Genomic DNA, 144,179 nt, shown 5'->3' on the forward strand with positions numbered 1-144,179 from the left:
CAATGTGTATAGCTCAAAGATCGGATGTGCCATCATGCTCCCATCCCCAGACTTTTCAGTATCTGAGTATCACCAGCAGCACTGATGAAGAATAATCACAGAGGCACAGATGGCCATGGATGACATCTGTTCATAAGAACTACCCATGGGTCACCAAATCCTGAGTATTCAAATATAAGTTACATAAAAGCCAGAGATTCAACAGTATCACATGATAGTCACAAAACTTAATACAACCTTAGGGTGCACTAATAGAAGCAAAATATCCAGAACAAAGAAGGTGAAAATGCCAACATACCCTACCCTTGTCAGTTCCTGGCACCACATTTTAGGAGGAATGTTAACAAAATGGAACCCATCCAAAGGAAGGCAACAAGGATATGATAATACTGGAGACTATACCATTAGATCGGTTAAAGGAATTAGAGATGTTTAGCCTAGAAAACAAGACTTGAAAATTTGTGACAGCTTTCTCCAAATACTTGAAGGCTGTCATATGGAAGTGAGGCTAAACTTGTTTTTCTTATGCACAACACTAAGATATAGGACTAATGAAAGAAAGCTATAGAGAAGCAAACTTCAGGTCAATATAGAGTCCTAAAACTAAGAGCTGTCCAACAATAAAATAGGCTGAGTAACAGCCATTCTAATGGATGTCTTTAGGTAGAGGCTTAGATGAGCACTTGCCAAGGATATTGTAAAGGGATTATTTTCTTTAGGGCAGTACAAGTACAGATTGGACTGCATGCCCTTTGAGATCCTATTAATTCCCAGGATGCAAATTCAGTATACCAATTGTGGTAGCTCCTGCATCCTGTTCGAATTTCTGTGTTTCTGCTGTGTCTTAACCCCATTTCCAGCTTTCCCGGTGTCATTTCCTGGACTTCCTTGTCATTATCAGCATCAACAAGTCCAGGCACTGTACTAGGAATACAAAGAAATGCAAAAATACAGTCCCTGCCCTCATGGAGCTCACATTCTAATTCAATTCAATAAAATAAACATTTAATAAATACCTACTATATGTCAGACACTGCAGCTCACATTTTAATGAGAGGGACAACCTGAAAACAACTGTATACATACAAGATATGTACAAGGTAAATAGCAAGTAATCTTACGAGAAAGGCATTAGCAGTTGATGGGGAGAGGAGACCAGGAAAGGCTTCTGGCTGAAGGTGGTAACACCTTAAGGAAACCAGGGAAGTCAGGAGGCAGAGATGAAGAGGGAGAACATGTCCTGAATGAGGCCTCTGCTTTGGCTGGATGAACTTTCTTGATATCATGTAAGACTTCATTTGAGAATGAATTATCAGTGCTTTCTAAGCCATCCTGTAGCAAATGAGCTGAAGCTCTATGGTGTACAGGGCTCCCCCTTCTCTGGCACTTAACCCCACGCCTAGAACATCATTCCTCCCCCACTCCAACTACTGAATTCCCAACTCAAATCCCATCTTTTACTGGAAGCTTTCCTCAACTCCCTCTTAATTCCAGTGCCTTCCCTCTGTTAATTATTTCCTATTTATCCTGTATATAGCTTGCTTCATTTGTGTGTTGTCTCCCTAATTAGATTGTAAACTCCTTGAGGACAGAGACCTTTTGCCTCTTTTTTTATTCCCCAGTGCTTAGCACAGTGCCCAGCACACAGCAGGTACTTAATAAATGTATGTTGATTGATTAATACCAAAAATAAAGAAATGAGTAGTGATGATTTAATAAACTCTTTCACCCAAACTGTGCCCCTTCCCAAACATGCCCAGTTGCTTCAGAGCTGCCAGAGTGAGCACCACAAAAGAATCAACAAATTCCATTAATTTATTTTAATTTACTCCAGTCTCCCTCTCAAATTATAATTAATTGGGAGTAGGAGTAGATAATGAAGGTAAACAGAGAGCTATGTCCTTGCTAAAAGGCATAGCTGATTTAAAGAACATCCTATTTAAATATAAGCCCCCCACAGGCGCTTTCCCACTTCGCTCCCACTTTCTTTGTATCCCATTAGTCCTGTAAATATTTGGCCTGGGCTAGGATGTTTCTGTGAAATCATGAATCAGATATAGGCCCAGTCAGAACAGCCAGGGGGTGTGGAAGAGTGTTGTGTAGTGGAGAGAACATTAGATTACAAGTCAGAAGATGGGTTCAATCCCCACCTCTGATGCTTGTTAGCTATGTAACTTTGGACAAGTCACTTAGCCTATCCAGGCCTTGGTTGCCTCGTCTGTAAAATGGGGACAATTATCCTTACCCTGCCTGCCTCCAAGGTCTATTGTGAGGATAAAATGAGAGAACAGAGAACACTTTGTAATTATTAAATCCTCTATAAATCTGAATTATTACCATGGAAACCAACTACTGGCTGAAATTCTGCTCACTATTGGAAAAAGCCACTCCTATTCCTCCAGCATTGTTTTTGCCACTTTCTTTCCCATCTCAAGTATCTATGGCAATTCTTCAGTCTCCATGGCATCCACCAAAGCAGTGCAGTGTAATGGAAAGGCCAATGGGCAAAGAGTCAGAACAAGTTAGTTCTAGTCCTGGCTGTGACATTAATTCAGTGAGTGGGCTCTGAAAAGTTAGCTCACCTCTGTGAGCTTCAAGTTCTTCTTCTATAAAAAACCAAGGGAGGGGGCAGCTAGATGGCACAGTGGTTAAGCACCAGCCCTGGATTCAGAGTACCTGAGTTCAAATCCGGCCTCAGACACTTGACACTTGCTAGCTGTGTGACCCTTGGCAAGTCACTTAACCCCCGTTGCCTGCAAAAAAAAAACAAAAACAAACAAACAAAAAAAAAAAAACAAGGGAAAGGCTGAACTCCTGCAATAGCCTCTTCTTATTTATTCTCTCTTCCTCCACCCTAATCTATCCTCCATACAACTTCTAAAAATGATTTTCCTAAATTGTAGGTCAGACAATGTTATCCTACTCAACAAAGCCCAATGGCCCCCTATTACTTGTAGGATCAAATCATACATTATAAAGTAGGAAGGATATTGTTGAAGGAATTCGTTTTTTAGATATGAACTAGACTAGATGACCTCTGAGATTCCGTCCAGCTCTGAGATGCTGCGTTGCTATTTGTCATTTAAAACCCTTCACAACCAGGCTGCAGGCTCTTTTTAGGCTGGTGATACCTTTCTTCTCCACATGTGCTTTACATCCTAGGCAAACAAGTGTACTTGTTGTTCCATAAACATACCATTCTGTCTCCCCACCTCTGCCTTTGCACCATCTGTGCCCTAGACCTGGAATGCTTCAAGCACTTAATATGTGCCAACATCTATACTTCAAGGCTTAGCTCAAGGGCTACTTGTGAAAATAAGGCTTTTCCATATTAGCTGTTGGGGTTCATTACTTTCTCGACCAGAAACAATTTTGTATTTCTTCTGTGCTCCAATAAGCATTTGTTAAGCAGATGCTCTTGCCAGACATTAGGGATACAATGACAAAAATCCCCTTAAGAAGCTCCCTCTTGGGGCAGCTAGGTGGCGCAGTGGATAGAGCACTGGCCCTGGAGTCAGGAGGACCTGAGTTCAAATTTGACCTCAGACACTTAACACTTACTAGCTGTGTGACCCTGGGCAAGTCACTTAACCCCAATTGCCTCACTTAAAAAAAAAAAAAAGAAGCTCCCTCTTCTCCTCTGCCTCACAGTAGAAAGTAAGCTCCCTGAAAGCAAAAACTATTTCATTTTGACTCTGTATCCCCAGCTGCTGGCCTACAGTAGATGTTTAACAAATGCTTGCTGAATTCAATTGATTTGAATGCCCTGATTTCCCTAGTCAAAAGAGCTTTCTAGAGTGAGGAATTTTGTCTTCATCTCTTAATTATTTTATCAAATTTTGTTTTGAATCATAGTTTCAGGACTAGACAAAGGGCCTAGAATTGAAAAGGAGAGGGAAAGTAGCCTGGGTGGCCTTGGGGAAATTGCATAGTATCTCTGATTATTGCACATTTCTCCCTGAAACAAAGACATATCCTTTTTTTAAAAAAAAAAAAAGTATGCTTCAAACTGCACTCAGAGTTCATCAGTTCCCACTCTGGAGATGGATAATATTTTTTCATCATAAGCCCTTTAGAATTGTCTTGGATCATTATCTTGATCAGAGTAGCTAAGAAAGAGCTATCCTTTTAACAACAGTATTCTTCCGGAAATGTGGTATGACTGTGAGCTATGAAATACCACCATCTATAAGGAATGATAAGCCGTAGGTCACACAGAGGACAATGGAGAGGCACGTGGTGGGAGGTAAGCAGACAGCAACATATCATCGATAAAGAATTGTGTAGGAGAAGCCGTGTAAATGATGCCATGAGAGAGATACATAGCTAGAAAAAGAGGTGGGCTGGTCAGGAAGCAAGAGAAAGGGATAACTTATGGGTATCTAGAGTGCTCAGATGGAGGCCAAAGTCAAATAATCTAAAGGAAGGCCCCAGGCATGTTAGAAAGAGCCTCTGGGAAAGGTTTGCAGGAGGAAACAGCATAGCTGGGATCAGATCTGCTGAAACAGACAGAAACAGAGACAGAGACAGAGAGACAGAGCATTCACATTGATCTATCAATCAACAAGCATTTATTAAGTGGCTACTACGTGCCAAGCACTGGGCTTAGACCTAGCATTGCAAAAACAATGAATACTGACTTACAAGGGGCTTATATTCTAGTAGGAGAGACAACCCCCCAAAATACATAGTTAAGTAAATATCGATTTAATATAAAGAAAATAAGCACAACATAGTTGGATACAGGGTAGTTGGAGAAGAGGGAAATTTGAATTTGGGGAGATCAAAAAAGATGTTATATAGAAGCTGGTCCTCAAGCTGTATCTTGAGAGAAGAATGGTATTTTATGAAGTAGAGAGGAAGAAGGAATGAATTTCAGATCTAGGGAATGGATGCCCAGTACAAAGGCACAGAAATAGAAGAGGAGTGTCATGTGTGAAGAACAGAAAGGACAGCTTGACTAGATTGCTAAGTAAGAGAAGAGTAATGTCCAGTGGTGCTGGAAAGATAAACTGGGGCCAGGCTGTGAAGGGCTTCTAAAGCTAAACAGAGTTTGAAGTCTATTCTGAAGGCAATAGGGAGCCACTGGAGTTGATTGAGTAGGAGAGTAACATGATCAGTTCTTCATTTAAGGAAACTCATTTTGGTGGCAGTGTATAGGACAGACTGGAGTACTAAGAAATTTGAGGCAGAGAAATCAATCAAAGTATCATAATTACATGTCCCTATCTTATTTCTCTCTCCTTACCAGACTGTGAGCTTCATGACGGTAGGAAGCTTGTCTAAGTCATCTTTTTATCTCCTCTCACATTGAGCACAGGATTTTGAACATAATAAGTACTTAATGGATATTTGATGAATGAATGGTAGCCCAGTCCTGAACTACCATTGAGAATAGGAAACACTTCCACGGGGAAGAAAGAAGACTCCACTCACCTCCCGATCTAGCTCTCCCTTGCTTCCAAATCCAGCCTCCTCATGATCATGAGTAGAGTCCAGTGGAAAGGGTGCTGGGTTTGTGCTCAAAAGATCCAGGTTCAAATTCTAAATCTGTCATGTGTTTCCCCTGTCACCTCGGGCAAGTCCCTTCACCTCTCTTGGCCTTAGTGAGCCCATCTCAGAAAGATAGGGGTTGTAATAGTTGACTTCTGAGGTCACTTCCTATAAACTTAAAATCCCTTGAACTGGGTAAAATGCAAAGCATATGCTACCAGCATCGCAAACATGGCTGATTATCTCTCCTTCGAGAAACAGCACTCACCTGTCCTTTTTCCTATATCTTTCAAACCTACAAATTGGAGAACTCAAGGCACCGGTTCCAATCCAGATCAGAGTTCTGCCTCATAGGAGGCCTCTTCTCAGGCACCAGTTTCATCAGTGCCCAGTGTCCTGCAGCCGTGTGACTCTAGGCAAGCCATTTCCTCTCGCTGAGTCTCAGTTTCTTTGCTGATCAAGTGACTGTAATAGTATTTGCCTTTCCTACCTCAGACTAAGTGAAAATGAGTATGAAAAGCACTTTGTAACCCTTAATGATTGTATTAGTGTGAAGAGTTATTGTAATTCTTGTTATTATTACTAATATAGGCCTCCATTCCCCCTTAGGACAGTCCTGGAAGGGTTCTAAGATTGGCTAATATCCAACTTCAGGAATCATTTTGCCAGTTTCCATTCTTCTGGCTCACTACAATAGCCAAAAATAAATGTTTAATCCTGAGATATTAAAGGCCTGAAAACTCCCAAAATATTTAAAGGGAGGGAAGAGGATCGCAAGGCCCCAAAGAGAGATCAGAATAGTGGTCTATAGTTTGCTGAATAGAATGAAAGTTAGATTTTGGCCATATTGGTGATCACAGACTAGCCACCATTCCTGAACAAGACATCATGGGGCTCACAGGAAGGTTTAGACCTATTCCAAGGTAACAGAATATCGAAAGGTAGTAAGAATATTATAACAAAGAATATAGGATCACAGGGGTGGAAGGATCATAGTTTTATAGATTAGAAGTGAAAGAGACCTTAGGAGTTATCTAGTCCAAATCCCTCACTTTACAGATGGGGAAATGGAGGCCCAGAGGAATTGTCTCTTCTCCAGGATCACACAGAAAATGTAAGCTCCAACGTATTATCCCAATTCAATTCAGCATTTATCAAGCCTGATACCTGAGTCCTCAGACCCCCAGATCCTGCACCCTTGTCGCCAGAACAGGAGCTTAGAACTCACCTAGTCCCTAAATTGGAGAAATAATTTGCCTAGAGTGCTGTAGATCTATCAGTCAGTGGCATAGCAGGGAACTTGAACCCTAGATTACCAGGCCACTCATCCTAAAGCTTATAGAAATACAATTAGTTACTATCATTATTATTTAATAATAATGTGCTCTTTTAATCATGTCTCTAGACCTAAATCAATAATAAATCATCCTGGGAGTTTACCTTATATAACAACAGGGATTAATCCCTTGTTATATTCAGAAACAGAGGCCTGCCTTCAAGGAACTTTAAATTCTAGAGGAGTAAAGTGAAGAGAGAAAGAGAGAGAGAGATATGTGTATATGTTTGTATATAGTATATAAGTTTGTATATTATATATTCATATGTGTTTATATGTATATAAGATGTATAGATGTATGTGTGTTATATGTATATGTATATATGTATCACTGGCCTATCCTGGTCCCACTGCCTGAAGACCAAGCAGATTACATTTCACTCCCTCCCCAGTATTCTTTACTACCTTTAAAGGGGTTTGGGGGAATCTAGGCTCTCTGAAAATTGCATATCACTCACCCTCGAGGTCTAGAGGAAAGCATAAAGAAAGGAGGAAGAGAAAGGAAGGCAAAATAAGAAGAGAAAGGAGAAAAATGGGCAAGGGGGGAACAAAGGGATCATAGAGTTGGTAGAGATAAAAAGATCATCTACATTTGGGCAGCTAGGTGGTACAGTGGATAAAGCACTGGCCCTGGATTCAGGAGGACCTGAGTTCAAATCCAGGCTCAGACACTTGATACTTACTAGCTGTGTGACCCTGGGCAAGTCACTTAACCCAACTGCCTCACACACACACACACACACACAAAGATCATCTACAACCCCCTCGTTTTACACACAAGAAAACAGACCCAATGAGGTGACTCTCTTGGCCAAGGATACTCTGCTAGCAGGGAGTATAGACAGGATAGCAAGAGAAAGCCAATCATCCACATTGCCCTTTACTCCTTCTGTGGAACCCAGGGACATAGCTTTTCTCCCTCTCACAGGAAGCTTCACGTAGCCTAATTATAGTATGGGTCCCAGCCAGGGAGGGAACTTCTGTCCCCAACTCTAAGCTAATGACCAGGGCATTGAGCCAGATGCCTGCAGACCCTGGCACCACCCACAAAGCACTTGCTGTATTAATTACCGGTCCATTTGACTAATTCTAGCCTGTACTCCCCCTCTCCCTTTCCAGGTGCTGGAAATATGCCTCATCTGTATAACTACTAAAAGGAGGAAGGAAACGATTGTGACAGGAGCACTTTCCCCATTTCCCACCACCTTTTCTCTACCTTTTTAAAATCGTTTTTCTGTCCTGTCTGATTAGTGAACAATGGAAATTCTGGGACTTGTAGGCTGTTATTACTAAAGAGAACCACATGATGGCAGCATTCCCAAGCATTCTGGCCTTGAACAGTGTAAATGGACCTTAAAATATGTCGATTTGTCTATGGAAACTCAGTCACATTTTAACCATGGGAGCTTGGACAAGTCATTTAACTTCTCTCAGACTCAATTTCCTCATCTGTAAAATGATAATAATAATAATAATAATAGCATATACCTCAAAGGATTGTTTTGGGGATCAAGTGAGGTAATACATGTAAAAGCATTTTGTAAACCTTAAAGCTATGTAAATAACCTATATAGACTATAATAAAATGTCTATAAAATCCATAAATGCTAATGATTTTTATTAGATGACCCTTAAGCTCCCTCAAGATTTGAACTCAGTCTTCTTGACTCCAAATCCATCCACTGTGCCACCAACTCCCTCCCCCTCATTTTCAGAGTTAAAAATTAAGCCCCAGAGAGGAAAGGTGACTTAGTGATTCAAGGCCAGAGCTGGAACTAAAATTCACATCCTCACTGCCGGTCCAATGCTTTTTTCCGTTGCACCAGTCTTTACCAATCCAGACTCTGCCCCAGATAGTTCAAATATCTAACTTCTGTAATAAGGCTCTTGGCAGACTGTGTGAGCTCAGTTATAAACAGAAGAGGTCTCAAAGACTGAGTTCTTTTTTTTTTAATTCTCCCCTCCCCAGTGCCTAGCACAATATTTTCTTTTTAGTAAATACTTGCAGAAACAATAATGAAAATAAAAGTTCATGTTTATATACCTGAGATAAATAGGCCAAAGTTGACCAGGTCAGGCTGATACCCCAAGTTCAAGATTCAAAGAAATGAGATACTTTTATTCTATATGACAGTTAACAAAAAGAGGTTTATTTAGCCATATCAGGAGAAGGACATTCAGAGAAGGAAAATAATATGCAGCTGAGGATACAGTGTTGATTCAATTGAGTGTGGCGTCACTGACTTGGTGCTGTCCATGGTGGTCCACAGTCAATCTTAAGGGTTCCTCTGGGGTGTGCTTCTGACTTTGGAGACTTCAACCCCATGCCTCAGCTGCAGTCACCTCCTAGAATCTCCCTAGTGCCTGGGGCCTCTTCATTCTGGAATGTCTATCTGCCACGCCAGCCCGCCTTGAGTTTCTCTCAGAGGAATCCGAATTTTGGAGAGGGGCCCATCCTAGACAACCATTTAGTCTCCCAGCTTACCCCCCAATCAGGTACTTTCAATTTCCCTTTGCTTTTCAGCTTCCTTTTGGTTTGTGTGTGTGTGTGTGTTTGTGTTGTTGTTTTGTTTTTTTTAGTGGGGCAATGAGGGTTAAGTAACTTGCCCAGGGTCACACAGCTAGTTAGTGTCAAGTGTCTGAGGCCGGATTTGAACTCAGGTCCTCCTGAATCCAGGGCCGGTGCTTTATTCACTGCACCACCTAGCTGCCCCCTTCAGCTCCCTTTTGTGTGCTGTCTTCCCCCATTAGAATGTAAGCCCTTCGAGGACAAGGTCTGACTTTCTTTTTATTTGTATTTGTATCCCCAGAACTTAGCGCAATGCCTGATACATGGTAAGTGATTAATAAATGCTTGTTGCCTTGCCTGACATTGATGGAACTCTTCATAGCTTTTTGTACTCAGGATATCATTCCAAAAGCCAGAGCCTGAGTTCTCTGAGCCTATCAAATCTCAAGGAGAGTTTCAATGTCCTTTAATGGTCAAAACTAGTGCAGGCCACTTTGTGGGGGAGGGGTAATGCTGGTAGCTATTTTTCCTATCACAGGGTTTTCTACCATTTGTTATAGTTCTATAATGTAGATAGCACAAATATTATTGTGCCAGTTTCACATATGAAGGAAATAAAGGTCAGAGCATGGCAGTGATTTTCCCAAAGAAAAATTTCCTGATCTAGTCATGGAGCTGTAGTGGATAATTAACTGGACCTGGCGTCTGCAAGACCTGAGTTCAGACCTAGCTGTGAAACCCTGAGCAAGTCAATCTCTCTGCCTCTGTTTCCATATCTGTAAAATGGGGATAATAAAAGCACCTACCTCCCAGGAGTAGTGAGAGGATAAAATGCAATAACATTTATAAAGTGCTTTACAAACTTTAAAATGTTATATAAATGCTAGCTGTCATTATAATTAACTATCATTGAAGTCATATAACTAGTAAATGTTTAAACCAGGACTTGAAGCTGGGTCATCTACACCAGAGGTGTCATACAGTTCTCCTACGTGGCACACTGTGGCTGCAACATTTGACAAAATAAATATTTAACAAAATAAATAACAATACAGTAGAACATAGATAATGTTAACATGTGGTTTTCTTTTTTCCACTTTCTTAACATTTTTATTTAAGGTTCTCAGTTCCAAATTCTATCCCTTTCTCCCTCTCCTCCCCTCTCCCTGAGGCAGTAAGCAATCATAGATAGGTTATACAAGTGAAATTATGTAAAACATTTCTATATTAGTAATTTTGTACAAGAAGACTTGAATATCAATTCTTTCTTTGGAGGTGGATAGTATGCTTCATCATTAGTCCTTTAGGGTTGTCTTAGATCACTGTGTTGCTGAGAATAGCTAAGTCATTCACAGTTGTTGAACAATATTGCTGTTACTTTGTGCAATGTCCTCCTGACTGTTCACTTCACTATGCATCAATTCAGGTAAGTCTTTCCAGACCTTTCTGAAATCATCCTGCTTGTTATTTCCTATAGCACAATAATATTCCATCACCATCATATACCAGTTTGTTTAGCCATTCCCCAATTGATGGGCATCCCTTTAATTTCCAATTCTTAGCCACCACAAAAAGAGCTGCTAGAAATGTTTTTGAACAAATATGTCCTTTTCCCTTTTTTCAGAACATGTGATTTTCTAAGTCAATGTGCTGCCCACAGGGATCCTTGTGTATGGGTTTAGTGGCCCATTTCTCTATGAGTTTAACTTTACTCTATACTATGCTGCCTAAATTTCATCTGTGAAAAAGATTAAAGCTAAATTCATAAGCCTGACATTCAAGGACCACAAGAGCCTGGCCCAACTTTGTCTTTCCAAGCTGGGCACTGTCTTCCAAAGACATCAGCCTAATCCCTACCTCCATGCTTCCAGGTACATAATTCCTGCTGTCTGCAATGCCTCCCGCCCCCCCCCACCTCATTTTAATCTGTTCCAACTCTACACACCCTTCAAGATCCAGATCCAATTTCCCTCTTCTGTTAAACTTCTCCCATTAACCTTTATGTTCCCCCTCCACAAAACCCAGACTCCTTTACTTCACCCACTCTGCAGCATGGCTGTCTTGGGCAGCATATGGCAGAATAGAGCTATGGAGCTAACTCTCCAATTTTTTAGCTATTAAAGCCCACCTGCATCTTGTTCTGTGCCCATTCTCCAGCAGCACTCATCTGAGAAACTAAGAAGGGAACATCTAACATACAAAATGTTCTGTCTGCCAGAGAACCTTTACATTTTTTTTGTTTTTTATAACCTTTACATTTTAATAGAAACTTTTAATGCCTCACTCCAAAGTGACAATGGTGAACATCAGGACATAGGGTAGGCTGGTAGGGGAGATATTTTAAGTCAGAAAGCATAGAATGGAAAAGACCCCAGAGAACACCTAGTCCAAGCTCATACTAGATAGAGCAGTATGGTGAAGTGGAAAGAGTGTTAAATATGGAATCAAAGGATAAAGGTTTAAATCTTAGCTCCACACTTATTACTTAGGCAAGTAAATCCCCCTATCTACTCTTCAATTTTCCCCTTTATAAAATTAGAAGTTTGATTAAGTGATCTCTAAGATCCCTCCGAGCTCCAAATCCTATGCTCCTTTTTATATCATCAACAGTCATATAGCCTCCACTTACACATCTCCACTTGTGGGGAACTCACTACCTCTCGAGCAGTTTATTCAACCCTTGGAGAATTCTAATTCCTTATATTAAACCAAAGGTGGGTGTTGTTGTTGTTTTTTCCTAGCACCACTGAGTTGCCCTCCATCCCACCTATGTATAAAACTGGCACTACCTGTAGATTCCAGTCCAGTCATTGGCCTGGTAGTTTGGCAATTGTTGGAAAACTACATCAATTGTGATGGTCAACGTTGGTCCCAGAGGAGAAGTGAAAAAACACACCTCTTTCCCTTCTTTACAGAAATGAGAGATTAGGGTTTGGAATGTTGCTTATTCCCATAAAGGCAATAATGGATTGACTGGTTTTCCTCAACTACTTTTTTTTCTTTTTCTTTTTTATTCTTTGTTACAAGGAATTGGACCTGGGTAAGGAATGGGGAAACAATATAATCAGAAAATATTTGGTGACATAAAAACAAATTGTATCAATATATTTTGGAATTACATAACGTGTTTGAGTGTACCAGGAAGTCTCTGTACCCAGCTATCCATTTACTGCTATAGAATCCAGGGAAATAAAGGGAACAAGTTCTCCTAACTGGTCAGATAAGAAGAGCTAAGAATTAGGGAGAAAGGAGTCAGCCAGGTACAGACATGGAATTGCACATCATTTAAAGCATCATCAACCAACAAGCAGTCATATAGCCTCCATTTGAACACCTCCAGTTGTGAGGAATTCATTATCTCCTTGCACAGCTCATCCAATCCTCAGAGAACTCTAATTCCCCATAGGAAGTATACTGGCTTGGAGTAAGAAGATCTAGATTTGAATCCCTGATTCCATACTTACCAGTGTTATGTGATGTTAGGCAAATCACCTTATTTCTCAAGGTCTCAGTTTCCTCCTCTACAAAATGGGGTTATTTCAATAGCTTCCTTGAAGGTCATTTAAAAGTTTTGTAAAACTTAAAGAAGCATATACACATTAGCTGTAGTAATTATTATGACTGGTAGCTATACTCTTTTCCAGGATTGTAGAAAATGTTTTCAATCCCATGGTGCCACCTGGAGGATTTTAGGAGTCACTACATGAAAAGGAATCTTGACACATCATGGCATCTGGTATAACCAGTCCAACTCAATTACTGAGCAGGAATCCTTCTACAACATTCCCACCAAGCAACCATCAAGTCTCTTCTTGAAGACTTCCAAAGATGGGGAACACGCTACTTATCTACTGAGTCAACTTGTTCCACTTTTGAACAGCTCTCATTTCTAAGGATTTTTTTTTTCTTTATATGAAGTCAAAATCTCCCTCTGCGACTTCCCTAGATTGGTCTTAGTTCTGCTCTTTGGGGCCATACTGACCAAGTCTAATCCCTATTCCATATGACTACCCCTCAGATATTTATAGATAACTATTATGCCCCCCCCCCAATGCCTGAAACTCCTTAAGTTTTCTATTTTCCAACTGAAGCAATCCAAGGCCCTTCAACATATCCTTATGAGAAGAGGTATGCTGGTAAATGTTTAACAACTGGTTTCTGGATGGGGCAATTTAATTTGCAATTTAATTTGCATTACTAAAGTTTTCTATCTAACATTACTATCAATTTCTTAAATCTAGACTGTCAGGAAAGCAATAAGTCAAACCCTGCTATGTAGCCTTTGCCAATTTCCAATTTCACACTGAAAACTGAACAATCAGATCTTAAGAACTAGTAGCACACTACTGCATATATGACATGGTTTCAATTCCCTCACTATCCCACTCTTTCTCTTCTAGACATGATCAGATCGTCAAGGAAAGAGACAGCTGGACAATTCCTTCTTTCCTTCATTCATTTTTTTCTTTTCTTCTTTCTTTCCTTCCTTCCTTCCTTCCTTCATTTTTGTTGGGGTGGGGGGAGGCAATTGGGGTTAAGTGACTTGCCCGGGGTCACACAGCTAGTGTCAAGTGTCTGAAGCCAGATTTGAACTCAGGTCTTCCTGAATACAGAGCTGGTGCTTTATCCACTGTGCCACCTAGCTGCCCCCCTTCCTTAATTTTTAACACTGTGCTTCTCTGCCCTTATGTACACATCTCCCTAGTCTTCCATCTTATACTGTTAAATAATAGCTTTGATTGAAGCTTGCAAGTCACTAAAAAAACCCAGATCATTTTCACAGTACTGCTTTCAAGCTATGTTTCCCCTATCCCAAATTCATTTCAGTTCCCTGAAAGAAGTATTTATTAAGCACCTGCTGTATAATATGCAAGACAAACAAAGGAGTACAAAGTAATGAGGGAATGGAGCAGACAAGGAAGATTAGGAAAGTCTTCTTGGAGATGAGCCTTGAAGGGAGGGATTGTAAGAGACAAAGGGAAGGAGAGAATGCATTTTAAATTTGGAAGAGATAAAAAGTCATGTATGAAGAACACTAAGTAAGCCAATTTGGCTGAGGGAGATTAATGTAAACTGAGTATGGAAAGATAGTCTAGAGACAAACTGTAGAAAATCATGAAAGCCACTGAAGCTTCTTGAGCAAGGAAGGAAGGAAGGAAGGAAGGAAGGAAGGAAGGAAGGAAGGAAGGAAGGAAGGAAGGAAGGAAGGAAGGAAGGAAGGAAGGAAGGAAGGAAAGGAAGGAAAGGAAGAAAGGAAGGAAGGAAGGAAGGAAGGAAGGAAGGAAGGAAGGAAGGAAGGAAGGAAGGAAGGAAGGAAGGAAGGAAGGAAGGAAGGAAGGAAGGAAGGAAGGGAGGGAGGGAGGACATAAGCATTTTAAGCACCTACTATGTGTCAGACACCATGCTAAGGGGTTTACAAATATTATCTTATTTGCTCTTCATAACTACTCTGGAACATAGATTCTATTATGATCCCCAATTACAGTTGAGAAAAGAGACAGACAAAAATCAAGTGACTTGATCAGAGTAACAAAGCTCGTAATTATCTGAGTCCAGATTTGAACTCAGGTCTTCCTGACACCAGGCCCACAATTCTATCCATTGCACCACCTAGCAGAGGAGCAACATAGTCACATATGGACTTTAAGAATATTAATTTATCAATTATGTGGAGGGTGGATTATAGAAGGGAAAGATGGGGGCAGGGGGATAGACTAATGTAAAAATTAAGTCAGGAATAATGAGGGCCCAAACTAAAGTAGTGGCCATATTTAGAAAAAGAGAAGGGAGCAAAAACAATAGATGCTGTGGAGGTAGAATCTACAAGACTTGGCTATTGATTAGCTATGGAGAGAGAGGGAAAGGGAAGGGTTGTGGATAACTCTGAGGTTACAGAAGCTGAAAGAATGGTAGTGTCCTCTGCAAAAATATCGAGAAGATGAGTGGAGGCTCAGGTTTCATGATAAATATAATGAATTCTGATTTGGATATATTGAATTGGGGAAATGTATGGGGCATCCACATGATGATGCCCAGCAGGTGATGTGGGAATGAGCTTCAGAGAAATGACGGCTGGATATATAGGTCAGGGAGTCATCAGCATACAGATGACAACTGAACTAATTGGAACTGATGAAATCCCCAAGAAAGAATGTACCTGGAAAGAGAAGAGGATCCAGGACAGAGCCCTGATGTACAGTCAAAATTAGAGGATAGGACAGTGAGAAGTATTCAGCAAGGCAGATTAAAAGTAAGTGACCCGGGGGGGGGGGGACAGCTAGGTGGCACAGTAGACAAAGCACTGACCCTGGATTCAGGAGGACCCGAGTTCAAATCTAACCTCAGATACTTGACACTGATTATCTATGTGACCCTGGGCAAGTCACTTAATCCTCATTGCCTTGCAAAAAAAGTAAGTGACCCAACAGTTAGAGGGGGTGCTCACTGAAATGATCTTTAGAAGCAATCCTCCCACTTTCTCTAGCTTAAGGTTGTAATAGGACCAGCGCTCAGCAAAGGTGTGAATGGGGGGGCATTCACCTCAAAATAAAGTTTTTCTCACAAAAAATGGCAAGTTGGAACTGTAAAAGACTTTAGAACACAAAATGTCAAGACCCGAAGGGACTTTATGATACTAAAAATACAGTTTCCCCTTTTACATCCTGAAGGTTAGGGGGAGCAACACCCCTGTAACCTGGAAAATCTGTGTAAAAATTTTTTAGCCCTCCCTTCATAACAGAGAAGATGTCTGAATTTTTTCTTTTTCTTTTATGGAGTGTTTACAATACCTCATGGTAAAATTTGGGTTAATTATTTGGTCATGGGCTCTGTGTTGTCTCCCAGATTTTGCATGTCATCTACAACTTCTGCAAAACTCCCCCCAAATTCCCATTTAATTTCTTATGCCAACCTGTGATATGCAAAACCACAATGGGGAAAATCGGGATGTGGAAGGGATGACTATAGAATGTTAAAGCTTGAAGGGAATATTGAACAGTGTTCTTCCCAATATACAATCCTATGATCAGCTATAAGACACCAACTGACCACTAGATGGCACTATTTGCTTTTGAAGATCATAATGTCAGTCAACAAGCATTTATTAAGTGCTTACTATGTATCTATGTGGTAAGTTCTAAGCATAGAAAGAAAGGCAAAAACACAACTCCTGCTCTCAAGAAGTTCATATTCTAATAGGGGAGACAATATGGAAACAACTAGGCACATTCAAGATATATACTGAGTAGATGAAAGTTAATCTCAGAGGGAAGAGACTAGTAAGAGGACAGGGAGGTTAAGTGACTTCCTCAGGGTCACACAGCTGAGTCAGTGTCTGAGGCAGCATCTGAACTCAGATCTTCCTGACTCTTAAGATCAGCTACGCTTTTTAGGTGCCCTGAAGGTAAAAGGGTAAAAGAAATTTCATAGATCCTTTAGGGTAATTCAGAGCTAGCAACACCATGAGGCAAAGTGTTAAGGATTTATTTGGGTTGTAGAAAAAATAAGACATAAGGAGTCTGTGTGAAGCATATTTGAGTGTTATTCATGGAAGGGAGCAGGAGACCTGGAGTCTATATAGTGAAGTTTATCTCTCCAGACTCTCTTCCAAAGCTCATGTTCAGATAGAGCTGCAACACAGAATGACAGATCTGGAAGGAACCTTAGAGATTATCTAGTTCTTATTGTTGTTCAGTTGTTTCAGTTCTGACTCTCTGGGTTTTCTTGGCAGAGACAAGGGAGTGGTTTGGATTTCCTTCTCCAGTTCATTTGACAGATGAGGAAACTGAGGTAAACAGAGTTAAGTGACTTTCCCAGGGTCGTGCAGTGAGCAAGTGTCTGAGGCCACATTTGAACTCAGGTTTTCCTGACTTGAAACCCACTGTTCCATTCGTTGCACCACCTAGAAGCTCCAGAAATTATCTGTAACTGTCCCTTTACTTTACAGATCAGACCTGGGAAATGACTTGCCCAAAGTCACTCAGAGCAAGTCAGTGGGCAAAACTAGAACTCAGACTCAGGCATCCTAATTCCTAGGCCTAAGTTTCTTTCCACTGCACCATGCTGCCTCAACCTTGATATCATGATTATCGGAGTATGGAGAAACTTTCTTGTGAGGAAGTCCTACATTAAGACCTTTGAAACTGTAGCACAATGATTAAATATGATATTAGCAGCCAGTTACTCATTAAGGTCCTAAAAGAGGGGTTCAAAACTGATGGTTTTATTTAATAAATCAATATTTTTAAGTGCCTCTGACATACTAGTCACTGGGTTATGTTCTTGGTATACAAATATAAAATTGACAGTCCCTCAAGAAACATACATTCTACTAGGGGGATACAACAAATAATTGGGAATGGTGGATGGGGAAGGGAGTTTGAATTAGATGGTTCCTGAGAGAGTGAGTAGAACAATGGGGCAATTGACTGGCATGAGTAAATGAACAAATGAATGAATGAGGGGGTGAAAAACATCTATCAAGCATTGACTATCAGCTAAGCACTGCACTGGGATAAAAATACAAAGCAAGAGCTTATATTTTGAGAGGAGATACAACACATATATGGGAGCGGTCTCCAGGGAAGGGTAGAAAAGTATTTTGGCCTGGGAAGTGTCAGGGATGGTAAGCAGAGCCAGTGGGGAGCCCATTGAAATGGCCTTTCCAGAAGCAATAATGATTGTTTATTTGATTCAAGTTCCAAGAGCAAAAAGTAGAAAGGGATGGGGTTTTGGGGGTGGGGGTGGAGTTAGTGAGTAGTAAGACAGGTGTCAAAAAGATAGTTGGGGAAGGTTGTGGAATGGGGATGGGAAATATGATCCGATAGTATAGTAATATTTATTTGATTATTGTCTCCTGTGTAAGATGTGGTAAGTGAAGAATAGCAGGGAATATGTTAGCATAGAGTGTGGTTGTATGAGATTGTTATATAGGTTGAAGAAGTTTTGCTTCAAGTTGAAGGGGGTTGAAGGGGAAGCATGTGATTTGGAATAGGGAGAGCTTCTAAGAAGATAAGTTCCAGCAGACATGCCACTGCATGGTCAGGAGGCAGGACAAGGTCCCTGGGAGACAGGACAAGAATGGCATAAGGGCACAGGAAGAGAGCAGCAGAGAAAGACTAGCCCAGAAAACCAAGGCCCTGGTATCACACATGAGGAAGAAACTGGAGCAAACACCAACCTGGGTTCCCTGGGCCCCCAGAAAAGCACATTTTTGTAAAGGGAGAGACCCTGAATAAGAATCACAGACTCCAATAAGGACTTGGATACCTCCTATTCTAATTCACTCACTTTACAGATGCAGAAATGAAGACCCAGAGACAAAGACAGTGACTTGCCTAATATCGCAAAACTAGTTAGTGGCAGAGACAGGACTAGAAACCAGGTATTTGGATTCTTAAGACTGTTTACCACATCATTTTGCCTCCACTACACCTGATGAAAACAGGAAGGTAGACAGGGTAGAAATGCTCATAATAATGAACACCAATGGTCATTTGGATGGGGAACATAGACAACTTTATTGGAGAACTATTTCATCTCAATCCTTTAGGTTGTAACTTTTATTTTTTCCTCCATGACAGTCAACCAGGTCCCCTAGCTAACCGGAGCTCTTCTTCTTTTTCTTTGTAATTGCCCTTTTACTCTCTTCAACCTGTAAAGTAAGAACAAGAGTTTATATGGGATCATGGTGATGACAGGGTCTAGGGAAGAAGAGTCAAGGATCAAGACTCTAGAGGAGTCTTTGTATCTCCTTCACTAGTAGGCACTTAATAAATTTTTGTTTGGATGGATGAGTGGGTGGGTGCATGGATGGATTGATGGAGTGAATTAATGGCTTACAAAGTATAGAACCTTTTATTCCAAAGGATCTAGTTACCAAATAGACTCCCCAACCTCTCAAGAGTGTTGATCCTATAGAAGATATTAGGCATATTGGTTTTCCAAACCCCCTCATTCACTAAATTAAAAATTGGAGTTTTGTCTATGCTCTTCCTTGGGAATGCCATCCTCTATGTCTTTCCACTCAGCCAAACCCAGCTTTTAGGACCCAGCTCAAATCCCATTTCCTCCAGGAAGCCTTCCTTCCCTAATCTACCCCCAGTGACCTCCCCTCTCAGAAGTCTTATATCATAGACTGACTCACACAATCTAACACTTGATATTATACTAACCAATTCACGTGACTGTATCCTGTCTGTTCAATTAAACCATGCAAGGTCAGAGGGCCTGGTTTCTCTCTCTCTTTTATATTTCCCGTATTGCCTAGCACAGGTGTACACATGAAGGTGATAGCATCGTGATGCAGTCAGAAATGCCCTGGACAAGGAGTCAAGAAGCCAATGTTCCAGTCCCAATTCCACCACTAACTCACTCTATGACACTAAGCTAGTCAGTTCCTCATCTGTATAATGACCCAGTTGACCTGGATGATCTCAAGGTTGCTTTAAGCTTTAGACTTCCATCTTCTATGACCCCAGTCATAAAGCTCCTTACCTGCTCTGTCTCCCCATCGCTGTTCCTGCTGCTGCGGCTGCTGTCACTCTCACTCCCAGGGTCCTCCTGTAAGAGAGATGAAGCTGCTGAAGTTCTTTGGGATAACCTATGGAGCCCCTCGCTACTCCTCATGGGTCTTTCCTCTCTCCCACCTCCCTGCCCCACCCCATCTTGTGGAAGAGTCCCAGAGAAGAAGTCTGTTGTAGTAGATAGTATTGCATTTGAACTCAAGAAGATGCAGGTTTAAATTCCCAAATGTGAAACCAAGGTGAAGTCATTTAACCTTTCTGAGCCTCAGTTTACTTATTTGTAAACAAAAAAACAAAAGAGTGGGGGATAGTGATATTATATGCAGTGCTAACGGAGCTGTTCTGACATTTAAATCAGAAATACATGTAAAGCACTATGGAAATACCAGTTTTTATTTCAAGAGAACTAGATTCTACTCTTGGCTCTATCACCAGCTCACTGTATGATCTTGGGTTGATCACTTCCCCTGTGAGTCTCAGTTTCCTCTGTAAAATGAGAGGCTTGAAACAAATAATCTACAAAGTCCCTTCCAGCTCTGACATTATGTCCTATCTTCCTGTCACATTCTAAAGATTTCTAAGAGCTTGTTGATGGTTGCTGAAAGTCAATGGTGTGTCGCCCTATCCTGGATAGGTGACACAGAAACCACTTCCCTATTTAAGGGAGAAGCAAGGATCCCAAAACTTTAACAACCCATTGAATGGGCAGGGGAAAGAATCGTCATTGTCAAGCTGGGTGGGGAAAGTTAGAGAAAGACCTCAGATTCATGCAGGCTGGGAAGCCCATATTCAGTTAAAGACCAGTCCAGTTAAGTGAACAAGTCTAGGAGCCCAATGACATATACAGGTTCCTAACTGCAGTATAGGCCATGGTCTTTTACACTTATACATTGAAGTCACCTCAGAGAATGGCATTCCCTCCCACCAAGGGAGGGCAGTCCTGGCTCAACAAAAGACATCAATAAGGCAAATGATGGGGACAATCCCAGCCTTTGCTATCCCCCATACTGACCGTCAATGCTCACCATTATTTTAAGGTGTTGCTTCTGCTCCTCTAGATCATCCTTCTTACTTTTTGCCTTCATCTTCTCTTTCTCCTGCTCTTTTTCCTTGTGCTTGTCATCGTCTTTGCCAAACCCTGCAAGTGGAGGCAGGGGTATGGCAGGGAAAGCAGAAAGAAAACCACAGCAAGGTTTCGATTTAAAATGAGGACTTAGGTTCAAATCTTGGTTCTGCCTCTTACTTCCTTGTGACCTTGGATAAGTCAACTAATGTCTCTGGGCCTCAGTTTCTTCTAATATAAAATGAAGGACTCAGACTAGATGACTTTGAAGGTTCCTTCCAACTCTCAATACACAATCTAATGCTATACATGAAGCATTGCCGCTGCTTGCCCCATGTACAAAAAGGACATCAGGGGGCGGCTAGGTGGCACAGTGGATAAAGCATCAGCCCTGGATTCAGGAGTACATGAGTTCAAATCCAGCCTCAGACACTTGACACTTGCTAGCTGTGTGACCATGGGCAAGTCACTTAACCCCCATTGCCCCACCAAAAAAAAAAAAAAGGACGTCAATGTCTGCTTAAGCTCATAGGATTTAAGAACTGTGAGGAAGCTCAAAAATCATCTGGGTGTTCCAACCCACCCATATTACAGATGAGAAAACTGAAGTCCTGAGAAGGGAAGTGGCTTGTTCAAGATCACACAGATAGTCAGTACCAAGTCCTCTGACTCCAGATTCTGTGTTCCCTCTACTACCTCCACATTGCTTACTCTCAGCCCTTTTCCTGAATTAGGAGGCATCTTGGCAGAGTAGGAAGAATATTTATTAGATTTGAATTCAGAAAACCTGGGTTCAGCTAGATATATCACCTCCTTTTTCTGGGCCTCAGTTTCCTTCTCTGAAAAAAAAATGAATGAATCAGATGCTGTGATCTAGAAGTAGCTTCTAGTCGAAGGTAAGGTCCTAGAGGACCAGGCTAGTCTCATTTTTGTATCAGTATCCCTAGTGTCCAGCACAGTCCCATGCATGTAATAGGTACTTAATAAATGTTTCTCAAAGTGAATTAGGCCCCAGTCAGTTCTGACATTTCTTTTTGTATGATTCCTTATAATCCCAATCCTTCAGGAATGTTCCAGGTATTAATTAGCATAACTCCCTGCTGATCCTTACCTCCTCCCACCCACCCTCCCCCCAAAAAAAACTAAGATCATTCTGAGAAAAGTTGTAAAACTTTGCTTTAAGAATCCCACAAAAATGGGTGCCCCCAAAACTCACATTTCAAAACAGATGCCATCTTGCTTGAGATTCCTGTTGTCTACTAACAGGGACCTGCGTGAAGGAGACCCCGTTACAGGGTGTTAGGAACAAGGACTTTTGGCTACACACCATTGTGGTCACCCTCTCCTCAAGCTGTATGCAATACAGGTCATCCCTCCTTGGATCCACCTAAAACTAGATTCCTACAGCAGCTGGTATGGTCCAATACAGTGGTTCTCCAAGCTTTTTTCTCCCGCTCAACCTACCTATAAGCTTCAAGACAGTTCAAGCAGATGGTTGATTCTGGAGCTAAGAGAAAGACAGGGAGGCAGATCTAGCATTAGAATGCTTTAAAATGAACGGTGCAGCTGAAATTTGAAAAGGAGGGCATCATGGTATTCTCCAGCCGGTCCTCTTGGAGTAGTGAAATCAGTCTTTGTAATCTCCTTGCAATATCCTTATAACTGTGGGAAAGTCATTTGCCAACTCTTGGCAAATAATAATAAAGGGGAAAGGTTTGGCTAGTTTCCAAAATACCTTCCAATTCTAATGTTTTTTATTTTTAATTTTTTTTTTTTTTAGTGAGGCAATGGGGGTTAAGTGACTTGCCCAGGGTCACACAGCTAGTAAGTGTTAAGTGTCTGAGGCCGGATTTGAACTCAGGTCCTCCTGACTCCAGGGCCGGTGCTCTATCCACTGCACCATCTAGCTGCCCCCCCTTCCAATTCTAATGTATAATGTTCTAAGATTTATTCTAGTTTTGAAAAGCTATGGATCTGCATATTTCTACTTAGGCAAAATGCAGATTAAAGGGGCAGGGGGGGGTGGCAGGTGGCAAAGTGGATAAAGCACCAGCCCTGGATTCAGGAGGACCTGAGTCCAAATCCAGCCTCAGACCCTTGATGCTTACTAGCTGTGTGACCCTGGGCAAGTCACATAACCATCATTGCCCTGCAAAAAAGGTGGGGGGGGGGGCAACTAAAATTCATCAGTGTTCATTAAATAGTCTGACTATATTCCTTGAATGGAAAGAAGGAGGCTGTATTTTGGGGTAATGTGTGGTAGAAGATGCTATAAGCTGATGTGAAGTCTCAGCTGAGGCCCAGACCCCACCCCTTTTTTTTTCCAGGGCAATGACGGTTAAAGTTGCCTCTTGGTTGGTAGAGAAGGCTGGGAGTGATAGGACAGGAGGAGAGAAAGAACGGATAGGGGACACCACTCCCATTGTAGCTAGCTGCCTTTTTGGAAGAGGCACCTCTATCTACTAGAGTGGGGGATGTTCCCATCCTATCAAAAAGAGAAAGCATTGGCAATTTCAGAAGGTGTCTGATAATTGTCTACAGCAAAATAAACGATGAGAGGCTGGAAACAGGAAGGAAGAGGAACCTCCTGGATATCAAAGTAGTAGAAGTAAGTTTAATTATACTCCAGTTTCTGCTCTTAGATGGGGTGGGGGAGAAGAAAGATTTAGTCTGGACCCAGTTTAAAACCCACCTTTTAGAATTTCCTTACATTCTGGCTGGATTCTTAACTCAAGGTGAAATTCTCCATCTAATTAAATGGAACCATTTTTAATCCAGAAATGTGTTTAATGTGATTGTACCTATATCAGATTGCTTTCTGTCTTGGGGAGGAGGGAGGAAAGGGAGGGAAGGAGAAAAGTTTGGAACTAAAAATCTTATGAAAACAAATGTTGAAAACTTTCTTTACATGTAACTGGAAAATAATAAAATACTTTTATGATTTAGATAGAACCTTTTTTTTTTTAGATGACAGAACCTTCTTCTGGGTCTCGGTCACTGGGGACATGCTCTCTCCCCTTCCCCACTTCTATTTTCATACCTACTTCCCTACATAGGGCCAAGAGCTTCAAGCCCAGTGACAGCAAAAATCAAAAGAAAATAAGAAACATTCACTTACTTTGCTGAGAAGTAGAGGGATGAGTTGCTGCCTTCACAGCCAGATGGCAAATGTTTCCTCAATGCTTGTTTTGTCCCTTTATACTGTCCCCTCCAGACCTCCTCCTTCAAGAGCAGAAAAACTGGTTATCTCAGCATTCTGAGGAATCTTAGTCAGGTGGGAACTGACATTCCTATGAAAGCCTTGAGTATAAGTCCTCCCGTCCTTTTTCATCCCCTTCCCCAACCTCAGATCACCAACTATATTCCAACTAAGACACATCTCGAAATGAACTGGTTAAGAATTCTGGCCAAAAGCAGCTAAGGGGCTAGCTGCCTATCCCACACTGAGCATCTCATTCACACATTTCAGTTAGTGATAGAATTTATTAGAGTGAACTCTTCTCACTCAATCTCTTTGCTGGGACAAGTGCCCAGTGGGAAACAGTCAATTAAAACATATAAAACAGCTGTAGCAATTATAACAGTATCCAGACAAAGGCAGCTGTGTGTAATAGAAAGAGCAATGAAATTAGAATCAAGATCTGGGTTTTAATCCTACGTCAGGTGCTTCCAAGATGTGTGACTTTAGGAAAGTCATTTCTTCTTATTGAACGTCAGTTTCCTCATCTGTAAAGTGGTAGTAATAATAATACTAATGATTGAACTGCCTACCTCACAAGGTTGATGGAAGAAAGTTGACTTAGGGAACTGCAAAGTGCCAATAGAAATATCAGCTAGTTTTTATCTCCACCAACCCAGAAGAACAGAAGCTCCTTGAGGCAGAATACTATACCATTTCTTTGTACCCAGCACAGTGCCTGGCAATAGTAGTATTTCATAAATGCTTGTTGACTGGACATAAAATTGTTGTTTAAGCTTTAGGATGTCCCAGAGGCCCATCCCTGACTACTTGCTCTCCAAAAACCTGGAAGTAGAGAGGGTGGTGGCCCCAGCTTTCTCTGCAGCCATGGTGACAAGCAGTTTTATCCTTGAAGAGAGAGGTTTAATGGCAGAAAATGCTCCAGTACCTTATCTTCTTTTCCCTCCTCCCAAGAAGACGGAGGAGAAACTGACTCTGGTCATGGCTCCCTCTCCCATTCAGCCCCTGACCACCAAAGAAAAAGCCCTAATGAACACACAATAAGCAAAAGAAGAATTAAAGAGGAGAGAGATGTGAGGGTCCACTGGAGCCAGCTTGAATCAGCTCATAAGAACTGGTTGTTAAATTTTCAGTGTGAACAATTACCTCTCAGAAATTGGCAAATGCTACAAATCAGAGTTTAATTTATTGTGATTGTCTAGACTTAAGGGAGCAAGGGAGAAAATGTTAATAATTCAAGTTAAAATAAAATGTAAAATGAGTACTTTTTTCCGGGGAGCTGGTTGTTAAACATTTGCCAGCACACCCCTGGAGAGATCAATTGTGTTAAAAGGGGATAAGTTTTACAGGGATTTTCCTGGGCTTTATGTTCCCTTTTATGTTTTGTCTTCACCTATGAAAACGTAAATTTCTTCAGAGAAGGGACCATCTTATTTTCATGATTTTGTATTACCAACACTTAACCCAATGCCTGGCACATAATAAACACTTCATAGATTGCCTCTCTGTAGCTGACACAGCACCTAGAATAAGGCCAAATACAGCATAAATACTAAAAGGTCAGAGCCAGAAGAGCCCTCAGAAATGACCTAGACCAGTCCATATGTATGAGGCAACTAGGGTCCTTAAAGGAAAATAGTCTGTCCAAGACAATAGCAGTAAGTTAGTGATAGAACATGCAGAAGGTGTTCAATAAATATTTGTAGATAGATTGTAGATTGTCACCCACTGTAGACTGGGGGCTTCGAACAGGATTTCAACCCAGTGTTTAAGATTCAAAAGAAGGGGCAGCTAGGTGGCGCAGTGGATAGAACACCAACCCTGGAGTCAGGAGAACCTGAGTTCAAATCCGACACCAGACACTTGACATTTACTAGCTGTGTGACCCTAGGCAAGTCATTTAACCCCAATTGCCTCACCCCCCCCCCCAAAAAAAAAGAATGTAAGCTCTTTGAAGATTCAAAAGATAGGAATATAGGATAGTGTCAGAAAGAATCAGCATTTTGCCCTCATCATTTGGGACTACCATAAAAATTTGAATACTTTAATTTTGTTATATAATTTAAGTTGGATCTGAAAGTGGACTTAAATAATAAAAACTAAACATTCGGGGCAGCTAGATGGCACAGTGGTTAAAGCACCGGCCCTGAATTCAGGAGTACCTGAGTTCAAATCCGGCCTCAGACACTTGACACTTACTAGCTGTGGGACCCTGGGCAAGTCACTTAACCCCCATTGCCTACAAAAACAAAAACAAAAACAAACAAACAAAAAAACCCTAAAACTAAACATTCTAGAATTCTTTCCTCTCCCTATGAAAAATGTTCCCTTTACATAACTGAAGAGCAACTAAATAAAGGCTTTGAAATCACAGAGTAGCCACAGAATGAGATGGGTTGTCTCCAAAGGTGATAAGTTCTTCCTTACTTTAAGTCTTCAAGCAAAAGTGGCATGACCACTAGTCCTCCATAGTGTGGAGGAAATTCTTGATCAGGTCTGGTTGGACACGGGGGTCTCAGAAGTTCCTTCAAACTCTGAAATTCAGCGTTTCTGTGAAGTATTGAGTACCAGCAAACATCTTTTTGTGGAATACAATAAGAATCAATTCCATTTGGAGAGGAAGGAAGATAAGGCAATAGAGTGTTTTCTACCATTAGTCTCTCCCTTCAAGGACAAAACTGCCTATCACCATGTCTTCAGAGAAAGCTGGGGCTGCCACCATCTTTACTCCCTGACTAGGCTTTTGGAGAGTGAGTTGCCAAGAATGGAGAATTATTCCAAGTTGTTGTCAGTTCAACTCAGCAAGCATTTATTAAATACTACTATGGGCTAGGCATTATGCTAGGTACAAAGAAATGGGATAGTGCTCCCTCAAGGAGCTAGGTTGGTGATCATTAAATGAAATAAATACTTCTTTCATCCTAAACCTTAGACTATTTCTTGTCATGTTCCAAATCAAGATTTCTCCTCAAAAAACATGTTAGATTGGAAAGGAAGTCTCTGGGGAAAATTAATTTCCATATACTTCAAAGGACTTGGTAGGGAAAAATGAAATCCAACAAGACACTTTGACTCAAGGGACCAAGACAGAGCAAGCAGGTCCAACGAGGTCAGGGTAACCAAAGGGAGAATTCATCACGATCCTCCTGAAATCAACCAATCTTCTCTTTCATAATCCCAAACAAGAAATTTAGGATTCCTGAGACCAGGGGGACATGCCCAGTATGGTAAATGTAAATCCCTATCCTCTCATATCTTCTGCCCTCAGAAGTAAGGAGTTTAAAACAAGTTGCAGCAGCTTCTGTGGTCGGCATGCCAGCACTCTACCCTCATGGGAGAGTTCAGCCACCTGGCTAGCCACTGTTTTTTGTCAAAGTATAGCAAGGCTTGTCATGTCCATTTGCTTTGAGCCTCAGGGTTTCAAGAGAGATAGGTCCTACCTAGACCTGTAATGAGAAGGTAATAGAATTTCACAGTTGGAAGGAATCCTAGAGACCACCTAGTTAAACCTTTATGTAAAGCTGCAATCCTCCCCAAAATTTCCCCAATAAACTGTCATCAAGTCACGACTTGAACACCTAAAGTGACAGGAAGCTCACTACCTAACAAAGCAATAAATTGCATTATTGGGCAACTCCAGGTGTTAGAAAGTTCTACCTTATGTTAAAAAAAAAACTGCCTTCCTTTAACTTCTAGTTACTTAGTTCTGCTCTCTGGGGTCAAAGAATGTCTGCTTGGCAGCTAGGTGGTGCAGTGGATAAAGCACCAGCCATGGATTCAGAAGGACCTGAGTTCAAATCCAACCTCAGAAGCTTAACACTTACTAGCTGTGTGACCCTGGACAAGTCACTTAATCCTCGTTGCACTGCAAAAAACAAAACAAAATATAATGTCTGTTCCCTCATCCATGTGACAATCTTTCAGATATTTGAAGACTAACCCCCAAGTCTCCTCTTTTAAACTGAATATTCCCAGTCCTTTCAACTGATCATCATATGACATGGTTTTGAGTCACTTCACCATCCTGGTCACTCTCCTTTAGATGTAATTTAGCTTGCCAATGTCCTAAATTGTGGTCCTCAGAATTGGTCACAAAACTTCAAATGAGATTTGATTAGAACTGAGGACAGCTGGGAACATTCCCTCCTTTTTGACACTGGACCAGTATTAATGGAACTTAATTGGTTATTAAAGCATTTTGCTTTAGGGTGGACATGTGGTAGAGCTTTGACATCCCATTTAATCTCACCACTGCCCTATTAGATAAATTGGGCAGCTATCATTGTTTCTTCAGTACTTCAAAGATCTGAAATTTCACCAATGTGGTAACTCCCATCACTGATACAGATGTAGTCTGCACCACGTAGTGGTCATTTGAGAGTTATTGTGGCTTAAAATTTTATCCCCTTTTGGTTGCTGAGCTTTTCTTCATATTTAACTAGTCTAATCCATGGACAACAGAAAAAATCCATTGCTGTGCCTATATACAGCATCATAGGATAGATTATAGATGAAAAAAAAGGCTGCTAGAATTAATGGAAAACTAGAGTTTGGGCTGCTAGGTGTTTCAGGGGATAAAGTATTGGACCTAGGGTCAGGAAAACTCATCTTCCTGAGTTTAAATATGGCCTCAGACCCTTACTAGCTGTGACCCTGGGTAAGTCACTTAACTCTATTAGCCTCAGTTTCCTCATCTATAAAATGAGTTGGAGAAGGAAATTGCAAACCACTCCAGTATCTTTGCTAAGAAAACCCCAAATGGGGTCATGAAGAGTCAGACACAACTGAAACAACTGAACAACAGAGCTTGTCTAGTCTAATCCCCTCTTTTCGTGGCTGAGGACAATAAGATCTAGAGAAAATAAGTAATTTGTTCTAGTATACATAAGCAGTAAATGGTAGATACAGGATTTTAATTCAGTTCCCATGATTCCAAGTTTGGCACTCTTTGGACAGCACCACAAAAAACCTCCAAGAGCTTACGGTCCACTGTCCTGGCCTTCAGGAAGTCAGGGTCATTGCCACTCCACAGTGAGGCACCAAAGTGGGAATTTCATGGAGGATCATTGTTCCTATTTTCCAAATAAGGAAACAGGGTCAAAGGCAGGTAATGACTTGCCTGAGGTCATATGACCCTGGAAATGGGAATGGAACATAACTAGGCCTTCAAGTTCCAAAGCTACCAAACAGGAGCTATGGGCAAGGCAAAATTGAGCTGTATCCTCCCACAGAGCTTTCTTATAGCCTGAGAAATTATTTTTAGATGAGCAGAGTTCATGCCTCTCACTCCTCCAGTCTTCTTCTCACCTGCACTCCCATTATCCCCACAGTTATCTTAAATGACCCATTTCCAGGCCTTGGCCTTCTTACATTCTTAGTAGACCCAGTAGTGTTGTGTAGTAGTCTAAATAAATTAGGAAAGAAGGCCATTTAACCATACATAAGGAACTCTGTGGACTATATATTGACAGTATTAAGATGTAATATTATTTATGTTCATTTTTTAAAAATTTATTTTGTTGGGGGCAGCTAGGTAGCACAGCACTGGCCCTAGAGTCAGGAGGACCTGAGTTCAAATCCAGCCTTAAACACTTGACACTAGCTGTGTGACCCTGGGCAAGTCACTTAACCCTCATTGCCCCATAAAAACAAACAAATAAACAAAAAACAATTCTATTTTAATCTGGTTTGGGCTATACCTGGTAGTGTTTCAGGATAGTGCAAGCTATATGTTTGACATCTCTGATGTAGTGAAAAAGTCACTGAATTGAGAATTAGAAGACCTATTTTTATGGTCCAGATCCAACACTTACCAGTTCTGTTTAAGTAAGCTGGGTCCTCATCCTTTCAGTTTCCTATTTGGAAAACAGGAACTATAATTCTTGCCATATCTAATTATGAAGAGTGGGGAGGAAAAATGGTTAGCAAACTCTCCTGTTTTGTTCTATGCCTGTGATTCTCAATTTTTTTGGTCTTAGGACCCCATTACACTCCTAAAAATTATTGAAGTCTCCCCAAAGAGCTCTTATTTATGGAGGTTTTTTAAAATATATATATACATATATGTATGTATGTATGTATGTATGTATGTACCATGTTCAAAATTAAAACTTCTTAGTACTATTATGAAAATAGTTTTGACCTCACAGACTCTCTGAAAGGACCTTGAGGACTCCAGGGATCCCCAGACCACACTTTGAAAACTATTGTTCTCTCCCAAGCACTGATGCTTTGGGGAGAAAATTTCAAGATGGCAAGGGATATCTCTCTTGGAATTTATCTCTTGTTTGGATAAGGTACTCTGTTTTTCTCCATGCTGGTGTCATTTTCTTTTTCAAATTATTGCACACTTACAGTTAGGATAATGATATGAAAGAGATCCATATTTGCGGTAGTATATGTGAATGAGTGGGTCTCTATCTTGTAGATCCAGAAGCCTGTGGGCCCACTGAGCAAAGATGCACTAAGGCAAGCTGAAACCAGCATGAATTTTGGAAATCAGGGCCTAAAGCCAATGGGATCTCAGCCCTCACCTATTAAAGAAACATGGAGAATAGAACTGTAATGATTGGAATGACGCCACCTGCTGGAGACTTACTGTAGAAGAGTTCCGCCCATGAAGCAAAGGTCTTTGAGGGCAAGACCAGGAGTCTTTTCTTTGGCGTCAGGAAGTGACGCGGGCTAGTGGGAGGAAGAAGGAAGAGACTGGCGCACGCTCTTGCTCTCTTTCCTTTGGACTCTGGTGGAGAGCAGAGCTAGAAATGTGCTCTCCCTTTAATAGATATGAATTTAGGCCTTTTTCTCTCTTTACCAAATTCTTATTCTCCTTAATAAATGCTTAAAAGTCTAACTCTTGCTAAAGCTTATAATTTATTGGCGACCACTTATTAAATATTTTAGACAGTTCAGCTAGAATTTTACCCCATAACAGAACCAATTCCCATAAGTTACAGCTCAGAGAGATTGTGCAACGTGTTTCTCTGAACACTCAGAGCCATAGCAGGAGAAGTGACTGCTTCAACCACAGAGCACATGTCTTGATGGGTTTTTCAAAAGACATGAAACCATTGTGAGCTCTAATATCCAACTGGGACCTGTACGGGACATAGCTGGGAACAGAATGAACTCCCAGTGGAGATCTCAGTGCAAGGATAAGGAGACAGAAAAAGGAAGAGGTCAATACTTGCACTGGGCTACCAAGAAAGGAAACAGAAATCAGGGATGTTGAGGGCATTGGGCCTGGTCCCAGCCACCCCATCCCTAACTGTAATACCAATAACATTCAAACTACAGAAGAGAAAGGATTAATGAAGGCCTGACTATTTGTTTAAGAAAGAGAACAGAGCCTGAGGACCTTATCACAAAGTCCCAATCCAGAAATATGAGGAAACAAAAGAAAACACGAACACAATGAAGAAATACTATGGGTTAAGAAAAGCACAAGAGTTAAACTTAGGAGAGAGTAATTCCACAACAAGAACTTGGTTTCAAGGACCAAAAATGACTAAAAGAAATGAAACATGAAATAAAAAGTGAAATCAGAGCTTTTTTTGGGGGGGGGGGAGGACTGAAAAGAGAATAAATGGTTTGGATTAGAAGATTGTAAACCTCACCATGTAACATATGCCCTTGAAGACCAGAATGGAATAAATACAACTCAATGATTCCTAAAACAACAAGAAATATTAGAAAAAAGTCAAAATGGGAATAGTATGGGTTGTAATATTGATGCCACAAACAAAAAGAAAAAAAAAGAGGATCAATAAACATTTTTAAAATATACAAAAGAGAACAGGAAGAAGTTGAGAAGAAGATGTGGAGAACCTAGACAAGTAGGGCAGGGTTGGTAATACCATGATAAATTTAGGATATGCTTTTTTTGTGTGAGGAAATTGGGGTTAAATGACTTGCCCAGGGTCACACAGCTAGTAAGTGTCAAGGGTCTGAGGCCGGATTTGAACTCAGGTCCTCCTGAATCCAGGGCCAATGCCTTATCCACTGTGCCACCTAGCTGCCCCTAGGATATGCTTTTTAAAAATAAGCTATATGTATCAGAGATTCATGCTTTCATATACAATCTTCTTTTTCTGTTCTTTGTATATAGAAATGTTCATGTTTGCTATTTGCCAAATTCATAATTAAAAGGAAAATTTTTAAATAATTACATTTCCTAATTAAATATTTAATGATACTAAAAATACCTGCATTAGATAAGCCAATTATAGAGGAGTTATGGTAAACAGGCACACTAATTCATTGTTGGTGGAGCTATGAATTAATACAACCATTCTGGAAAGCAATTTGAAATTATAGAAATAAAGTGGCTAACATGTCCATACCCTTTGACCCAGAGATTCCACTATTAGGTAAATTCCCCAAGGAGTTCAGAGATAAAAAGAAAGGCTCCATGTGTACACCAAAATATTTATAGTAGTACTTTTTTATGGTAGCAAAGAACTGGAAACAAAGTGGATAAAGATTAGCTGGGGATTGAGTAAGCAAATTGTAGTACCTGAATGTAATGGAATATTGTTATGCTATAAGAAATAACAACCATGATGAATACAGACAAACATGAAAAGACTTATATGAACTGATGCAAAGTGAAGTAAGGAGAACCAAGAAAGCGATATATACTAATGACTACAACAATGTATGATAGAAGAACAATAACGAAGCAGTTGAAATTGAATGTTGTAAAATTATAAAGGCCAAGCTTGGTTCCAAAGAATGATTATGAGAATACACCCCTTTGTAGAAGTGGGGAGGATCCACATCATTGCATATAACATCAGACTTTATTCAATGTGTTGGTTGGTTATGTTTAATTTATTTCTCTTCTTGCAACAGGTGGGGGTGGGAAGGGGATGATGGGAAGGGATACAGGAAAAATGTAGGTGATATAAAAACAAAAATATCAATAAAAATCTATTTTAATAAATACTGTGAATAATGCAAATCAAAAATATGCACTATATGTACTATAACATCAAGCTCAGTGTACATTATTACTTTGGATTGAATGTGATGGAGTTGGAGAATCTATAAGGACAGTCTAGCCCCAGCTAACTCATTTCAATATCAACAGATATTTCTTAAGTATCATAAAATGCCATTTATTATGTGAGACATTGTATTAAAGTATATCATCATCTACTTTTTGAGACAACTGGGGTTAAGTGACTTGTCCAGGGTCACACAGCTATTAAGTGTCAAGTGTCTGAGGCTGGATTTGAACTCAGGTCCTCCTGACTCCAGGGCCGGCGCTCTATCCACTGAACCACCTAGCTACCCCTGTATTAGAGTATAAAAAAGAAATACAATGCATATACTATTCTCAAGGAACTTATAATCTAATAAGAAAAAATATACACATACACAAATAATTATGATACAAAGCAGAAAATAATAATTCAAAGAATAGGTCATTGCAATTCATTACAAGTAAATGAAAGAAGCAATTACTTTCACTTGTGTCAGAGAGGATAGGAAAAGTTTCATGAAAAAGTCTGAACCTGAATTTGGCTAGAAAGAGAGTCCAAGCAAAATTCATTCAAAGGATGGAGATATGGGATGAGAAAAACCATAAAGTAGTCAAGAATGAAAGATGGAAAGTATTTTAGTTTGGCTAGAGTAAGGGAAAAGGAGTAGGATTTTGGAAAAGTTCATATTTTATTCAATAGATAATGAAGAACCACTGAAAGTTTCTGAAACCAATGAGTTTTGGGAGACCTGAGCATATTTCTAGGCAAAAGATAAGGACCTAATGTGAGGAAAAGACTGAAAATTATGAGAGAAGAAATTATTGATGGAGAAAGATTATGGAGCATATAACAGGGGGATGGGTTGGGAAGATTAGGAGGAGGTGCTTTATCAAGGAGAATCACCTCATCTTCTGAGACAGCATATTTAGGCCACTGATGAGAAAACCCAGAAGGAACATGATAGTTGTCTTCAAATCTTTTTTTTTTTTTTTTTAGTGAGGCAATTGGGGTTAAGTGACTTGCCCAGGGTCACACAGCTAGTAAGTGTTAAGTGTCTGAGGCCAGATTTGAACTCAAGTACTCCTGACTCCAGGGCCGGTGCTCTATCCACTGCGCTGCCTAGCTGCCCCTGTCTTCGAGTCTTTGAAGGATTGTCATGTGAAAGAAGAATTGAGCTTGTTCTGCGTAGCCCCAGAGGGGGAAGAAACAAAGAACAGTGGGTGGAAATTACAAAAAAGTAAATTTGGGATTGATGTCAAGAAATGTGCGTGTGTGTGTGTGTATGTGTGTGTGTGTGTGTGTGCGCGCGCGCGCGTGTGCGCGCACGCACTTTCTTAACAATTTGAGCTGGCCACAAGTGCAATGGGCTGTTCTGAGAGATGGTGGCCTCCCCCCCCCTTTTTGGAGTCTTTAAATTTGATGACCACTTGCAGGTATGTTATAGTAAAGATTCCTTTTGTGCGTGAGGTGGTCTAGATGACTACTGAGGTCCCATATAACTCAAATTCTGTAATTCTGTGATCATGGGAAAAGAATGCAAAAGGACATTTAAGATTTTAGAAGAGTTGGGGAAGTTGAGGTCATGTCGGATTGCCTTCAGCTTCTGATGGGGAAAAAAGAAGCAAAGTTATTTACTAAAATTAAGGGGTTAAAGTAGAAGAGGTAGAGACTGAAGTAGAGATGATAGCCATTGTGTGAATCACAAAAATCTGCAAGAAATGAATAAGGATTATTATGCAGTAGGCAGGCCCCAGTTGAGTTTCTATAGCATATCTTTGTAATAAATTTAATCACCCTCTAATTAGGTCCTTTCTCCTACAGAGTGTACTTCTTGGGATTAAGAACAGAAGAAGAAGATGGTAGAAATTCAGAAGAAAGAAGTAAAGGAAATTTTTTAAAAAACAATTGATTTAAGAGTGAGGAGGGCGTTCATAAAATGGCTGGCTATACAAACTTTATAGGCTTTCTAGTTTTGAAAGAAAGTGCCACCAGAATAGAGTTAGCAGAGTGAGAAGATATGAAGGAATTGGAAGGATTGAAGTCATGATGAAGGTGAAGAATGGGTATGAAAAGAAGAAGAAAGGGGGCAGCTAGGTGGCGCAATGGATAGAGCACCGGCCCTGGAGTCAGGAGTACCTGAGTTCAAATCCGGCCTCAGACACTTAACACTTACTAGCTGTGTGACCTTGGGCAAGTCACTTAACCCCAATTGCCTCACTAAAAAAAAAGAAAAAAAAAAGAAGAAAGAGGAAAAGATGGAAATATATGATATTATAGCAGGAGAAAGAAATTTCAGAATTCAAGATCTTTAACATGAAGCAGCTTCAAGGGACTGTAAACTCTAACGTCTGGACACCATGGTGAGTAGTTGAAGTAGAGTGACAAGGAAGTCAAAGAAACCAAGAAGTTTGAGGAAATGGAAAGAAATTATTTTAGAAGAGCCATTGGCAAAATCACTGATGTCTCAAAGGATTGTGACACATGAGGAGTTGGAGCATAAGACTATGAATCATTCCACAAAGTTGTGAGAGGTGAGATGGGTGTCTAGAAGGATAACAGATGATAGCTACAAGGATCAAGAAAAGGATGATAAAAGGTGATGGAATGGGGGCAGCTAGATGGCACAGTGGATAGAGCACCGGCCCTGGAGTCAGGGGACCTGAGTTCAAAGCTGGCCTCAGACACTTAACACTTACTAGCTGTGTGACCCTGGGCAAGTCACTTAACCCCAATTGCCTCACTAAAAAAAAAAAAAAGTAATGGAATGAAAATCAAAGAATATTACAGTGATGGTGTCAGAACAAAGGTCCCAAGGAAGATCCTAACAGATTAGACAGAGGACTGATCAGCATTGAAGTAGAAGGTAACAAAGATGTGGGACACCCAAGGAAAAGTCAAAGTTTGCTTAACACAAAGATGCAGAAAATGAGGAGGTTTCTTAGCAGCAGAATGGAGATCCCATTGGTACAGTGGAGAGGCAGAGAAGGACCAAATTACTAATCATAAAGAGAAATGTAAATTTAAACCACTCTGAGGTTCTACAGTAAATATTCATCAGACTGAAAGTTGAAAAAATGGCAACTGTTGGAGGGGCAGAAGTAAGCAGGCACACTAACATATTGTTAGGGGGAGCTGTGAATTGACCCAACACATTCCATAAAGCAATTTGGAACTATATAACAACTAGTATCTTTATAGTACCTACTATGTGCCAGGCAGCACTTTATAAATGTTGTCTTATTTGATCCTCATAACACCTCTTCAAAGGGTTTTCATTTTACCCTTGAAGAAACTGAGGCAAACAGAAGTTGCATGATTTGTCCAGTGTCACGCAGCTTGTAAGTTTCTGAGGTCAAATTTGAACTCAGGTCTTTCTGACTCCAGGCCAAGTGCTCTATCCATTGGACCATCTAGAGCTAGCTAATTATATCCAAAATGTCACTAAACTGTGCACACTTTTCGACCCAATGTACCAATTTTCCACAGCACACACACACACAAAGCCAAGGTTCAGCCATGGATAACTAGAAAAAGCCTTTTCCCTCTCTTAGCTTCAGTTTCCTCATCTGTAAAATGGAAATTATAGCACTTGTACTAACTATTCTCATTAGATTGTTGTGAAGGACAAAAGTAAAGATCTTTGAAAATCATAAGGCATTATATAAATGTCAGCCATTATTGCTCTCATTCAAGTCTAAGAGAATGCTTAAAATTTTCCAGATAAGTACTTTGGTTATAAGTTTTGTTTGATTGATGCAGATATACCTAAGACACTATTCCTATTTAGATGTTGTGGTTAAAAAAATACACAACTAGGGGCAGCTAGATGACGCAGTGGTTAAAGCACCAGCCCAGGATTCAGGAGTACCTGAGTTCAAATCTGGCCTCAGACACTTGACACTTACTAGCTGTGGGACCATGGGCAAGAAACTTAACCCCCATTGCCTAAAAAAAAAAAAAAAAAAAAAAAAAAAAAAAAAAAAACCCACAACTACATATTGGATAAATCACAGAAATGCTAGAAAGATGATTGCTTCTTTAGAACCAGTTTGACCGCATTTCCAAAAAGCTGGAAAAGACTAACAATGTCTGTCAGACAAACAGTCACAGATGGATGTTGATTTCACTAATGTAATTAACTTCTCTTCCTACCTTCAGGAGCCAAAAGAAGTTAGTCAAAAACTTCCTTCTGTGCACTGATATTTTGAACATTGACTTGCAAAGATGACATGCCAAGAGCAGTTTCCTCTTCTTTTACGATCTTTGGAAAGAAGAGGTAAGAGAAAATTGAGGGTTTTTTCCCCTTGGAAAACTCAAAAAGTACTTAAAAGACATAGAATCATAGAGCTTGGAAGGACTTTAAAATATGAAGATAGCATATTAAACCTAGAAGAAAATTAGAAATAAGAACATTGGAGCAAATGATGTGAGACCTGGCTGGGTTTTGGTGGTTGTTGTTTGTCCTTCATTCTTGAAGAGGACCATGATATTTGGGTCATGTCATGACTTGCACTTAATTGGACTTAAGTGAAGCAAGGTCACCAACCTCACTCTCTCCCCCAGAGCCATCTGGGTCCAGTGGCAAGATATATAGATATCGATATAGATATCAATATAGATATAGATATAAACATATATTAACATATATATATATATATGTTTAAGGCAATTGGAGTTAAGTGACTTGCTCAGGGTCACACAGATAGTAAATATCTGAAGTGAGTTTTGAACTTAGTTCCTCGACTCCGGGGCCAGCATTTTATCCACTGCACCACCTAGCTGCCCCCTGGGTCTCAGTACATAGAATATTAAATCTGTAAAGAAACTTTTTTCAAGGGGCAGGGGCAGAGGGGAATGAAAGGGAGAGAAAGCAAATGTTTGTTCATTGAAAAAAATTAAATTAAAAAATATCAAATCTAGGAAGGGACTGTAATTATATTGAATCACTAAGGCAAATGCTTTAGTGATAATCTAGCCAAGCCCTCCCCCAACCCCTTTACACAGATGAGGAAATCAAGACCCAGAAAGGTGAAATATCTTGCCTTAGATCAAATGTAGCATGTCAGTTAATGCCACAGCCAAGATTAGAACTCTTGTCTTTCTTTATTCCTTATTCTATGATCTTTCCATTGAACCTATGTGATTTTTACAATGGTAATTTTACAGTAAAATGATGAATAAAGATGAGTACAGCTGGAATAAGAAAAAAATTAGAAATCTGAACTTTAGAAAAACAGTTTTCAAAGTTCCTGTCACTCAAGTCTCAAGTTGATGTCATTGCACAGATACTTAAGCTTCACCACTTTCTTAGACACAATTTCAAAACCCCTCATGAAACCATATAATCTTGACACCACTAATAGCAACAGGGATTTTAAAGCATTCATTCAATAAATATTTACTGAGTACCTATCGTGTATAAAAAAATTTAGAATGAAACTCTTCTATAATGAAGACTGTACTCTCTTTTAAGATGTTTCTTTCTTTTCTTTTGAGATTCATAGATATCACAAAAATCGATCTGGAAGCAATAGGGAAAATTTTATTATTGAAAAAAGTACCTCCAATAGTAATAACTTGTAAAATTTCCCTCTTCCCAAATAAGACTTTGAATGATGACAAATATAAAACACAGATTGTCCTTAATCTATGCAGGAAAAAAATTAGGTTTACATGTTTTTGCAGTGAATCTGGTTTAAAATCTTCATTTATATGGATATTCTGATCAATATAAATATAATTCCAGTATAGCATGTATGTATGTATGTATGTATGTATGTATGTATGTATGTATGTACATACTTTTTTTGAGACTGCATCTCCCTAACTTGCTCAGGCTGGAAGTGCAATAGTCACTCACAGACTGGATCCCACTATTAAGTAGGTAAGACCTGGACCAGTTCTCTTCTGAGGCAGCCTGGTTTCCCTCTCCCCCTCTACTCATAGGGGCTCACTGTATTAGCACCAGACTAAGGACTTAGTGTAGACACCCAACTGACTTCTGCCCACTCTAACACAGCCTCCTAGGTAGTGGGGATTATCATAACTTGTCACCATACCTAGCCAGCTTTATATTTTTATAAAGTTAATCCATTTGAAAGTGATGACATTTTGTTAATTTCTTTTTGTGATGATATTGTTAATCTCTCTTAAAAAACTGAAGTCAGTAACCAAAGAATTAGTTGGGAGGAAGTTGTATTGTTTCCATAGTTCTTGACAAATGGAAAGTAATTTTTAGGGTTGTTTTGTCCATTTGTTTTTAACTACAGATCAAAATATAAGGAGTCTCTTTATAATTTTGGCTTATAAAGTCTAAAGACAATGGCATATAACAAAGAACTAAAAGTAGTTTGCCCTTATTAAGGTAAATGAGACTTGGGTACAAAATATTAAAAATAAGTAAGTCCTGGGGAAAGCTAGGTGGCGCAGTGGATAAAGCACTGGCCCTGGATTCAGGAGTACCTGAGTTCAAATCCGGCCTCAAACATTTGACACTTACTGGCGGTGTGACCCTGGGCAAGTCACTTAACCCTCATTGTCCCACAAAAACAAACAAACAAACAAAAATAAGTAAGTCCTGAGAGCTAGATGCATACAAGTAGAACCAAAATGTTATTAAAGATTAGGAGATCAGAATATGTATGTATATGGAACAGAATAATAAAGGAAGTATTGTGAGTACTATGACTATAACTTTCTATCAAAATTCTGAAATTATTTCTGATGTTTACACCTCCCAAACCAAGTATACAACAAACTTATTGTATGAATTCAAGCAAGTCACTTCCCAGCCCTGGACCTCAGTTTCCCCACTTGTAAAATGTTGGGACCAGTCTAATCTTTAATGACCTTTCCATTTCTACCAGTGTATGTTTTATGATGTCTTCTCATTCTGACATTCTATCTTCTGAAGTCCTTTTTGGCTCTAGCATTCTGCTGTTCTATATTTTCAATATTTCTTCCAATGATAGTCTTCTATTCTATTCTCATGGCAGAGTATTAGAAAAGTAATAAATGCATATATACTTTTCCTCCTTTGTCAGTTCTGATGAAATGAACTATATTCCTTTTTCATTATCTTTCTGATTCAAAATAATAACAATGGCTAACATTTATATAATACTTGCTATGTGCCCAGCACTTTACAATTATTTTTTTTTTCATTTAATACTCACAACAACCCTGGGAGGTAGGTGCTATTATTATCATCCCCATTTTGCAGATATGGAAAGTAAGGCTAAGTAACTTTCCCAGGGTCACACAGCTAGTGTTTGAGGTCAGCTTTTAATTCAGATCTTCCTGACTCTGGGGCCTAGTACTCTATCCAGTTAGCCATCCAGCTGGATTGTTTTGACTGAGAGAAGGCAGAAGATTATAGTTCTCAGAATGAATGAATCTTTGTAGTTATTCATTAGTAATCCCAAATCTTTTCTTGGGAGATATGGGAGGGAAGGGAAGGAAAAAGGTAAGAGTTTCAGTGTCTTCATAATTTTGAAAAGGTCATTAGTAAACAAGCTGTGGTATATGATGGTGATGGAATATTATTGTGCTGTAAGAAATAACAAGCAGGATGATTTCAGAAAGGCATGAACTGATGTATAGTGAAGAAAGCAGAACCAAGAAAACATTGTGCAGAGGCAGTAATATTGTTTGATAAAGAATTGTGAAAGGCTTAACTATTCTCAACAATACAATAATCCAAGGAAATCCCAAAGGACTATCAATGAAATATACTATTCACCTCCAAAGAAAGAAATGATGTTGATTGTATAGACTGAAGCATGCTATTTTTCACTTTCATTTTTTTCTTTTATTCAAGTTTTCTTATACAAAATGGTAATGTTTTACATAATCGTACATGTATAACCTACGTCTGATTGCTTACTGCCTTAGGGAGGGGGAAGGGAGAGAGGGAAGGAGGGATTAAAAATTGGAACCCAAAACTATAAATAAAAATGTTTATTACTTTAAAAAAAAGTAAAACTTTGTGAAGGGGGTGTAAGGAAGGGAACAATAGGCCCTAGTTTAAAAAATGCCTAGAACATTCTCTAGATTGTCTTAAACAAGGGTTCTTAACTTGGGGGTCTATTTCCTTGGTTTATAAAAAATATTTTGATAAACACTTTAATATAAAAAGGTCATTAGATTTCATAATTAAGAAATGTTTATTTTTGAGAGTTTCAGTTGAATCATGCTTAAAAGGCTACAAAGAGTTAAAAAGATAGAGGAAAGGAAGTAAAGGCATCTGTTATTAGACAGCTGTCTCAAGGAATTTAGCAACAAAAAAAGAAGATATAGTTTGATAGCTATTCGGGATGGAAGATTTTCTAAACTGATTTTGTTAGAGACTAGTCCATTAAACTGTGCTTGTAGAGTTGATTGTCTGGAAGGAGGAAAAGAAAACCAAGTAAAACCTCTAAGGCTGAACAGTGTTGATTCACAGCTAATTGAACAGCTTTCAAAAGAGTTGGAAGAGACCTCAGAAATCAAATAGATCAATCTCCTCATTCTGTAGGTGAGGAAACTGAGTCTTTGTGACATGAAATTACTTCATTCAGGTGTCAGGTCACATAGCCAGTAAGGTACAGATCCAGAATTTTAATCCAGGTCTTTTTGACTTCAAGTCTTGGTGTGGTTCCTTCCCCAACTTGCTGCTTTTCTGATGTTTCTCGGCCTTTCCCTGTGTGCCTTTGTCTTATCTTGTGCTATGTGTGAACCCTGCAGGAGCCCTGCTCTGTGTTACAAATTGCCTAAGTTTATGGCACTGAGATTTAGGTAATGATGAATACATCCAAGATTAACAACTACATTCTTTTCGTCTCCTGAGTTCTTCCCTATTTTCCTGGCCATAGTAGTCATTTTGTATAAGAAAACTCAAAAGAAAAAAAAATGAAAAATAACATGCTTCAGCCTGTGTTCAATCAATATCAGTTCTTTCTTTGGAGGTGGATAGTATGCATCATCATTAGTCCTTTGGGATTGTATTGGATCATTGTATTGCTTAGAATTGTTCTTCATCAAATAATATTGCTGTCATGGTGCACAATGTTCTGGGCATTCTTTCAACTTGGAGAGTGGGAAGGTGGGGGCAGTAATAAGTATAAAATTCAAAATATGCAGTGGGCTATATTTCCCTAAGTGAGAAGGAGGAGGAGAAGGAGGAGAAGGAGAAGGAGAAGGAGGAGAAGGAGGAGGAGGAGGAGGAGGAGGAGGAGGAGGAGGAGGAGGAGGAAAGGACCAAGATAGAACAATGGGATGTAGCTGAAAGACACGTGGCCTGGAAGACCAGGCGACCTAGAGGTTTGAGCCCCCTATTTCTAGCTTCAGTGGGAAAAGGCTGAGTGGGAGAAAAAACATCAGTATGAGTAAAGCTGAAAAAATAAGGAATTATGAACATTTGGAAGGTTCTGAAATTATGAAATCCAGAGATTGAATTGGAGGTGAAAAACTGAAAGGGGAAAGAATAGAGCTAAAAGAAAAGAATTTGAGCTGAAAGAATCAAGCTGAAGGAGACAGTTTTCAGAAGAGGATTCTATTAAGACTTCAGGAGCTGGTATAGGAGACAAACATAAGAGGTTTATAAGAGTGAGAAATGGAGCTAAAGGGAGTCTAGAAAAAGAAAAATGATAAGGCAGGGCAAGAAGTAAACCAAACAGAGGAAAGAAAGTTGAGTGTGGTTGTCAAGAGAGTATAATGAGTAAATAGGCACAAATGTCTCATTAATATCTGTTTCTTCAGGTTCCGTGGGGAGAAGACTGAGAACTTCAAAATGAAACACTCCCAACAAGCTGTTGGCCACAGCATTCTCCTTAGGAAACTATTGGCAAGAAGAGCAAAGAACTGAAGATCGCATTTCCAAACAAAAAAATAGAGAGCAGGAAAGACTTTGCAAGGACCTGCATAGAGTATGCTATATTTGTATTTCTGCCAATCAATATCAATTAGTCAACATTTATTAAGCACCTAGCATGTGACAGGTACTGTGCTAAATACTAGGGATACAAAAGGCAAAAGGCAGTCCCTGCTACTAGGAAATCACTATCTAAATGTGGGCGACAACATGCAAACAAATACATGCGAACAAGTTATGTACAGGATGAATAGGAAATTACTATCAGAGGGAAGGCACTAGAATTAAGAAGGATTGGGAAAGACTTCTTTAAAAAGATGGGATTTAGGGGCAGCTAGGTGGCGCAGTGGATAGAGCACTGGCCCTGGAGTCAGGAGGACCTGAGTTCAAATCCAGGCTCAGACACTTGACAAGTGACCCTGGGCAAGTCACTTAACCCCAACTGCCTCACCAAAGGGAAAAAAAAAAAAAAGATGGGATTTAAGTTGGGACGTAAAAGGAGCCAGGGAAGTCAATGGGTGGATTTGAGGAGGAAAAGCATTCCAGGCACAGGGAACAGTTGGTGAAAATGCCCAGTACCAAGAGATGGAGTGTCTTGCTCATGAAACAACCAGAAAATCAGCATCACTGGATAGAAGAATATATGGCAGGAAGCAACGTATAAGAAGACTGGAATTGTCAAAAGGGGTTAGACTATGAAGGGCTTTGGATGCCAAGGGATTTATATTTGATCCTGGAGGTTATAGAGAGCCACGGGAGTTTATTGAGTGTGTGTATGTGTTGGGTCTTGGAGGGTTAAGGGAGTGGGGGATTGTTGTGACATGGTCAAACCTGCACTTTAAGAACAATCACTTTAGTGGCTGAATGGAGAATGGATTGGAGTGGGGAGAGACTTGAGATAGGCAGACCCATCAGCAGGCTATTGCAATAGCCCAGGTGTGAGGTGAAAGGTTCCAGGCTGTCAAGGCTGGTTTCCCTCTAAGAAGATGAAGGGACTATAGAAATGTGTTTCCACTCTCCAGGTAATTAGGAAGAATGAACTACTTATTTTTTTTGTTCATTCATTTATTTTACTTAGAAGGGCTTCAATGTGGTAACAAATACATTTGGAGATGTAGAAGGAAATGAGTGAGGAGGGTTAAAGAATGTGACACAGAAAAGAAAGACCACTAAACACTTGAAAACTAAGTAACAGATATAATAAAGCTCTTTCCAAAGATGAAAAAGCTTGACTCTCTAAGGAAGAAGCAACTGCTATCTCTTATCCTCTAAATTTTAGAATAATGAATGCCATGAAGTCATAGCTGATGTCAGAGGTGAAATATCACACAATAAAGGTCAAAGAAAGAAGCAATGAGTGGTAGTGATTGGTGATTCCCTACTGAGAAGTAATGAGGCAGATATTTGTTGACCTTATCACAGAGATCTGGTATCTTCCTGGAGTATGTATGCAGAACATGATGGGGAATCTTTCCAAGGTTTCGAACTGGATGATGACTACCCATTTTTGGTGATTCATCAGTGATGCTGCTGGAAAGAATTTATGAAGCATTACTTAAAGACTATGAAATCTTGGACAAGGAGCTGAGGACTTTTAGGGAGCCCAGATAGTGTGTTTTCATCACTTCTGTTGATCAAAGGCAGGGGCTTCAAAAGAGAAATATAGAGCTGGGAAATAAATAGCTAATTTAAAAGATGTTTGAGAATTGCTTTTGGAATTTTGGACCATGGCTTTAACTTTAAAAATAATGGGCTCCTAATCAAGGATGGAGTCTATCTATAAGGATTGATAAGAAGGCATTTATTTGCCTGAAATCCTTCAAATTTAATTAAAAGAGCCTTAAATTGAAAAGAGGGAAGGCTAAAGATGGGGGAGAAAAATGAATTTATGTCCACTAAGCTAACATATCACAGAGAAAAGCTATAATGTTGGAAGAAAAATAGCAGTAGAGATGCCTAGAAATGCACATAAGATTAATTGAACAAAGGAGAGAGCAATAAGACCCATGGCTATGTCACCATGGCGATAACATCATGCATATCTACACACAAAGTGTATAAAATATGGTAATAAGCCACTTGAATTACAGCTTCTAACCCAAGAGGACAAATTTGACCTCAAAGGTGTCAGATTTAATAGAATGAGATACATAACTTGAATGACTCTGGAAGGATATATCTTAATTAAAAGAAACAGGATAGATAAGGGGGAGAGAGAAGGGGGAAAAAGTAGCATTGTCTATTTTTTTTTTAGCATTGTCTATTAAGAAAATTAATTGTGAGGAAATCAAGGAAATAGAGGAGTTAGTAGAGAATATTTAAGTGAAGAACCTGAGGCAGAAACAAACAAAAAATATGTCATGAAGTATATAACAGACCACCAAGAAAGAAAGAGGAAGTAGATGAGGAATTTAGGAAATAGAACTTAAGCCTGGCAAAGATATATGATATAGTAGTCACGGAGGGCTTCAATTAACCCATCTGCTGGAGCACTCTTTGCCCAAAGTACAACAGCTAATCATTTCTTGACAATTCAACAAGGGAAAATTCTATTCTAGATCTGATTCTTACTCACAAGAAGAAAGTGGTTGCTGAAGTTGAAATAATAGAGACCTTTGGGAGAAGTGATCAATCCAGGTTAGAATTTGTGATAGAGAAAGAATCTGGGCATAGTCTGTCATGTACCCTTGATGTCAGGGAAACAGATTTCCAGGGATTCCAAGAAAGGATAGATATCCCATGGCCAAAAATTTTATAAGGTCATCCCATGAGAGACAGTAAGCTCTCAAGAATAAAATTCTAAAGACACAAAGAGAAACCATTATAGTAAGGAAGAAAAGAGGAAGTTACTTCAAATTTATTTGTGGTACCAAAGAAGTGGAAAATTGAGTGTTAACCATTTGGGAAATGGATGAACTCTGATATATAAGTAATGAAAAATTATTCATTGAATCCCTCAATTTTAGTTTAAAGGGACCATCTAGTCTAACCCATAACCTGAAAGAAATCCCCAATATAACATGCCTGACACATGGTCAACCTCTACCTGAAGACCACCAAGGAGAAGAAATTCACTATTTCTAAAGCAATTCATTCCACTTTTTGACAACTCTAATTGTTAGGTTTTTTTTTCTGTTATCATGCCTACATTTGGTTTTTTGTTTTTTTTTTTTTTGGCAATTGACTATAGTCACAGTTGGTAATACACAGTTGTGTATTAATTTCAACTACAGACACAGTTAGTGCATGTATTAATTTCAATGATGACACAATGCTTGAAGGGAAAGATAACACTGGATGACAAAGGAAGTACTGATAAAAGTCTTGACAAGTCAGAACACTGGTCTAAATCTAATGCAACAAAATTTGAGAGGCATTAATGTAAAGTCTTATATTTTACATTAGGTTTAAAAGATTACTACTAGGTTCAAAAATATCACAATCACAAGGGAAGATATGATTAGACGAACAGGTCAACTGAATAAACTGAAGGTTTTAGTAGACTGCAAACTCAATACGTCAGCCTCCTCCTCCCCTTCCCCCACAATACATTATGAGAGGCAGATGTCCAGGATTAAGGAAGTGATAATTATGTTATACTATGCATTGCTAGACTGAATATGGGTATCGTGTTCAGTTCTAGATATCACATTTTAGCAAAGACATCCATCTGGAGTGCATCGGAGAATGATCTAGTTGGTAACAGGTTTCAAAACCATGCCACATGAAATTCTGGTTGGAGGAACTAGAGAGATTTAACCTCCAAAGCAGAAGACCTAGAAGTCTTCAAGTTTGTTTATTTTAAAATAGGGATGTAACATGGGAATAGGATTAGATTTATTCTACTTGGACCCAGAGGGCTGAACTAGAAACAATTCATGTAGGTTAGAAAAAGGAAGATTTAGGCTTCATGTGAGGAAAAATGTTCTAATGATTAGTGCTATCACTAAGTGAAATGGGTAAACTTCACAGGAGATTCTTTCTGATTTGAAGCCTTCAAAGGCCGGGCTGCCATTCTGAGTGCATGTAATAGAAATGATGTTTACTCTGAAATGGACTGGACTAGATGGAATCCATGGGTCTTCCCAATTTTTTATATTCTAAGTCCTGGCTTTGCCACTAACTAGCTGTGTGAACACTAATCAATCATTCCTTTAAGCCTAATTTTTAAAAATACACGTTTTACTTTCAATTTGAAAGACTTTGGGGAATACAAAATCAAGATTACAGAGCTACAGTTCCAAAAAAATGCAGCAGAGGTAAACAGGAGAGATGCAGATTGACAACAGTTTGCAACTTATAGTCTTAGAGGTTGAAAGATCTGTCCAGGTCATAAGTTCAGTATGTGTCAGAAGTAGTTCTTATGGTTACTATGCTATGCCCGCTATTCATGAGTATACATAAACTGTATTAATATAGACAGAAGAGCCTTGAAACATAGAGCTCAAAAGTTAAGAGCTGGAAGGGACCTTGGAAATCATTCAAGTCCCTTTATTTTATAGATGGGGAAACTGAAGCCTGGTATGGAGAAGTGACTTGCCCAAGGTCACAATGCCAAGAATCTAGTTCGAGGTGGGGGGAGTGGAGGGGTAGGAGAGGATAAGATATCATACAAGAGATTCTATTACAACTAATAACAGATAAGCTCCCTGAAAGTAGAGACTGTTTTATTTTATAGATAGATAGATAGATATGTATGTATGTATGTATGTATGTATGTATGCTTGGCAGGTAGCACAATAGCTAGCATATAACAGATACTTAATAAATGCTTGTTGATGGGCTGATTGAAGACTATACACAATGGAAATCTAAATGTCATATTCATAATTGATAGGACAAAAACCCAGTACTGTATAGAAGAATTTGAACACCAGTTTAAAGTTATCTATAATGGGATTCAACCTGTACATGACTTATACATGGAAAATATACTGGAGTGGTTCACACCAAATGTGTATATATAAAACAATTTATCAAAGTTGTACTTAAAAAGTAATCCTATCTGGTTTGATTGTTATTTGGAAGTTGAGAGGTAATAAGTCACCATCTGTCTCTGGGAATCTGTCAGTGATCACTTTTTAAAAACCGATCATGATTAATAAAATGCATAAATAAGTAAAAAGGCATGTATGGAAATAAAAGCTAACTCAACATGACCCATCTAACATTCAAAAGTTAGCACAAGAAAGGCCATGCCCCCACATTTCCTAGGTTTACTTTTCTTCCTATTACGTAATTAAAAGAGCAAGGGTTAAAGATGAAGTCAGGTCTTCATTTTTAAAGGCACCAGAAGCCATTCCTTACCCACAGTAAGATTAATATGAGTTCAAATATAACACCTTACAAATCTCTCTTCAATGCTAAATGTTTACTGGAAAGGAAAAAAGCAGTTGGGGTATGTACTGTAATCATAGTCAAGGATTGGGTGACAAGGTGTAATCATCAGAATACATATAAAACCTGACAGACATCATATAGCTGAAGTTTTTATTCTGGGAAGAAGAGTATGTGACACTTCCAGATCAAACAATAGGATCTGGGCATACAAAATTAAATTGTTTTTCATCCACACAACGAAAGATTTGTGTGCTGCCTGAAGAGAAAAAGCTGTTTTCAAAGATCCAGTTTTTCCTTTAGCAAGAATTTGTAGTGTTTGGGTTATATGCATCATGTCAAAGTGGAACAGATGTTTTTGGTTAAACATCACATTAGCAGAAGATGCTAACCTTTTTACAAAAGTTTTCATCTTGGATCTTCTCCAAAAGTCTTCTTTCAAAGAATTTATTAATGCACATAACTATCTGCTGTAGTGGAAAGAGGAACCAAACAGTCTTAGTCAAACAATGAAGGCAAAAACTTTACTCTTTTAACCTGCTAGACTGCCTGATTTTCTAGACTACAGAAATTCCCCATTAGCCTCTCTCTTGCTTCTGCAACATCAGACTATAAGGCCCAGAAGTGGTCTGGCACTTTTTAGCCATTGCTGGAAGCTCAAGATCAAAACTTATTGTCCTTAAACATGTCTTCATATTTGCTTCTGTAAATAAGGAATCCCCTCTCTTCCACTAGTATGGAGCTCATTGTGACTGTGATGATTCAATCTGGCTCTCAATGAGGGAGATTTCAAGCACCGGAAGAAGTAATTGAAAGGCATCCTGGATATATGAAGCACTGTTAGATGCCTATTGAGATTGAGACAAAAAAGAAATGATGGTCACTTAAGAGAAAAAATGTAAGAGTAGATTAGTTTTGCACCTGGTGATTCAATTCATATTAATCCCATCTTTTTCAGTGAAATCAGCTTTTTAAAGGAAAATAATTTCAAAAATGTTTTTATTTCTGTGAAGTGTGCCTACCTTCCATCAATGCAAGTCACAATCCTTCCATATCTTAGTAGTCAGTTGTCATGAGTTCAATGATTAAAAAAAAAAATTCATCACTTGGCAGCCAACTTTCCAGTAATGAACCCTTCCCAATTTAACTAAACTGGCTTTCAGATGAAACATGCCGATGTGTTGTTGGGCTGACTTTTTAAAAGCCTTCAGGCTTCTACAGCTTAGTAGGACCTACTAGTATTTGTGCTTTCTTAGTAGAGTCCTTTAAGGAACCAGGATTATTTCAGCAAAATGAAGAGGCAGCAAAGGAGGACTTTAATGGAAGAATATAATAATAATAATAATGATTAATATTATACAGTGCTTTGTGGTGCCAAAATGACAATCTAGGATTACAGGATCCACATGGATTTTTGGAGCTGGAAGGGACTTCAGACTTGTCAAATGTCATACAGATAAGAGACAGAGCCAGCATTCAAACTGAGGTCCTGTGACTCCAAAATAGCGTTTTCACAGGCGCTTTCAAATATTTTCATTTCATCCTCACAATAACCCTGGCAAGTAGAGCAATTCAAACAACTTCCTAATGGAGACCACAGCGAGAGTGGCCTGTATCTTTCCTCCATGGACACCAACCCCTGTGGGTTAGAGAGGAGAGATAGGCCTCTAGGAGTGATATGGCAGCACCCTACTGGGTCAGTATTGATGAAATCCATCTAGAAAAGGTCACCCTTCCTCTAAATTTAGGGGAAGCAACACTCCTTCTAGATGGCTATCATCAATACTTTTTCAAGGTTCTACACAGGATCCCATGTGGCTTAGAATACATAGAAGGGTTCTGAAGAACACAGGTCTAGGATACAGCAGAGGCACAGTCTTTAAAAAACAAAGCACTTTTTTTTTTTTTTTGCAAGGGGACCATGATAAATTTTTTGGAAAAAAAAATTCCTTCTAATGAAACTTTATCCCTTTTGGAAGTCATACTAGTCTATTTATGATTTTCATCCCCATTAGTGTTAACCAGCTGACTTCTAGAAAGTGTTTCATTACTGAAAATTATCCATTAAAAGCTACCAAAGGAGTAACTCAATGATATCTTCCCCAATATATACACACTTTACATTGTACCTCCAACTTTATGTTTTTATAGATAAGATAAATAGATGAATGAATAAATAGATGAATCAACAATATCTTTAAATACACCTAAATTATTATCTGAGTACGAAAAAAAGCCACTAGTGAAAGAATCAGAAAGTACTCTTAAAGCATAAGACTTAAAGCTTTGGATTTTTTAAAAAATCAAAACTAACCTCTAGAAACACGCCAGTTATTAGTGGATTAAGTACATCTGCTTTTTCTTTGACCTGGAAAAAATGTAAGAAAAATTAATTTTCATTGTACTTACATAATGAGAATAGTAACTAGCAACTCCCTTTTCCCATACTTTTTATAGTTTATAAAGTACTTTTCTCAAAACAACTCTGTAAGACAGGTAGTATAAGTCCTATTTCTGCCATTTTACAGAAGAAAGAATTAATGCTCAGAGAAGGAAAGTGACTTGTCAATGATTAGAAAGCTGATAAGCGATAAAATTGGGACTCAAATTACGGTCTTCTAACCCCAAGTCTACTGCATTTCCCAAAATATTTTGGTGTCTCTAAAGGATGTAAATGGAGCCATGAAACACTGAAGAACACATTCAGTAACTCTTCAGAGGAGCTGTTTGGAAAACTTTAGGAAGAAAATGCTGTCACCTAATTTAGTAATAAGCAGCTATTACAGTTGAGCTCATTGTGAGGAAAGGATACATGTTGGACACATGATTAAGAAATACATCAGGAAACATTAGAAGGAACTCTGGAATATAAAATATAGAATGGGGGAGCTGAAAGAGACCTTAGAACAGAATTTTTTTCCCTCTTCCTCCCCTATCCTCACACAACTGAAAAATAGAAAAAAACAAAGCCCTTAAAACAAATATGTAGGGGGCAGCTAGGTGGCGTAGTGGATGAAGCACCAGCCCTGGATTCAGAAGGACCTGAGCTCAAATCCGGCCCTAAGACACTTGACACTTACTACTTGTGTGACCCTGGGCAAGTCACTTAACCCTCACTGCCCCACAAACACAAAACAAAACAAAAAACACTAATATGTATAGTCAAGAATAATAAATTCCTACTGGCTATGTCCAAAAATGTGAAACATAGAATGTTAAAGCTGGAAGGGTCCTTAAAACATAGGACATGTAATATCAGAGACATAGAACATTAGAGACACCAATGACTTTAGAGATTATTTAGTCCAATTCCATCACTTTCTAGAGGAAGAATCTGAGACTCAAAGGGATAAGCACACAAATACCTTTTGTAATAAGGATTTTTAGTTTTTATTTTCATAATTTGTGTTGTAACTATAGCGCTTTCAATGGCTATTGAAACCAGGTATGAATCATATTGTAAGTATATGGAGGACTTAAAAAAAAATACAAGGGTCAAAGCCTGATCCAATATGCCAGAGTGAGAGAATCAAAAGGAGCTAAGACGCCTTACAAACTCCATGAAAAATAAATAGAAACATCAAAAAAAAAAAGGAGACGAAACTAAAAAAAGCACACAAGAAAAAAAATACAACTAAATAAAATAAACAAAGCAAAGAAGACTTATACAATTTCAAAACATTATAAGACAACTGAACTGGATAAAATATGAGAAACAAAAATGGGGTAAGGAATCAGGCAAGATATTTCAAGAGGTGTTCTCAGATTGATAAACATTGCATTCAAAGGAACTAAGCAAGAACTGGTAATGCAAAAGAAACAAAAACAAACATTAAGACAATAAAAGAAGAGACTGGAGAAAGAAAAATAGAAAAGAAAATTTGAGAACTAAAGATAAGCAAGAGAGAGAGAGAATAAAATTACTGACAATTAAAAACCTTAAAATGTCCAAAGAAACAATGGTTGACTTCTCATACTAGCAATGGAAAAAATGCAAGGGTCAAAGATCTTTTTCAGGTTCTAAATTTTAGTTACAGACAACATATACTGTGTATTTCGAATATATATGGCAAGGATAACAAAAGAATTGTAAAAAAGCAGTCAGACATTCCAATCTAGTGAAACAAAGTAATTCTTACCCCAACAGTTGTCAGGCATGTGGCGAACTCCTTAGACATCGAAGACAATTCTTTACACAACAAAACTGTCATTCTGAAGAAGTAAAAAAGGAAAAATCAAGTGTTTCTTTCCTATATTTATGGGATGAATTTTAAAATCTCAAAAAGAAAACAAATCATCTCCATGTGTGCCAAATGAGAATGATAAAAGATTCTTAAGGAGATATGTGTCTAAGTCAGGAATCAAATATATAAGAAATTTCAGACTAAGTCTCTTTATCTCGCCCAGGTTGGAGTCACTCTCAGGTCCAATCCCAACTATTAATTATCAGGGGAGGTTTGACTTGCTCCATTTCCAACCTGGTCAGGTCACCATTCCTTAGGCAACCTAGCGATCCCCACTTGGGGGAGTGTCTCATCATACTGGTGCCAGACTTAGTGTGAATACCCATTGCAGCTCAGAAGCCCCAGTTCAAGTAATCCACCAGTCTCAGCCTCGTCAGTCACAGGGATTATAGGCACATGTCACCATGTCAAGATCAGAAACATATGTCCAAAAGGTAGCCTCTTGGTAACTAGTACATATGTCAAATTCAATTCACCAAATATATATTAAAAGTAATTACTATGTAAAATAAAAGTTTAGGACACATGGTATCAACTAGATTCTCCATGATACATAACAATATTTCTATTCTATCTATACAGACTTCCTATCTTGTTTTCTTCTCTCCTCTCACTACCAACATTCACAAATGACCTGGCCTCCAACTATACTGAGAAGCCTGAAATTATTTGACTCAAGCAGCCTCTATTCCTTAAATGTTAACATATTCTCAGTCTGTCTGTCCATCTGTCAATGTCTTTGTCTCTCTCTCTCTCTCTCTCTTTCCATATGAAAGGTAACCCTATTCTTTACTAATACCTCAACCTCCACCCTTGATTCCATTCTGTCCTGTCTCCTCCAGGCCTTGTCATTCAATGTTAAGCTTCTTTTTAAAAATTGTCTATACCCAATGCCTCCACTTTCTCCATTCAGATGATTTTCCAATCTCCAGGTCTGACTTTTCTTTTGACTTCTGAATCCACAATCTCCAGCTACCTATGAGCCTGATCCACCACATCTTAAACTCAAATCATCTTCCAAAATTGATCTTCTTTTTCCCCCAAACATGTGCTTTTCTTTATAATTTCATGATTTCTCTCCCTGACACCATTTTATCCACTTTCCAATGTTCAAAATACCAGGGTTATTTTTTATTTTGTTTCTCCTTACCTCTCATATTAAATTAGTTACTAAGTCTTGTTGATAACTGCAAAATCTTTCCTATCCATCCCTATTCCTAGGCAGCATCCTAGTGTAGGCCCTTATTACCAAATGCCTTGACTTACATGAGTTAAGTCAGAGGGTTTCTAGTTTCTAACCTCTCCTCTGTCCAAACCACTGTAAATACTACCTTTCTCATGCAAAGATCTAGTGGTATCACTCTCCTTCTAAAAAAGGTTTTAGTGGCTCCCCACTGCCTTGCATTCAAGGCTCACTGAAATTCGACACCATCCTACTTTTCCAGGCTTATCATATTTTTCTCCACACACTACACTCCAGCCAAACTAAACTACTTTTCTGCTACAACCCCCAGCTTGGCCTGTATTCTCCTATCTTCATGCCTTTCCTCAAGTTGTACCCTATACATTTTCTAGAAGGTACTCCATCCTTCTCTAACATCACAGGTTCAAGTTGACTAACATTTACTCAATGGATGAAAGCATTTATTAGGTTCCTACTATATGACAGAAACTGCATTGATTGATGACAATACAAAGACAAAATGAAACAGTCCCTCCTCTCAAAGAGCTTACATTCTACTGGGGAAAACAGTATGCATACAGATAAGAAATATAAAGTAAGTAACGACAAAGTAACTTCATTAGAGGGATTGGGGAACACCAAAAACAAAGGGAATCAAGAAAAGCTTCCTACAGGAGATTAGCATCTGAATTGTGATTTGAAAGACACTAAAAATTCTCCAAGGAAGAGAAAGAACAAGACAGACATGGAGGACGACCTGTGAAAATGTGCTGAGGCAGGAGATGGAATACCTTGTACATGGAAGAGCAAGTTAGCCAAGTTGACTGGAACATCATGTGTGAGAGGGGAAGCAATGTGGAATCAAATCACTGTTGTTGTCGTTTGTCCTTCATTCTCGAAGAGGACCATGATATCAGGGTGATGCCATTACTTGCAATGAATTGGATTTAAGTGAAGGAGGGCTGTGCAAAATCACCAACCTCACTCTCTCCTCCAGAGCCATCTGGGTCCAGTGGCAAGATATATATGTATACGTGTGTGTGTTGTGTGTGTGTGTATATACATACACACACACACATATACATACATATATACATATATATACATATATCAGGACAACTGGAGATGGCCCCAGATGTTTTAAGGCAACTGGGGTTAAGCCACTTGCTCAGGATCACAGAGCTAATAAGTGAGGTCAAATGTGAACTCAGGTCCTCCCAACTTCAGGGTCAGTGCTCTATCCACTGTGCCACCTAACTGTCCCAATCAAACTGTAAAGCTAAGTTGAAGGAAGACTGTAAAAGGTCTTAGATGTCATGCCAAGTAGTTTCTGAATTTACTTATATATGTACAAGTTGTCTTCCTTGACAGAACTATAAGTTCCCTGAGAGTAGGAATTGTTTCATTTGTTTATATTTAAATTCCCATCTCCTAGCACAGAGCTTGGCATCTGCTAGGTGTTTAATAAGTGCTTGCTGAATGGCTGATTAATGGAGGTATACTCCCCATATTAGTACAGTCCATGAAACAAAGTGCACCTTACCTTAATTTTTCTTGCCTTAACTTTTCTTTCCCCAATACCTACGTACAGTACTCTGCACAAATTAGGCATATAAGCCATGTTTGTTTAATTGAATGGGCAGGGATTGTGTAGCCTTATGCACTGGTAGAAGCTTGGAACACATTAATAAAACAAACCAAAAATTATGTGTAAGCACTATATCAATATTCTTCTGATAATGAGTTTTTTCTAAATCTGGACCAATGGCATTCAGTACTTAACAAAATTCCTGGCACTTAGTAGGCATTTAATAAGTGTTTACTGACTGACTGACTATTGCCCTATTGCCAGGGGACAGCACTATAATAAGGAAGTCTCATTTTCTGTCTGCTATGGACTCCCTTCTACAAAGTATAGTAGATAGCTAAACTGGCCACTTGCTCAGTTCCTTTAGCAAATTTAATCCTGTAGCTCATATAGTCCAGTGCTAAGGGCTTGATACCTACCACAAGAGGACAGTAGTACTATAATCATTCAAATGATCTATAACTTTATCAGTGCTGGAATTCGCTCCACTGACAGAGATCCTACCTACTAGGCAGTTAAGTGTCCAAAAGAAAGATCACTTGAAAGCCCATCATTGTAATTCCAGGCCACTCTGCTCCTAATCAGCTAGGGCAGTATATGGATGACAAATACACAGATCATCAATGAGCCACTACATAAAAACCAGCTTCCTAGGACCCGCCAGGTTTTGCAAATCACTGACATAGCACTGAAAGCTCAGTCACATCCACACTATGATAAATAATATCAAGAGAGGCCTCTGGTGGAGGAGGCCAGTAATACAATGACATATTTAGAATATTTCTCAATGAATCCCTGAAAATCTTCATAATTATTTTTAGCAACTAGGAATTTTATCTTGTTCTTAAATCATACTTTTTTTAATAGCTTTGTTTCTTACAACTTGGGTTTTCATTGTATTTTTGTGTATACTTTGTAAAGATAATTGCATTCATTGTCAGAATAATATCTTGAGTAGGGTATCCTTTGCCAGCATAAGTAATTACACTTCTTCATTTGTCCTTTACTTTTGTAACAACTCTATCTGGGATTGTGGCTTCACACAAAGGAACCAATGTATCTATTAAGAGAGCCCCAAATGAAGCTAATTCAAATAATCAGAGTAGGTGTGAGCAAAGCAGGCAAGTTTTCAAGCTGTGGGAAGTAGCTAAGGAAGGACTAATGACTGATACTGATTCATACTTGACAAGAGTCTTGATTTTACAAAGGATACTCATTATACTCACTGGGAAAGTGTTTTGCTTCTCTTTAAAGCAGTTATCTCCTGTTTTTGACCATGTAGAATCAATGCTGCTGTTTTATGGAACATTTCAATGGAGTAGGCTGTCAGTTCTGCCAGGCTTTGGATGGCAAATGCATGGATATCCTGGGAGACAAAGAAAACCACTCATTTTATATAAGTAAGTGATTTTTCTCTAAGAAACATTATCCATCTTTTCACCCTGTGTTGAACAATTTGATATCCAACATCCTGAAACATGTTAGACGTTTGAACAGAAGATGACCACAGAACATAGAATGTCAGAGCAAGAAAGGATCTTAAAATATAAAATGTCAGAGCAAGAAGGAGCCAGGGGGATGATTTAGTCCAACATCTTCATTTCATAACCAATGACACTTGTCCAAAGTCATGACATAACTAGTAAACAACAGATTTAATGCTCTTAGCATTTTAAATTGCTATTTCTAAGTAAAAAACTAAACATAGCACTTATATTTCAAACGTATAGTAAGATGGTTCTTTTCTGCTTTATTATTTACCTCTATTGTTTTTTTATCTTCTTGCTCTGAATTCTCCAACTCTACCTGTTTTCTTTCTTCTTCTTCTTTTTCTTCTTCTTCTTCTTCTTCTTCTTCTTCTTCTTCTTCTGTTAAAGGTTTGGAACTAGACATGCTGATCCACTCATGAACAGTATTTCTTGCCTAAATACATAAATTTAAATAAATAATTAAATCAATAGATAAATAAATGGATAGATAGATGACCATCAAACCAACAAGACCTTGAGTAGGCTTCCTGCACCAGTAATAGAACTGAAACTCATAAAACAAAAGGGTTGGACTCAATGATCTCTAATGTTCCTTCTTCAGTTCTAATGACTAGATAAAGTCCACATCATACCTGTGGTTACAAAACACATTTTTAATAGGCTCTACGCATTGGCATAAAGCTACCACCTTGCAATAAAAACACAGTGGCCAAAAAATCTAGTCGAAGACAAATGATTGTCAACTTTCTCATAATATCAATGCTACCTAGTGGCTCAACACAGTGTTGCCTGTTGATAAGATCAGGAGAAATCCCTTTTAGAATCCTAAAGCTGTAATTACTTTAAAGATTTTCTAGTCTGAACTCTCATTTTTCAGATGAGACAAGTAAGGCCCAGGGATGTAAAGTGATTTATACAAGGTCTCAAAGAAAGTTAAGTAGCAAGGCCATGACCTTTAGACTCCAGCTTTTGGGACCATCTATCTCATGTTCTTTGTTTTTTTGGGGTTTTTGAGTTGGTTTTTTTGTGGGGGGGGGGCAATGGGGGTTAAGTGACTTGCCCAGGGTCACACAGCTAGTGTCAAGTGTCTGAGGCCGGATTTGAACTCAGGTACTCCTGAATCCAGGGCCGGTGCTTTATCCACTGCGCCACCTAGCCACCCCCTGTCTCATGTTCTTTGAACCATATATGGTCTCTAGTATAAACTATACATATGAATAATTAATACTGGCATAGGGTTAGGGACTGCACCTGTGATTTCATTGAAATAGAAAGATGCCACTAAGAAAGGTTTTCTACCAAAAGTCTGAAAGGGAAGGGCAATAACAACTCCAAGGGCACTGGGAAAGGATTTCTGCTGAAGGTGAGATGTGAGCTGAGTCTTCAAAGGAAGCCAAGAATAGTAAGAGGCAGGGATGAGGGGGTTACAACCAGTGCAAAGGCATGGAGGTAGAAGATGAAGTGTTATGTTTGAGTAACTGTAAGTAGGTTTGTGTAACTGTGTGTAGAGTGCAAGAAGGGGAGTAATGTATAAGAAAACTGGAATGGTAGGAAGGGGCTAGATGATGAAGAGATGATAGGAAACCACTAGACCTCACTAAGCAAGGAGCAAGAAAGGGGAGCATAGTCAGACCCTTATGCTTTAGAAAAATAATGTTGACAGATGAGTGAAGAATGGAGTGGAGTAGGGAGAGAGTTGAGGCAAAGAGAATAATAAAAAGGTTATTGAAGTAGCCCAGACAAGAGGTAATGGGGGGGGGCAGCTAGATGGCACAGTGGATAAGCACTGGCCCTGGATTCAGGAGGACCTGAGTTCAAATCTGGGCCTCAGACACTTACTAGCTGTGTGACCCTGGGCAAGTCACTTAACCCCAATTGCCTCACAAAAAAAAAAAAAAAGGTAATGGGGGCTGGAAATTAACAATAATAATAATAACAACAACAACAACATGTAATAATAATAATGCCATCATTTACTATGTGCCAGGCACCACACCAAGTGCTTTACAATTATTTTCTCATTTGATTCTCATAACAACCCTGGGAGATAGGTGCTATTGTTATCTCCATTTTATAGATGAGGAAACTGAGGCAAACAGGGATTAAGTGACTTGCCTAGGGTCACACAGCTAGAAAGTATATGAGGCCAGAAATGAACCCAGGTTTTCCTGCCTCCAGGCCCAAATATTCTATCCACTGGGCCACCTAGGTAAAGTAGGGTTGTGGCAGAGTAGAATGAAAGTGGATGTAGAGAAGAGATGTTATAAACAATAATAATAATAATAAATCTTAAGATTTAATTTTTCAGAAGAAAAATATAACACTTTATAGTTTAAATTATGTACTTTACTCACAATAACCCTATGAAGTGCCTCGGTCACAAAAATGCTATCACCCCCATTTTATAGATGAAGACACTGACACTCAGAGAGGCTAAGTGATCTGTCCAGGGACAGCTAGATTGTGTCAGTGCCTGAACTCAAAGCCAGGTCTTCTGACTCCATGTTCATGTTCCTTCCACCCTATTATGCTGCTTCTAAAACAATCTGTTGGAAAAAGTAGCCTCTTAAAATATTGTGCCAGGTTTTGAAGCCCTTTCTTTCTGGCCCCTTGAGGCTAGGTAGAAATTATTATAAAATACATAGGGGCCAATTACTAAAGAAGCGTGTGCCTACCTGTGATGCCTGTGGACTTATGGTGGCTATTACAAGGACAGGACACAGATTTCAACTAGTTCAAGGACCAGTGAAAATTGCCCTGCCTGCTATAGCTCAATATACTACATACTACCGTTTGATCCGTTAAGTACTCTAAAAACAAACCTACGTTGCTATTATGGACTCTGAACTCAGATTAAAGTGCCCCCAAATCCTAAAAATATGACGGTAGGCATCTTAGCCCAAACAATCAGATAATAAATAGCTCGCCATTAAGCCAGTGATGATGATGATGATCGCATTTATATAGAACTTTAACATTTGCGAAGCACTTCACATATTACCTCATTTGATCCTTACAACAACTGTATGGGGTAGTAGGTGCTATTATAGTCCCCATCTTTGAGATGAGAAAATTGAGGCACAGAGAAGTTAAATATATTATTTGCCCAGGGTCACACAGCTAATAAGTGTCTATGGGAGAATTCAAACTCAGGTCTTCCTGACTCCCAATCCCATGCTCTATCTACTAAGCTACTTAGTGCTACAATGCAACAAAAACAATTATTTATGTAGCACTCTGAAGTTTTCAAAGCACTTTATATCACAATGAAGCTTCCCAACAACTCTTTGCAATAGGTACTACAGGTCATTATTATCTTCAGATTACAGATGAGCAAACTGAGGCCCAAAGAAGTGACCTGCCCATAGTCACACATCTAGTAAGGGTCATGGGGAGATTAACTCTAAGTCCTATCTTCTATCCTTTATACATGCTACCTATTATTTTATTATTATTATTATTATTATTATTAATAGCAATAACAGCTAACATTTATATAGCAATTTAAGGTTTACAAAGCACTTTACATATATAACCTCCTTTAGTCTTACAACAGCCCAATGAGGTAGGTATTTATTTTTATTATTATTATTATTATTACTACTACTATCATTATTGTTGTTATTATTATCATTCCTATTTTACAGATAGGGATACAGAATACAGAAACTTATACTGAGAAAGGATACGAGATTTGTCCAGTATCATATAATGAATATGTATCTGAAGCAGGATTTGAACTCAGGTGTGTTGCTTCCAAGTCTAGTTCTCTATGCATTACCCAATGCTGCCTCTACTGTAATAATTCATGACATCTGCATAATCTGCTATACTTTTCTTTTTTTCTTTTTCTTTTTCCTTTGAGACTGGGGCTCCCTACCTCACCCTGGCTGAAAGTGTTAACAGTTACTCTCAGACCTGATGCCACTGCTGATCAGCACAGGAGCTTGGACCAACTCTGCTTTGGACCCTAAGCTGGTTCTCCTTCCTTGGGCAGCCTGATGGCTCCTTGCTTCCAGGACTTACCTTATTGCTACTGGACTTAATGCAGACACCTGATCAACTTTAACTCACTGCAGCTCAGAACTCCAGAGCTCAAGTGATCCAGCAGCCTCAGCCTCCCCAGAGGCAGGGCTTACAGGTGAGGTCCACCACACCCAGAGATCAATACTTTTCCAAGTTCTTTTATACACATTATCTCATTTGATCCTCACAATATTTCTGAGGGACAGAAGGCATGGATTATTAAAATTATTTTATAGCTGGGGAAACAATCTCAGAGAAGTTCATTAATCAGCTCAATGTTACAGAACAGAAATCCTCATTTTACAGATGAGAAAATGGCAAAGAAATCTGCCAGAGGTCATACATTTATGTGAATTATGCACAGGCTATTTGTAAATAGTAGAACAAGGGCACAAACCCAAGTTTCCCTAAAAATGCTGCCTCCCTCCCAGTCCAGTGCTCCTTCCACTGTTCCATGTTCCTACTTTTTTAGACAATGTGCTGCTCTCTAATGCCCTCTAGCTCCTTGAAAGTGACTAGGCAGAGATTGTTCCTAATGCTGGAGAAGAGGTGTGCAATTTTATTTTAAGTAAATATCCTTTTACATTAAAATAATAATACTTGGACTACCAGAGAGGTGAGGTGGATAAAGAGATAGCCTGGAGGCAGGAAGACTTGAGTTGCAAGTCTTATCTCGTACATATACTTAGATAGGCAATCTTACACAAATCATATAACCTTGTAGTGTTCTAGGTAACTCACTAAGTCTGTGGTTGCAGAGAAGGGGCCAAACTGAATTGAATTGGTAAAGGTTGTTTCCTCATCTGAGAGTTCCCAAACCATTGAAATCACAACTGAAAACCCCATCTCCCTAACCCTAGACTACCTACTTTAAAGGATTGTGGTGAAGAAAGTATTACATAAATGTAAGGTAAGAGAAGTAATAATAACCAACATTTATTAAGTGCCCACTATACATAGTGTCCTGTGCTAGGCAGTGGGAAAATAAAAACATTATGGAATCTATTAGAGAGGAAACAAAACAAAAGAATAAACACTTAATCTTTGTGATATGTCTACCAGGAGTTTAGAATCATCTATCCAAAATCTTGTATGTCTGCTCAACTCTTACTTAGAAAAAGAAATAGACAGGATGGAGTGACTCACTTTGGTCAGTTTGTCAGGTCTGGTAGAAACATGAAGCTGGGAAAACAGCTCTGTTATCTCTGTAGTGAAATCTTCATCTTCTGAAAGACAACCAATGACATAGAAAACACTATAGGTAGACCAGTAAGGCACGTCAGCAACAAGTACTGCACAGCATGGCCAGGACATGCAGATGTATACAGCCCAGAGGGCACTGTGCAGTCACTACTCCTATTAATGGAGAACGTGTGCCCTCCCAAAGCTCATAATCTCTAACAGGTGATCAGGACCACTACAAAGGACCACACCAAGATGCATATAACAGAATGCAAGTGGAAAAAGTCACCTGGAATGAGTGCTTTCCTCTCTGCCCATCCAAAAGCCATTTATCTTTCAAAGCCCTTCTCTGATCTCCTTTAACAGGTGATAGTCTATCCCAATGTTTCCCAGACTAATTTGACCATGGGACTCTTTGGAGTTTGAAATATATTAACAAAACCTATAAATGTTGGTTTGGGGATATGGAAAACTTCTGGGATAAAGGGAAATTTTGGAACGAAGTAAAGGAAATATAAGAGGCAGTGTGATGCAATGGAAACAGTGCCAGATTTCCAGTTAAAAGGACCTGGATCCAAATTCTACATCTGCCACTTTTAACCTGCAGAACCTTTCACCTCAGTCTCTGAATATATAAATGGATCAGATAACCTCTACGGCACCTTTTAGCTCTAAATGTGCAATCTATATAATCCAAGTCCAATGTTGCTTTCATGACTGCATTGCTTTCCCTGATATCAAGGATTAGGGAAAAGAATTAAGGATGCTAATGGAAACTGAAGCCTACAAAACAGTGAACACTAAGCTCTGTGGCCTGTGGTCCCCAAAGGCCTCAGTGCTATTTCTCTACCCGACTCAGATGGTAAAAGCTGTGTAGGGGTGGTGTCCATAAACATCGAAGTGGCATACTCAATTGAAGTTTATCACAAAAATTCCAGATCTACCATTTCAGAGTCCTGACTGCTGGCAGACAGGTAAAGCAGCTAATTAGAGATATAAATCATGCACATCTGTTTAGAAAATTCCTTTGAGCACTTTAAACGGTGTTTAAAGATTATAGTTTCTGATTACTTATGCAAGGGCAGATGTCGACTAAATGGAACAAATATTGTTAGTGGCATTCTGTACCAATAACTTAAATGAAGTTTATAAAAAACTGGGGATTATCACAGTATGGTTAATATCAATGGGGTTATCACTCAGCAACTTGGATAACTAAAATCAGATTTAGGTGTATACTACACAACCATTTAAAAGTGAAATCTCCATTAGTTCCCACAAGCTGCCTCAATAACAATAGTTAGTTCTGTAAATCTGTACTCAAAATAACTGCTTTCTAATCACATCAAGTGTGATTCTATGCATTTATATACAGCAACACTTCATTCATCTTGAGCTCACTTATTAGGCACAACCAAGAACTTCAAAGGAAAACCTCTGGGTAGCTAAAGTAAAGTAGAATACACTTTATGTACATCAGAGATCTTGAGGTTTCCTCAATTTACCACATTTTAGTTCCCCAGAGCCTGAGTAAGAAATGACAACACAGAGACTCTGAAGGAGGGTCCATCTACTAACCTCAAGTTTTTGTGGGTGGTAAAATGAAATATAAGAATAGAGTGTACTGGTATGCACCAAATAGATGCTTTAAAATGCTTCTTAAGTTGAATGAGACATGTTCTTAAGGAGCTGGGGGTATATTATATAGTAGTACATTGCCTAGAACAAGAGGCAGCACAGTTTAGTGCAAATAGTGATAACATAAAGACCCTGAAAATGCAAAGCTGGTCCAACAGCAACCTCCCAAAGTGCAGAGAACCAGTAAAATCTAGTCTGAACAGTCAGCTGGTATTGTGTTCTAACATCTTATCCAACAACAAAAGTTCATAGGAAAGTGCAAGGGGAAAAAATGGTTATTATGAGAAGTATGCACTTTGGAAGGGTCATCATGGAAGCCTGATGGTATTAGTTCCAAGGTCTGAATGCTCACAAACTCAATTTAGTCAGTTCCTATCAGAGCTGAAGGGCTGAATGACACTAACTAAACTGATCAAAGATTGGCTGATTAACCAGAATGTTAACTTGCCAAATCACAGTAGGAAATATAATTTCTTTGTAGGGACAAGAATACTTAACCCAGAGTAGATGAGAGTAATTCCAGTGATCTAGAATTCTAAATTCAGATTGTCTCAATGGTAATTATACTTCAGGCCCAAATAATAAGTGAATTTATATATTACCCTTTTTTTCATCTTCCTCTTCATCACTGAACTCAGCTAATGAAAAAGCTTCTTTGAGTTGCTCCAATTCAAGTTTTATATTCTCTAATTCTTCACCAGACAGAGAGTTAGTGAGGGATTTCGCCTGGTTACAAAGAAGATATTCAGAAAATATACATGAATATAAAAAATAATTGAAAATGGATAAAAATTCCAGTGAAGTCCTTACTGATAAATAAATTTTACAGATAAGGAAAGTATTCTATAACCATTTTACAGATTAAGGGGCTAAAGATCAATTCTGCAGTAACAGCAATAGTTCATTGGTCAATAACAGTTGTGTTTACCAAAGTTTAAGGATGGAAGGTTGGTTGGCCCCTTCAGAGGATATAAAGAGATAACATGTATACACATTTATTTACTTGTTTGTTTTATTAGTATTAGGCTTTTCAACTATATATAGTAAATCCAAATTATAGCTTAGATCAGAGATGTCTAGAAAATTGTTAGTGCCTGATGACTGTTTTTGAAATACATGTGAAATAATATTGAATCAATTAATAACAAACAAAACAGCACATTTTATGGAACCAGCAGGTCAAGGTAAAGGAAAAAATAACAGCTGGACTTCTGAAAACTCTGTTCCCATGGCTACTGAGAGACAACACTTTCCTTGTTCTAATTCAAGCATAAGGTTCAGACATTGTTCCATGCATTTTCACTGGCTGTCTTCCAAGGATGGAATTCTCTTCCTCCTTGCCTCTGATTCCTGACTTCTTTCAAGTCTCAGCTAAAATCCCATCTTCTGCAAGAGAGCCTTTTCAAACCCCTTTAATGCTTGCACCTTATTCTCTGTATATATCTTGTTTGTATATAATTGTTTGCATGTTGCCTCTCCCCATTAGATTGTGAGCCACTTTGAGGCAAAGACTGTTTTTGCCCTTCTTTTGTATCCCTAGTGCTTAGCACAGTGCCTGGATTATACTAGGTAGTTGTTACTTACTGACATACATGACTTAAGGAATCTAGAACCACCATCTTTGAAATGCCTTCCCTTCCCTCTTGAAGAATGACTTCCAGTTTCATTTCTGCCTTACATCTTGCTTGAAACTAAAACTGTATGTTCTTTCAAAAGTTGATAAATCCAAAACCTGAATGTAGCAATCTTTAATCATGTTTTCCCTGATTTTTATTCCAACTCCCTCAGCCCTATATCTCCCAAAGCAAGAGTCAAAGATTGACAATAACATTTTCAATAGATACCAACCATTCTTTTGTTCTTTCTTTCTGTCTACCTAAGTATGGATCTGTGAGTTTGACAATGGTGCCTGCTTGCAAACTCTGGATCCTCTCCCTACAGTCCCAGAATGTATGGCCTATTTTTCCTCTCCCCACATCCCCCATCATGACACTCCATCACCCTTCATATTAACTGTGTTTTTTATATCTGTTAAATGTGTGCATTTCAATGTACTATCACAAAACAGAGGTAACCTGAGGTTCTTGAACCTATGCCATTGACGTGCATGCTCTATAGCTACTATTTAACTGGAAAGTTTTAAGTAAAGATCTGGCAACAGATTGCTATGACTAATCAAACAAAGTATGGGCAGATGCCTCACCTAAGGATTGGCCACATGATGATCATTTTTTTAAGTCACAGAAATTAATAAAGACTTCCTATAGAGGATGGAGATGTTGTATTTTGCATTGTTAGAAAGTATATCATACTGAAAAAGTCATGGAGCATCAAAAAGTCATTGGAGTATCAAAGTAATTTTGCATAATTCTTTTTCAGTTTATACTATATAGTTTCCCCCCTTTCAAAGAGATCTCATTTAAGGAGTGAGCTGTCTACTTTGGGAAGCATTCTATATTCAAACTATTACAGTACCTTTATTTCACTCTCTCGAGAAAGCATCTCCAAAGCTTCTAGATGTGAAAGGCCTTGAAATTCATCAAAGAATAATCCGTAATGAGCTTTCTTGTCAGTATCCATAGTAACCTCATTGGCTGTCCTCAGCTCTTCCTTATCTTTTGCCTCTCGCAAAACCTGAAAAGAAACAGGAGCATTAAGTTTGCACAATGGTAGCTCAAGGGTGACTTCTAAAAGCAGAGGAAATAGAAGTCAAGACAGGTACCAAGGGTATTAACAGTACAAAGTACTGACCTTTTAATTCATGAAACATTAAAGATGGAAATACTGAGGAGATTCATTGTAGAATTGGTCACAATTATTTTGGTACTGAGCAGCAAAATGAATACTTGAGAAACCAAATATTTTTCAGAAAAATGGCTTTGACATTAACCTAATGTACACATACATCTCAAAGCTTAGACACGATTAATAAAGTAGAAATATGCAAGGGCAAAAACTGAAAAGAAAAATAAGAACCAGCCCCATTTCAGATCATTAGCTCTTTAACCACAGATTTTTAGAATCTCAGTCCCTCAGAGCTTATCTAGTCCAACCCTCTCCCCCAGAAGGAAGTAGGAATTATAGGACCATAAATTTAGAGCTGAAAGGGACCATCTAGTCTGATCTTCTCATTTTACAGATGAGGAAACTGAGTGCCTTGAGGAGTTAAGTGACTTGCCCAAGGTCACATGGATAGTACATATACTATATGAATACCAGCTATTATTAAAGCATCATATGAACATAAATTATTGTTAGCTCATTTTTTTTTTTGCAGGGCAATGGGGGTTAAGTGACTTGCCCAGGGTCACACAGCTAGTAAGTGTCAAGTGTCTGAGTATTTGAACTCAGGTACTCCTGAATCCAAGGCCGGTGCTTTATCCACTGCACCACCTAGCCGCCCCCTTGTTAGCTCATTTTTAGATTTTATTAATTATTACTATATTAACAATATATTCACTTGTCATTAGAAAGTGAACACTAATTGCTATCTGAATCAGTGGAAACAATACCCACACTGATAAAATCAGAAATCTTTTTCAAGTACTAAAGATTGCATCAGTTTTGGTTGCCTGGAGAAATAGCTACTGAAAACATGTCAAAAAGAAAAAATAAAGAAGGGCTTAAGATTCTTACCACAGGCACCAATATGGATCACAATGGGAAGAAGAAACATGGTGGTAAGAAGAAATAGTACCTGAGACAATGTAGAATTTCGGTTCATTAGGCCCTTGGTTTTTTTAAATCCAGGATCACCTTCAGCTATTACATCCATTGTCTTTTTCCCAATGAATTCCAAAGCATCTAAACCTCCACTAATAACGCTCTTTCCCTGGAAAACAGATGTACAAAACTCAGAATGGCATTAGGAAAATGAATTAGTACCTACCAATTGTGCAAATGCAGACAAAATTGAGCCACATCTGGTGATGATGTCATGATTCTTCTACAAGACTTATTAAATGCTAAAATCAATACACTGATAATCATAAAGACACTAGTTCATATTTCTATAGTGTATTTACTGTTCACAGTACTTTGCTCATAATATTCCTGCTAAGTTTACAAAGAAGAGGAAAATGAGGTTCAAGGAGTGATGGGAGGAGCGACATGCCAAAACTCAAAGTTAATAAATGGTAGAACAAGAAAACTGGTATGCACCAAGGTCTTCCAAAACTACACCACAAGGGGATTTTTTTTTGTGGGGGGCAATGAGGGTTAAGTGACTTGCCCAGGGTCACACAGCTAGTAAGTGTCAAGTGTCTGATGCCGGATTTGAACTCAGGTTCTCCTGAATCCAGGGCCGGTGCTTTATCCACTGTGCCACCTAGCTGCCCCACAGGGGATATCTTAAAGAACTGATTGCTCACTCCTCTTTTAAAAAATCAATTATATGGCATGCTGGGCCACGATGACAGCATAGCAAGAAGCAATGCAGACAGAGACAAGTAACAACAGATAGCTTAGTTGCCTACTACCCAGTTCTGGGTATCAGATACAGGTCAGATAGAAAAAGGAATGTACGCACAGTGGTGGTGTTCTTGCATAGTGAGACCCTGTGCAGTGTACTGAGAAAGGAAGAAGCCCAGAAGCCAACAGCAGCAGTAATGTGGCTCAGACCTCAGGACCAGAATAGAATATCAGTTCCAGCATCAAGACCAGCTTGCAGAGGAATAACCAGGGAAGGAATCCCAGACCAAAGGAGACACTGCAGTTCTGTCACTCAGAACCAGCCGAACTTCCTCCTAGCTAGCTGATGATGGCTAAGTCTATCAACAGTCTACTACTCCTCTGACCAAAACCCAGGTCAAGAGCTTGCAGAGCTCAGACAAGGGCTAGCAGCAATCCGATTTTACCCTGAATCAGACCACTTTGGGAGCAATGAAAATTTATAGGTCCCCTGCCAGAGCTGTCTCTGATACTCAATATTGACAAGTATATAAGACAGCTACAGGACTAGCCCAGACATTCCCTCCAGAAGTGTGGCAAAACCCAGACCTAATATGAAATCTTGAGTCAAGAGGTAGCCTAGAATAAAACAAACCAAAAAAAAAACATTAAAAAATTATTACAGTGGCAGAGATGCATAAGACACAAATGGTTAAGAAAGAATGACTCCAGAACATCTATAAACAATGGCTCAGATGAAAACAAAGTTTGAGCACAAACTCAACTAGAATTTCTGGAAGAGATGAAGCAAGAATTTTTTATAAGGACTTTAAAAATGTTTTGTTTTGTTTTTTATAAATGAGAAAAGAATACTTCAAGCAGCCAGAAAGAATTCAAGTACTGAAGACCTAAAGTAGGATCATACAGGATTTAGTAGCCTAGGAGTCTTCAACCTAGAATATGATATTCCAGGAAGCAAAGGATGTGGACTTACAATCAAGAATAACTTACTCAGCAAAACTGAGTAGAATGCTACAGGGGGGAAAATGAACCTTTAATGAAACAAAGAGTTTCCAAGCATTTCTGATGAAAAGACAACAGCTGCATAAAAACTTTTTAGTTCAAAAAAAGAAGAGAATCATAAAAAGGTAAACATGAACAAACAATGATAAAGGACTAAGCAACGAAAAACTGCTTACATTCAATTATGGAGAGATGATACATATGTCCTCTCTGAACTCTGTCTTCGTCAAGAATCCCAGAGAGAGTCTAATTAGACTAGGCCTGGGAGTGGTTCTGTTATGTCTTGATGATCTTAAGAGAAGAATGGAAAAAGAGGGGAAGAGGAATACATGGCAGTGCAGGGAAGAAGGAAGGTTAGGGGAAATTATCTCACATAATTAGGGTGTACAAGTAGACATCTATACAAAGAGGAGAGAATGGGAGAACAGCTGAAACTTCAACCCCAGTCTCACTTGAACTGGTTAAAAGAAAGTACACATACACACACACACACAGAGTTTAGTACAGAAATATTTTATTCAACATGGAAATAGGAGAGAAAGGGGAGAAGGGGAGGGTAAATTAAGAGTCCTAAGTAAAACAAACTCTAAAGATAACAAGAAAAAAAATTTATAGCTGTACTGAGGTAGCAAAGAATGGGAATCTGGGGATGGGGACTATTAATTGGGGAATGGATGAACAAGTATATAAATATGATGGAATACTACTGAATTGTAAAAAAAATGGTGAAAGGGATAGTTTTAGAAAGAGGTGGAAAGATTTGTATGAGCTCATGCTGAATGAAGTGAATAGAAAAAATTTATACAATGACAGCAATAAGGTAAAGGCAAACAACTTTTTTTCTTTGTTTTTTTGTTACTTTTAAGTTCTGAATTGTCTCCCTCCCTCTCCACCACCCTCTACAGACCACCATTTGCTGCATTTTTATAAATATATATAAATACATGCATATGTAAATACATAAATATTTATCAGTTCTTTCTCTGGAGGTAGATAGCATCTCCCTTTAAAGGTCCTTCATAGTTGATCTGATTATTTATAGTATTCAGAATAATTTGATTGTTCACAATTATTCTTCAAACAATATTGACATTATTATATACATGGTGGGCCTAAAGCCATGAAGGGGTTTCAATATTAAATAATTCCTTTATTTTTTGTTTTAAATTTACAATACATATGCATCATATACAGTATGCATAGGAAATAAATAAATATATGTATATATATATATATATATGAAATAAAGAAAAACTAATTTTCAAAAAGTTATTAAAACATCAGACCCCTTTGTGACTTTTGGCCCACAATGTTCTTTTAAGTCTACTCACTTCACTTTTCATTATTTCGTACAAAACTTTTTATATTTTTCTAAAATCAACCAGCTCATCATTTCTTACAGCACAGTAGTATTCCATAAAAATCATATACCACAACTTGTTTAGCCACTGCCCAATTGACGGGCACCCATTCCCTCAATTTTCAGTTCTTTGCCACCACAAAAAGAACAGCTTATTTATTTTAAGAAACACTTCTACATGCTAATATGGACCACTTATCAGTAATATATTGCTGTTAAAAGTGACTTTGTGTTCATATACGATATATAATATAATAGAAAGAGTCTCAGACTCGTCAGAAGGCCTAAAGTTCAAGAGGACTGTCATTTATATAGGCTGTATGAACTTTGGCAAGTCACCTTTCTAGAGTTTGTTTTCTTATCTGTGAAAAAATAATACTTTATCTACTCACCATATGGGGTTGTTATGGGGACTATAAAAGGTTGGTTTTTTTATAAATCTGAGTCTGTAATTATTACCGTCAGACATTTGGGTCATTTCCAATGTTCACCATTATGAATGGCATTGCTATGAACACGTATATAATTTTTTTTTTCTTTTAGGCTATTCTTGGAATATGCTCCCCAAAACAGAACTATTGGATCAAAGGATATGAAGTTTTATAGCTTGTTACATGTGAACAATATTTTTAAGATAGAAAGTCTAGTCTACTTACAAATTTTTAAAGCTCCAAATATGAAAAATGCTGTTTCTTGCCTTCACACTATCCCTGGCCCCATCTATCACCACTTTTTCTTATAGATGTTTTTAACCCCAGACATAAATCCAAGTCATGACATATAATCTATACTGTCGAATGTCATAAATATAAATAGTATCATTTACCATGGTTTTTAAATAAAAAGGTAGAGCAAAAAGTTTGAAAATGCTAGGATTTGAAAAATAATAACTGATTTTTTATAATGCTTTAAGCTTTACAAAGTACTTTCCTTACAATACCTATGTAGTAGGTACCACAAGCATTTTTATACAGATGAGCACAGTAGGCTCAAGAAGATTAACCTGTTTAGTATTAGACCCTGGGATAAAGCCTGGATCTCCTAGACAAGTCTATCCCGTTTTCTTCTACTCAAAACTACATCTTATATGAGGGATAAAAGAAGCATACCCTTTCATACTCACCGTACTCTGAACTGCTGTAGAAATAGTTGAGAATACACCAAGTGCTGCACCCATTGGTGAGGTATTTCCATCCTCTTTGACATTAATCTCTCCTGTATTTCACAGAAAGAGAAAAAGTTGGAGAAAAGGAAACTGCATAAATATTGATGGACCTCATACCTTAAAAGATCTCTTAGAGGTTGTCTGGTTTAACCCATCTAACTTTACAGATTAAAAAAATTTAGGGGCAGCTAGGTGGCTCAGTGGATAGAGCACTGGCCCTGGATTCAGGAGGACCTGAGTTCAAATCTGGCCTCAGACACTTAACACTGACTAGCTGTTGTGACCCTGGGCAAGAAACTTAACCCCGACTGCCTCACCCAAAAAAAAAAATTTTAATTCAGAGAATAACACTGATTTGCCCAAGTTCACACAACCAGCATATGGCGGAACAAAGACTTGAACCCAGAACTTAGTAGGTTTTTAATGAAATAATGTTTTCTTTCTTTTTTGTGTGTGTGTGAGGCAATTAGGGTTAAGTGACTTGCCCAAAGTCCCACAGCTAGTAAGTGTCAAGTGTCTGAAGCCAGATTTGAACTCAGGTTCTCCTGACTCCAGGGCTGGTGCTCTATCCACTGCACCACCTAGCTGCCCCAATATGTTTTCTTTTGGAACATATGTTGAGCTTGAGATATCATCCTAAAAACTGTTTTAACCAGTGAGGGAGGCAAAATTTTATAGTTAAAAATAACTTCAAAAAGGTATACAACTGGGGCAGCTAGGTGGCACAGTGGATAGAGCACTGGCCCTGGATTCAGGAGTACCTGAGTTCAAATCCAGCCTCAGACTCTTGACACGTACTAGCTGTGTGACCCTGGGCAAGTCATTTAACCCCAACTGCCTCACCAAAAAAAAAAAAAAGGTATACAATTAAAGAAGAACAAATTTTCATGAAGAATGAATTTCTTCTCTAACATACCTAAGAAGTCATCATCCAGTTTCTGTTAGAATGCTTCTAATGAAGTAGAACTTACTACCTGGAAAGTAGCTAGTTTATATAGCACTCTATATTTATGGTGCCCCAAAAGTCTTAGTGGAGTTTTAAACTAAGCTTAAGAATGAGACTGACTTTTTGGACACCGTATTATCTAATTTGATCTTCACAATCAACTCTATGACACAAGTGTTATTATTTCTAAGATAAGGAAGCTGGGGGAGGATTTAAACTCAGGTATCCCTGACTCCAAAGCCAACATTCTAACCACATACCACCTGAACTATTTATTAAGCTTTTGGGTGGCTCTAATAATTAGTAAGTTTTTTCTTTAATGGATCTGAAATCTCCATCTCTCGAGCTTTCAACTATCAGTTACATTTCCCTCTGAAGGGCATGGAGAACAAATATAATCCTTCTTTGATATGACATAAAAATATTTTTCATTTATAGACTAAATAATCCAAGCTCCTTCAACTATTTGTCATATGATATAGCTTACAGATATTTCACCACCTTGGCCACCTCTTCTACAGGCATTCTAATCTAATCAAGTTATATTAAATTACATAAATACAATTTAAAATACCTTCTCAGGAAAAAAAAATCTTTTTGGAACCAATCACACTATATTCTGAAGATAGCAAAGTTTAACACAATAAAAATATAATCTCCTGCTATGTTAGTGCATTATTTCCGATTGCAATAAGTTATTTGCTAAATGAATGATGACTTCAAGTACTCTACTTGAATAGAAAAATGTAGTTTCTAACATTTCGGGAGACTGACCTGTGTTTTGAGCTTCAGATGAAATTTCAGTGGGATTAGGGATGCCAAGGGAAGTCTCTGCTTTCTCAATGACATTTGAAATGCCTTGTCCTAGTGAAGGAAAACAACACTTCTATTACATATATATGATCACAGTCACCAAAACTGCATAAATAAATATCAAAACAAACCCAATTCTAAATGAATAATACAGATTTTTAAAATCAACACAATAGGCAGGACCAGTTGAATATATATGCTATTCCAGGTTACCTGGATTACCCCTTGCAAAAACATAGTTTATCTTTTATTTTAATAGCAAAAAGTGATTTAGAATACTAGAAATTACTAGATCTCAAATTACTGGTAAAAAAAAATTCAGTAAGCCCTATCATTACAATTTGGAATCTGCAATATTTTGCTAACTTACTAGTCGACTAGCTAATGTGCCCATGCTTTCTTCTTTAAAAAAAAATTGTTTCAGGGGGCAGCTAGGTGGCACAGTGGATAAAGCATCAGCCATGGATTCAGGAGGACCTGAGTTCAAATCCGGCCTCAGACACTTGACACTTACTAGCTGTGTGACCCTGGGCAAGTCACTTAACCCCCATTGCCCTGCCAAAAACAAAAACCAAAAAAGTTTCATTGAAATCTTTATTTTTATATCACAATTATTTCCTAATATTCTCTATGTTTCTTCATGTAATGCAACTTTTCCTACAAAGCTAGAGGCACAGAAATTATAAGAATGTTTATACAAAACACAAGCAAAAGTTAACAAAATGACTTCAGAACTTACCTACAGTGGCTACAGTAGCTGAAGCGGAAGAAAGCAATGACTTGCCCCAGTTTCCCCAGTATCCCCATCCTGTTTGGGGTACTTCTTTAGAAACAGGATCCTATTTTTTTCAAACAGGCAGGAAAGAAAAAAAAATAAAAACAAGAGAGAAAACAGAAATGTGAACATGAATGCCTTCTATATTTTTTGTATTATCTTTCAGAGTATACATATATCAAAGTCCTCTAACATAGCAAGTATAATTATGATTAAAACAACACCTAATGCACAAATGACTTTATATATCCAAAGTACTTTATGCATATCCTCATTTGATCAACTGAACAACTCAATGAGAGAAGTCATAATAATAATACATATTTATATAACACAGTATATGGGGGCCACTGTGGTAAGCATTTTACAATTATTATCTCATTTACTCATAATGGAAAATGTTCTCCACATCCAGAAAAAAAACCCCTGTGGATTCTGAATGCAGATTGAACCATACTGTTTCTACTTTTGTTTTTGTTTTTTTCTTTTTTTTGTGATTTTTCCCCTTTGTTCTGATTCCTCTTTCACAACATGACTAATGCAGAAATATGTTTAATGTGATTGTACATAGATAACCTATACTGGACTGCTTTCTGTCTTATGGAACGGGGAGGGAAGGGAAGAAGGGAGAAAACTATCTTTACATATAACTGGAAAATAATAAAATACTTTTATGATTAAAAAAAATTATCTCATTTGATCCTTACAACCCTGGGAGATAGGTGCTGTTATTATCCCCATTTTACAGATGAGGAAACTGAGAGAAACAGAGATTAAGTGACTTGACAGTAATGTCTTCACATTATTTCTCCTACCTTAAAAATGACAACTAAAATTTAGAAATGTGCAGTGATTTGTCCAAGTTCACATAGCTTACAAGTAAAGAAGTTGGTACTAAAACCCAGGACTCGTGATTCTGATTCTAAGCAGTGTTCTTATTATCATACTGCCTTTCATAAATGAGTATACAAGGGGAAGCTGGTCCAGGTTCTAAATTCCTTTAAGAACAATAACATTAACCATTTAATTTTTGTATAATATGTAAGATTTCTTAGGTGCTGGGAGATATTAAATAGTGCTTAATTGATGTTTTTTATAAGTCTAAGATATGTTCTTATTCACTCTTTTTCAGAGATTTTTAACTTCAGATTATAACTGACACTCTACCTTGCCTACAGACTTCAGGCCTTCATCAGGGAAAACTTCTGAAGTCACAGGCTCACTGGGAGGTTTTGTTTCAGGTCTTTTACGAGTAGGAGCAACAGGCTCTGATTCAGATTCTTGCTTGGCACTCAGGTCAGCAGAATGAAGTTGCTTGTTTGGCTCACTGTCTCCACTTTCCAAACTGGGAATTTCTTCTACTGTTGCCATATTCTTGACACCATCATTTTCAGACATGATTAGAACATCTCCTAATAAAAATGATATGACAAGAACAAAAATCAAGATTTTTCATCTAATATTATAACATAACTTTTTCTGGGTAAATACTTTAAATACTTTAAACTTTTTTTCTTTTCTTTTCTTTCCTTTTTTTTTTTTTTTTTTTTGCAGGGCATTGAGGGGTAAGTAATTTGCCCAGGGTCACACAGCTAGTAAGTGTCAAGTGTCTGAGGCCAAATTTGAACTCAGGTCCTCCTGAATCCAGGGCTGGTGCTTTATCCATTGTGCCACCTAGCTGCCCCCTACTTTAAACTTTTTTATAAGTCATTAATAGTTACAGATATACATATACTTTAGTAACTTCTTTACCTCCATTGTTAAAAAGGGAATAGCAGTTCAAACCCCTTGGGAAAAAGAAAAGTTGAGGGAAATGAGGTAAATGAAGTTTTCATCTGTGACAATTTTTGGATCAAATCAGCTCTTGGATCAGGCATGATACTTTTCCTGTCTTACTGTTTGATCTCCTGTGCAATCTTATCAAACCTCCCTCCCCAGCTCTCACCACCATCCCACTACCACCACCAAAGTTTTGGGGCAAGAAATCAAGATAGATATAGTATATAAAAACATAGTTTACTTCCAGGCTATTGACATTCCTACACCAGGGCAGTGATAAAGCAAAGGCACAAAATTAAATTCTACAGCCATTAATAGATAAGTCTGAATTACAAAAGCAGACTCTTCCAGATGGAAGCTACCTCAAAGACAGGCAGTTTGAGATAAAGGCAAAAGCAACTGGCTAGGACTCAAGAGTCTTGCAATCTTTTAAGTCTTCACTTTGCCTGCCACCTTGTTTGATTATATGTATCTTTGTTCTTCCGGCATCAATTCCCTCATTTTTAAAATGAAAGATTTGAACAAGCTTATCTCTAAGGTTCCATATAGCTCTAACAAGCTGTAAGTATGAATAAGGACGAGTATAGGTCATCTATAATCCATCTTGTATATGTAAACTTTATTTAACCCAGTTTCATCTGATTCAATAATTAGAAGCATCCAAAAAAGAAGAGGTAGTAATGAAAGTCTCAAATCATGAGGAATTCACTATCTGATAGGCCCCTCCCATTTTTGGACAGTTCTGATTGATTTTTCCTTATGGTAACACAAATTGTCTCCCTATGATTTCCACTCTCAACAGGCCCTCTGGAGCTTTGCAAAAACAAAAGTAGTAATGCCTCTTTTCTAAGACTCTCCAAATACTTAGAGCCTAAAATAAGCATTTGAAACTTCAGCTTTGTTATTCTAAAGCAGAAGCTAAGTAGAATCTGGCTTGGTGACAGGAATTAAGTAGTTACAAGAAAAACAATCAGGGAATCACAGATTCATCACACATAAGAGCTGGCTGGGTCTTTACAGATCATCTAGCTCTTACTCCTCGTTTTCAGATAAAGAAACTGAGTCTGGGGAAAATAGGTGACTTGCTAGACGGCACAGCCTAAGTACTAATGGAGCTGCATCTAAGATTGGAATGCAGGGGGGGTGGAGGGAGGCGCGTGGGGGTGGAGGAAGGGAGGTGCGGGGTCACACAGCGGCAGAAAAAAACCCTGGGTTCTAGTCCCGGCTTTGTCACTAACTCGCTGTGTAACCTTGGGCAGTGGGCACGCCTCATTAAATAAGATGTGGGGGGTGGAAATAGATGCTCTCTAAAGAAGGGGGAAGGGAGGGTTGGAGTTCCAGCTAGGAAATCCTAGGTGTCTAGGAACTCTTCCATGGCATTTTAGGGGCATATCCCAAGGCTGACAGACGTCACAGATACCCACGCAGCTGCGTGCCCGGCTACCGCACGCACTTACGTAGCCTTGACGTGTGCAGCCGGCCTCCGGAGGCTAAGATGCTTCAAGCCTCTCTTCCTTCCCACCCAAACCCCTGCGGGGGGGGGGGGGTCCCCTGTCCACCATCTGCTGCCTCCCACACACCGCGCCCCTTCCCTCCTTTACCATTCTCCAAGCCCAGCCTCGCTACCCCAATTTCCCTCTCCGAGGGGCTCCGCACCATAGAGAGCCGCTGCGGCCGACCAAAGCAATCCCCGGCGCCCCGGAAGTGGACTGTCACCGCAGAGCGTCGAAGGGGAGGGAGCCCTCTGTTCCCAGCCCGACTTCCGTCCGGCCCTGCCTTTCCCCACTGGAAAGTGCTTCCGAGGGCACAGCTGCTGAGGCAGCCGCTGCCGGAAGGAACGTTGGTCTCCTGTCCTGGGGCAGGTCGGTGTTTCTGTTGGGAGGCAGAGAAAAGGGGGTCAGTTAAAGCCGGTGAGGTAACGGCCGCGGGAGCGCGGGAGCACGCGAGTGGAAGGGCGGGAGAATAGATGCTTAGGCAGGGAGCCGAGGACCCGTCCTTCGTCCCCGCGAGTCCCCTCCACCTGCCTGGTCCTCTTTGCTCTGGCCCCAGTCGGCTCTTCACATTTGGGGCTGGGGGTGCATTATGGGGGAGGACGAAGGGGGTTAGGGGGAACGACACTATCTCCCTTGACTTTCCCACGTCCTCATCCTCTTCCCTTCCTCCCTCCTGCCCCTCTTCCCCTTCCTCCTGATTGAACCTTTCTTTGGGGACCAAGTTAGATAATGATACAGAGTGATTTGGTCACAGCGATTGGTGATCACTTTTTAAGGTGGCTGGAATGGTAAAGTGCCTCCCCCAAGCCTGGCCGAGGTCAGAGATTTATTTATTTGTCGAGAATCAGAACCGTATTTATTAACTTAATTAATTTTAAGGAACTCAATCTTCATCTCCCGCCTCCGTGCACAGGCTGCCCCTCAAGCCTGAATTACACACTCTACCTGTCCTCAGGCTTTCCTGGAATCCTTTCCCTTCAAGACATCTCAGTTGGAAAGCCATTCCCGAACCACCCCCCGCCGTTGCTGTGGGTGCTTTTCCCCACAGTTCATCATATATATTGTGCATCTATGTACATGTTTTTGTCTACTCAAGCCAAAATGTGGGCTTCTGGGTGGGAAGGAACTGTTCGTTTTGTCTTGGTCCTTTGCACGTGATAGGTGCATAAGAAATGATTTCTTGAATCGAATGAAGATGCTTTTAGCTTCTCAGTGCCTTGTACTACTGTGCTCTGCACGCAGTAGGCATTTAATAAATGTTTGCTGTATTGTATTTCAAGTATGTATCTAAGCTGTCTCAGTGGTAGAAATAGCTTTGTAAAAATGAAGGGATCTTAGAGAACAAGGTTCAAAAGCTCTTAACCTTTTTTTGTGACACAGATCCTTTTGGTATTCTGGTGAAATTTATGAACTCAAGATGTTTGTTTTTTAATGCACTAAACAAAATATATAGAATTATAAAGAAAACTATTGAGATACAGCTATCAAAATATTTTTCTAAAATACATTCACAGCACCCAATGTTAAGAATCCTTGATCAAGAACAGTTTTCTAGTTTTTTATATGAAATCAGTATCCAGAATCATGATGTTGTTAGTTTGTTACAGAGTTGGAACTAAAATTCTGTTCTAATCTTCCACTTCCACTTACAATATAGTCAAAGTCACCACATAGCAGTAATGGTTTTCCTAGTGTAAGACCGAAGGATAATTTGGGGTGGCAATAACTTTCTCACCTCAGACTTGAAAAGAATTTGGAAAAGAACTTGTCTGAAAACCTCAAAAGTGCTCACTGTAAGCTAACTACCACAGTAAAATGGTAAAAGATTACATTTGAAAATAAACTTGAGGGAGCTATGATAATAATGTAACTTTTTAGTGTGTTGTGATTATGAAGCAATTTCACAGCTTACTTGATCCACAGGACAGTTTTGTGAAATAGATATGGTTCACCTGTCTCTCATTTTTTAAATGACAAAACTAGGACTCAGGAAAGTGAAATAACTTACCCAATTAGGTAGAATAAGTATGATTTTCCTTATTTTAGAGAGGAAAAAACAGTGCTTTAGAAAGGTGAGAACTTGCCTTAAGTCACATTTTTAACAAGTAGAGAGGGAGGAGAGGATTAAACTAAGGTCTTCTGAGTTAAAATCGAGATCTCTCCTCATGCTTTTTCAAAGCTGCATCAGAAAGCCTCCAAACTGTTAATTATGAGTGTGAAATTACTAAGGCATTGTTTGGTTGCTTTTTGGGGGGTTTTTTGGTCAATTAGTCATAGCCAGCTCTCTTCAACCCCATTTGGTTTTTTGTTTGTTTTGCAAAGATACTGTAGTGGTTTGCCATTTCCTTCTCCAGCTCAGTTTACAGATGAGAAAACAGGCAAACAGAATTAAGTGACATGCCCAGGGTCACACAGCAAGTGTGTGAGTCAGAATTTGAACTCAGCACCTCCTGATTGCAGGGTTGGTATTCTCTCCACCATAACAATTATCTTGTACAAAGTTGCCCAAGCCAGTCAATCAGTAAGCATTTATTAAACACCTAAGTGCCAGGCACCATACTAAGCACTAGAGTTACAAAGGAAAGTAAAAGACAATCCCTGTTCTCAAGGAGCAGGACAAATTGGAAATTATCAACAGAGGAAAGGCACTAGAATTAAGAGGAATCAGGAAAAATTTCCTGTAGAAGTTGGAATTTCAGCAGATACTTAAAGCCAGGAGATAGAGATGAGAAGGGAATACATTCTAAATATGGGAACCAGCCAGTAAAAATGCCCAGAGCTGTGAGAGGGAGTCTCTTGAATAAAAGAGGCCACTGTCACTGGATTAAAGTGGGGAGAGGTAGGGAGGGGGTATGAAGTATAAGAAAACTGGAGGGGTGTGGGAGGTAAGTTATGAAGAGGTTTTAATGCTATCAGAAGAAAGATTTATATTTGATCCTAGAGGCGAAAGGGAGCCACTGGAGTTTATTGAGTAGGAAAGGGTGAGGGGTGCAATATAGTAAGACCTGTACTTTAGGAAAACCACTTTTACTGGAAAATCACAGTGGAAGATGGGCTGGAGTGGGAAGAGACTTGAGGCAGGCAGACCAACTAGTTAGGCTGTTGCAGTAGTCCAGGCCTAAGGTAATGAGGGCCACCAGGATGGTGGCAGTGTAAAAGGAAAAAAGGAGCGGGGTCAGGGGTGGGGTACATGGGAGAGATGACAGAAAAGTAAAATTTACAGGCACTGAAAACAGATTGGATGTGGGGGTTGGGGGTGGGGGGAAGATGAGAGAGTAAGGAATTAGGGATGACACCTAGGTTGAGAGCCTGGGTGGTTGGAAGGATGACAGTACCCTCAGTAGTAATAGGAAAATGAGGAAGGGGGTAGGATTTTGTGGCAAAAGATAAGTTCTGTTGTAGACATATTGAGTTTAAGATGAGGGGGTGGGTACCAACCCTGGCGTCAGTTCAAATCAGACAGTTGACACTTCCTAGCTATTGTGACCTTGGGCAAAAAAATGAATAAAAAAGTCACTTAACCCCAATTATACCTCACTTTTTAAAAAGCTATATACATATGCATATACATATGTTTGGCAACTGTGAATTTTTCTTGAATCGTGTCCGCAGACATCAGTTTTCCTAACTAATCGTGTTTACTAAGCCACCAGAACAGAAATTAGTCATATTACTTCCTTGTTTTTAGTTTTTCAGAAAGGAAATGTTTTTAAAGTCAGCAAAAATAGGAATGGGACAATCTGTACAGAAAGATAGCTTTAGATTCCTTTCATCTTTTCAATTAGTTAAGTTAATCAGAATTACTTTCCAGGGTTAAAATATTCTGCATTTTTATTCTATTTAATAAATTATATTTAATTCCTTCATACCTGAAAGAAAAAATTGAATTGTTAATCAGTGGAATACTTATCATTTTACTCCTATTAACATATAGCAAGTAAGATAAAATATTTGTAGAGTAACTTGGTATATCACACTAAGTTTAACCTAACTACTGTTACTATTTACAAACTGACTGATTTGATGTTTTTTATGAAACTATGCCTCAAGTATTTGTAAATACTTATAAAAACAATTATCAGAAGACTCCAACTTAGAAATTGTTTGCTTTCCAAAGGTTTCTAAGTCAGAGTGATTAGACTCATTCTTTGTAGCTCTAGAACAGAGAATTAAAACCACTGAGTAGATGTTACAGGGAAGTAGATTTTCAGATTTATGAAAAATTTGCAATTCTTAACAAGTAAAGTTGTCCAGCACTGTAATAGGCTGCCACTTTAGGAAATGAAGTCCCTGTGTCTTAAAGTGGGCAAAGAGAAGCAGGATGAAAAATTGTTAGGGACTCATGCATCAGACATGAGGTTGAACTTAGCATTTATTTATTTATTTATTTACTTTTTTTTTAGTGAGGCAATTGGGGTTAAGTGACTTGCCTAGGGTCACACAGCTAGTAAGTGTTAAGTGTCTGAGGCCGGATTTGAACTCAGGTACTCCTGACTCCAGGGCCGGTGCTCTATCCACTGTGCCATCTAGCTGCCCCTGAACTTAGCATTTATTAAGTACTTACTAGAACTAGTTCAATGTTTCCCAATCTAAACTATACTACAGATGGATAAAATATTTACATTTTCTGTAGTGGACTGTTTTTCACTCTGAAGCGTCAGACTGATTGTTCTAAGGGTTAAGGGAGGAAGGACCAAGAAGTAGAGGGGAAGGACCCAGGGTTATGGAGAGGAATTTTATTTAACTTTATAGTTTTAGGAAATATGACCTCCTTGCTAGTCCTCACAGGGACATTGCTTAGATTCCATATCTTTTCATTGACTTTTCCCCAGGCCTGAAATGCTCTTCACTTCTCGCCTCCAATTCCTCAAGCTCAGCTCAAATCCCACTTTGTGCATCAAGCCTGCTAGTGCCTTCTCTCTAAGATTACCTTCCACTTAAACTATTTTTTCTTATAAAAATTGGAACCAAAAACTATAAATAAAAATGTTTATTGCTTAAAAAATAAACTATGTTTTATGTTTATAATTTTTTGCATGTTATCTCCATTAGAATTCAAGTTTCTTGAGAGCAGAAGCTTTTTTGTCTTTCAATTGTATCTTCTATGCTTAGTTCAATGTCTGGCACAGAGTAAGCATATAATAAATGCTTATGGATGAGGTCGTTTCTTAGGCAGCTGTGCTGCCTTTAAAATCCACAACTGGTCTAAAATAAACCTCTAATAGGAAAAGACAAGAGATTTGTCTGAAGTAACTGCAAGATACAGACGGAAATAGAGAATTTAGTTCAACAAACAGATTATATCTAGGGTCTTTTCCTGTTCTAATGGTTATATTAAGTACCTACTATGCACATAACAACACTTTAGTAAGCACAAGGTATAAAGATTCATAAAACATACCCCACCTCCCTCTACCACCACCTCTACCTGCCATCATGGAGCATATAGTCCAGTAGAAGGAACAGAACATTGACATATGGGAGCTGGAAATCAAGAGGAAATGTGGTAATGTACAGGTGAGAGAGCTTTGAGCTGTGATTGAAGAAAAGTGGATAAATACTTCTTAGGGGCATTAAGGTGATAGTAGGGGAAAGATCATTTCCATTCTTTATCAGCTAACAAATAGCATTGTTGAACTGGGAGAGCCAGATGAGGCCTCTAAGTGGATAGGAAGTGTAACTTATGCAATCAGTTGTTGATATGTATAGGACATTTGTAAGACTGGTTTGCGTAAACATTTGGCCTCCCTCCCCACCACCCCACCCCTTCCCCTCCCCCCTCCCCCCATCTTCCCTCACAGTTGAGGCCAAGAGTAGGGAAATGACACACAGTCACACAGGAAGTAAATGAAAGAGACAGGATTGAAATCCTCTTAATTCTCTTAAGTTCTGCACCCTCCATAGTACCACAGTGCTTCACCATTTACCATCTCATTACAAACTCTTGGAAATGCCAGTTATGAATAAATGCACCTCATATTTGGCACTCTTTTTTTTTTCCCCCATCTGAATTCCAGGCTATGGTTATCTGGGAATGACTGACCTTTTCCTTCCTAGGGGTAGTCCTGTTTTTCTCTTGATTTTTCACATTTTTAGCCCCAGCTTTCTACTCAGCACCCTGTCCCCAAGCAGCAAAGAAGTTGGGGAGGGCAAAAAACTTCAGCAAAAAGAAGAGGTTCCTGAGATCGCAAAGTATGACTGTAGACTTTGAGAATAGAATGTGATATTTCTCTGTTGTAAATGTTATAAATATATTCACTCCTGATTAATGGAAAAACTACAAATATTATCCATGCTCACTTTTATGAAAAGGAACTTTACAACTTCAGAAAACATTAACTATTTGCATATGTTTTATATGCAGTTTTCTTCCTAAGTCAAAGAATGAGACAGTCTGAACTACTGCATTATTTACCCATAATATATGTATGTATTTAAATGAGTCGTTGCTTCTCATTGCTATGGTTATAAGAAACAGTTCTGTTTACTTTGTGTAAATATAACAACAGATGGCAAAGGTGTGGTTTCAAACAAAATATCATTATGCTAAATATGTTATCTGGCATTTGGCTCTTATTATGTAGGTTTTTGTTTCAATGAAATAGAATTATGGACTCATACAATTTTTTTACTTGTAAGGAACCTTCAAGATGATTTCTTTCAGCCCACTTAATGAAATTGACCAAAAGTCACAGAGCCTGTTAGCCGATATAATCATCACTATGAATTTTAGAAACAATTTTAGATCTGAAAAGAACTTCAGAAATCATGTATTTCAACCCTCTCATTTTACAAATGAAGTTGAGGCCCAGACAGAACTTAGAAAATGTCACACAGGTCGTGATGTGAGTGAGATTTTCCCCACCCCTTAGTTGTAAGAGATTTAAAGTGATTTAATTATGATATTAATAAGCATATTAACTAAAAATTGTGATTTATTATATTTAGGTATCTTATTTTAATTGTATTAGTAGATTAAGTCTCTCTTCTTACTACGTAATAATGTCAGATGATACTTTCCGATGTCAAGCATTAAGTAATATCAGAAGATACAATAGTCAGCAATACTATATTTTAGAAACCATGAGTGATATGCTTGACTCAAGGGGGGTCATGCAGCTCACTAGTGATATGCTTGACTAGAAGGGGTCATGCAGCAGAATTATGACCCTGTTGCCAGAAGAAGACTGATACGAGTATTGGAAAATGCTGACATTTGTCACGTAGGCAGTTTCCATATTTCCTAAGAAGATGCTTTAATTTTAGATACTTTTAATTAGTATGGTATATAAGCATTTAGGCTCTGTAGGGGTATAAAAACCCTGCTGAGTCCTTAGCTCAAGGTCTTTCAGGTCCAACCCCTGACTGACCAGCTTTATTGTGGGACTGGCCCTCTCTCAATAAACCTATTTGCTTCAGCCTGGAGACTTCATTGTTTCTGTTCTTCCATTGGACTTAGAAATTTTCCTGACAGTGGCAAAACCAGATTTAGAATCCAACTCTCCTAAAGGCAGGGATCTTCCTACTATACCATACTGTCTTTCTATAGTGAGATTTTTCTTCCTCCTTTGACTCTTCCTATACAACCAAATGTCTCTACCACTGTTTTTTTTTTAAGTATTTCATATTCATTAATAAAATATGCCATTACAGAAAAGTTATCATGTTTTCAATACTGGTTCAAGAAATTTCAAAATAGTTGTTTAAGTGAATTTCTTTAAATCTGCATGATGTATAAAACTTAAAACATTATGTTATATTGCTTTGTAAAAGAATTTGAATTTGAAACTATGATCCACAAAATACCCCCTCCTTTTAAACTGATGAAATGAAACATCATGATGATTGAGTATGCTTCCAAAAAAAAGTATTTCCTATTCATTAATATTTCTAGAACTTTTATAATTGTCATCCCATTGTCCCTTCAGTGCCTCCTTGGCACCCACTGAATAAATTAAAGACTCTTGATCTTGGTATTAAAAGATCTACAATATGACACTGTAATATGACTCCAGCCTACCTTTCCAGACTTACCTTAGACTGCTTCCTTTTATATAACACATTCCCTGTGCCTCCATACCTTTGCTCTTGCTCTTCCCTATTCCTACACAATGCCTTCATATTCCTCCCTCTTCTCCTCTACCCAATGCCTGCCTCATGACTTCATAGCTATATATAAGGTCCATTTCAAATACATTTCTTCTGTAAGCCTTCCCTTAACTTCAGCAGCCAGAGGTGATCCCTCTTCTGATCTCACAATATTTTGTAATTTCATACACTTAGAAACTCTGATTTGTATTTTGTTTATCTGGGTATACATATCACCCCTACCCCATCCCTTGAAAGCTGGTACCATATATCTGTATTTGTCACTTTATTGCACATTTTAGGTGCTTGCTGTTTGTTGAACGATTGATATATCTGTGTCTTCTAAAATTTAATTATGGTTTTCTTCTAGGTTAGTTCCTGGTCACCTCTATTAAACTTGAAGATTTCAAAGTGCATTTGGGATACATTTTTTCCTCAGGAAACTAATGCCAAGAAATAGATCTACTCCTCTGATGACAATACAAGTGCTCTGGCTTCCTATTCAGCTTTTTGATTAAGGTTCCAAATTCAATGAAAAGCACAAGTTCTTTCTAATTTCTCATGAAGCCACACTATTGCTTGTTCACTTTGGTGGTGAATGCCATTATTCCGGCTGCATCTTTCCTGGATGATATAGAATACAATGGAACGATAGCAGTAGAAACAAATCATACCACTTACAATGTCTCCTTTCACCCAGCCTTTGAAATCTCATCTAATTCTCACACAAATGGTGATTTCATTATAGCCAAAGAAGGAACCAGCGTTTTGATTGAATGTCTTCTCACCACCAGCCATTATGAAGATATTCTTTGGTACAATTCCAAAGGGCTGTTGCTTGATCAGGAAGGAGGAGGTAAGCAGTGCTAAACTTTGATCTGTTTTATTTACTCTCTTCACCTTCAGGGACCTATTATGAAATAGCAATGTGGAAAATGTATGGATGAAGCCTAAGGAACATTTGAAACAATTATGAAGCCTTGAAAAGCAGGAAAGAAAAAGTCGAGTGTTAAATTTGGAGAACAGGAACCCAGGGTATACATTCTCTTGATCCCAACAAAAATGTGCAAGGTTAATAATACTTTTTATGGAATACTTTTTATTGCTAGACTGGCTTCCTTCTGGGCAAAGTCCCTTTAGTAAGTCACAGATTATGTAGCAGAAATAATAATAAAAGTTATTTTGTCCTGTTAGTAGGCATCCTGTTGCCTTGAAATTTGTTAACTTAAGTGTTAGTAAGTTACAGCTTGAGTGTTAGTAACCCCAGTTCTAGGAAGAGGAATCCATGTATCCAAGATTACAGTGCTTTACTCTAGACTAGCAGGAGAGGCAGAGGTGCATGGCCCTTAGGTAAAATAATTATGGACCTGGTATTAGAAGTGATCTTCCTCTTCTACATGACTTTCCTCAGTATTCTATTCTGTACAATGAACTTTTGAAGCATATACTTGAACACAATTTGCATTTCCTCTTTAAATTCCACAAGCATAGCATGAGTATTACACACTTCATACAAGATACATTTGTCTAAGAGAAAGACATTTATAAATTTATAAATGTAATCATTTACAATGAAGAAAAAGCTAAAGAATAAAAAGGAAGTGACCAATTATTTTATGTTGAAGATAAACTAAAAGGAAATGTGTCAGGAAGGAACTAGGTTAAATATAAATAAAGTATTTTATTTATAAATAAATAAATAAGTGATTTAGATTACATTGAAATATGGACTGCCTAAGGAGATTATTTAACTGGCTTCCCTGGAGAGTTTTTAGATATTCATCTGTTTAGAGGGGCTTACCCACCTGGAGGCTGGAAGATGGCCAAGAAGAGCTCTGGATTTACTTCCAGGCTGCCCTACGATTCTATAATACTCTCACAAACTTGACAATAGATATTCCCCCTCGTTTTTTTTGTTTTTTCCCTTGATCTTTAAAAACTACACAAATACAGTATTAATGGAAGAGTGTTTCTGCTTAGTGAATTTTGCTGAACTTGCCTATAGTTTCAGTGAAACCACCATTTTAATATAGACCATTGTTTCCCTGCCAGTGCTCACTTGAGTCTCTGCTCAAGAAAGAATAGCAAAAACTAGGTGGCGCAGTGGATAGAGCACCGGCCCTGGAGTCAGGAGGACCTGAATTCAAATCCGGCCTTAGACACTTAACACTTATTAGCTGTGTGACCCTGGGCAAGTCACTTAACCCCAAGTGCCTCACTAAAAAAAAAAAAAAGTATAGCAAAATCGTAAGCTGTTGTACCCCTGAAAATAAACATTACTCCTGGGACATAAAGGTAAATTCTGAGCTCCTAAGCAAAATTTTCAGAAAGCCCCCCCACCTCATTATTTGCCAAGTAAACTTCTTTCAGTTTCCTCCTTGCCCACCCCTACCCCCATCATACAAAGTATCCTGAGCTAGTATTTGTGTCTGGAGAGAGAGAAAAGATGGTAACCGACAGTAGGAGTGCCCTATTTTTCAGACACTTTGTCTTTTTAAATTGCAACTTAGCAAAGGAACTGATTTCCACAAAGTTAGAGGTTTTGGCTCTTTGAAAATACGGTTCCATCTTACCAACAAAACCCAGGAAGAAGAGGCAGAAAAAGAAATTCCACTTAAAATAACTTCAGAAATAAAATACTCAGGAGTCTGCCTGCAAAGACACACTCAGGAGCTGTATGAACATAATTACAAAACACTTCACACAAAGGAAGACAGCTAAATATGAATTACTCATGAGTAAGGCTGAACCAATATAATAAAAATGACAGTACTTCCCAAGTTAATTTACTTATTCAGTAGCTATACCAAACAGCTACCAAAGAATTACTTTATAGAGCTAGAAAAAAATGAAATTCATCTGGAGGAACAAAAGCTCAAGAATATCAAAAGAATTAATGAAAAAATGTTAAAAAAGTGGGGGCTAGTAGTACTAGATCTCAAATTCTATTCCAAAGTGGTAATCATCAAAATAGTTTGGTACTGATTAAGAAATAGAATGGTTGCTCAGTGGAATCGATTTGGTACACAATATAGAGAAGCAAATGAACACAGTTACCTAGTTATTGAAAAAATCCAAAGATCACAGCTTTGGGGGCAAGAACTCACTATTTAACAAAAACTACTGGGCAGACTAGAAAATAGTCTGACAGAAACTAGGCATGGATCAGCATCTCATACCATATACCAAGTTAAGCTCAAAATGGATATATGATTTAGACATAGTGATATCATAAGCAAATTAAGGGAATGTGGAAGAAATTACTTGTCAGATCTATGGATAAATGAATAATCCATGACTGAATGAGAGAGAGAGGTATTCACAGGAGGTAAAATAATTTTGTTTAAATAAAATGTAAGTTTTTTTGCACAAAACCAATGCAGCCAAAATTAGAAGAAAAGTAGGAAATTAGGGAGAAATTTTTTATACCATGTCTCTCTGATAAAGGTGTTGTTTCTCACATGTATAGAGAACTGATCTAAGTTTATAACAGTAAGAACCATTCCCCAGGTGATAAGTGGTCAAAAGATATGAATAGGCAGTCTTCAGGGAAGAAAATCAAAGTTATCAGTGGTCATATAAAAATGCTGTAAATCACTAATAAAGAAACACAAATTAAAACAAGTCTGAAGTATCACCTCACACCCATCAGATTGGCTGAGATGACAGAATAGAAAAATGACAAGTGTTAGAAGGAATGTGGGAAAATAGGGATACTAAATCATCGTTGGTAGACCTTGTGAACTAGTCCAGCCATTCTGAAGAACAATTTGGAACTATGACCAAAGGACAAAGAATTAGAAACTGATGGGATGCTTATCAATTGGGGAATGACTGAATAAGTTATGAATGTAATGGAATAATACTATTGCGCTGTAAGAAATGCTGAAAGGAATAGTTTCAGAAAAACCCAAGAAGACTTATATGAACTCAGACTTATATGAGCAGAAGCAGGAGAACATTGTACACAATAACAGCAATATTGTAACAAGATCAACCGTGAAAGACTTAGCAACTCTGATCAATACAGTGATCTACCACCACAACTCCAAAGGATTTATGATAAAAAATGCTATCTACTTCCAGATAGACTCAGAATACAGATTGAACCATATTTGTTTCCTTTATTTTTCTTCTTTTTGTTTTCAGAAGATGGCTAATGAAGAAATATGTTTTGCATGATTTCATATGTATAATGGGTATCATTTCTTGCCTTCTCAATGGGTAGGGTAGGGGTTTGATGGAAAGAGTTTGGAACTGAAAATAAAAATAAGATTTAAGAAATATAGTGTTCCTAGGAAAAGAAGAATAGGATTTTACTAACTACTAAACGTAACTACAAAGCTATGTGATATAGCAGAACACTGGATTTGATATCCAGAGACTGAGATTAGAATTCTGACTTTGATGCTTATAAGCTAACTATGTGTGACAAGTCGCTTCTTTTCTCAGGACTTCAGTCTTTCATTTATACATTGATGGAGAGTTGGAACAGATGTTCTTTCTAGATCCTATAAGCAACTCCAAAGTAACCATCAGCTGTCTCAAATCTCCCTAAAATATGGTGTTTACTATTGATAGTCTCTATGGGCTAGTCCATATAATAGCTAAGCCAACCTCTGAAGGTGAGGGGAACCTTTAAAAAAATATTTTCTTTGGAGCTCAGAATTAGACTATTAGAAGAACTTCTGTCCCCCTTTTCTACTATTACCATATTTAAAGGGAGAGTTGGATCCCAGACAAGATTTCTCATATGTTAGCAATAAGGATGTCCTTCAAAAACAATTCTGTCTGGGTATCCCTGAAGGCTTTAAACAGTTCTGCAACAATAGCAGTGTCTCCAAGTCCTCTTTGTCTGAAAGAAGTTGTGGCTGAGTAAGATTATACAGACCATCAAGTTTGAGTCAGAGAAGACAGCTAACTTCCTCATCCCTTCTTTTTTTTCTTTGTCCTTCCCACCTCACTCTGTGATTTCCCTTTTATTTCCTCCTTCATTATCCTAGTCAGGTATCCCTTTCACATGCCTAACTACTATTCCCCTCTTCACAAATACAACATAAAAAACCACATAGCATGTTGGGTTGGTTTTTTTTAAGCCCCTTCCCAGGTTGTCATAGGAAATGTAAATACTATATATGTCACAGTTACAGGAATTGGAAAGCACTGTGTCCAGACAAAATCCAAAATTTGAAGTGAAATTTTCTGTAAAACTCAAATGTAGGGGCGGCTAGGTGGTGCAGTGGATAGAGCACCGGCCCTGGATTTAGGAGTACCTGAGTTCAAATCCGGCCTCAGACACTTAACACTTACTAGCTGTGTGACCCTGGGCAAGTCACTTAACCCCAATTGCCTCACTAAAAAAAAACAAAAAACAAAAAAACCTCAATGTAGACAAATAATCAAACCCTGCAAAGCCTCATATGATTGTGTGTGTTTGTGTGTGGAGAGAGAGAGAGAGATGGGCTTGCTGCCCACCATTAACATCATGATCACTACAAAGAACAGTATTTTTTTCTGAATGACTGATTTCCACAAAGTTAGAGAACTTCGTCCATATATTTGCAGCCTTGGAGTAGACCTGCCAAGTGGAAAAAGCATTCAATTTGGATTAGCAGTCTTTTGTTCTTCTAGTTCCAGCTCTGTTCTGTGATCTTGGGCAAGTGACTTGTCTTCTCTAGACCAAAGCTTCTTAAACCGTGGGTTGCAGCCCTATGTGGGGTCGTGTAACTGAACACGGGCATCATGAAAAATTTGGCAACAATAAAAGGTTATATACACCTATATTATATACCTATATACCCAGGGTCACATAAAAATTTCTCAGGCAAAAAGTGGTTGTGAGTGGAAAAATTTTAAGAAGCTCTTCTCTAGAACTGAGTCTCCTCATCTATAAAATATGGGGGAACTAGACTTAGATATTCTCTGAGGTTCCTTCCAACTCTGAAATATTAGGACTCCTAAATGGAGTGCACATTTCATTCTCCTGCCTTTCCTAGGTTTGAACACCATTGATGTTGCTCATGATACATTCATTGACTGTGCTGTGAAATTGTGTTGGCTCAAGTTTATGAATCTCAATGAGACTAGCTTATATAGCATGTCAGCCTGGTATGAGGCTCATAAATCTTTTGTTACCAACAAGTAAGGGACAGGATTTAGAATTATTAGAGAAACAGTTGATAAATTGACTGTTATTGTTAATAGCATGGATTCATATATAGTATATTCATGTAGTGTGCTACCTACAAGGCAAGTTCAGAGGAAAAAGTAGAACTTTTAAGAAATGATGGTCATATTCATAGCTTTGTGGTCTTCGAGGTGTTTTTTCTTTTTTTTTTTTGAGGCAATTGGGGTTAAGTGACCTAGAGCCTAGGCCCCTTATGTGTGAAAATATATCTAGATTTTTGCTCAATAAACAAGAATTTTCTGACAGTGTAAACTGTCCAGAAATAAAATGGGCTTCCCCATCACTAAGTCTTCAAGAGGATGATAGATGTAACTTCCTGTGGACGAGATCTTGCTTAAGGTTAGATAGATGAAATAGATGACTTCTAAAATCACTTCCAGCTGTGAAATGTTATAAATCTTGTTATAATTATATAATTTATATTTTGAAAATATTATAACCTGCTTTTTAAAAAATCAATTTCATCATCAAAAGCTTTTAAAAGAAAATAACCTGCAGTCTTTACTATTTGTCAGAATAACCTATTGAAAAATGAGTCAGAGCAGTGATGTTGGTCCAACCTCTCTGATTTACCAACTCAAATCATTTTCTTTGGGTAGACAATCTACTAATTTTCTAAGTTTCAGAAAACTGAATACTGCAAATTATTCTTATCATCAAGCAGTGAAATATGTGGTAGCTACAAAAATTACTAGCATGAAGGAATCACATTTTTAGTTTGAGGTCAAATTTCCATTTGTCTAATGCCAAACTTCTTATAGCATTTGGGGTAGAATATTTTCATGAAGAACTTTTTGTAATGGGATATTACTAAAAAATGTGCTTGTTTAATCATATTATACTTTATTATGTCATTTTTTTAATTTCCTCTTGTGTTATTAGGTGGAAAATGGTTGATCTTCAAAAACTACCTGAATATCACCAGCATAACCTTTGCTGACCGTGGGCTTTATACTTGTCTAGTCACCTCTCCAGTCCATGCTTCTTATTCTGTCACCCTAAGAGTTATCTTCACTTCAGGAGACATGAGCATCTACTACATGATTGTTTGTCTGATTGCCTTCACGATAACACTTATCTTGAATATTACACGTTTGTGCATGATGAGCAGCCACCTTCGAAAGACTGAGAAAGCCATCAATGAATTCTTTAGGACAGAAGGTGCAGAGAAGCTTCAGAAGGCCTTTGAGATTGCCAAACGCATCCCCATCATTACTTCAGCCAAGACCCTAGAACTGGCCAAAGTTACACAGTTTAAGACCATGGAGTTTGCCCGCTATATTGAGGAACTGGCGAGAAGTGTTCCTCTCCCACCTCTCATTCTTAATTGTAGGGCATTTGTAGAGGAGATGTTTGAGGCAGTACGGGTGGATGATCCTGATGACATGGGAGAAAGAATCAAAGAAAGACCAGCTCTCAGTGCCCAAGGTGGTATCTATGTCATCACTTCAGAAATTGGACGTAGTAATTCCCCAGAAGGAGATTCAGAGGATGGCTCCCTGAATGAGCAGGGCCAGGAGATAGCAGTTCAGGTGTCTGTTCATCTCCAGTCAGAAACTCAAAGCATTGGTACAGATTCTCATAACAGCTGTCATTCCAACCCATCCGAAGAGGTAGGATCTCCTGAACTCAACTCTAACTGCAAAGAGGGGGCATCTGAAAGTTAACGTTTGATATCTTCACACCAAATGGGGGAAGGTATCTAGGAGAGCACACCTGCCTCTGTCAACAATGACAAACAGCAGTTCCTGGGCTTTTTTTGCAGAATGAAAATCGCCAAATTTCATAGAGGGGAATGCAATTGTTTTCTTGTTTGATGGTCGTCAGCTCCCCAAATTTTTTTCAGACATAGATTCCTTGAATTTTAGAGCTGTAAAAAAATGTTAGAAATCGTTGTGGCATAGTGAGAAATCAGATTAGAAGTCAGAAGACCCAGAGTTGTAGTCTTTGCCCTTCTATTGGTAACCATGAACAATTACTTTATCTCGTGGCCTCAGTAAAATAAGGGGATCAAACTAGATGATCTCTAAGCCACTTTCAAGCTCTAAAGTTCTGTTAGCCATTTTCTCTAAACCAGCAAAATCTTTAACACATCCCAATTAAAAAAAAAACAATCTTTCCCTGAGTCTTTCACTACCAATTTAGGAAAGGGCCTAGAGCTTGACTTTGTTCCTTTGTTTAGATGTCTACTCTAATGTCATGATGCCAAAAGATAGGATTTGGGAGGTTGTTTGGTTTTTTTCCCCAAATATTTTATCACATGGATAGTGAAATTATATGTCCTTGGCTAAATCTCTATGATGAACTATGCTTGTATATTTGTTAATATACAAGATAAAATTAATATCCAGATAATATAGGATACTAATTTAAATCCATGAATAAATTACTCTGAATAAATTGTTCCCATTCGAAAGGTCTATTTGTTTTTTAGGTCACTGGGTTACCATTTAATGCATTGAAGGTAGTAACTTACCAAATGGTCCATTCACAAAGGTAATTTCACCTAAAAGAACTTTTTCTTTGATGTTTTATTTGAATAAGATACAAGATCCGACTGTCTTTCTCTGGTATAAATCATGAGATATTAAGATTTTTAAATAATTGTTCAGACTAACTTTTTTTTCCAGATATTCTGGGCCTTGGGAAAAGATTGCATGAGAGAAATCCCATTCTAACCATTTCTCAGTCTTCAAAAGTCCATAGAGTAATTATCCTTAGTCATTTAAATATAGCAGTGAAGATTGTCTTTCGGTATCTAACCCCTATCCTCTAACCCCTCTAACCCTATTTGAATTTGGAGACAGGACTGCATTAGTGGCCAATTAGAAGAAATTCAAGAGGTTTACTAAGGAGTCTTAAACCTTTAATAAAATCTATGTTATGTTTACTTTTATACTTTGATGGGTCGATGATTTTACTGATGTTTATATATTTTCCACTAACTCACAGTTACTATGGCCAAAGAAATTCATTACCTGGAAAGCCAGCCTTTGGATGATAAGCCTCATCTGAATTTCCTGGGCTTTTGAATGACAGACACATAATCTATCACTGGTCCCTTTCAGCTCAGTGGAACCTGCTATGGGACTATCAGGCATGGTTTTAAAGGATCCAGGCTCGGGGGTGGCTAGGTGGCACAGTGGATAAAGCACTGGCCCTGGATTCAGGAGTACCTGAGTTCAAATCCAGCCTCAGACACTTGACACTTACTAGCTGTGTGACCCTGGGCAAGTCACTTAACCCCCATTGCCCTGCAAAAAAAAAAAAAAGGATCCAGGCTCACCTCCATGACATGGTGAATCCATAGCAGTAGGATTTTAGTGGAAGTGGTTATATTACTGTATAAAAATAAAATACCAGTTGGTCTTAGAATTATCTCAAAGCATGAATTTTGTAATGTGGGATTTGTGGTTCAGTTGTATATATGAACCATTCAGATTGCATTTCTTGTTTGAGATGTGGTGTTATTATCTCTCATAAACATGCTATACAGATTAATTTCTTTCAGTTCCTGAAAGTACAGTGCCATATAATTTTAAAAACTTGGCAACTAAAATGCTATTTAGTACCTCACATTTCTCTCATTTGGCTTCCAATTATTGAAACATAACCGGAAAGAATGGCTCCTGAGGGAAACTTAGAGAAGATTTGATAAGCATTTAATTTCTGGTTTCACAGAAGTAACCCATCTGCCCTGGACAGGAACAGATCCATGTACAATTGTATCAGATGCCATTAAGGATAAAAAGAGATGATGCATCCATTTCCGAACTAGTGAAAGGTTGGGTATTCTTAGCTGATGAACCGATATAATTCTACAAATATTGTTTTTTCCTATAGATTTTGGCCGTGGAGCAAAGGTCTTTGATTTTGAACATCTGAAAGTTTCAGAACACTTCTTTCTCTTTTCCCACTATTACCATAATGTTAGAAGAACAAACAAAATGCGTTTTATTTAGTTGACCTGGTACACTCTGTTTTATGTCCCAGATGTGGCTTTGACCTAAGAAGATGCAATTTGATCAGAAAATACATCTTTTTCTAGAACACAACTGCCATGTTACAGAAAATAGCTTTATATGGAATATTTTGCTGGGAGAAATTGAAGTGTTTTAGGAATGCTAATATATGGTCCATAATGATTACTTTCCAACAAAATGACACCCCAGTTTGATGGATTTTTTTTCTGCATAGTTTCACACTAAAGCATGCAATTTGATGAGAACTAGCCAACCAAGAAATATGTGAGAATATTTTGAAAGTATACAAGAATAACTTGGTTTTGAAGCAATTGTGGCTGCATAATTGTGAACAACCTAGAGAGAATAGTCCTCTTGGCAGTTAGTCTAAATCACCATTTAAGCAGAGATGTTATCTCAGGCATCCTTCTCCCTTTCCTATCTACCCCCTACCACCAGCATTATTAATTGATTCCCTGAAAATACATTGGGCAAAATTATGAGGATGTTGGATTCATAGCTCCAGCTCAAATTCAAATCATTGCCAGTCACTTTGCATCTCAGGCAAACAGATAAATGAGGTTTTATTTTTTAATTTTCCAATATTATATTGAGGATCAATTATCATAGTAGTGATCTCAAATGTTTGATCTGAGCAATGTTATGCAAAGTAACCCTACATTGTTTAACACATGTTTTCAGGAAGAAGAAACCATGTTTGTTATTATTCTCTGTATTTATTATTCATATGTTGTCAGGTTTTAACTTTTTGTAAAATTCTTAACTTTCTGAACTAAAACTACAGTTTCTGGACAATCACTGTAGTGTATTTATCTTTTTAGCCTGACTTGGTTTTTTAAAGATTATAAAATGCTGTTCTATAATATTTCTAAAATAATTTCATTATGGACATTTGTAATTTTTAAATTGTATTGTGGTTTATGAACAACCAAAAATGTTGTCTATCAATGGTAAACTTACAGAATAAATTTTACCAAAAAAAATGAAGAATTTTCTCTTTTCTCATTAAAATCAAGAGCACTGTCTTTCAAGAAGATACTGGTTTAGTTTGCGTGCTGTCCAATTTGTGGCATTGGGCTTTTTGTTCTATTTTTACAACAAAAATGTTGTTATTACAACATTTTGTCATGTTTTAATGTCCTGGCCTCAGGCCCCTTGACCATCTGTTTCTTACCAACTGCCTAGATAAAGAACCCTTCTTAATTAGTTAATACTAAGTAAAAACGGTCCCAACACATACAGATAATCAGAATATGAAGTTGATCCCCAAATAAAATGATGAGTTCCAAACTATTTCAATCTATTTTCTCTGTGGCCTTTTCTAATCTCTAATCTATGTGCTTAAGTTTTGTTATTTGGGGGGTTTTGTGTTTATATTGTAATTATATTCAACATATATTGTTATTTGTATATTGCTGACTTGTTTTTCATCACTTCCATCAGTCTTTCTATTTTTTTAATTGTTCATGTTAGTAATTTTTATGGCAGGGAAGTATTCAATTACTTTGATTTATCATAATTTTATTATAATTTAGCAAACCATCCCCTAGACTTTGAACATATTGTTTCCAGTTTTTTACCATTACAAATGATCCAACTGGGCACATTTTTATACACATAAGCACTTTTTATGTTTTAATGATATCTTTAGAATATGTATAGTCCCAGTGGGATTTGAGTCAGAAGGTATGTTCAATTTCGTAATTGACTTTTCCAAAAAACTTGGATGATTCTACAATCCCATTTATAACACAACAGTCTTTATCTCCCCACAACCTTGGCAACATTGTACTTTATAGGTTTTGCCAGTTTGATTATCAGCTGATACAAAGTTGTTCTGATTTTAATTTCTATTGTTGTTAGGAGAAGCAGCATGTTATAGTAGATAGATGGTCTTGGAGTTAGGAAGACCTGTAATTCAAGTCCAATATCTGACATATATACTGCCTATGTGACCCACCCTAGCAGTGCCCTTGGCAGTTCTCAAAGTCTATAACCATTTAACCATTAATATTGGAGTCAAGGAGCAGGAAACAGCAATGAACAGGGAATCAGGAGACAAGTTCAGAAGCCAGCTTCCCACTTCTTAGTAAACCTGGTGACTCTATCTGTGTAATTTTATGTTCAGTAAATTTATTTATGTATAATTTATGTTCAGTAAATGTTATTGCCATCTCTGTCCAAACAGACTAATATTATAGTAACAACTCACATTAATAAAGAGCTTTTTTTCAATTAACATAACTTATTTCCCATTTCCACACACACACACACACACACACACACACCATTGAGGGGATTGGGGATGGGGGCGGGGCCGGAACCCTTGTAACAAATGTCAAGTAAAACAAATTCTTATGTTTACTGTGTCCAAAACATTAATTCTTGCGGGTTTACATAGCACTTAACCTTATAACTTTGCCGTAAAATATGGCAAGTATTAGTTTTATTTTGTAAAGACAAGGAAACAATACAGGCTAAATTACTCCAGGGGTCACATAGTAAGGAAATGAAGCCAGAGCAGAAGTGATGGACTGGGAGTATAGTGAGGAATAGAGAGCCTAGAGGTCATGGTAAGAATAAAACCAAAGCGGGGGGGGGGGGGTGGCTTAGGAAGAGTAAGAAATTTCAGTTTTGTTTTGTTTTGTTTTTTTCAGGGCAGTGAGGGTTAAGTGACTTGCCCAGGGTCACACAGCTTGTGTCAAGTGTCTGAGGCCGGATTTGAACCTGGGTCCTCCTGAATCCAGGGTTGGTGCTTTATCCACTGTGCCACCTAGCTGCTCCCAAAATGTCAGAATTCTTGATCATGGAAGCAAAACATTTTTGAATGATGGGAAGACTGAGAATGTGACAGAAATGGAATAAAGTTTGGTCATAGGATCTGAGAAAATTAAGGAATTAGGAGGCCTGAGTATTTGAGAGAATATCAATATGTATCTCAAAATCTCCTAGTATGTGGGCAGAGGTTGGGGTAGAGAGGAAGACTAAGAAAGTGACTGAATTCTTTGAGAAAGGAAGGAGAATGATCTGGGGGCCAGTACTTAAGTGCTACCAGGATCAGGATTGGGTGATGTATCTGACTTGTGTAAACTTCAGAGAGGAGAGGAGATTCTAAGTGATGGTGGCAGGAGGATCTGAAAGTGGCAATGGGGAGCAAAGAATATTCTGATACCTCCAGGATGGCTGGGGTTGGGGGTGGGGGAGGGGGAGGAGAATGAATGAGTAAAGACACAACCAGTACTAAAAAGAATGGCCAGGAAGGAACTAGGCCTTCACAAGTGTCAAAAAAAGGAAGGGCCCCTAGAGGTAGAGGTCTATCTAAGATGAAGGACACAATGGCAGAATTAGATTGTGACATGATTGTCAGATCACTAAATTTTCAGAGCAAAGATCAAAATCAAGTAACATAATGAATAAAAATTGAGGGCATATGCAAGACAAAACAACTCCAACCAACCTATTTAAATAATTTTTTTTTGGTGGGGCAATGAGGGTTAAGTGACTTGCCCAGGGTCACACAGCTAGTAAGTGTCAAGTGTCTTGAGGCCAAATTTGAACTCAGGTCCTCCTGAATCTGGGGCCAGTGCTTTATCCACTGCTCCACCTAGCTGCTCCCTAAATATATTATTAACAGAAAAATGGGAAACGAATCAAGAACACTGACATGGACTTATTTCCTAAAGAAGTTTAACCAATTGAAATTAAGCACCACAAGGAGGACACCAAAAGAGTGTAATGAGTGAAAGAAGAAATGACTGAGGAAACAAAGGTTTGGGCTTCCAAGCATACTGATTATTAAGCAATGCATGCCAACTGCCCAACAAATCACAACCAGTAGCCTTCCTCAGCTTTGACATTAGACCCCAAAATACAAAGGGAGACAGATGTTTATACATTAAAAACAATCAAATGAAACCCGTTAATTGAAGAGAAACAATACAACATTAGTCAATCAGATTTTTTATTGGAGAAAAGATTAGGGACTTTTTCAAGTTGGAAAGGGGAGAACAAACAGGTACAATTCCCTAAAATCAGAAAAAGAGGTGTCCCAAACCCTCCAACTTTCTGCATTTAATCAAAGGAACACTGATTACCCAATACAGGGTCAGTTTTCAGATAAAACATAATTGGTTGCTTGAGATGTATAACTGTGAGAAAACTCCTTGCATCAATCTTCAGATCTGAGTTTCTAGTCAGCATAAACTAGGTCCTTTAATTAAGAGTTCCTAAGCAGTAGGTAGAGGTGGTCCAGCTTCCCAGCCATGCAGGACTAGGTGCAAACAATGTAATAGTTTTCTCTTAATTCCCACAACTGAATAAAGTTTTCTCACAGGACAGAAATTGGACTAGAACCATAATTGGGTTTTTTGTTTGTTTGGTTATTTTTGGTGAAGCAGTTGGGGTTAAATGACTTGCCCAAGGTCACACAGCTAGTAAGTGTCAAGTGTCTGAGGCCGGATTTGAACTCAGGTCCTCCTGAATCCAGGGCCAGTGCTCTATCCACTGCACCACCTAGCTGCCCCTACGACCATAATTGAATAGAAAGGTAACTGTGCTAACTCCAGAATTGAATCACAAGATAAGGAGTCTGTGCTTCACTCAGTTCCCACAATTAACCAGTTCTTGTGGTAATCCCTTCAATTCACTCAGAGCTTAGAAATTGCCTTAATAAACAGTTGTTCTCCTTGCCAAAGCGTGTAAAAAAGATACATAGGAGACAAACATTTTTAAGCAGCTACTATTTCCCTAGATACTTTAGAAAGATCTCATTTTGATCTTCACAACCATCATGGGAGTTAGGTGCTCTTATTATCCCTGTTTTACAGGTAAGGAAACTGACACACAGCTAGAAAGTTCCTGAGACCACATTTGAACCCAAGTGTTCTTTATTCCAGGCACAGCTCTCTACTGAGCAACCAAAGTGCCCTAAATTATTTACATTGTTGTAGTTTTTAGCCATTTATATGTGTGTATGTATATATGTGTATATATGTGTGTGTATGTGTGTATATATATATTTTCCTTCCAGCTCAGCTTTCTTCACCCCATAACCCCTTATACAAAACTACCCATGTTTCTCTGACATATTTATCATTCCTTGTGTTGCAACAAGAATCTCTTATGTGCATATACTTCCATTTGTCCAGGTATTCCTCAAATATTGAGGCCCATCTTTTTAACACCAATATTCTTGCAGTGATGCTCTCAAGTGTGTTGAGAGACATAGAATATCATGGTCTCTGAAGAACTAGTTGAGGATGAGTAGGCTGAAGTGTATTGCCAAGAAAGAATTGGGTAGGAAGACCAGCCTAAAAGACATTATCAGGAAAACATATAAACAACAACAAAAAGCAGGCAGGTCAATCTCATAATAAGCTCAAGAGATAATTAAAGGATGACGCATTGCCTCATTGATAACCCACATAACATAAAGCAATCCAGGAGGCAGCCTCCAGCATGTTGGGTGAGCTCCCTATGGAGGATTTACAGGGTCTGACAAAAGTCATACAGGTCAAGAGGGTGTGGATGATTTGTGATTCGTACTGTTAGAGAGAATCCATATCGATGACATCACAGATCCTGATGGACCAAAATATAGAAGTATAAACCTGAGAAAGGATTGTGCTAAACTTCCATAATGTGGCAGATTCCCATCATGCTCTTGAGTTTTAATGTTTTCACTAGGACTCAATTGATTAGAAATATATATGTAAATATACATATGTCTATCCATCTGCTTAGAGGATCCAAACTGTTACACGTGGCTTACTCATCTTAACAGTTGGCAGCCCTTTGTTTTGTCTTCGTTTTGGATTTGCATCAACAAATAGCAGGACTGAAGTGTCCTAGATGCTAGTGAATCAGATTTTTTGATTAAAAGATCCTCCCTCTTAGAAATAACTTTTCTGAGGGCAGCTAGGTGGCGCAGTGGATAAAGCACTGGCCCTGGATTCAGGAGTACCTGAGTTCAAATCCAGGCCTCAGACACTTGACACTTACTAGCTGTGTGACCATGGGCAAGTCACTTAACCCCCATTGCCCTGCAAAAAAAAAAAAAATAGAAAATAAAAGTACATATATATATATATATATATATATATATATAAAAGAACTTTTCCCTAACAGGAGGGATGTCAAAGAATGTTTATACCCTCAGAAGCAAAAGGGGACTTTAGAATAATAGAATTTAAGGACTAAAGGGACCTTAAAACATAGGAAGTCAGAACCAGATGGGACCTTAGAACATAGAGGACCTTAGCAATTCAAGGCTACAGTTCTTCATTTTCCAGATGAAGACACTGACATGCAAAGAGGAGATGGGAGTTTCTTCAAGAGAGAGTCTGCCTGTGAAGTAAGCAGTTCAGGTAGTTACATTTTATGCCTAATTTAGACATTGCTAGTGATCAGTCAAACCTATTCTGAAGTGACCTTTCCTAGGTTCCTTATACTATCCCACTTTGAAAAGAGTCATAAACTGGGTTCTTTGTGCTATTCCAGCCACGTTCATTGCCTTTCCCCCATGTACATGTAAGGACATCCACCACACTGTGACATTGGTAAGATAGGTTTAGGAAAGATAATGATAATAGCTGACATCTCGATAATGATTTAAGGTTGATAAAGCATTTTATGCAGAGGCAGCTAGGTGAATACAGCCCAGTGCCTGGAGTCAGGAAGAACTGAGTTCAAATCCAGCCTCAGACACTTAACTATCTGTTTGACCCTTGGCAAATCACTTAACCTCTGCTTGCCTCAATCCACTGTGGAAGAAAGTGGCAAGCCACTTCAGTATCTGTGCCAAGAAAATCCCAAGGACAATATTGGTGTACTATGGTCCATGGAATCATGAAGAGTTGGACATGACTAAACAACAGTAAAATAATCCGTATACATTATCACACTTGAATCCCCACAAGAAATTTATATTGTAAGTACCACGGACAGGGGTGTGCTAGAGTCATCTATCTCATGAGAGTCAATTGTTAAATTCTCAGTGTGAGCATTTATATGTTGGATGTCAGCGAACTACAAATCAGGCCTTGATTTATTGCTTGTTGACTGTCTAGATTATAAAAAGTGGTAGAGAAGCATAATAATGCAGATTTATATCAAGAGTGTATTGTGTGTTTTAGAGAGCTAGTTGTTACACATTTACTAACAAACTTCTAACTACAGGCTTAATTGATGTAATTTTAAAGATGAAGAAACTGGGACTTGCCCGTGATAACACAGTTAATGTCAGTGATTAGGATTTGAACCCGGGCCTCTCCTGATCCTGAATCTGGTACACTGTCCACTTAATATCAATCTTTCTTCTCATTGAAAAGTATAGGGGCAAGTAGGTGGCATAGTGGATAGAGCACAAGCCCTGGAGTCAGGAGGACCTGAGTTCAAATTTAGCTTCAGATACTTGACACTTACTGGTTACGTGACCCTGGCAAGTTATTTAACCCCAATCATCTTGCGAGAGAGAGAGAGAGAGAGAGAGAGAGAGAGAGAGAGAGAGAGAGAGAGAGAGAGAGAGAGAGAGAGAGAAGGAGGGAGGGAGGGAGGGAGAGGAAGGAAGGAAGGAAGGAAGGAAGGAAGGAAGGAAGGAAGGAAGGAAGGAAGGAAGGAAGGACGGAAGGAAGGAAGGAAGGACGGACGGAAGGAAGGAAGAAAAAGAAAGGAAGGAAAGAAAGAAAGAAAGAAAGAAAGAAAGAAAGAAAGAAAGAAAGAAAGAAAGAAAGAAAGAAAGAAAGAAAGAAAGAAAGAGAAAGAAAGAAAAGCATATTAGAGGTTATCTAGTCCCACCTGCACCTGAAGCATGAATTCCCTCTACAACTTCCCTGATAAGTCCATCTTCCATTTCAAAACCTCTCATGACAAGGAACTTAATCATTTATTGAGTATCTCCTAATAGTAGCTCATATTTCTAAAGTGCTTTTCAAACATTCTAATTTGATTTTCTGATGTGATACATCAGAGTCTTGTAAATAGCCTTAATAGAATGCTAAGGACTATCTAATCCAACTGAATTTATCTTCTCCCCCAAACTTGACCTCTCCTTCCAACTTGCCTATTCCTGCCAATGTAGGAAATGGAATAGGCTTTCAGTAACACACATTTAAAATAAGTGATTTATTTTCCCCTCTCCATCACCAGTCCCCTGCCCCTTACAATCAGTTGCCAAAGCCTGTCAGTTTTCCATATCCTATCTTGCATTTGTCCCATTGTCTTGCCTCATACTGTTATCATTGTTACTCAGGCCCTTGTTGTAACAAACCTCCCAACCCGCCTTTAGTAGCTTCCTTCGCCAAAGCTGCTGCCTTCACATAGCTCTTAAAGTCACCTCCCTAAGACACAGGTCACTGCCCTGCCTAAAAACTGCTAGTCATTCCCTATCTCCTCTAGACTAAGCTACCCAGCCTTCATTAGGATGGCATTTAAAGACATCCAACAATCTGGTTACACCCTACCTTTCTAGTCTTGTTTCATTTCCCTCCCTTAATGCAGTCTATGTTACAGCCCCCAGACTTCTCAAACTCACCATTCCATCTCTCACTTCCTTGCATTCAGACATCTCCTATCCCTAGAACAGGGAATCTCAATTCATCTGTGTCTTTAAGAATCTTTTATGCATTAAAGTTGAGCCCAGGTGGAAATCTGTCCTCTTCCATGTCCTCTACTAAGACCATGGTCTTCTTTGATTTCCCCATCACCCAACAGCTGGAAGTGATCTCTCAAATTTTCCTAGAGCATTTTATCTAGATCCATCCTTTGGCCCATCACTTCCTACCTTGGATCATTCTTATCTCTGTGTGTGTCATTTTAGCTTCACACTCCCAGTGCTTTGCAAAGAGTAGATCCTTCATAAAGTTTCTTTTTAAATCAATCCTCCCTGTAATATTCTTTTGGTTTTGGGGTTTTGTTTTGTTTTTGCAGGGCAATGAGGGTTAAGTGACTTGCCCAGAGTCACACAGCTAGTAAGTGTCAAGTGTCTGAGGTCAGATTTGAACTCAGGTCCTCCTGAATCCAGGACCAGTGCTCTATCCACTGCACCACCTAGCTGCCCCTGTAATATTCATTTTAAATGGTCATCTTGTTGTAGTTATTGGTCATCATTCTCAAAGAGGACCGATTATATCAGGAGGGCGATGTCCTGGTTTGTAAGTGTGTTAGATTAATTGAGGCAGAGTTACACAAAGTCATCAGCCTCACTCCTCCAGAGTTATTCAGAGTCCAGTAGCAAGACATAGATCAAGACAACTGGTGATGGCTCCATAAACGTATTCCTCTTGTCTAAGCTTAAATACTGATAGTGACAGAAAACACTCCATTTTCCAAGGCATCCCATTGCAATTCATTGTCATTGGTGGTTGTTAGGAAGCCTTTATAGTCACCTGATATCTGCCTATGTGTAACTTCTTCCCATTGTTCCTACTTTTCCAATTCTGTATAATTATTTTAACTCTCTTCCAAACACCAGGTAAAGAGTTCTAATACCTGGTGTGGCACTTAGACAAATTACTTCCCCTCCTTGGGCCACCATCTTCTCATCCATAAAAATCTGGAGATTCAACTAGATGATCCAGAGTCTTGAAATCTTAGGACTGGAATGGACCGTAGAGATCACCTAATCCAACTCCTTCATTTCAGAGAGAAGGAAGGAGGCAAAGGCCCAGAGAGAGGAATTGATTTGTGCAGTTAGATAGCAAGTCACTGGCAGAGCTAAGAGGAAAAACACAACAATCTCCTGATTCCTACACCAGTGTCCTATTCACTGTGGTAGGCCACTTCCCTCTGAGAGCTGGTTCATCTATACAGTTTTGGGATTTTTGTAACTGATACACTTAGTTTATGTAGGTCTTACAGAACCACAAATATGTAACTTTTGGAATTTCATTTTTTTCTGTTTTCCTTAAAATGTCTTGACCATTTTCTAACCACCATGAGTTTAGAATTCATGTTTCATCTTTATATTTCTTCATATCCTGTGACACACAGTAACATTTAGAAAAACTTCCCCTAACCACCCATCTGTCTAACAGTTGTGCCTGAGAATGAATGCCTTTCCTCTAACAGCTTGCCTGATTCTGTTTGGAATATGTTCACTGAGGCTATGTCTAGTCTGTTCCACACATGTTAATTAGCCTGTGCTTATATACATTATTCTTTAATTCCATCAGAGCCACTTTTTTCTCCATCTTAGCTCACACCCTTTTCAAACTGATGTTTTAGAAACAAATGGAAAGGCAGGGTGGTATAGTGTGAGGAGCACTTGGGAATTAGAGGCCTGGCTTTGAATTCCAGCTGACATTTATTTATTTATTGTGTGACCATGGGCAAGTTGATTAACTTCTCTGAGCCTCAGTTTTCCCATCTGTAAAATGGGAGGAATACTTGCAATATGTGCCTCACAGGGTAGTTGTAAGTAAAAATGCCTCATGAACCTTAAAGCACAATATATGTAAGCTATTGTCAATACTGTGTCTGTCAGGAGTCTGAATAATATATCACATTCAACAAATGAGTACAGAGCATTAGACAGAGAGGAAGTCATGAGGTCTGCAATTTCCGCTCCCTGGGCTTCTTCTGTAAAATGAGGGTCTTAAACTAGAGGAACTCTTCCTTCCCTTTCCAGATCAGACATTTGGAAAAATCATACACTCTCTAAAAAAATAAGTAACATTCATTCAAAGTTCTAGTTTTATAGAATTTTTATAGTGCCTTTCTTAGAAGAGATAATCAAGGACACTCCATCCCATATATTTTCAGACTTTTTCGACCAGTTATGCTGGTTTTTTTCCTCTTTTATTTTGTCTTTTAAAATAGTTTTCTATATGGGATGGCTCTCTGGGAGGAGAAGAGAAAGGGATATTGGGGAAAACTATGAAATGTGAAAAACAAAAGGCAATCAATAAAATCTATAGATCTGGCGGGTAATTTCTTCATCGCTCTCCTAATTTGCTTATGATATTACCCTTTATATCCAAATCATGTACCCCTTTTAAGCTAGTCTTGGGATACAGTATGAGATGATGGTCTATGCCTAATTCCTGCTTTCCAGTCAGACTACTTTCCAGTTTTCCCAGCAGTTTTTGTTAAATAGTGTGTTCTTGTCACAATAGTTGGGATCTTCCAGTTATCTCTTAATTGCTAAATTCAATGGCTTATTCTCAGCCCTCATCCTTCTTGACTTCTTTGAATCATATGATATTGCTGACCAACTCCACTCTCTTCCTCTATATTCTTTCCACTCTGAGTTTTTGTAACACTGCTCTCCCCTGCTTCTCTTCCTACCCATCTGACCACTCATTCTCTCTCTCCTTTGCTGGATCATCATTCAAGGCTCTCTCCTGAACTCATTCTCTCTCCTCCTCCTCCTCTTCTTCCTCCTCCTCTGCTCTTCTCTCTCTCTCTCTCTCTCTCTCTCTCTCACACACACACACACACACACACACACACACACACACACACACACACACACACCACACAGGTTCAATTATCATCTCTATACAAATGATTCCCACTTCTATATATCCAACCCTGGTTTCCATCCTAAATTCTAGTTCCACATCACCAACTACCTACATCTCCAACTAGTGCCCCATAGGCACCTCAGATTCAACATGTCTAAAACAAAATTCATTTTCTTTCTCCCCAAACCCACCTCTTCTCCAGACTCCTATTTCTCCTTCTAGTCACCCAGGTTACAATCTCTAGTCATGTTTGAACCCTCACTATTAGTCACTACCCATATCCAGTCACTTGCCAAATTTTGTTGATTTGGTCTCTACAACATCTTATTGCATCTGTCTTTTCTCCATTCGCTGAACCAGCACTACAGTTAAGACCTTGATAATTTCTCAAGTAAACTATTACAATAGCTCCCAAACCAGACTTGTAGTTTTCATTCCCTCTCCTCTCCCACCCCAATCTATCCTCTCCACCAGTAATGTCAAACTCAAATAGAAACAGGTGGGGCAGCTAGGTGGCGCAGTGGATAAAGCACCAGCCCTGGATTCAGGAGGTGAGTTTAAATCCGGCCTCAGACACTTGACACTTACTAGCTGTGTGACCTTGGGAAAGTCACTTAACCCCCATTGCCCCACGGGGAAAAAAAAATAGGAACAGGCATGAAGCCATCCATTAGGATTCCTGCTAAGTACATATTGACTTAGAAAACCATAAATTATCGTTATCTGCGTTTCATTTCATTTTGTTAAATATTTCCTAATTACATTTTAATCTGGTTTGGTGCCATGGTGGGGATTGCTGTGGTCAGCTACTGAAATGATCTTCCTAAAGCACAAATCTGTCCATATTCCTCACCTGGTCAAGAAGCTTTATGATGCAGTTTTCTATTGTTTTTAGGACCAAATACAAACCATTCACTCAACTTAAATTTAAAGTCCTTCACAAACTGGCCAGCATCTACCTCTTCAGGATTGCTTCTCTTCACACATCTTACATCTCAGCCAACTTGATGATCCTCAAACTTGTCATCCAATCCCAAAAGGCCTCTGTGCCTTTTACACAGGCTGGTCTCCATCCTTAGAAAGCCACTCCTCACTGCCTCCCAGACTCCCTAGCTTCATTCCAATCAGCTACCTTCAATGTGAAGCCTTTGCTAACTCTCCTAATTGTTAGTGATCTCTTCCTCCTCTTCAAGTTATATATGTGGCACAGTCATTTAACCCTGTTTGCCTTATCTTCTTCATCTGTAACATGAGGCAGAGAAGGAAATAGCAAACTACTCCAGTATCTTTGCCAAGAAAACCCCAACTGGAATCACGAAGAGTTTGTACATGACTGAAAAATGACTCAAGAACAATGTATATATAGGTATACATTTATACTTTATACATGATATATTTACATATTAAATTTCCCCTTCCTTACTCTTCTCCCCCATCTAAGTATAACATTAGCTTCTTCAGGACACAGACTTTTAAATTTTGTCTTTGTATCTTCAGTGCTTGGCACAGTACTTTGCAGATAGTACATAAGGAATATAGTAGCAATAGCCTCCCTGTCCACCTAAATGAAGAAGCACCCGGAAAGCTAAAAGAAAAAAAAAGCAGCAATAATAACAACCCTTATTCACTCTGTAAGAATAAAACCTGTAGAAACACCTGAAATTTCCTTTTCCCCCACAGTTTGGTAGTTCTAATATTTACCAGTTGCAAATTTTCCCCATGTCCCTCCGTGAACTGTGTCAGTACCAGTAATTTTTTTTGGGGGGGGGGGTTTTGCAGGGCAATGAGGGTTAAGTGACTTGCCCAGGGTCACACAGCTAGTTAATTCTCAAGTGTCTGAGGTCGGATTTGAACTCAGGTCCTCCTGCATCCAGGGCTGGTGCTTTATCCACTGCGCCACCTAGCTGCCCCACCAGTTATTTTTGTTTTTGTTTTTGTTTTTGTTTGGTGAGGCAATGAGGGTTAAGTGACTTGCCCAGGGTCACACAACTAGTGTCAAGGGTCTGAGGCAGGATTTGAACTCAGGTCCTTCTGGATCCAGGGCCAGTGCTCCCCCATCAGTACCAGTTTTGAGCCTTGACCTACACCCCAGGTCTGACCTCCCTGTTCCCTTCCTCCAGTGTCTGGCGCATTGGTCCCAGGCCATGGAACCTGCCTGGTCCCAATTTGCCCCAGATAGGGACCTTATAAAAACCCACCTCACATAACAACAACAACAATAAAAATAATAATAACAGCTAACATTTATATAGGGCTTACTACATGCCAGGTACTGTGCTAAGTACTTTACAATTATTATCTTATTTGATCCTCACAACGATCTTGGGAAATGGGTGCTATTATTATTCCCATTTACAGCTGAGTAAACTGAAGCAGATGCAACTGGAATCTGAGGCTATATTTGAACTCTGGTCTTCCTGGCTTGGAGCCCATGCTCTGTGCACTATGACTCCACTTAGCTGCCACTTCTGCCACATTGGGTACCTAACTCCATCTAGGACCCAGTGGACTGCCCTGTGTTTCTCCTCCCTGACCACTGCTCCCTTGTGTGAGTGTGTCCCCTCAGTAAATTTTGCTTACTAACCCTTTCTCTCTCTGCCCCTGCTGCTTTGTGCTGTGGTGCTATGCCTTGCAACCATGTGAGTTTTCTCCTTAGAAGCAAGTGCTGTCATATAGAACTGTGACTAGTGATGAAGCTACCATCTCTATATCTTAAGTTTGGGGCTTAGGGAACATATGACAGACACCAAGAGCTGAATAAAGAACCATTGGCCTCAAAGGTAGACCCCTCCCCTTCTCCCCAACACTATGGCTGTTACTAGGGGCCCTGGAGTCAACTGTATGCCCCTCAGGCTTTTCCCTTGGCAATATAAGTGGCAGATAAGAGAGAGTGCTACCTTTCCTTGTACAGGACTTGATATCCCAAACCTCTCTGAGTCTGTATTTTGACATAATAAAGGGGCAGCTAGATGGCACAGTGGATAGAACACCGGCCCTGGAGTCAGGAGGACCTGAGTTCAAATTCGGCCTCAGACACTTAACACTTACTAGCTGTGTGTCCCTGGGCAAGTCACTTAACCCTAATTGCCTCACCAAAAAAAAAAAAAAGACATAATAGATACTTAATAAGTGCTTGCTAGGTTGGCCCAAGATTTTACACATAAGGAAATTAAGGCTCAGAAAGGGATGTGACTTGCCTACCATAATACAGCTCATCAATGATGGAGCCAGCACTCAAGTGCAAATCTTCTGATTCTAAATCCTATCTTCTTTCTGCTCAATCACACTTTGCCTCTCTAAATATAGTATCTGCTGTGAGCCATTGGACAAGTCACTCTCCTGCTCTGAGCCTCAGTTTGATTTGATCATAGGATTTTAGAACTGGAAGAGACCTTTGAGATAATCTAGTTCTTTTTTGTTTTGTTTTGTTTTTGTTTTTAGTGAGGCAATTGGGGTTAAGTGACTTGCCCAGGGTCACACAGCTAGTAAGTGTTAAGTGTCTGAGGCCGGATTTGAACTCAGGTACTCCTGACTCCAGGGCCAGTGCTCTATCCACTGCGCCACCTAGCTGCCCCGAGATAATCTAGTTCTAATCTTTCATTTCCCAGGTAAATTTTCATGGGTAAATTTGCATACACAGACAATGTCAATATGTGGGAAAGGATGAGGGAGTTGGACCACTTACAACTCTGACATTTTATGACCACCAAACTTTATGTCATCTGTATGTCACAGTCAACATCATACCTCCCAGAACAGATCCTTTCAGGGAATGCAAAGCCATGACCCAGAACTCTGTATTCTCAATTGATCAATTACCACCCCACAGTGCCACCAGCATATGACCTCCTGTTGGCAAATCATTTATGTTGTGGACCATGAAATTTGATTTGCCTTTCTCATTGCCTCCAACTATACACCCTCCGTTGTTATTAGTGGTTGTTAAAAGCATTCAACCCTTTTAAAACAATCAACCTTGATATTTATCAGCAACTTGCTGGAATCCTGTCATCTCAAGCCACTGTGGTAGGTTAGAAAGAGCAAATTACCTTATAATCAGAAGACGTGTTTTCAAGTCCTGTTCTACCTACTTACTAACCCTGTGACTTTAGGGAAGTCGTTGGAGCTTTCCAGATCAGTTTTCCCATAGGTAGAATGGAAATAAGAATAATCCCTGTGATACCTATCCCCTAGCATCATTGTGAGGATCAAAGGAGATAACTGACCGAGACGGTTTCATAGCCATACAGAACTACCTAAATGTTAGTCACCATCATTTGTTTATCTTTCATTTCTTAGAGCAGGGTCCTTTGGGAAACTGGAAGAAAAAGAATTGACTTAGGTTTAACCATGAATCTGTTTTTTTATTGTGTGCAATTGGCTTCTCTCCCTGATAGAATATTCCTCTACTGGAGTTCTTTATTAGAACTGTTTTCTCAAAACAAAACAAAACAAAACAAAACAAAACAAAACAAAACAAAACAAAAAAATGGGGTGGCTAGGTGGCGCAGTGGATAAGCACTGGCCCTGGATTCAGGAGTACCTGAGTTCAAATCCGGCCTCAGACACTTGACACTTACTAGCTGTGTAACCCTGGGCAAGTCACTTAATCCCCATTGCCCTGCCAAAAAAAAACAAAAACAAAAACAAAAACAGAACTGTTTTCTGGTAGTAATTCATGTGAAAAGGACCTGATAATTAGAGTAGGCCACACATTTAATATGAGTTAACAGTATGATATGGCAGCCAAAAAAGCTAATACTCTTTCAGGCTTCATTAATAAAAGTTTAGGGTCCAGAGAAAGGGAAATTATAATCTCACTGTGTCCTGTCCTGGTCATATTTGGATTATGGTGTCTGGTTCTGGATGCTACATTTTAGAAAGGGCAATGATAAACTCTGAGGTTCTCAGGAGACACAGTGATGGTGATCAGGGATTTGAAACCATGTCATACAGGAATCAATTGAAAGAACTGGAGATATTTAGCCTGGAGAAGAGAAGACTTAAATGAGACAAAACTGTTATTGTAGCTGTTGTTCATTCAATCATTTCAGTCACTCTTCTTGACTCCCTTTGGGGTTTTCTTGGCAAAGATAACTAAAGTGGTTTGCCATTTCCTTCTCCAGCTTGTCGAAATGGATACCTTAATTTGTTTGAGTCCCCCAATTACCCAGGTAATCATAACAATTTATGAGGACTGGCTACATTGGCTAACACACCAACAATCCTTGGCAATTACCAGAGTACCCCTAGCTGGAAAATTAGTAACTCTGAAGCCAATTAAAATCATACCAGCACTGAAGCAGATCCTGAACTATTTGGTGATGGTGGTTTATGGACCTTCAAGAGACACTGCTGTCTTCAAAGACTTAACTGGCTGCAAGTTATGAGACTATGAACATATCCCATTTATGGTCTTATTGTCTTCAGCTCTCCCCCAACTCAGTTATGGGGCTCTAAGAATTATCCAGTTTTTCGACATCTTATCAAGACATCTCCTAATCAATCTTTCAACTGTGAATTGCTTGTCACCAAAGATGCTTTCTGATTTTTGTATCAAAGACCATGTCTTTGACCCCTAGAATTCTTCACTCCCCCTCCCCTTGGGAAGGGAACCCACTGATTCCTTCCTTTCTAAGCCCACCTTTCCCTCCAAAATTTCTTAACTGCCTTTGTTTAAGGAGAGATTACTGCTTAATTATTGATAGATGATCCCTTTTTGTCCTGGTTCTTCAGTTCCTATGAACATTGTGGGAAAATCAATATCTGTTGGGGCAGCTAGGTGGCGCAGTGGATAGAGCACCAGCCCTGGAGTCAGGAGTACCTGAGTTCAAATCCGGCTTCAGACACTTAACACTTACTAGTTGTGTGACCCTGGGCAAGTCACTTAACCCCAATTGCCACACTTAAAAAAAAAATCGATATCTGTGAGTAAGCAAAGCTAGTTCCACCCACCTACACACATCTTTAAAAAGCACCCTCCAAATCTGATTGACTCAGAGGACAAAGTCTCAGGATACTAGCATTCTCTTCCTGGTGGCCTAAGTAGAAAAGTCACCCCTTGAGGAGGCAGTGGTTGCTCTCCCACAGGCTTGAATAACACCACGAATAGGCAAATTAGCTTCACCCAACTGAACTGCTGTTGCATCCTTGTTACATCCTTTCTATGCAATGACTAAGATGGCTAAGTAACCATCTTTGTTGTTAGATAATCCACATGATTCTCATTTTATTCTGATTATGAACCTGAAGCCTCAGATAGCCCTCCAACAAACATCAACCTTTTAGGTACCTTAAATTTACTATGCAACAAACTAAACTTCCAGGTTATCCTGACATTACTCCCAAAATGAAAACAATTATCAGGACTTTTGGAGAAAAGAAAGGGCTAACTTGGAGAAACATTTGGTTTTAAATCGATTTATTAAGCCATTAAAATGCAGAAAGAACTTTTGATGCAATCACAAACCATGATGACTGAAGACAAAAGATAAAACATGCTACCAACCTCCTGACAGGTGATGGATTCTAGGTGCAGACTCAGACATATTTTGGGATGTGATCAATAAAGGAGTTTGCTTTGATTACATGCATTTGTTATAAGGGTTTTCTTTCTTTTTTATTGTTCCGTTAAAGGAAAGGAGAGGGGAGGGAGAAAAAAAAGAAATGCTTGTTAAATGGAAAAAAATAATTTAATTTAAAAACAATGAAAATGAGCATTGGACCAGGAGATAGGAGATCAATGTTCTAATTATTGATGCCCCCCCCAGTTGCCATTGGACTGTTGGCACACATCATATCCTCAATCTGGGCCTCACTTTTATCTTTAAAGTGAGTCTGAACTAGATCATCTATCTATAAAATCTCTCAGAGCATTCTATGTTCTAAGACATATAGGTTCCTTTCCAGATCCAAAGATCTTTATTCTTAGGGTCCTTCCGCCTCCTCTCTGTGAATAGGCATCATTCAAACCTACCCAGGGACTTGAGAATTTAAAACCTGTAGTTCTGTGTATTGAACACGAGAGGCCACTGTCGTTTTGCAGAATGAATAGGAGGTTGATGACTTTTCACTTTCAAAGGCCAGACTGAATTTATAATATCTGCATTTGAATAGTCAGCAACAAAATCTCTGTGGGCCAGGAGTTCCCAGCTGAGAAGCTGAAAGTGTTTATTAGCTCCCGGTAAGCCTGATGGCCAAAACAAAACTAGGCAGCTGCTCATGACCATCCAATATATTTTTGCATGAAAATTCATTTTGAATGAATTTCACCAAGTCCCCTCCAAACAGACTGATGGGTAATTGCTCCTGTTGGGAGAGGTAAAAGAGGAGAGTCAATTTAGGTATTACAGTGATAGATGTAGTGATATTTTAAAAGGCGAGATGTGAAATTGATTGGGAATGTTGGATTTGTAGAGTAATGGAAATTAGGTCCTGGCACATGTCTACAAAACTGAGAAATTCGCCCAGGTCAATTTGTGCCTCACACAAGAATGTTCATATCATAAACCTCCCAACCTAGTGATGACTTCTGCTTCTCCCCCACCCACCCCAAACCCCCATCTCCAAGATTTTCAATGCACAGGACATACATATCAATTAAAAGCCCATGCTAGATCCTTGACCTTCCAAGGACATAGATAGCAAGACAACCCTTTCCTAAATGATTCTGAAAGCCCCAATCTAAAACAGGACACACAATTCCCACATCAAAAAAAGAAAGGGTGGGTCCTCCACAGTTTCAGAAGTCCCTAGGGACTTCTTCTGCATGAGTGACAAATGTATGGAGATACGTATATACAAATCCATACAAAGTAACTACAATGTTGGTTTTTGGTTTTGTTTTGGTTTTGGGGTTTTTTGTTGTTGTTGTTGTTGTTGTTTTGGTTTGTTTCTTTTTTGGTGGGGAGTACCAGCATCTGGGGAAATCATGAAAAGCTTCCTGGAGGAGGTGACACATGAGCTGAGCTCAAGACATGTAGGTTGGAAAAGAGCACAATCCTGGTATAGAGAATATACAGCCTGTGCAAAAGCCAGAGAGGGGAGATGGAATCCATGGGTGAAAAACAGCAGTAAAACTAATTTGGCTGGATCATAGAATACTTAAGAGTGTTAAAGTGGGATAAGTTTGGAAAGAAGACTGGAGACAAGTTGTGAAGGGATTTAACTGCCAAGCAATAGAGTTCCAATCAAAATGATGTGAGAGAGGGGGTAGATTTAATTGATAAGATTGATCATGAGGCATCCCAAAGAATTACAAGACTCAGTGACTCAGTTTCCCAAGTTTTATTGAAAGACCGATGATTACAGGGAGATCACCAGAGGGGTGTCTCAAATAGGGAGAGGAAAATGGTTATATTTGTAGTGAGAAAAAGTAGATTATCTCCTCATTATCTTAATCTCCTCCTTCAGGAGGTACATGGGAGGTCTTATCCTAATTTGGACTTCCTGGGGTCCTAAGACAAACCCGAGGTGGGTACCTTTTTCCTTGGAGGTGTGTTTTTGGGGTTTATGCATCATAAGGTGAAGCTAAGGACACATTTCGTCCCTTCTGCACATGTTCTTAAAGACATGCCCAAATTCGTCAGACCCAGAGAGTCTCTGTGTTTTGATACCTCTTTACTTAAGATCTGGTTTCTAGGTGTCCTGTCATATAGGAATATTAATGGCTATTAATGGTTTATGGTCTCTAGTTACTGTCTAAACTTCTGTTGATAGTATTGGTTGGTAGGGACTAAACCTTTTAGGTACAGTACTGTTGATAAGAACATAAACCTTAGTTTCTCTATTAATGCTTTTAGGTACTATTGATCTCAGGTTATCTGTTAACCCCCTTTTAGCTACAATTGATAGGTTATCTATTAGCCTCTTTTAGAGTTTGGGTCTTAGTTAGAAATCAGATCTTAGGTTATCTGTTAACCTTTTTTAGCCTCCTCCATAAAATCAATAAACATTTATTAAGTGCCTACTGTGTGCCAGGCACTATTCTAAGTGCCTATTGAGAAGGGAATATGAAATCAACTATCAGCAATGTGGAAGATAGGGGAGGGAGAGGGTTGAGGTAGGGAGATAAGTGAGGAGACTATTACAGGGAGCCAGGATGGCAGAGAGTTGCCTGAGCTCTCCTTCGGTTCCCTCAAAAAGAACATTAAATGAAGCCTCTAAATGGATTCTGAAATTACAGAACCTACAAAAAGACAAAGAGACACAATTTCCAACCTGAGATAATTTAGAAGATTTCAGGAAAGGTCAGTCTCACTTGGGCAAAAGGGAGGCGCAGCGCACCACAGCACAGTGTGGAGGGCATCAGGGCAAGTCAGCAGGAAGCTCTAGGCCACAGCCAAGCAACTGAGGCTCCTTGATCCTGGCTCAGCAAGCTGGTGGCACAGCAGGCCAGTGGTGAGATCCACCAGCACCAGCTGAGAGGGCAGGCTGCCAGCTAGAGGGCCACCCACAGGACAGGCGCAACCAGACCTGGCCATCCCAGCACTACGGAAGCAAGCCCAGGGCGGTGAGAAATCCACAAGCCATAGAGGCCTCAGAGTAGAAAGCCAGTGACGCAGCCCCCATACCCCAGCACAAGAAGCTTGAAACAGGGACCCTGGTGCCCCCCAGAGCAGACCTCAACTTAAAAAAAAAATAAGTTGCAAAATGAGTAAGAAACAAAAAAAGAGCTCTTACCATTGAGAGCTTCTGTGTCAAAAGGGAAGAACTAAACATAAACTCAGATGCGGACAATACTCTTAAATTGCCTACATGTGAAGCCTCAAGAGGGAAGATGAATTGGTCTCAAGAACAAAAAGCCTTCTTGGAAGAACTCAAAAAGGATTTTAAAAATCAAGAGAGGTAGAAGAAAAAAATGGGGAGAGAAATGAAAGCAACACAAGAAAACTATGAAAAAAGAATCAGCAGCTTGGAAAAGGAAGCACAAAAATTGACTGAAGAAAACGATTCCTTAAAAAAATTAATCTGGCCAAATGGAAAAAGGTGCATAATCTCAGTGAAGAAAATAATGCCTTAAAAATTAAAATTCGACAGTTGAAAGATAATGAATCCATGACACACCAGGAATCAGTCAAACAGAATCAACAGAATGAAAAACTAGAAGAAAATGTGAAATACCTCATTGAAAAGACAACTGACCTGGAAAACAAATCCAGGAGAGATAATTTGAGAATTATTGGACTGCCTGAAAGCCATGATCATAAAAAGAGTCTAGACACCATATTACAGGAAATTATCAATGAGAACTGCCCTGATATTATAGAATTGGAGGATAAAATCCTCATTGAAAGAATCCATCAATTACCTCCTGAAAGAGACCCCAAAAGGAAAACTCTAAGGAATATTATAGCCAAATTCCAGAGTTATCAGGTGAAGGAGAAAATATTCCAGGCAGCCAGAAAGAAGCAATTTAAATATCATGGAGCCACAGTCAGGATTGCTCAGGACCTGGCAGCTTCAACATTAAAGGATCGCAAGGCTTGGAATATGATATTTCGGAAGGCAAAGGAGCTTGGATTACATCCAAGAATCTATTACCCAGCAAAAATGTTCATTCTCTTTCAGGGGAAAAGATGGACATTCAATGAAATTGGGGATGTTCAAGGTTTCCTAATGAAAAGACCAGAACTGAATAGAAAATTCAATCTTAACATACAAGACTCAAGAGAAGTTTAAAAAGGTAAACAGAGGGAAAAAAGAGTTATTCAATAAGGTTAAACTGTTTACATCCCTACATGGGAAGATAGTACTTATAACTCTTGAGAACTGTATATATATTTGGGAAGACAGAAGGATTATGCACAGAGGGTATAAATATAAATTGTCTTTGATGTGATGATATAAAGAAAATTAAGGGGTTAAAAAGGAGTTTATGGGGAGAAGAAGAAAGGGGAGGTGGAATGGGGTGAATTATATCAAATGAAGAGGTACAAAGAACCTATTACAATAGAGGGAAAGAAGGGAGGGGTGAATATTGTTTCAACCTTACTCTCACCAGATTTGATTCAAAGAGGGAATAACATGTGTTCATTTGGATAAAGAAACTTAGCTTATTCTTTAGGGAAGTAAAAGGGCAAGGGGAAAAGAGGGGACTGATAGAAGGGAGGGCAGAAACAGGGGGAAAAGGGTAAAGAAAAGGGAGGGGGACTGATAAAAGTGAGGAGACTATTACAGTTGTCAATATCCATTTATTAAATGCTTACAGTGTGATTGACAGTGTGCAAAGTGCTAGAAATATCAATACAGCAGAAAGGGAGTCCTTGCCCTCAAGGAGCTGACATTATAATAGAGAAAAATAACAAATTAAGGGGAGTTGAAAAGAGGGTGGAGTGAAGGTACCTGAAGGCTTGGTAGACAAAGTCCTGTGGAGATGAATCAGAAGGCCAACCATGAAGAAATACTACTGGGAGAAGTGATAAGGGCCTAAACCAGGGTTGTGGCCATACAAGTGGAAAGAAGAAGGATATCAAAGATGTCATGGAAATCAAATGCAATAATATTTGTAAAGCATTTAGCATAGTGCCTGACACATAATAGATTCTGTGTAAATCCTTTTTTTGTTTGTTTTTTGTTTCGTTTTGTTTTGTTTTGTTGGGGGGGGGGGTTGTGAGGCAGTTGGGCTTAAGTGACTTGCTTAGGGTCACACAGCTAGTAAATGTAAAGTGTCTGAGGCCAGATTTGAACTCAGGTCCTCCTGAATCCAGGGCTGGTGCTCTATCCACTGAGCCACCTAGCTGCCCTGTAAATCCTTTTTTTTCCCCTTCTTTCCCTTCCCTATTAACTGACTAGAAGAGTGGTGATGTCCTCAACAGAAATTAAGAAAGCTGAAAAAATTTATTGGCCGGGGGGCGGGGGGGGGCAGAGGAGGTATTCTATTGCAACCCAATTGTGAGGGGACGTCCCTACTCAAGAGGGTGGCATAGGGTTCTTTATCTACACTTGCTTCCTCCCAGTAGATTCATTGTGCCCTGCTCACCCACCAAGAAGTGTAGTTATGAGCAATTAGTCTCAGGCCTGGTGCCCTTAGTTCATGCCTAAAGGAAGGGGGCCTCAAATGAGCTCTGTGTTGGGTCAAGGTGAATATTCCTAGGTCTCTGGATACTTTCAGGGAAAGATCACCCTGGCAAAAAGTGGGGAGTAATACATTGATCACACTTTAAAAAACATAAAGAGTACAGAGGCAAATGGCATGGGTATAGAGAGGGGAATGTGATAGAAAGGGTGACAGACTGCCCTGGGACTGGAGTATAAGAGGGAAGCAGACAGACAGGGGAAGAGACAGGGAAGGGAGAGGACATAGCGTCATTTATGTAACTGCAAATCAGAATTGGGAACTGCCAAACAGCATGGACGTGGGGCAGGTAAAAGAATATTCAAGGGACAGGGTTTTAGGGTCCCAATCTTAAAGGGTTGGGGGGAGGGTTGGTCCAACTCTTTTCCAGGCCACCTTAGTGTTTTTTCATGAACATAGCAATATCATCTCAAAGTTGTCAGTGCCAGCTTAGGGTTCTTTAATTAGCATAATGTTTCTCTGGTTTTACAGCTCATATCTGCAGCTTCTTTCCAGCTTACAAACTAAAGGGCTGTTAGTGGTTCTGAGGGACCATTATATTGGGGCCTAGCTGGCTTTTCCTAATTTAGCACATAGTCTCTGGATGTGGTCTTAATTAATTTAGGAGGTAGTTCTTTTGCAAATGGCTTCTATGTTGTCCTTTACACTCTTAATTCCTGTTTACGATTTATTATTTCCTTATATTCCCTATATAAGTAGTATAAGTATACTTACTTAGAATACTAACTAGTAGTGTGGTTAAGGGACCATAATAACATACAATTTCAACACAGGAAATGTGTGTATAATAAGGGTTTTTTTCTGGAATAAGCTTGAATTTGAGATGCCTATGGGACACACCACTGAAGATGTTTAATAGGCTCATGGTGGTGAGGGATCAGGAGATACTTGCAGCTGGGATTCATCTGCATAGAAATGATAAAAGAAGCTATTGGAGCTGGAGGTCACCAGAGGATGGAGAGAGAGAAGAGGACTCAGGACAGGACCATACACAGTTAGGAAATAGGTACAGTTCAGAAAGGTCTGGAAAGACTTGTATGAACTGAAGTATAGTGAAGTGAGCAAAACCAAGAGAACATTGTGCACAGAGACAGCAATATTGTTTGATGAAGAACTGGGAATGACTTAACTATTCTCAGCAATACAATGATCCAAGACAATCCCAAAGTAATAATGATAAAGCATCCTATCCATTTCCAAAGAAAGAAATTATATTGATTGAACATGGACTGAAGCATACTATTTTTCACTTTCATTTTTTTCCTTTTATTCAAGTTTTCTTATACAAAGTGACTAATATGGTAATTTTTTACATAATTGCACATATATAACCTATATCTGATTGCTTACCACCTCAGGGAGAGGGGAGGGCAGAGAGGGAAGGAGGGATAACATTGAAACTCAAAACTTTAATTAAAAATGTTTATTATTAAGAAAAATAAAAATAAATTTAAAAAAGGAAATGGGTACAGGTGATGATTGTGCAAAAGAGACAGGAGAAGTCAGACAGGTAGGAGGAGAACAAAAAAGACCATCAGCATGAAAACCCAGAGGAGAGAGAATATCAAGGAAAGGAGGGTAATTGACAGTGTCAAATGCTAAAGAAGTAAAGAAGGATGAGGGAAAAAAAAAAAACAGAAAAGACCACTGGACCTAGCAATGAGAAAATCATGGTAACTTTGGAAGAAGTTGTACCAGCTTAGCTGAGTGATGAAGTGAGAAGCCAGACAAATAGGAAGGAATTGAGAATTGAGTAAAAAGAAAGAAAATTGAGGAAACAAATGTAGACAGTTGTTGGGTTTTTTATGTTTCCTTTTGTTATTTAGGAATTTGGCAGTGAAGGGGAATGAAATAAGATGATAACTTGAGGGTATGTTAGCAACAAATAAGACAATTTTTAGGGATGGGGAAATCTGAGTGTGTTTATAGGCAGCAAGCTAGGAAGGAGTCATTCAACAGGGAGAGATTGCTAGTATGCCAGTATGATTGCTAGTCTGCCAGAGGAGACAGGAAAGTATAAGATCAAGGATGCAACAAAGGGTTTTGATGAGGAGAAGGGCTCCCACTCTTCATCAGAGATTTGAATAAAGAAAATGATGGAGATAATATCAAGGGGTTTTGAGGAGGGGGGGAGAGGGAGCTCCTGGCAAATGGATTCTATTTTCTTAATAAAGACTAAGGCTTATAAGTGCCTCAAATGAAAGGAAGCATGCTACAGTGGTTTGAAGAGAGAAGCGGTTTGGAATAGCTGATATGTGGAATGCAATAATTAATTAGGAAAGAGTAAAAGAATTGCCTTGTTACAATGAAGGCCCTGCTGAAATTAGAAAACATTAATTTGTAGGGGACCTAGTCAGCACTCTTCTTACTTCCTCCAGCTCCTCAGGAGTACATGCATAGGAATTCAGGGAACAGGGACCATGGTAATCTAGGGTTGAGATTGGCAAGGCGTGAGCAGAGATAGGATAAGGAGGAAAGGGACACTGTAACACTGAAGTGGCTTGCTATTGGATCAGTATTGGGGAGGGAGAAAAGTGAAGCAAGAGCAGAAGTAATGACCTGGAAATGAGGAATGTAGTGGCTGGAAGTCATTATACTGGGGGAGGAGAGAGAGAAGAAGAAGGAGGAGGAGGAGGAGGAAGAATGGGAGGGGAAGAGGGGGTGAGGGATAGGGAGAAATGGAAAGAAAGGAGGTTAGATTCCAATGATTTTCAGAATGTTTGATTATGAAAGTTCAATACTTGTAGATGGTAGTAAGAGCAAGTTGTGACTGTCCTTGTGTGTGGCTTCCCATGGAAGTTGAGATTGAAGAAGTGAGAGGCCAGGGCATCTAAGGGAACATCAAGCATGTGCTGAAACCACCAAGTCTAAGGACAGGATTTGGGATAGAGAAGCAGACTGTTAGCCAGGTATCAAACCCCAGGAGAAAGTAGAATGAGAGAAAGAGAATGACCTCAGTGCCCATCCAGTCCAACCCCTCTTTATTTTACTGATGAGAAAACTGAAACCTCAAAAGGGGAAGTGACATCCTCAGGGCCACATAACAAGTTAATGGCAAGGCCAGAACTAGAATTTAGGTCTCCTAATTCTTATTTCGGTCTTTCATTCTTCCCACTCTAACAAAAACAAAGCCTCAGGTGCATTATCACATCTCTTAAAAATCCCTTATCGCTTTGTGTAATGGATTGCACAGAAAAAAAGAGCATACAGAGGGCAATGAAGAGGAGAAGGATGTGTGCAAACAGGCTGCAACATATTACAAATAATGAGCTTCAAAAAAGCAGGCTGCAACATATTACAAATAATGAGCTTCAAAAAAGAAAAGGAGTAGGGGGGCAGCTAGGTGGCACAGCAGATAAAACACCGGCCCTGGATTCAGGAGGTCCTGAGTTCAAATCTGGCCTCAGACACTTAACACTTACTAGCTGTGTGACCTTGGGCAAGTCACTTAACCTTCATTGCCCCACCAAAAAAAAAAAAGAATAGGAGTAAAGGATGGTGTCAGGAAAACAGTGCTTGAAAAAGATGGGCTCATCATACAGTGAGGGCAAGAGAGAACAAGCAGACAGCCCATGTGCTCCACTAGAGTCCTTGTAACATCTGGGAAAAGTGCCTTCTCCACGTTGATAATCTCCAATTTGTCCTGTGTATGTACAGAGCTGTCTGTCTCCTTCATTAGACTGTAAGCTCTTCTAAAACAGCTCAAGGAACTTCTTTAGCCTTCCTTTGTGTCCACATTTATTAAGTGCTTACCATATGTTTTCCTTATGCCAGGCACTGTGCTAAAATCTGGGGATTCAAATGTGAAGAAAGACAGTCCCTGCCCTCAAGGCACTTACAGTCTAAGGTGGAGAGACAAAACACAAAAGGAAACTGGGAAGGGGGAGGGAAGCTACCCAACTGGATACATGGTAAAGGAGTCAGTCAGAGAAGTCCCAAGGTTGTGCAGCCAGGTGAGAAATGAGATGTTTGAGCTGAGCTCTCTCCTATAATGGAGAACCTGGAATGCAATCTTCCCTTTGACTTCAGGCCTCCCATCTCCTGCTGTACCTGTCCTTTGAGGGTAGAGGGGTGGTGCCCTCCACTCAGTGATGAACATTCTCACATCTGGTCATGCCTTTCACATCCCAGTGACTCTGAACTCCTGTAGATCATCATCCAAACCCCACTCTACACCTCCACCACCGATTCCTCATTCCCATCCCTCTCAACCCTCCCACCCCAAAGTTATATCCTTACTCCACCCAGCCTTTCCACTGTGCCTTCTGAATTGCTTGTTCCATAGGAAACAAATTTCCCTTCATCCTAAATCTATTCCTCTCCCACTCCTTCCATCAATTAGCTCTTATTGAAATCTGACTTTCCTCTGATAACACAGTGTGGCAGGTGAAAAATGAAAGACTGAGGAAACAAAGGTTCAAGCTTCTGAGCATATTGATTTATTAAGCAGTGCACGCCAGTTGCATAACAAATCAGGACCAGGCCTCTTCAGCTTTGGCACTGGACCGCAAATGCAGAGAGAGATGGCTTTTTATGCATTAAAAACAATTAATCAAACAAGACCAATTAATTAGAAGAAAATTAACCAGGATACAAAATTAGGTAATCTGATTCCTAATTGGAGGAATGATTAAAGGACTTTCCAAGTTTAAAAGGGGAGAGCAAACAGGTACAATTCCCTGAAATCAGAAAAAATAGGTGTCCCACCCCCTACAACTGTCTGTATTCAAGCAAAGGAACATGGAAATAATTGATTAACCAATTCAGGATCAGTTTTCAGATAAGACATATGGGATGGGGGGGGGGGAAGCTAGGTGGTGCAGTGGATAAAGCACTGGCCCTGGATCCAGGAGAACCTGAGTTCAAATTTGGCCTCAGACACTTGACACTAGCTGTGTGACCCTGGGCGAGTCACTTAACCCTAATTGCCCCCCCCAAAAAAAAGACATATGGGATGTTTGATATGTATAATTGTGAGAAAACTCCTTGCATCAATTTTTTTTGGATCTGACTGAGTTTCTGGTCAGCATAACCTTGGTCCTTAGTTAAGGGGTCTCTAAGCAGCAGGAAGAGGTAGTCCATCTTCCCAACCATGAAAAGCTAGGTTCAAACAATGCAATAAAATTTTCTCACAATTCCCACAATTGAAAATTGTTTTCTCACTAGACAGAAATGGGAGCCATAATTGAATAGAAAGGAAATTGAGCCAGCTCTAGAATTGAGTCACACAACCACAAGTGTGGTTTACTCAGTTCCTACAATTCCCTCAACAGCCTCTCTGGCCACCCTTTCCAGTACTGACTGCATCTTCATTAATTGTACTTGGATTGCAGGTGGAGGTAGTAGTTGGAATACTCCTTCCTCCCCATTGCCACTTCCAGGTTTTTCCCTTTCTTCCTAGCTCTTCCTTTGAGGTTCATGCAATTCATATCTAGTATACAATCAGAATTTTGGTACTGTTGTTTACAGATCCTCAAATCACTTCCCTTACTTCATGCATGAGTTCAATACCTGGCTTAAAATTTTTCTCTCCTTCCCAATTCCTGCTATACTAGAAGATTTAAGCATACATACTGATCCTCCCTCAAATACCCTAACCATCCAGTTCCTTAACCTACTCACCGCCTTTGAATTACTCTTCCACTCTACTTCAGCCACACACAAAGATGGTCATATTCTCAATATTGCCATCACCTACAAATGTACCACCTCCATGTTCAAGAATCCTGAAATTGGGAGCTAGGTGGTACAGTGGATAAAGCACCGGCCCTGGATTCAGGAGGACCTGAGTTCAAATATGGCCTCAGACGCTTGACACTGGGCAAGTCACTTAATCCTCATTGCCCCACAAAAAAAATTTTTAATTAAAATTAAATCCAGCCTCAGACACTTGACACTTACTAGCTGTGTGACCCTGGGCAAGTCACTTAACCCTCATTGCCCCTCAAAAAGAAAAAAAAGAATCCCGAAATCCCTTTATCCAACCTTAATCTGTTTGCTTTTCAACTCTCCTTCCTTCCCTTATATAACCTTACTCTTCTTCCTCACCATGACCTCCAATCCCTTGATCCCTCAGTTCTCTCCCAAACTTCCTCCTCTGTACTGGTCACACTCTCCTCTTCTTCCTATGTTGTTTCCTTGGTAAATCAATTCAACTCTACTCTGTCCTCCTCTCTTCAATTCCTAAACCCCTTATCACATTGCCTATTATGCCCAGCCAAACCTCAGCCTAGCACTCGCACCATTTGTGGCCTTTGCACCTACACACGTGCTACTGAACAAAAGTGGAGATAAACATACAACTGTTCTGACTGGGTCCATTACATATTTATATTAATAATGTCAACTGGGCCCTCCCTGTTATTAAGCAATCAGACCATACTTTCCTTATCAACTGACTCTCCCACTCTCCACAGCAGCTCTTCCAAACCTTTTCATCCCTCCTCAAACCTCCTGTGGCTCTCCCTTCTCCCACTCTCTCTCAGTTAAGAACCTTGCCTCATTTTTTTTCAGTAGAATCACTTTTATTCCAGGGTTAGAACAAGGCCAGGCACACTGCAGACAGGGGCATGGAGAAATGGGGTGACTCTCACTACAGAGCAGGATAGTGGGAGGGTGGGTTAGTATTTTTTTTTATCTGACTTAGAGAAACCAAAGGACAAGGAATTTTAAAACTAAGGTGACCCTGTCTTCGTTCCTTCCCCCTTCCCTCTCAGTCAAGGGTGGGGTGGCACTCCTCCTACCCCAACAATATGTACCCCCTAACATAGGAAGTAAGAGCTCATTTCTCTTCCCAATCCTACTAATCTCCTGTTTACTTTGGGGAAAAGGAGCCAGTGTCCCCTTAACCCCTAGGGAAAAGCCAGATGGGACTATGGGGTCTCAGGAAGGTCCTTAAGGCAAAACCATGGAGTGTGTAGAGGAATTTGTTAAAGCAGGTGTCTGCAGCAGTGGCAGGGCAGGGGAAGTGGGTATAGATTGGGGTATTTGGAGTAATAGGTAACCTCCAGGTCTCTGGCTTCTTCCCTCTTCCAATAGCTGGCTTATCCCTCTCACTTTCTTTCTACTCTTACTTCCTCCCTAGAAGCATCAAACACAAAAAATTTACTCTAAACCAACTCTAGGCTTGAATGTGATTTTTAAAAAACTGCCTTCTCTTCTGTTTTGGCTATGTGGCTGCCCATCTATGCTACCTCCACCCTGACCCCCCTTTTCCCAAACTCTCTGGTCTGACCTAGACAATAAGTTAACGCTAGAAACTACAAAAGGGCAAACATGGCAGAGTGGGTTTTAATATACATATATGTAGAATATATATGTATACACAGTTAGTGCGGTCAGGGTAGGGAGGGGCATCTTGGGGTCCATAGGCTGGGGTCAGTGCACCTTAGTAGTTTGGCTAGGAAGTAGCTATAAACCCAAGAGGACAGTAAATGGGGCCAAGTGGAGAAGTGATATCAGTGCTTCTCTTCCCAGACTGAGCCAGGTCTTTTGTCTAGGGGTGCAGGATTGGTACAAAAGAAAATACTGTCTTTTCCCCCTCCCCTTCTCTATTGTCGGGGCGGGGGGCAGGGGGTCATTCCAAGTTTGAAGTGATGGAGCAATTCCCCATTACCTAATGGTGGGGGCATGGGCACTGAAAGTAGGGGATGAATTGGAACCTGCAGTACCTGTCCCTTGGGCTCAGGGCTGAAGTGTTTCTCTTGGGGGGATGACTGGTTGAGGATAGCCCTCCAGTATTTCTCAGGCTCAGGGTATTGTGTGAAACAGTCACTGAAGAGGAATGGAGGAGCAAGGGAGGGGCACCTGCTCCCTGCCATCCTCCCTCAGCTTTGCTTGCCTCCTATTTTACAGAAAAGAAATTGAGGCCATTCTCCATGAGCTCTCTCTTCTCTCTTTTTCCTCTTCTCCCATTACTCAAATGCCTTTCTTCACTTTCTCCTCTTTCATGTGACAAAGTGGCCTTAGCCTTTACAAAGGCTAACCCCTCTACTTGTTCAAATAATCCCATCCCATTCCATTTCCTCCAATAATTTATCCCTTTATGATGCCCACTCTTTTACTTTTTTTCAATCTCCCTCTGTCTACAGGCTCATTCCCTAGTAACTATAAATATACCTATGTCTCCCCCAGCCTGAAAAAACTCTCACTTGATCCTTCCATCTCTACTATTATCTTATTTCTCTTCTGCCCTTTGTAGCTAAACTCCTCAAAAAAAGCCATCTCCAATAGGTGCCTCCACTTTCCTCTGCTTAACCCAACCAACACTTCTCTCTCCAGTTACCAATGACCTCTTAGTTGCCAAATCCAATGGCTTTTTCTCAGTCCTCATTCTCCTTGACCTCTCAGCAACCCTTGACATTACTGATCACTCCCTCCTCTTTGATACTAGCTTCTCTCCAGGTTTTGGGGACACCACTTGCTCTTGTTTTTCCTCCTAGTTATATGACTGCTCCTTCCTTGCCTCCTTTGCTGGGTTCTCCTCCAATCACGCCCACTAAACCATGTGTCCCTCAGGGTTCTGATCTGGGCACCCTTCCCTTCTCTCTCTATACTACTTTACTGGGTAATCTTATCAGCTCCCCTGAAGGATTTAATTACCATCTCTATGGTAATTCCTATCATAATCTCTCTGTTGACTTTCAATCTGGCATCTCCAACTAAGTTTCAAACATCTTGAACTAGATGTCCAGTAGATATCTTAAACTCAGTATGTCCAGAATGGAATGCATTGTCTTTCCACCACCTAAATCCTCCCCTCACTCCACCCTATCCCCATCTTCCCTGTTGTTATAGAGGACAAGATCATCCTCCCAGTCCTTCACACTCACAATTTAGGGGTCATCCTGGATTCCTCACTATCTCCTACCTCCCCCCCTATCCAGGCTGCTGCCAAGGCCTCTAAATTTCACCTTTGCAACATCTCTTGAATATGCCCCCTTCTCTCCTCTGGCATGCTACTATTCTGGTGAAGGCCCTCATCACTTCACATGTGGACTATTGTAATAGCCTGCCTCAAGTCTCTTCTCACTCCAATCCATTCGCCATTCAGACACTAAAATGGTTTTCCTAAAACTCAGGTTTGATCATGTCCCTCCCTCTACTCAGTAAACTCCAATGGCTCCCTATTGCCCCTAGGAGCAAATACAAAATGCTCTATTTGGCACTCACAGTCCTTTATAACCTAACCCCCTCCTACCTTTCCAGTCTTCTTATTCCCCAATACATACCCTTCAATCCAGTATTACTAGTCTTCTGGCTGTTCCACAAACAGAACATTCCATCTTTTGGCTCCAGATGTTTTCTCTGGCTGTCCCCCAGGCCTGGAACACTCTTCCCTTCTCTGCTCTGACTACTGACTTCCCTGGCTTCCTTTAAATCCCAACTAAAATCCCACGTTCTACGGGAAGCCTTCCCTAATACCTTTGAATTCCAGTGCTTTCCCTCTGTTAATTATTTCCTATTTATTCTTTATATATGGTTTACTTTGTATGCAAAGATTGCCTTTTGCCTCTTTTTGCATCCCCAATGCTTAGCACAGTGCCTCCTACATAGCAGGCATTTAATAAATGTTTATTGAATTGATTTTAATTGAATTTAGGAGTTCATGTCCCCCTCCTCCAATCAGAAGAGCAGAGGGTAGTGATGAGGTAGAGTGCCAAGGTAGATAAGATCTTGCCAGATGATGAGGTTATCCAATAATGAGCATCCTGAGGTATGGTAAAGTCAATCAGAGAAGTCCCCAAGTAGTACACTTAGGTGAGAAATGAGTATATGGTACATAGTAAGCTTAATAAATGCTTTTTGACCCACTCAGTGACATCAAATTCAAATAGAAAGATATCCCTGGGGTAGCATATTGACTTAGAAAACCATAAATTAACATCATCTATATTGTATTGTCTTCTCGTTTGTTTTATAAAACTTCCCCATTCCATTTATCTGGTTCTGCAGCATTCAGGCCTGTGTGGGTTTGACACCTCTGGAATGACTGATGGACAGGAAGGTCCGCAACACATTAACAGAAGCTCCATCAAATTTCTGGGAGGACATAAACAGGAGTTTCACAGGATGAGTGGGCACAAAAGATTTATGATTGGAATTATTGGAAAGAACATTCAAATCAGTGAAAACACAGCTCTATGTGAGTATTTGAGCATACAGCTCTTAAATTTCACTATAAGGGCCAAGAAATATGTAGTGTTTGTGAATTGCTTCTTCCCCACAGTCACAATTCAAGAGTCTTGTAATACAAAGAGAGAAACTTGGTAGTTGGCTTACCCTCTCTGTTTTTAATCCTCCAAACTCAGATTGTACTAAGATTAATATGGCTTTGATCACCCTTGTTTCCTGCCAGCAGCCTGGTCAGAATTCATCCTTTTAAAACTAACTGCTTGAACTTGAGCACATTCCCTGGGACTTTCCTATTACAATGAATGCGTTCATCACCATCAAAATACCTTTTGGAAGAAGTTAGGAAATAAATGCAGAAGAAAGAAGACTGATTGCCTTTCTTTCCCACAGTCTAAGAGTCAGTTTGAACCAAGGTAATTTGGTTAATAATTAATTTTTACAAGAGAAAAGAGAAGAAGAAAAAAAACATGCTAACTCTTATTTATTTGATTGGTAGTTATTTTTATCATGTTTATATATATGCAAGCACCATCATTTTCATGGCGAACTAAAGAAATACAGCATAGGGAGACTGAGGTTGAGCCTAACGAAGTATGTGAACAGGTTACTAATGGAGCTGGTGAAATTGCTGGACCTAGAGGTTTTTAAACCACTGGATCCACTGGAGAAGGAAATGGCAAACCATTCCAGTATCTGCCAAGAAAACCTCAAATAGGGTCACAAAGTGTCAGTCACAACTTAAACAACTGAACAACAATGAAAAGGTTAAAAAAAATGAATTCCAGATGAGTACTACCTAGAAGTCAATGCATGAACCCAAGGACTTTTAGAAGTCATCTTTTTGTATGGAAAACTTCCCTGACTACCGTTTGGAAAACTTCCACATAGCTTAAGGTTTTCATTCTGGAAACAATGAAGATCGATTCAAAAACCAACTTATTCTATGAAGTAGTTGTTTATTTAGAATGAGAGATCACAAAATCATAGACCTTTAAATGTCATGTAATCAACCCCTTTCATCTTATAGATAAGAACATTCAAGTCCAAGGAGTATTTCATGCAGTCCCAGAGCTAAATCAATGACAGAGCTTAAATTAGAAGGTGCATCCTCTCCAATGTTGTTGTCAGTACATCATGACTCTGCTAATAGATATGAGGCTGCAGTTTAACTGCATTAAACTAACTTAACTGCCTACATTGATTATGCAGAACCGACTAAGCAAAGCAGCTTAGTCTATAGCACAAGGACCTGAAAGAGATCAGTTGAAATGTTAGGGGCCAGCTTCCACTGATTGGCTATGTGTTATTTAGATTACTGGGGGACTAGGCTGGGTTTTCTAAAATATTACTAAATTATATTTTAATGGCTATTGCACCAGTTTGGGCAAGAAGTATTTATTCTTTTGTTTTGTTTTGTTTTGTTTTGTTTTTAACAGGGCAATAAGGGTTAAGTGACTTGCCCAGGGTTGCACAGCTAGTGTCAAGTGTCTGAGGCTGGATTTGAACTCAGGTATTCCTGAATCCAAGGCCAGTGCTTTATCCACTTCGCCACCTAGCTTCCCCTAAGAGCAATTTATTCTTAATTAATATCACATATTATTAAAGTATTGACTGCGTGTCTCCCTGACTTCCCCACTAGTCACAGGCTTACAATTATATACTCAGCCTATTGAGTCAAGAGGGCAAGGAGAGGGTGCATGGAGAGTAAAAGAGAATCCAGGGAAGAAGAGAACTAACCTGGTGTTCCCAGGGATTTTATCCTCTTTTTGGTAGAGGCGGGTCACCATACATTGATCTAAGCTAATTGGTTAGCATCATTCAGCTCCATTGATTGACATGACTTGGGGGCTGGTCTAGAGATCAAATTCCAATTTTCTAGGTGTGCTTCTTCCCCTAGCTAAACCAAAGAATCAGTCTGCATTCTTTTTGTTTACGTGAAGGCTCATCCCAGGCTGGTTTCTGGTGAGGAAGAGAGAACAGCTAATACTAATGTCTGGGTTTCTTCTAGAACTCCATTATTAATAATTATTTTCTCACAGCTACTGAGCTGGAAGAGCTGAGAACTCAGGGAGTTCTTTTTTAGGAGATAGTATCCAGAGACCAGAAAGTATCATCTAATATTCTCTTAACCTTTTGAGAAGACATGATGTGACTCCAGGGAAAAGTTACATGAGCCAAAAAAAAAGGGAGAATTTTAACAAAAATTAAACATATGAATCTTAACCTGGTTTTTCCTTTCACTTTTTTACCTGGTTCTTATAGCTTAGAGCCATTAGATATCACACTTTGTGCCCTCATGGGAAAGGGATGATTGATGTCTATTGTGAAATTTCCAAACTGCTGATTTAGGCCAATGGGCTGAAATTGATTGTGAAGCTAAGAGGGTGTTGACACTATTATGGCATTTTGACAAGAGGGGGAAATTCTCCTTGTCCCTTCCCCACCTTTTCTATTTTAATGCCATCGCTTTTGGATTGTTCCACTAGGACCCAGTTCCTCTCAATCCTCATGTCTAAAGGTCCTAATTTACCAAAAAGGAAAGAGTCAAAGCATTCTATTTCACTTCCTCCACTTTCTCTTCTCTCCAATAAATTGTAAGGTCCTCAAGAAAAAATATTTTCTTCTCTAGTTGATCCCACAGTACAAAGCCCAGGGCTAGACATATAGAATATATTTGAGAAACACTTTCTGAGAGATTGATTGAGTGGTATAGCAGAAAGACTCCCTAAACTTATGGTTAGGAGACATACTTTTGAGTCTTGCCTTTGCCATTCATGCTTTTCTGGACAAATCCTTTAACTATTCTGAGCATATATAAAATGGAAATAATAATCCTTGCCCCACCTTCCTCATGAGCTCATTGTTCTTTCAAATAGTTATTAAAGTGGTATTTTATTTGAGAAGCCCATGTGCTAGAATAAAGTACGGGTCACTTGCCATTTAAACCAGTGGTGTCAAACCCCAAGCTCCTTGTCTTTTGAATGCAGCAAACCAGATTAAAATATAATGGGGAAACATTTAACAAAATAAATAAATATAATACAGCATAGTGTTTTTAAATAAAGTGTTACATCATGGTAATGCATACTTCTCTAAGTCAATATTGTGACCACAAGGATCGTTTTGTATGGCTTAGTGGCTTGTTTCTATCTCAGTTTGACACTAAAGATCCAGACAATGAGTCACTTCATATAGACCACATCCGGGTCTTCCTGGATAACATGCCTTAAATATAGAACCACAGGATCATAATATGTTATAGTGAGAAGAGACTCTAGTGCATGGAACCTAGGGTGTTAGAACCGGAAGGGATGTATGGACATAGAACATAAAATGAAATAACTGTGAAAGAGACCTTAGGCCATAGAATGTTAGATCTGAAAAGGAACTGAAAGCTATGCCAGTCCAGAGCATTGAAGAAGAGGAAGGTCTAGAAATCTAAGAAGTTTAGTAACTTGCCCAGGGTCACACAGCTAGTTAGTAGTAAAACTGACTAGAAACCAAGGCTTCCCAAAGTCCAGTTTGGTGCCCTTTTCACTGTGCTAGGCAGCCTCAGCAGAAATACAAATTAAAGGAGTTAAAATCCTCCCACCACCACCATCATCATAGGCATGAAATTTGAGAGTTAACAGGGACCACCACAGCCATCTAGTCCAACTCATACACAAAAAATTCCCACTATAATATAGCTAAGAAGCGGCTGTGTTTAAAAATCTCCAAAGAGAAAGAAACTACCACCCCTTGAAGCATCCCTTTCCTCTTTGGGACAGCTCTTATATTTAAAGGCAGCTGGGTGATGCAGTGAATGGAATGCCAGGTCTGGGGTCAAGAAGAAGAGTTCAAATCCAGCCTCAGATACTTACTAGCTGTGTGACCCTGGGCAAGTCACTTAACTTCTACTTCAGTTTCCTCATTTGTCAAATGGGGATAACAACAGCATCTACCTCCCGGGATTGTTGTAAGATCAAATGAGATGGGGCAGGTAGGTGGCACAGTAGATAGAGCACCAGCCCTGGAATGAGGAGGACCTGAGTTCAAATCTGGCCTCAGACACTTGACACTTACTAGCTGTGTGACCTTGGACAAGTCACTTAACCCCAATTGCCTCACTAAAGAAAAAGAAAAAAGATCAAATGAGATAATATTTGTAAATGGCCTAGCATACAGTAGACACTATATAAATGTTAGCTATTATTTTTAGGAAGTTTCTCCTAATATCAAGCTCAAATCTGCCTTTTAGCAACTTCCACTCATTGCTCCTGGTTCTCCTCCTGGAGGCAAACTAAACAAGTCTAATCCCCCTTTTATGTGACAGCTTTTCGAATGCTCCAAGAAAGTTGTAATGACCCTGATGAGCCTTCTCTTCTCCAAACCAAACAACCTCTGTTCTTTTAGCCAGTCTTTATGTCATGTGGACTTAAGACCCTTAACTATCTTGCTTGATTTTAGGGCTGTGCTGATAGATGTTAAACAACTGACTCCAGGAAAAAGAAAAAAAAATAATAAATAACAAAACACTATGCAGGACATACTTTTAAGTTTAATCTGTATTAAGAAACCAATAAATCAAGTCCTGATTTGTAGCATGCTGATTTCCAAGGTGTAACATGCTGATTTCCAAGGTTCACACTTAAAATTTAGCAATCAGCTATGAAAAGTTAAAGCTGGCTCCAGCCCATCCCTGCATGTCTTCCTCCAGACATTTTCCAGCTTATTATTGTCCTTCTTAAACAGTAGTTCCCGGAACTGAAGAGGATACTCCATATAAGGTCTGTTGAAGGCAGAATATGGTGATACTCTCATCTACCTATTCCTGGAAACAATGAAGACCATGTCATTTTAGAAATTGAGGATTTAAGAGTTGTTGTCTATGCTATGTGGCTACCCAAACCTGACATGGTCGAAAGACCTTGACAAAGCAGACAAATTCCCAAGATCCTGGATTCAGGTTGTTGCTATTCCTTCTATTCCCTTTTATTCTTTTGTCCTTCCCTGGGAAAAGCACAAATAGTATAGCAGGTCATTTATTCATTTTTTTCAATAATTCAAAAAATAATTATTAAGCATCTGCTATGTGTGGCCTATTGTGCTAGGCACTGGGAGAGACATAAAGGCAAGAAAGGATTCCTGCCCTCATGGAGGTTATAGTTTAGTTGGTAGGGGGTAATTAGACAAATATACAGATAAGAACTCTATGGGAGATTAGAATAAGTACATAAGCAGAATACACAGTTCTGTGTGATCAGATGAAGCAGGATGGCACTCCTCAGGAGGGAAGGCATCATGAAAGAAGTAGTATGGCTCCTACTGGCATGGGTCCTAGATCCTTCCCTTTACCCACTTCATGCCCAGCCAACTTGAAAGCCTCGGCAAAGGAGTAAACAGTGCATAAAAGTATTTGATGGATTAGACTAAACAAATTGGCAAGAGTCACAGCCCTTTCCTTTGTACAATCAACTCATTATAATATACTCAATCAGACAGCAATTTCTTCCCTGTTCCTTGAATTCCACCTCCAAAGAAGGAAAAAATACAACCCTCTTGCAAAGATTATGTGCAGACTATGAATCATAGAAAAACTTCAATCATTTATTGCTTTTTCCTCCCTTGCTGCTCCTGTTGAGTGTGATGTCTTTTTTATCCTACACCAAGGGACTTTGTGTGTGTGCTCCTCCTCATTAATTTGATCACAGAGGGCACATCTGAGATGGGACTGAAGTCAATGAAATGTTCCTTAGAAACTATTCTGGGAGACTGCTGCCTTTTGTAAGCCCTAGTTCGTGCCTTTGAATTCATTAGCTAGGAATACTTGGGCCCACACACAAACTTACCATTACCCACCCCCCACCCCAAAGAGAAAAACTACATGGCACTGCCAAGGCTAACCCACCCCCAAGCCATTAATTCATTCAAAACCATCTATTAAGTGCCTACTAATTCATTCAAACCCATTTATTAGGTGCCTATTAAGAGCACTGTTGTAGGTATTGGTAGATTTACAAAGATTTTAGGATGTAGTCTCTACCCTGAAAAGACAAGAGGTACATCAGTGGTTTTGTCTTTTTTCTCTTCCTTTTGATAATAGTAAGACTAGACCAGTTTACAGTTTACTAAACAGTTTTGTCATGGCAATTCTGTGATGTGGGCAATCCAAGGTTTAATATCCTTGATTTACAGGTAGGAAAGCTAAGATCCAGTGAGGTTAGAGGGACTTGTCTAAGGTCATTCAGCTAGTAAGTGTCAGAACAGGGAGTTAAATTCAGGTCATCTGACTCTAAGTTCAGTGCCCTCTCCAACACACCAACGTGTCTGGTGAACTTTGCCCAGGGGAGTTCTGGAGACAGCTCAATCCGGCTCACAAGAGCCAATTATTAGATTTTCAGTGTAATCATTTATACCTCAGAAATCAGCAAATGCTACAAATCAGGGTTCGATTTATTGTTTTATTGACTGACTAGACAAAATTATGAAGAAAATGTTAATAATGCAGATGTCTTAACTATTTTTTTTCAGAGCAGGGTATTTAAAATTTACCAGCTTTGCCACATGCAAGTTATATACTGGAGATAAGTGAAAACCTCTGAATAAGAAAATACTTTTAATTCATTAAACATTCATATGAGGAAAAGCAGATGACCTGAAATCTAGGCAAAATAGAGGGCTATTGCCTATGGGTACTACTTAAAGGGTAAATGATTGAATATGTGGGGTGAGGAAGAAGGAGGAGACCAGGATAATACTAAGATTATAAACCTGGGAGACCAAAAGAGTGATGATGCTTTCAAAAGAAATAGGTAAGTGTGGGAGAAGAGAGTGTAGAGGTGGTTATAATGAATTCTGTTTTGGATATGTTGATTTTGAGATGTCTATGGAGAATCCAGTTTGAAATACTCAATAAGTAGTTGATGATGTGGTACCGAAGCTCTAGAGAGATACTGGGGATAGATAGATACATGATAGATAGATAGATAGATAGATAGATAGATAGATAGATAGATAGATGCTAGATAGATGGATGGATAGATAGATGGATGCATGGATGGATGGATGGATGGATGGATAGATAGATGATAGATGCATGGATGCATAGATACATGGATGGATGCATGGATGCATGGGTGCATGGAAGCATGTATGGATGATAGATATCAATACAGGTGATATAGATATAGATCTCTGTGAGTCTTCTATATAGAGATAATTGGTAAATCAGTGGGAGTTGTCAAGGTTCTCCAAAAAAAGACTGCAAAGGGAAAAGAGAGAAGACACCATTTCAGAGCCTTGAAAAACATCCAAGGTTAGGAGTACAATATTGAAGATTAACCTGTAAAAGGGATTGAGAAAGACTGTCAGATAGGTAAGAGGAGAACCAAGAGACAGTAATGTCAGTATAACCCAGAAAGTAAAAAGTATCTAAAAGGAGAGGTTAGTTAATAATGTAAAATATTGCAAGGTGGTCAACGAAGATGAGAACTGAGATAAAATAATAAAATCTGATAATTAAATGATCCTTAATATGAATCAACAATCATTTATAAAGTACCTATTATGTATCACGCATTTTTTTAGGTGCTGGGTATACAAGTAAGGCAATCCTTACCCACAAGAAGCTTACATTCTACTGGGGTGGGGGGGGAAGGATACAACATGTTCACTAAAAATAATTATGGGATAAACTGTTGTCCAACCAGCATTTGGAACAATAACAAAACCATTATTTCCTAATGGATAGTCATATTAGCTAAAGAGTCCTACTTAGAACCTTTTTTCACATCTTATAAAAACATAAAATTTTAGAGATGGAAAGGGACCTAGAAAAAAGGGTTATCTAATCCAAGCTTCTCATCTTACCAATGAAGAAAGTGGGGCCTAGAGAGGTTATTATATTCCTAAGGTCACATAATAAGTGGCAGAGTCAAGGTTAAAAAAATAAACAAACCCTGGAGTTTATTCCTAGTGTTCTTTTCACTACCCTAAAACATAAAATCTTGTAGGGGTAGAGTGGCAGAAGTGGGGACAGTTTGGCAATCTAAATATGGGATTACGTCACCTCTAATAATGCGTTTTTTCCTGCTCCCTCCCCACTTTATCTGCAGGGGAATTAAACATTTCACTAGGAAGAATAAGTTATGCTAGATGATCTCTCAGCTTCTTTCCAACTCTAACATTCTGTGATTCTGTGATATTTTCTGAGGGTGAAACAGGTTTGTTTTTTTCTTTTTTTAACAAGTATTTTTGTCTTAGACTCTTAAAGCAACCCTAGAAACATAATAATTAGTAAAAGTTGATATCATCAAAACAATAAATGCCATTAGAATAAAAGACAATGTCGCCAAGAAACATTCATATGAATGAATGAATGAAAAAGCATTTATTAAGGTGTTACTATGTGCAAAGTATTGTGCTAAGTGCTGATGATACAGATAGAAGAAATAAGACAGTCCCTGTTCTCAAGGAGCTCACATTCTAATGGGGAAGACAACACATATGGAATGTTTTAGCTGCAAATCAGATATCAGTTAATCAAGTGTTTATTAAGTGCCTACTACGTGCTAGGCACTATGATAAGAACTAGGGATACAAAGAAAGACAAAAAGCAATCTCTGCTCTCAAGGAGCTCATCTAATGGGGAAGACAAGATACAAACAGCTATGTGCAAATAAAATATATAGAAAATCAATTAGAAATGATTAAAGAGGGGGCAGCTGGGTGACTCAGTGGATAAAGCACCAGCCCTGGATTCAGGAGTCCCTGAGTTCAAATCCAGCCTCAGACACTTGATATTTACTAGCTGTGTGACCCTGGGCGAGTCACTTAACCCTCACTGCCCCGCAAAAACCAAACAAACAAACAAAAAAGAAATGATTAAAGAGAGGAGACACTAACACTAAGGGGAAGGAGGAAAGACTTCTTGTAGAAGGTAGGATTTTAGCAGGGACTAGAAGGAAGAGGAGGGAGAGATGAGAGGGGAGACTATTTTAGAAGGTACTGCAGTGAAAGGAACAGCTAGGTAGAGCAGTGGATAGAGTGCCAGACCTGGAGTCAGGAAGACTCATCTACCTAAGTTCAAATCTGGCCTCGGACACTTACTGGCTGTGTGACCCTGGGCAAGTCATTTAACCATTTGTCTCAGTTTCCTCATCCTTCAAATGACCTGGAAAAGGAAATGGCAAATTATGGTAATATCTTTCCCAAGAAAACCCCAAATGGAGCGACAAAGAGTTGGACAGAATTAAAAAACAACCGAACTGAGTCACAGTGAAAATTCACAGTCAGGAGACAGAGTATCTTATGTGAAGAACAGCAAGGGGGCTAGTGTCACTGAATTAAAGAGTATATGAGAGTGAGTAAGGCATTAGAAAACCATGTAACCCCAATCCCAAAGCTCATGGTGGATCATGTCTGTGTCAAGGGTGAAGCCAAGTTAGCAAAAACAGGAGAGATGAGTCCTCTTCAAGCTTCCAGTCTTTTGGGTCCCTACAGACACTTTAGGTGCTTCTGGCTTCCGATTTTGAGAGGGAAAATGGAACAAGTCAACCCCACTTCAGGTTGCTTAAGAAAAAGATTCTGGGAAGACACAATTGGAGCTAGCAATCTCTATCATGTCCACATCCCCAGGTTGCTACACTAGAGTCTTTGGGAAAACTTCCCCTCAAGTGAGATCTAGGACTTTCTCTCTTGGTTGACCTGAGTTAGTTGCTCCAGAGGGAGAGCTCCCTGATTCTGTATTGTATTCCCTAATGTATATTTTTCTGACTTCTATTTTGCTACTAACTTGGATTAAATAGATATCTTGGCTAACTATGATGCGTGTGTTCATTACATAATAGGTGGTCAGTGGGAAGGGGGTCAAAACTTGGATAAAAAGCTTTAAGTTCTCCTTCCCCTGATATTAAAACAACAATCAGAAGTTAGATTGAACCTGAAAACCTAATCCCCTAGGCCAGCAATATTTAAGGGATATAGGTGTATAGATAGACATAATTCGAGCCCCATGCTCCCTCTCTCTGAGGAGAGCAGAATCACCTCTAACCCCAATTTCCTACTTCCTCTCCTGACAGGAATTAAAGTCTCCCTTAGAGAAGGGGTGGGAGGCTAAAGATATCTACTCTACCTCTTTTCAAGCTACACAGTGACATTCCCATGCTATATGTGAGGGGATTGACCTCACTACACATGGAGGCTTACTATAGCTGGATAGTTGGGGTGGGGGAAGGAGGGAAGTTGTAAAGAACTTTGAAACCAAAACATCAGATTTTATATTTGATCCTGATGGTAACAGGAAGGCACTAAAGGTTATTAAATAGAGGATGACCTTGGTCAGATCTGTATTTTATGAAAGTCAATTTGATAACTGAATGCAGGATAGTTAGGAGTGGGGAGAGATTTGTGGCAAGGACATCAACCAAAAGACTATTGCAATAATTGAGGTGTGAGGTAATGAGAGTTTGCACCAGGGAGGGTGAAGTTTCAGAGGAGAGAAATTGGCATATATGAGATGTTCCAAAGACAAAATTGGCAGAATTGAGGAACAGATTGGATATGGGGATGGGGCATGGGGTTGACGGTTTTGAGAGAATGAGGAGTCAAAGGTGATAGCTAGTTTGTGAGAACATTAATAGCGACATTAATAGGGAAGTTTGGAAATGAGGATGCTTGCTGGAGGTGGTTGGGGATGGGGAGAGGTTGCAGACAGAAAAGATAATGAGTTCAGTTTTTGACCTATTTACTTTAATATGTCTCTGAGATATCCAATTTGGGATGTTCAGTAGGCATTTGGAGATATCCAGTTTGAGAATAGGCATGTATGTGCTTAACACAGTGCCTGGCACATAGTAGGTACTTAATAAAGGTTTATTGATTGATTGATTGCATCTGGAGATTAGGAGAGGGGTTAGGCCTAAACAAGTAGATCTGAGAGTCATCCTCATAGAGATAACTGGATCCATGGAAGCTGATGAGATCACCAGGTGAAATAGTACAAAGAGAGAAGATGGTCTAAAATAGAGCCCCGGGGGACACCCACATTTAGCGGGCTTAACCTGGACAAAGATCCAGCAAAGGATACTGAGAAGAAGTGTTCAGAGAGGCAAAAGGAAAACCAGGCTAGAGTAGTGTCACAGAAACCTAGAGAGGAGAGTATCAAGGAAGAAAGGTTGTTCTCTACTGTGTCAAAGGCTGCAGAGAGGTCAAACAAGATGAAGACTGGTGATGATGGAGAGAGAAATTTTGGCCGAATGATGAAGTCAGAAGCCAAACAGCAAGAGAATTAAGAAAAGAACAAGAGGAAAAGAAGAGGAGGCACTAACTGTAGATGAGCATAGAAATTTAAGCAAGTAGTTTAGCCACAAAAAGGAGAGCTATGGGATGATAATTGGCAGGTATAAATGGATAAAGTGAAGATGTTTTTTAGGATTAAGAGACATGAGCATGTTTATAGGTGGTAAAGAAGCAGCCAATAGACAGGGAGAAAATGAACATTAGTAAGAATAGGGATGATAGAGGAGGAAATATGCTGGAGAAGACCACATGCAAGGAGATCATTTGTGATGGTAGAGGGCCACCCCTTCATGGGAGACAAGGATGAAGGAAGAGATAGTGGTAGAAGGCATTTGAGAGATCAAAGATGAGGAGGAAGGGAGAAAAGGGAACTCAGCTGTAATTTTTAGTGAAATATGAGGCATGCTGAGAGGGTAAAGGGAAGGGGAGCCATAGGAAGTTTGAGGATGAAGGAAAAGGTTTGGAAGTTTTTGTAATGAATGGGTCAATTAAAACAGTATAAAAGGATTGCCTTGACATGATGAGAGCACAATTGAGATTATGTAACATAAATCTGTAGCAGACTCAGTGAGCATGATTTCATGATTTTTTCCAGCTTCGTTCAGCAATAAATGAATAGGAGCAAAGGCAACAGATGGTGGGAATAATCCAAGGCTGAGGCTTGGTAAGGCAAGATCAGTGATAGGATAAAGGGACAAGGGGCTCAAGAGAGGAGGATGGTGTGGATGGAAAAGTCCCATGATCCTTAGAGTGCATAGCAAATGGACGGTAATGTCTCTTCTTCAATGTCATTTCCACAGATAAAATCATATCAGTTTCTGATGTTGAAACATTTGACAGTGCCAAGGACTTTGGTGATAAGAACTTTCTTTTCTGGGTCTTCACTAGCTATGACGACAGCTATAGCTCCTTCAGGGGGAGATGACAGGCTGCCTTTCCACAGAGGTTGCTCCCAGAGTGGTGGCTTTAAGGGCTAGGAGTGGTCTGGGAGGTACTGTCACTCCCAGGACTCTTGCAGTTGTTGCTGGTGGTGGCGAGAAAAGTGGGCTCCTTCTCTATAATGATTTCTCTCCTCAAATGATGCCCTCAGCCAGCACCTGCTTCCTACTTCGTGTTCTCCTCCCAGCAATGGGAGGCTCCTCAAGTTGATTGGCTGTGTAATGATTGGAATGATGCCACCTGCTGGAGACTTACTGTAGAAAAGCTGCGCCATGAAGTGAAAGTCTTTGAGGGCAAGACCAGGAGTCTTTTCTTTGGTGTCAGGAAGTGATGTTTGCTGGTGGGGGGGGGGGAGAAGGAAGAGCCTGGCGCTCTGACTAGGGCCTTTTCCTGGGGACTCTGGCGGAGAGTGGAGCTAGAAATGCGTTCTCCCTTTAATAGATAGATGAATGTAGGCCTTTCTCTCTCTTTACCAAATTCTTATTCTCCTTAATAAATGCTTAAAAGCCTAACTCTTGCTAAAGCTTATAATTTATTGGCGACCACTCATTAGATATTTTAGACAGTTTAGCTAGAATTTTTGCTTTAACAGCTGGTAATTTTGATAGACAGTACCCATGAGCAAACATCACTTCCTGATGCCAAGGAACTTGACCACATGCCTTGCCCTCAGATGCCTTCTCCTCATGGCGCAGCTTTCCTACAGTAACTCTCCAGCAGAGGTGGTATCACTCCAGTCATTACAGGACTTTGGTAGTGGCTTAATTTGCCTGGTGCAGGCTCTATAGCTTCTAATAATGACACATTATGTAAGGCTATTTTAAGTGAGTAAGATCAATCTATCAGCAGGCACTTATCAAATGCCAACCATATGCCGGGCAAACATGATGCTAGGCATCACTTAAATGCCTTCCGCCATTGTTGCTTCATTCATCCATGTCTCACAGGAAGTGTTGCCTCTCTACTTGCACAGAGACAAAAAATGAAAAGTTTTTGCCATCAAGGAACTTACATTCTATGGGGGAGACAATGTGTAAATGCATACATCCATACAGAATAAATACAAGGTAGTTTTGAGAAGGAGATCACTAGCAGCTGGAGAGATCAGGAAAATGGAGCTTGAGCCAAGTCTTCAAGAAAATAAAGTGATCCTTTAAGGCAAAGGGGAAAAGAGAGTATATTGTAGGCATTGGGGACAATCACCACAAAGGCAAAGAGAGGGGAGATGGAGTGAAGTGTGAGCAACAGTGAATTCAACTGGACCACAGAATATGTGCAAGAATAGTAATGTGTAATGAAGCTGAACAACATAGGCTAGGGCTAGGTTGCAAATGACTTTAAATACTAAAGGAGTTTGTATTTGCTCCTAGAGGCAATAGGGAACTACGGCAGTTTATTGAGTAGTTGAGTGACCCAGCAGATCTGCCCTAAGGAAAATCATTTTTGCATCTTAATAGAGGATGGATTAGAGTAGAAAGGAGATAACTAAGAGACCTATTAGAAGGCTATTGAATAGTCCCTGGAAGAGGTGGTAAGGTACAGAACTAAATTGGTGGCTGCATGAATAGTGGGAAGGGAACGGATATGAGAGCAGTTGTGGAAACAAAAACAGAATTTGACAACTTCTGTACCCCAGATGTCAAAATCTCATGAATGAAACAGGAGGCTAGACCAGCCTATTGATTCTATAGCAAATTCTATTGCTCTATCAACAGAAGGGCAAGATGGAAATACTGTAACCAGATGTGAAGTTGAATGCCTTCTTTAAAGAAAAAAAAATTATAATTTCAATAATATTGTGTTTTTCCCAATTACATGTAAAAACAATTTTAACATTCATTTAAAAAAAATTTGAGTTCCAAATTCTCTTCCCCCTTCTCCTGCCTTCTAGCAATTGGATATAGGTTATACATGTGTAATCATGCGAAACATATTTCCATATTAGACATGTAAAAGAAAACACAGACCAAAACTGCTCTAGATCACTATTGATCAGAGAAATGCAAATTAAAACAAGTCTGAGGTATCACCTCACACCTATCAGAGTGGCAAATATCACAAAAAAGGAAAATATTGGATATTAGAGGGGATGTGGAAAAACTGGGACACATCCATTGTTGGTGGAGTTGTGAAAAGATCCAACTGTTCTAGAGGATAATTTGGAACTATGCCCAAAGAGCTATAGAACTGTGCATACCCTTTGATCCAGCAATATTACTGCTAGGTTTATATCTCAAAGACATTCCCCAAAAGAGAAAAAGACCTATTTGTAAAAAGATATTTATAGCAGCTCTTTTTGTGGTAGCTAAGAATTGGAAATCAAAGGAATGCCCATCAATTGGGGAATGGCTAAACAAGTTATGGTATATGATGGTGGTGGAATATTATTGTGCTATTTCTAATTTCAAGACAAATTTGCACATACCCAATGCTTTGAAAACAGAGACAGCACAGTGTATGGAAAGAACTATGAAGTTGGAGTCTGACAATTTGTATTCAAATACTGGTTTTTACCACTATTTACTACCTATTCAGCCTTGGAAAAGTTACCTTATCTCTTGGTTGCTGTTTCCTTTTCTATAAATGAACTGACCTACATGATTTCCAGATTGCTTCCAGCTCCCAACTAAAGAATCTCTGCC

At 39.2% G+C, this 144,179-nt stretch overlaps 2 protein-coding genes across 8 annotated transcripts; one reads left to right on the forward strand and one right to left on the reverse strand.

Moving 5' to 3' along the window:
* Nucleotides 1–18,891: 18,891 nt before the first annotated feature.
* FAM114A2 (family with sequence similarity 114 member A2) lies at nt 18,892–77,641 on the reverse strand. 5 transcript variants are annotated; one of them, XR_006354721.1, is made up of 22 exons: nt 77,497–77,629; nt 75,284–75,528; nt 74,081–74,180; nt 73,303–73,392; nt 71,541–71,632; nt 67,343–67,477; nt 66,121–66,279; nt 64,248–64,371; nt 61,972–62,051; nt 57,071–57,232; nt 56,536–56,675; nt 52,434–52,506; nt 50,609–50,662; nt 48,687–49,142; nt 37,260–37,368; nt 29,937–30,014; nt 24,043–24,146; nt 22,389–22,431; nt 22,141–22,194; nt 20,887–20,999; nt 19,833–19,898; nt 18,892–18,990 (listed from the first exon to the last, which is right to left on the reverse strand). XR_006354721.1 is itself a non-coding variant. In XM_043982205.1 (14 exons), the coding sequence occupies exons 2-14, from the start codon at nt 75,512–75,514 to the stop codon at nt 49,038–49,040; spliced, it is 1,545 nt and encodes a 514-aa protein (XP_043838140.1). In that variant the 5' UTR covers nt 75,515–75,528; nt 77,552–77,641; the 3' UTR covers nt 48,433–49,037. The 5 variants fall into 5 exon arrangements, 2 of the variants coding, with proteins under 2 accessions (XP_043838140.1, XP_043838139.1); XR_006354720.1 differs by lacking the exon at nt 22,389–22,431; XR_006354722.1 differs by lacking the exons at nt 22,389–22,431; nt 29,937–30,014 and having other exon boundaries at nt 18,893–18,990.
* On the forward strand, nt 77,620–97,070 carry MFAP3 (microfibril associated protein 3). Of its 3 annotated transcripts, none has more exons than XM_043982206.1 (3): nt 77,620–77,757; nt 85,847–86,332; nt 92,546–97,070. In XM_043982206.1, exons 2-3 carry the CDS (start codon nt 86,038–86,040, stop codon nt 93,328–93,330), a joined length of 1,080 nt encoding a protein of 359 aa, XP_043838141.1. In that variant the 5' UTR covers nt 77,620–77,757; nt 85,847–86,037; the 3' UTR covers nt 93,331–97,070. The 3 variants fall into 3 exon arrangements, with proteins under 3 accessions (XP_043838141.1, XP_043838143.1, XP_043838142.1); XM_043982208.1 differs by having other exon boundaries at nt 77,719–77,810; XM_043982207.1 differs by having other exon boundaries at nt 77,724–77,805.
* Nucleotides 97,071–144,179: the final 47,109 nt, after the last annotated feature.

Source organism: Dromiciops gliroides, chromosome 2 (genome assembly GCF_019393635.1).
Source record: "Dromiciops gliroides isolate mDroGli1 chromosome 2, mDroGli1.pri, whole genome shotgun sequence".
Lineage (NCBI taxonomy): Eukaryota > Metazoa > Chordata > Mammalia > Microbiotheria > Microbiotheriidae > Dromiciops > Dromiciops gliroides.

Bases quoted from the DNA above. Each gene is read 5' to 3' on its own strand.
- FAM114A2 (XM_043982204.1), bottom strand. From the start codon at position 77,554: ATGGTGCGGAGCCCCTCGGAGAGGGAAATTGGGGTAGCGAGGCTGGGC. The intron at 73,393-74,080 runs GTAAGTTCTGAA...TTCCTTCACTAG, and splicing joins AGCTACTGTAGCCACTGTAG to GACAAGGCATTTCAAATGTC. The intron at 57,233-61,971 runs GTGAGTCACTCC...TTATGTATTTAG, and splicing joins GACCTGACAAACTGACCAAA to GCAAGAAATACTGTTCATGA.
- MFAP3 (XM_043982206.1), top strand. From the start codon at position 86,038: ATGAAGCCACACTATTGCTTGTTCACTTTGGTGGTGAATGCCATTATT. The intron at 86,333-92,545 runs GTAAGCAGTGCT...TTGTGTTATTAG, and splicing joins GCTTGATCAGGAAGGAGGAG to GTGGAAAATGGTTGATCTTC.